This window comes from Schistocerca americana, chromosome 3, assembly GCF_021461395.2.
Source record: "Schistocerca americana isolate TAMUIC-IGC-003095 chromosome 3, iqSchAmer2.1, whole genome shotgun sequence".
NCBI classification, from domain to species: Eukaryota; Metazoa; Arthropoda; class Insecta; order Orthoptera; family Acrididae; genus Schistocerca; species Schistocerca americana.
Genome location: NC_060121.1, coordinates 528,429,213 through 528,573,391, shown reverse-complemented (window position 1 = coordinate 528,573,391; position 144,179 = coordinate 528,429,213). Strand labels below are relative to the sequence as shown.

The window sequence follows — 144,179 nt, the reverse complement described above, 5'->3', positions numbered from 1 at the left end:
AAATTTTGAACAATGGATCCCAGTAAACTCCACTTTCATGTCACATTTCATTAATCTGCAGAGAGTTCTGGTATTGACATGTACAAAACGTTTCCACTGCACCAAAAACTAAAGGAAGGAGTCTGTCTTGCTGTGTAGTTGCACTCTCTGGACAATGATTACCCATAATGCTATTATAACTAATTCAGTAGTACCTGTCAGTTAACTGCTGCACTAATGGTATACATCAGTTGGAAAACAGCGACAGAATCAGCAGTTGTTAACATCTCCATGTTAACATGTTTACATGGCTCCTCACATAGACTCTGCTCTCCCTACAGATCGTGCTGGTCCTGGCCGCAGCTGCCTGCTGTGTGAGCGCCGCCCCCAAAGCCGGCCTCGCCCCCCTGGCCTACTCCGCCCCCCTGGTGGCCGCCGCCCCCGTGGCCTACGCCGCCCCCGCGCCGGCCGTCGTGACGGCGCACAGCTCGCAGTACATCGCGCAGAACTTCAACGGACTCGCCGTGGCCGCCGCCGCCCCCGTCGTCGCCGCCGCCTACCACGCAGCCCCCTTCGCTGCTGCCTACCACGCTGCTCCGGCGATACTCGGCTGATAATGTACAGCCAATTCACTGTGTGAAAATGTAAATAATAAAAAATAAATCACTTCACTTTAAAGGTATCTGTTTCTAAGTTTAAAAAAATAATACTTTTTTTTCTTTCCTGTTCATCACTTTTCAGAATGAACCTAAGAACACATTTCGATAAGATGCTGTTATGCCCACAAGCGATCACGAAATGAGGAATGTACAATACTAGAAAAATTCTCTTTCTGCAGCTTCCTTAAAACAACGGGGCTCAAACAAATTTTCTACAGAAAAATCCACGGAACAACATGCTACATATAAATTGACTTAAGTGATTATGTTGACATCGATGGACAAATTAAGAGTGCAAGCGTTTCCTTCTCGGTATGCAAAGTGGTACCAATCCTTTAAAGCCGAAAGTGTATGATTACTAATGATACCAGAATTGCAAGATGTGTTGATAAATGGCCTTATCAAAGATACAAAACTAAAAAAAAAGTATAAGTGTGCAATGTCATGGAATGTCAGTATGTACTGTGGAACACATTTTTCTGCACTAATAGGGTAAGATGCATGTTTGGTACGGCTGCATAAGAGTGGAAGACCAATAACGAAGTGTTCATATTAAAAAGGGTGCAAGACAGGGATGTGGTCTTACTCTCCTACTGTTCAGTCTGCACATCAAAGAAGCAATGATGGAAATAAAAGAAAGGTTCGGCAGTGGAATTAAAATTCAAGGTGAAAGTATATCAATGATATGATTCGCTGATGACATTGCTATCATCAGTGAAAGCAAAGAAGAATTACACTATTCACTGATGCAATGAACAGCCTAAAGAGTACAGGATATGGACGAAGGCAATGAGAAGAGGCAGAAATAAGAACAGGGAGAAATTTAACATCAGGACTGATGGTCACAAAGTAGATGAATGTAAGCAATTCTGCTACCTAGGCAGCAAACATAAACCCATGACGGACGGAGCACGGATGACATAAAAAGCGGGTTAGCACTTGCGGAAAGGGCATTCCCGGTCAAGACAAGTCTACTAGTGTGAAACACAGGCCTTAATTTAAGGAATCAATTTCTGACAATGTGTGTTTAGAGCATAGAATTATATGGCAGTGAAGCATGGATGTGTGAAAACAGAAACAGAAGAGAATCGAAGCATTTGAGATGTGGTGCTACAGACGAATATCGAAAATTAGGTGGACTGATAAGGTAACAAATGAGGAGGTTCTGCGGAGAATCGGAGAGGAAAGGACTATGTGGGAAACATCGATAATGTGAAGGGACATTAAAGATCGGATATCTGTTAATACACATCAAGGAATGACTTCTATGGTGCTGGAGGGAGCTGTGGAGTGTAAAAAGTGTATAGAAAGACAGACTGTAATACATGTAGCAAGTAAGTGAGGACATAAGTTGCTAGTGCTACTCTGATATGAAGAGACTGGTACAGGAGAGGAATTCGTGGCGGTCCGCATCAACCCATTCGGAAGGCTGATGACTCAAAAAAAAAATCATTGATATAATGGTAAATGCTGGTATATACAAACTCCCTCGCCCTCCCGAGAGGCTCATCACTTATAAGCCGTTAATTAACGCACAGAGTTCGCTAAAGGTGCCTGCCTGCGGATGTCCATATGTTAGCTTGGCAGCTTATTGTTTTACAGGTAACACATTTTTTATTTCATTAAGTAATGGTTTTAACAGTGTTTTTGACATATTAGCAATAATTAGCCACTGTTTGCTTTCTAATTTAAGGGAAATTATTCAGATGTCTTGTTTAAAGCAACCACAGGAATTTCTTCAAAAGAGGCCCTGCGTTAGTGAGATTCATGGTGAAAATTACGTTGTGACCCTTTTGTGAGGAAGACAGTCAGTTGTCCTCCTTTCTGTCGCAAAAGTTGGTTCTAGACTAGGACGTGAGTTTCATAGTCCTATATTCATATTTCTAAAGGTCATCCTCTGAGAAGTACTTGATACCTGACATGTATACTCCTAGACCTATGTGGCTGCAGTATTTCTCATATAAAGAGAGCCTACAACGATCACTGAACACATCCACTGAAAACCTGGCAGAGAAATATCCCACTCCAGCGAGAACTACATGTATGAATCCTCTTAGTGAGAAGGGTTATCACTTATGAGAAGGAAATACCTTTGTCTCATTTATCTAATTACCCTCCACAATTTATATTACCCATCACAAGAGCTTCCTTGGATTTTATTTTCAGTGTCGGCTCTTCCATATCCGTTTCATTCAGAAACTCTTTATTCGATTACTGAAAATCTGTTTCATCAGCTACTAACAGGAACTTCATTAACATCACGACCGGTTTCCGCATTCAGTTAGGTCATTTCCAGATCCACTGCAGACAATTAGGCCATTTTCAGATCCACTGCAGACCTCTGCAGTGTCGAGGCGACGCTATAGGAGATATCGAGCACTCTTCCTTGTTCACAGGAGTCTGATAGCATTTGCAACAGATGTAGCTGGTTCTACCAATAAAAAACATATTATGCGAGGACATAATGTATTTAAGAGGATGTCAACTTGAGTTTTCTGTTCTTGTAAGTTTTGTTTTTGGAGGTAGTAACTGGATGACTGCAGCTACAGTTACAGGTAGTCATGCATATTTTGGTGGCTTTCAAGGAGTTGCAAACAGAGATATTACTTCATGGAAGACCTTTGAGGTACCAGCCACAAACGGGATATTGCAGAAGAATCGATATGGAACAGTCGAAGGACACAAGCCACTAACCATTTATACGAGAAGAAAGGTGAAGATAAATGGTGATGAGTATACTGTGTTTTTATTCAGTGTAAAGTTGGTTATGATAAACGTAAAGTTAAATAAGTCTACGACCGGTTTCGGCCTTTAATTATGCCCTTTTCAGAAACAATTATAACGGTCTGTATATGGGCATGGAAATAATAAAAGTCTTTTTAGCATCTGGAGAAACTATTTTTGAATTTATTTTTAGTTTTCAGTGAGTGTAATCGGAAAATTAACATAGTGAAATGCTTTATGGAAAAAACTGTGTGTTAGTAATAAGCAGGGCCGAGCATGGCGTGCCGACTCCACCCGTGCTGCGAGTGTGAATCAAGACCCGGCCTGTCATTCGGTTTTTTCGGTCCTTCTCGGAAGGACATTCATTTAGTACTACGGTGCTGCATTTTGCGGTCGACACAACTCTCTTGAGTTCGGCAGAATCGTGGTGTCAGCGTTCTTTGCTCGTGATACGAAGGACGTTGACAGGTCCAGTGGCTGTTTGCACAAAAAGAGGCAGTCTAGCGATCATCGTCACAATCCTTTAAAATGAATGGGATTGTCAGAAGAGATGGATGAGAATTTTCACTTCGCATAAGCGATGGGTACTGCTTATTTGCTACGAAACGACATTATAGAGTCATGCTAAATGAATCTAAACTTTTAGATGACAATAAAAGAGCAAAAAATTACAACGACCGACAGATGGGATTCATTGCGCTGTACATCAAGAAGCACTTTATGCTAAAGTTGCAGATGTGGAGCACTTGAAGAAATTGTTGGTTCAAATAGTAAATTTTCTGAAGTCGCACCCATTATTCAATTTTCAGTTGCAACAGTTTTCAATGAAAATGAATGAAGAGTATGGTGAGTTCATTTCCGGGCGGGAAGGCGTGCCGGTCCCGGGCAAGAAGCCGCTCGGCAGATTAGTGTCCGGTTTGTCGGCCAGCCTGTGGATGGTTTTCAAGGCGGTTTTCCATCTGCCTCGGCGAAGGCGGGCTGGTTCCCCCTCAGTTACACCATGTCGGCGATTGCTGCGCAAACACTTTCTCCACGTACACCGTAATTACTCTACCACGCAAACATTGGATTTACACTCGTCTGGTGTGAGACGTCCCCGGGGGGTCCACTGGGGGCCGAACCGCACAATAACCCTGGGTTCGGTGTGGGGCGGCGGTCGGTGAGTGGACAGAATGGATTGCAGACTTCGCATTTTGAGTGGACTGCCCACACCACACACTGCCCACAGTAAGACATTCCAAGGTAACTTCCTTCGGATTTGATGGACATGCAATTAATAAGAAAACATGACAGACACAATCCAGTTCCCTAAGCTCACTAGCGTTAGGGAAAGGGCGAGGTTTGAAACATTCATTGTGGTCTAACGAGAAGTGCAACGACACTGTCATCTGACATCTCTTTTCGAGCCGTTTTTGAGACCATTTCAGGTTTCAGTTGAAACAGTTCCTGTGCAACTTTTAAATACAAATCATTTTAGCCGGCCGCGGTGGTCTCGCGGTTCTAGGCGCGCAGTCCGGAACCGCGCGACTGCTACGGTCGCAGGTTCGAATCCTGCCTCGGGCATGGATGTGTGTGATGTCCTTAGGTTAGTTAGGTTTAAGTAGTTCTAAGCTCTAGGGGACTGATGACCACAGCTGTTAAGTCCCATAGTGCTCAGAGCCATTTGAACCAAATCATGTTACACTGAAACCGTCCAGCCGTCTTTATTGCTTTTCTCGTGTATATTTTCCAAGTCCCCATAATGATGTTGCAAAAGTGCTATAATGTTTTGATAGATGTATTTTGTGAAAGAACTTCTTTCCAATTATAAAATTAAATAAGTCACAATTACACGGAAATTGAGTTCGAAACTCTGAAATTGCGTCTGTCCATATACCGACAATTTGTAAAAGATGAAGATTATATTGTGTCTTCAGTGCGCCAAAAATAATTAATTACTACGAGAAACTTGTTTTGTTCGTGATCTCTGTTGTTGACAAATGTGAAATGTAAAACCAAGTTGTATGCAATACTTTTGTACTACCATTTAAATGCGGTGCGTTCGTTGTTTTCCCCTCTTCCCCCTCCTCTCGCACAGACAGCCCCGTGTGGTTGGCGGGAAATGTGAAGCGAGGCTGAGAGCTTTGACATTTGGGCCTGGGCATGGCCTGCGAGTTGAAATCTTGGTGAGCCCTGGTAATACATGTTAAACTACTGAGATAGAGAAGGTGTTAAAAATACGAACTGGTCAGTCTCTTTTGTGACATCTGAAGGGATGATAGCGACAGAACATTTTTTACTGTTCATAATGCAAATATCTTGAAAAGTAAATGAATTGTAGGAAACATTGAAGTAAACTGTTAAATCTGCTGACTAATTTGTTGCATTTTAATTTACTAACAGTGTTCGAAAAACATTTTTACGCTGAAAAACGACATCAACTCTTATTATCCGTAAAAGTTTGTTTTACTGACCACCATAGCGACACGCTTCAATTACCTAAAATATAAAAGATTAATATTTGGTAAGTAATAAAGAAACTTTTGCTCAGATGCACCCGTGCTAAACTGATAAATTTTCCGTGCAATTACGAATGTGAGAATTCTAATAAAGACACAGAGCTCAATTGTTGAACAGTGCAACACATAGTCTGGTGAACTTTGCGGCGCAAGCTGTGGTTTATATCACGGGCGTGCGCATCCGGTTTCGATAGGAGACTTGTGGTGGGAGATCTATTCGAAGGTCACTAACTCTATACCTCATTCTACACCACAACTGTCTTCTATTTTCTGGAAGTCTCTTTGTATGTGAGAGAAATGTCTGACAGATCAGATTATTCATAGCATAGGACAAGTGTGCGTTTGCAAATAAATTCATTCTTCGACAGAAATTTTACGATATTTTGCACTTTCTTTCGTGTGATGGCCCTGCGTGACAGGTTCACAATACAAGGATTGAAACGTTGCTCCGAGATCCCACCAAACTGAAAGCGAACTATTTATGTCTAATGACGTGGGTAATACGTTGACCAGAATAGACACTATGTATGCCGTGCAGACGCAACAGCTGGAGTCTGCAAAAACATGTGAAGTTGGGATTTGCTAACTCAGGGGCGGCCTTTGTCATTTGCCCTGCCCGTATTGCATGTGAGAACAGGTGTTCAAATGGTTCAAATGGCTCTGAGCACTATGGGACTTGACATGTGAGGTCATCCATTCCCTAGAACTTAGAACTACTTAAACCTAACTAACCTAAGGACGTCACATACATCCATGCCCGATGCGATTCGAACCTGCAACCATAGCGGTCGCGCGGTTCCAGACTGTAGCGCCTAGAACCGCTGGGTCACACCGTCCGGTGAGAACAGGTGTCACACTGCTCTTGAGCCCAAGCACATACCATCACACAGGAACGAAAACATCCGTTAGCAGATGTAAAGGGCTTTTCAAGGCAGATATGACCAGTGGATATGTGCACAGGGCACGGAACGTCAACAGTTAATGAAAGACATTAAACTTGCGAAAGCAGAGAATACCTTCTAGGAACAGATTCTTGGCAGCTGTGTGTATGTTTCTTTCTGTCGTGATAATTTTGGGTGATACGCAACAGTTAAGGAAGAGCTTGCGAAATAATTTAAACATGATCCGAACAATATCTTAGGGACAGATCTCTGCAAAACGCCAGTAGAGAGGTGGTCCTAGTGCAGTGACTTCACTTAGCGACTGCAAAGTAGACATTTCCTGGTGAGACTCCGTACCAGAGACATCAATAAACTCTGCACCCACCTTGTTCGAGGAGAGAAGGCTACTTCTGTCTCTGTCTATTAGATGCTCTGTGATTTTTATTTCAATAGACTTCTCAGTGATGCTGTCCCAGAAACTTGACGTTTGCTGCACGATACTAAAGTCATCGTATTTCATTTCATGATTATATACGGGACAGTGTTCGGCGATAGGTGATGCGCTTCGTTGTTTTAGTCGTGGGTGTCGCTGATGTTCCTTGCTTCTTTCCTCGACTGTCCCGACAGTCTGTCCCACGTAAGACATGCCACATTGGCAAGGAATCAGACGTTGACCGGGATTTCAGAGCCTTAAATCATCTTTCACATTATAAGTGCAACAGGTCTACTAAAGAGACTGCTTTCACTACGCTCGTCCGCCCATTTCTGGAGTATTACTCTGCAGTGTGGGATCTGCATCAGATAATATTGACGGAGGACCAAAAACCATATGTTCATATTATTTGTCAACCTAGAAAATTTTCTTAAATATTTATTCAATTATTAAACATAACACCATAAATGCGTTTCTACTGCGTTCACCTTTCCCAGAGCTGAACTGATCGTCTTCTAATACATCCTCAGTTTTCTTTTCCATTCTTCCGTATACTATTCTTGTCAGTAGTTTGGATGCATGAGCTGTTAAGCTGACTGTGCGATAGTTCTAGCAGTTATCTGTCCTTTCTGTCTTCATGATTTTATGTATAATGTTTTCCTGAAAGTCTGGTGATATATCTCCAATCCATTACACACCAAGTAGTCATCTGGTTGCTAGTTACCCCAATGATTTTAGAAATTCTCAAGGAATGTTATCTCTCATTTCTGCCTTATTTGATCGCTAGTCTTCCAAAGCTCTGTAGCGCATAGAACCGCTCGGCTACTCCGGCCGGCTGAGATGACGGGGTTGGCGCCAGGGCGTAATGCTTGGTGAGATGTATCACACTAGGCAGAACACTGACCTCTTGGAAAAATAATGCATCTACACCTGTGGTACCTCATCACCGCGCAAAAACCTTTTTTTATCAGCAGCTTTATTACATACTAAGATAGGCTGAAATCTGAGTTGACCAAATCTACACATTGGGTGGGTTCTCCAACAAATGGTATTTCTACGAGTGCTATGTCAGTTTTCACATTCTGAAACTCCTTCGTAAGTAGATGCATTGGTGTGGTGAAAGATTATTTATTTATTTTGCAAGTTAGTCCAGTTTTCATACTGGTTTTCATTCATTGTTTAAGGAACGTGGAAAACTATTCTCCAGTCACAGCTTTTATTTAATATGACATAGAAACTTCTTTTGCATCCGAGACTACATGTGCCACAGACTTTCCTGCAGATATTCCGGACTTCATATTCTTCGCATTAATTACTGCTATGACTACTGTTTCGTATCGTAAGTTGATGGCCTCAAGTATCGTTCTGAGTTCAAAAGAAGTACATGAAATAAATTTTAAACCGGTTGTTTTCGTACTTGTGTTTCGTCAGTATGCAAAAACTGTGGAGTTATTTTGTTGAAAATAGTCAGCTAGTTAATTATTAATCTTACATCCTAACTATTTTGAATGTAGTAACTGATCTCTATTATTAATTCAGTCCAAAGCAGAAAAATCTTCCTTAAAGATGATTGACTCCATGCTTGATACATAAACACTTGTTTGACAGGGCGTCCCTATAACAGAAATTTAGTAACTCGACAAGAAATAACAAATAATATTTGTTATCACTGCGTTGCAAAATTATACTTAACTGTAATACTGTTTGATGAGTGGACTTGATGTCCTAAATTTAGTTAACTTTGCTGCCTCTTAAAATTTTATGCTATTGTCGAATAACTAACAGTAATTAAGCACACATTCTATTACTGGTCCTGGTTCTCGGCAACTAGCGACTGCTAAATCGGGAAGTAGTCTTCGAAAAAATATACTGAGCGGGCTGCAGTCACTGATCTGAGCAGCCTACAGTAACAGCTGCTCCGTAACTGCCTGGGCATCTGCACCACATCATGTTTGGTGCCTGAAGAATTTTTGTGACCGCCTGCGCGCTGTCGTCCATAAGTAACAACAATCCATACAGCGGCTGCCAACGCCCTCGGTTGGCGTACGATGCAATGAAGGAAGTGGTAGGGAAGTAAGGAAGAGGTCCAAGTTTATGAGCACCATCTGGAGGCTGCTGCAAGGGCGTGAGAGGCACCTGGCGACTGGCTCAGCGTATTTGATGGCGGCCTCTCGTCGTATTTATTGTATACCTCTCGTCCTGTGCTACTTTGTGCACTTTTATCGATTTTCTAATCAGCTTCAGATGTCCTTCACGCAGAAGACCTTCAAGAGAAATAGAGTTACGTTTGAATCAAGAGGATCACTAACTCCTACTGTCGAAAATACAAACTTGTTAAACGTTGACTGAATATTGCCAGATACTTGATGGAACATAGTAAAAATATTAAAAATGAAACACGTACAGATATCCTATCTCCTCTCTACTTTCCAATCCTTAAATGCTGAAACATCTTTACCAACAAATCCCACCAATCGTACACCTACACCTATACACGCTACACATACCCTCCCAAAGAATCTCCAACTATCTCCCCCTCCCAGATCATGAACCCTGCCCTGCCATTCAGCCATCCTACCAACTCTAATTCACCCATGTTGCATCATCAGGTCTTCCTCTCCTTCTCCTCCCCACTTACCCTTACTCCCACTTTTTCCCCAGCTGTCTTTCTATCACCACCCCCTTTCCTCACCTACTATCACCAGTTGCCCCCTTCTACTCCATATCCTCTTCTGTCCCAACAGTGGCTCCTGCCCCAACACTGCTATGCATCAGTCTTCCATCCTTATACCACCACGTTCTTATCTTCCTCACCAGCCAACCTTTTGCCCTTCAACAACAGACTGCCTATGTGAGGGCAGGTCCATGTGGTTATCAGTGACAGAAAAGAGCTTCTTATAACTATCAGCGTATCAGCAAGATGCTTTAAACGTTTTTAACTGTGTGCTTTCTGTATTTAATTTTAACTTGTAGTATTATTGTTTTTCGCTACCAGACTAAGAAGTCAAATCTCTCATAAATGTAAAAGCTTCTATTTTATTTTTCACCTCTAAAAGGTTTTCAATTCAAGATAAAGAACTTCCCTACTTGTCTCTTGTTTGTTTTTTGTTTTCTTGTTTCATCTTATTTATTTTTTGTTTTCAGGAAGCTGAAGAGCGGATTGCCTGTACCACTGACAGCGTCCCCAGCACACCCCCAGCAGAGGGATGAAGTAACAATAAATAAAATAAATACCACACCCGAGCAAATGTACTTTGTGGATAATAGCGTATACGCCTTCATATACATTCCATTCAGAACGAGCTCAAATCGATGTGTGACAGTCATAACAATCACATTAGCCACCTTATTGTTAAATGTAAAGATTTTTGTGTGAGACGAAACAACTTTGTAAACACTTTGTATCTTATGCATCTTCAGTATCTCTGTCACTGCACCTATGGCTGGTACAATCACTAGCTGATGGCTGCGTGACAATCGAAGAACCAGCTGAGGATCAAATTAACAACGTTAAGCAGAACATTTAATTACCACATTTTTTTTTTCAAATTGTGTATCAATTCCTGCTGCCCACTGAATCCAGTGCAAGGAAACGCACACGATTCGGCTACGTTAAAAAACCATGCAACGAAAACTATTCGCCTTATCAAACTGCCATTTGATAAACATGTACGGGTGAATATACGATATTGCAGTGACTATGTTGTTAAGAAGAACGATGCCATTTTCCTTCGAACATGTGTGCATCTCCACAGAAACACAGCATCGTTGTTTTTAATAACACAGGAACTGCAATACCGTATTTATCCCCCGAAACCAGGCAGCGACTTTGTATTAAATTTCTGCCCCTGTACGGGAATCACATGTGGTTTATACGAGTACAGGTTGTGATCCAGAAACGACGAAATATGTCAGTTTACATCGGCCCTTGAGTCGCGCACGGATAACCAAACCGTTTAAAGCGACTACTCGCGAAAAGCGGCAAATCCGGGTTCGTCTCTCAGTGTAGCACAAATTTTCATTGTCATCACTCTCTTGTACAGCTTATGGTTGCATTCGCAACTGCGAATACATTTCATGGATGGATTTTGTTCACCAACACCTCACTCCGGTACATTGGTTCCCAGCCTGGAGTAATTGCTCTTTAAGGGGTTAAATGAAATTCTCTTGGGGGTGTAGAAACTGTATGGGTTCGATTACAGTTCAATCATGAAGCTAAACAGTTTTAAAAATCATTATTTCTACCTTTTTAGACTCATAAATTTAGATACTCAACTAATTCCAAAATTTTCAAATATGTTCACTAACGCATGACAGATGCGGCGAAGGTTACAGCGAATGTATTATGCCATTATTTGAAATTTATACGCTCTAAGCGATGATAACTAGCCGCAGCCACCCTTTTGCGTTGTTCGGCTAATTAATTATTTGATCCACCGAGTTACGGTCTCGCACATTGTTCTCCTTTCTTTAGTCAGTCATTCACTCTCATCCAACTCGATGGACACGTGAAATGAATGTGATTTTGTTGCCTTCGATTTTACGTATTTCGGATTATTAGACGAGAAACAGAAGAAGGTGAGAGAAAATGAAACTGTTCTATTGACACCCAATGAGTAAGAAATTTCTAATTTCAGCAGTGTCTTCCGTTTTGTATTGGGCAGAAACACTAGATCTGATAAAATTTAATTAGGTGTGTCAGTTTCTTCCTTGTTTGCAGTTGAGGAACCACTGAGCAATGATTGAGCCACGTTCATGGGCTACACAGTTACAGTCCAAAACTTACTGCGCAGTAAGGATAGAACTGAATTCCTCATGTGCTTGAAGCAGGGGTTTTCACTGCAGAATAAAAGTTACCCATACATTTCAAACTTGATCGTTTGTCACTGAGTCACTTCCGCGCTAGCAACGTTACAGGATGTTGTGTCTGATTCTGAGAAACACATTTCCAGTAGGATCCATAATGTCTTCGAAATACTGTCCCGGAAACACAGTATTCAACATGCAATATCACAAACTCAAGTCACAGTGTGGAGGACTAACCTGAGCTGCTGTTCGCACGCAGCTCCGCAACAGTACGCCGCAACTTTGCATGCCAGGGTATCCCACCCTACGGCTCGTAGCGTCAGCTTTTATTATCTCCGTCTCTCTCTTTCTCGGACGTAAACTCATTTCTGTTACCCTGACAGGGTCTACCTTCTTCTTCGCCACGTAATACATAGCACAAAGTTGACATCCGTGTTAATGGTTCAAATGGCTCTGAGCACTATGGAACTTAACTTCTCAGGTCATGTCCCCTAGAACTTAGAGCTACTTAAACCTAACTAACCTAAGGACATCACATACATCCATGCCAGAGGCAGGATTCGAACCTGCGACCGCAGCGGTCGGGTGGTTCCAGACTGTAGCGCCTAGAACCGCTTGGCCACTCCGGCCGGCTCCGTGTTAATCTTAGGATGATCGAAGTATAGCAATAATATACTGAGAATTTCGACATGTAGTTCATGTACATATAAATGGCATGAGAAGCACATAAATATGCTTCCACTTTACGCTACTGAAAATGCTTCACAACGAATTGAGGCGAAACGTGTGTGCCAAGATGTAATTTGCATTAATTCAGTTGCAAATAGACGCAACTCCAAACTCGTTAATATAGTAACATCAGTTGCGTTATACTTCTTACTAATAATGTTACATTTTAGCGACACTTCCTTTTCAAAAATGCATTATGGTTTGCGTCTTGCTCTTAAATACGTGTAATTTAGACAATTTTTATTTTCTTTCAGGAGCCACTATGCGTCAGGGAAGGAAAAAAAACGAAGAAGCTTTTTTGCAATGGAGTTTTGCCATGATATTTGATAAAGCTAATGAAAAGCCTCCAGGTGTTCTGTGCATTAACAACAGAGAATATGAAACTTAGCAAATTAAAAAACCAGTTTGAAAGAAATCGTGCGGAGTTCACTGGAAAATACGTTAATTTCTTCTGATAGGAAGAAACTACACTGGAAAGATCAGTTATGGATTTATCACAATACTCGCTCTTCGAATACCTGAAGCCTAGAAGCTTCATACAATAGAAGAGCCGTGTCTCACCTTGCTTACGAGATACGGCAAAGCTGGTTTCACATGAACAACGTGTGGGAAATATGAACAAGATATTTCTAACAATAAAATCAGGAGTTTTATCGAGGACCAGAGTTTGGATGCTTTGGGCACGGTACTCAACGAAATGAGTTCACGTCATTCCTTTCCACTCCATTTAGATGTATCGGCCGAAGTATCACGTTCCTAGCTACTTATCTGTGTGAGATAGATAATAAATGACTTTCTGAAAGAAGAAGTTCTCGGCATTACTAGATACTACTAGACAGGGCAAAAATGTTTGTTGACCAGTGGACACTTCTGCTGAGGAAAATGAAATGCAGTGATGTACGTTGGTGTTTTTATTGACGCACCGTCTTCTGCGTTGCATGTATGCTCTGGAATCCACACAAAGGCCAAACAAATTTTTACTGCATCATATGCCGTTATGCATTTGCAGTGAAACTACTTTCACCTACTTTGTTGAATTTACTCACTCAGATAGAGAAGATAGTAACAAACACAAGAATTCTCAAAAAGTTGTGCAAAGAGACTGGAGCAAGTTCATAGTTCTCTTGTTCCGCACACGAATACGGCGGGTCTCGCCTGAATGGTTCAAATTGTTCAAATGGCTGTAAGCACTATGAGACTTAACATCGGAGGTCATCAGTCCCCTATACTTAGAGCTACTCAAACCTTACCAACCTAAGAACATCACACACATCCATGCCCGCAGCACATCCATGCAGCAGCAGCAGCCCGGTTCCGGACTGAAGCGCCTAGAACCACTCGGCCACAGAGGCCGGCTCTCGCCTGAAGGTTTTGCATAGGACTATCGAGCTTTGACAAAAAAACTGCTATGTTTCTGGAAAGGGCGTGGATCGAAAAGAAGAAAGACGTAATATGCCCAAAAAATAGCTAACATATTTATTTCCAAAGTAGCATATCTTGGAGGTTTCCTTTATATAAATAAATACGCTTAACCTCGGTTTGTCAGGATGTATGATGAATATTTTGACAGTCCGCAGCTCGTGGTCGTGCGGTAGCGTTCTCGCTTCCCGCGCCCGGGTTCCCGGGATCGATTCCCGGCGGGGTCAGGGATTTTCTCTGCCTCGTGATGACTGGGTGTTGTGTGATGTCCTTAGGTTAGTTAGGTTTAAGTAGTTCTAAGTTCTAGGGGACTGATGACCATAGATGTTAAGTCCCATAGTGCTCAGAGCCATTTGAACCATTTTTTTTTTTTAATATTTTGACAGCACGAGATAAAGTTGTCAGTGTTCCTCGCAGGTTGGAACTCTACCAACCTAAGGCTCAAGTTCAATGCATTTTGGTATTCCCAGAACTGACAGCTATGCTGCACGCCAGCAGTGAAAAATGCTCGTTCACACATATAATCAGGAATGAATTTCGCCTGTATTTTCTTGAACTGGAGAATCGACAGGCAAATGCTTATTTTTCAAGACCTTTTCTTTGAGTGGGAGAAGCAGAAATGTTTTCAGAGTTCTTAAACTACACACTGAACATAGATTCCTCTAAAACAAAACCAGCGACACTATGGAGAAAGAATTGTGACGAGTATAGATTATTATCAGAGGAAAGGCTTAGTATCTTGATTCCGTTCCTCACAACGTATAGGTGTGAAAGCAGATTTAGGACTATGGTGGCAATGAAAACAATCGACTGAACTTGGGACAAGATTTATGATGTCCATTGGCCACGGTCAAACCGAATATAAGAAATATTGCTAGAAATAAGCAGTACCAATCAACTTCATGCCATTCATTGTTTCTTGGTTTAATGTAACACCCACAAAACATATAAATTTCATTTGTTGATCTTTAGATGATATTTTCTATTTTACTGTAGTTTCAAAATTGGGAATGTCCAGACAAGTTTTTTTCCAAGCTAAACCTGAAGTAGACGCTAAGCTCTATTGGGGATATTAGACTATGTATGATCTCACTCAGAGGCAATGCTATCTGAAAAGTTGGGAAGCACTGCCCTACAAAGAGAAGCTTGAACTGGCATATTCTTCACGATAGAGAGTATGTTTATTGTAATATGGATCAAACTTTTGACGTTCCGCATCTGGACAGGGGACAGACACCCTAGTCCACAAGCTCCTGGCTCGATGGTTACGTATTGCAGCGCTCCACGTGTTGCGTGGCCATCGTCTGTCGCAAGGCCGCGTGGCTGGCCGCCTCCCAGCGCATATATAAACGGCGGCTCGGCGCAGGAGCTGGTGTGTCTCCGTACAGTTCATCCAACAACATGATCAAGGTGAGAGCCGTCGTAGAGTTAGCCGATATGCGGCCGCTGTATGGCGATTTTCAAATGTATCGGATATCGGATTTACCTTCTAGCAAAGCTTCCACAATTCTGAGGTCGGTGTAGTAGCACTACAAACCGTAATAGCACCAGAAGTGAAATGAGGCACATTTAATCATTTGCCGCAAAGGATATTTGGATGTCCACAGTTAATCTTTATTTGTTTTGACTTTGGCACGTTATAGGGAAATTCGCAAACTAAGGGGGCTTCCGAGGACATATACAGTGAAATGTCTGCTAGTGACGGAACCAGACTAGAGGCTATTGTACGCCAACAGTAGTTACCAACTTACTCAGCACCGCTAGGAATAAGTGATAATGAGTAACTCTCGGGGTAGTTACGCTTGTTGCTAACGCGATGGTTCCGAGCTCCGCTGTGAAGATTGTTTCAAATTGTTTTCGGAAGGAGATGTCTCAAACGGGGTTGGACTCAGTCTTGTGCATCATATAGAAATTAGACTGAGTTCTTAAATAGAAAGAGTAACACTCAAGCCACCATAGTGGCGTCAAATCGAAAGGTTTCACCATGCTGAGAAATGGCTTGGCTGCAAGGCAAGTGATTAGTGTTTACGAAGATAATGTGCAGTTCCAGATAAAACAGGAGACCAAATGAAGGAAGGGAACTTTGATTTCCAGGACTGGATGTGAAAGAGCTGTCACAATACCGTAGTGAATCGTTTCTGTAAAATAACTATTTTCTCAATGTTCATAAGACTGTGTTTTGATTTTCGGTAAAGACATACACAGACTTTAGTTCAAATCGCTCTGAGCACTACGGGACTTAACTTCTGGGGTTACCAGTCCCCTAGAACTTAGAACTACTTAAACCTAACTAAACTAAGGACGTCACACACATCCATGCCCGAGGCAGGATTCGAACCTGCGACCGTAGCGGTCGCGCGGTTCCAGACTGAAGCGCCTAGAACCGCTCGGCCATCCCGGCTGGCCAGACTTTAGTCCAGTTTCCGCCCGAATAGGCATCGGAAGGTCCAACGGCACCGAGCGACTGTCTTTGTGATCCTCAGCTCATTGGCGTCATTAGAAGCGGATGTGGAGGATCATGCTGTCAGCACGCTGCTCTCCCGGCCGTTGTCAGTTTTCGTAACCGAGCCGCTACTACTCAACCAAGTAGCTCCTCAATTGGCCTCACAATAGCTGAGTGCTTACCACTTGCCAAGATCACTCGATAGCCACGAATGGTTATCCATACAAGACATTACCAAGCCCGAAAGCGCTTAACTTCCGTGATCTGACGGGAAGACTGACAAATACGTAAAACTAATATGATGCTTGAATATATTTCAATACATACAGTTACATTATTACACTTAATCTCATCAGAGAGCAGCAAAACTGTTATTTTTAGATTGTGGTTACTTTACTTTCCAATCCGTAACCACGTTGGGCCCAGCAGTGAAGCGGTAAAAGGCGCGCCTGGAATCGAAAGGTCGCAGCATCATATTCCGATTGGACCACAGGTTTTTTAGTTTGGCTTTTACACTAGCATACATCTCTCAATCATGTGGAGATTTGTTAGAAATGAGACGCGGTTTGGATTCTACACTAAACCGTAAGTCCCCTTTCCCTGGTTGCTTGTATGGGTAGATTAGGAACACGCTGGTTACCGAAGTGGCGTCCAAGTAAAAGACTTTCACCAGGCCATCAAGAAATTACTGTTATTATCCAAATCACATCTATCAGGTAAAAGGAAGCCAGTTAAAAGTGCAAAGTATTAAGTAATAGGTTATCACTAATTTCACATATCTTGCATATACAAGTTTAACAGAGACTTATGCAAACTCACCAAAATAGGAATCTATCAGGCAGAGTAAATCAGCGGTCATAGGAGCTGATCTGTCAGCAATTGATTGGCTAATTGTATTGAAATTTCAAGCCCTCTATGCTGAGACGAATTTCTTCATGATACTTTGTTCTTTTATTGTAGAAACTCCCACAATGACTTATTCTTAATTATGTCTTTTCCTAGAGTGTCCATATTTAAATCCAGAGGAACAACGTTCACTGTTAACTCTTGATGACGTGCACCAGGTTCTTTTGTTTCTGTTGTCAGTGTGCACGATACATTGGCGACTTTTGCTGTTTGGACCATATCACTCCTGCCTACAAACAATTAGTTACCTGCCAATAAGGGTAGAGACTATCATACCCTAAGCTTGCTCCATTGTCTTCTTAGTCACTGCATCCGTCTCATTTATCGTCAAATTTTACATTACTATCCGAACAGCATAGCAGAAACACCCGCTCTTAACACAGAAAAATCCCCTCTGTACCAGCACGTAACACTGCCGTATTCTCCAAATCATTCTCCGTGTCAGGAACGTGACTCTGGAACCATCTTCTGCAAAATATCAGAGATACCAAATCCTTTCGAAGCTTCAAAAGACAGCTAATGGCCCACCTTCTATCACAATAGCCATCTACCCCATACTCAGATACGCAGCTTAGTCTCGCAGATTCCCTCTACCCCGTAACTCCTCCCCCCACCCCACCCCCCCCCCCCCCTCGTCAAGGTCCTCCGCACTGCTCCCGCTGTCGGAGGTCGGAGGTTCGATTCCACCCTCGGGCATGGGTGTGTGTGTCTTTCTTAGTGTAAGTTTATGTTACATTAAGTAGTGTGTAAGCTTAGGGACCGAGGACCTCAGCAGTTTGGTCCCTTAAGACCTTACCACAAATTTCCAAATTTCTTACAACTCCCCCTGGCCCACTTGTCAACAGAGTTATATATTTGTATTTTATTGTTTCCTGTCTTCTAATGTCACTGTAGTTTCAATCTTCTCCTACATCTATACTCCTTTGACTCCTGATAACACTAATCTCTGACTCAAATGTACTAAAATAAATCATATAATTCCTTATACTATTCACCACTATTATTAATATTATTAGTGTCAACGATTACTATTATTACCTTCATCCCTGCTAATGTTATTATGCTTATTATTACTGTGAAGTTCTATGTGAAATCTTTGTTTTTTGTTCTTTCTGGTCAGATGTAAAAGAGGGCCTTAAGGGCCTAATCTGATCAAGCTAAATGAGCAATAAATAAATAAAAGACTGTTCTATGTTCTACATATTTTGAACACTAGATTTCATTGTACTTCACCGTCATTACGTCACATTTCATTAGTCAGGAGAGAGTTTTCGTACTAACATGCACAAAAGGTTTACACCACATGAACAATAAATGGAGGAATCTGTCTTTAAATGTAATTGGACCCTCTGGACACTGTTCAGTCGTACTTGTCAGTTAATTAGCACAGAGAAGGTATATTTCAATTACAGCACTGCAACAGAATCATGTTATCATGTATACATGGCTCCTCACACAGACTGTGTGCTCTCCCGACAGCTCGTACTGGTCCTGGCCGCCGCCGCCTGCTGCGTGAGCGCCGCCCCCAAGGCTGGCCTCGCCCCCCTGGCCTACTCCGCCCCCCTGGTGGCCGCCGCCCCCGCGGCCTACGCCGCCCCCGCGCCGGCCGTCGTGACGGCGCACAGCTCGCAGTACATCGCGCAGAACTTCAACGGACTCGCCGTGGCCGCCGCCGCCCCCGTCGTCGCCGCCGCCTACCACGCAGCCCCCGTCGTTGCTGCTGCATACCACGCTGCTCCGGCCATACTCGGTTGATAGATTACAGCCAACTAACTGTGTGAAAATGTAAATAATAAAAAAATAAATAACTGCATCTTAATTTTATCTGTTCCTAAATTTAAAGATCACATTTTTTTCCTTTCTTGATCATCGCATATCGGAATGAATCCAAGACCACGTAAGATAAGATGCCGTTGTGGGCACAGATGATCACCAACTGAGATGTGTGTGACACGAAAAAATTTCTTTCTGAAATGAAACTTCCTGGCAGGTAAATACTGTGTGCCGGACCGAGACTCGAACTCGGGACCTTTGCCTTTCGCGGGGAAAGATGTGAATACGGGCCTTGAATCGTACTTGGGTAGCTCAGATAGTAGAGTACTTGCCTGCGAAAGGCAAAGGTCCCGCGTGTGGGTCTCGGTCCGGCCCACAGTTTTAATCTGCCAGGAAGTTTCATACCAGCGCACACTCCGCTGCAGAGTGTAAATCTGATTCTTTCTTTCTGAAGATGATCCAAGATATATGGGCTCAAACAACTTTTCTATAGAAAAATCCGACAACATACTAGAGGCAAAATTACCTACAGTGATTTGTTGAGGTAGATGGTTAAAATAACAGTGCAAGCGTTTCATTTTTATAACATTCAGTGGTATCAATATTTTACAGTCGAAAGTGTATGGATACTAATGACAAAAGAAATGCTATATTTGTTGTTAAATGGCTTTTTTTTAAATTTAAGTGTGAAAATAAATTTTTATGAGCTTACAATGTCCTCAAAGACCAGGCTGTATTGTGGAACAAATTTTTCTGTAACGACACGAAAATATTTATGTTCAGTAGTACACCTTCTTCAATAAGATGGGAAATGGCAGTATGTACAAACGCTTCCCACTAACCGAGAATACAACCAGTTGTCAGCCGACTATGAACTCACAGTTGTTCTTCAGCCTTTTCTGTACGCGCCTGCCTGCGGAAGTCAATAATACTTGCTCAGCTATTAATTGTTTTATAGGGAACAAAATTACGCAGTGGTCTTACATAGTGTCCTTCACTTTTTCTGGTAGCAATCAGCCACTGTTTGCTGTTGGCAGAAATTATCGAGATGTGTGGTATGAAGCAACGACAGGGATTGCGTCAGAAGAGCTTCTGCATAAGTGAGACAAAGTGGGTACGTTTATGTGGAAAACAGTTTTTTGTCCTCCAATCTGCGGCAGCGAAGTCTGGTTCAATACTTAAAAGTCACACGTGTGAACTTCACAGTCCTATATTCTGATTTCTAAACGTCGTTCTCCGCATGATACCTCACTTGTGCGCCCCTAGACCTATAAACGGCTACAGCATTTTTCATATCAAGAAAGCTCACCACAAACACTGAACATGTCGACTGACAACCCACCAAACAACGTCTGTACTTCTCATCTCAGTGTCGAAAAGAATACTGCTATCAAACAGTATATGCCACTGCAGTGATAACGATGTACTGTATTAGTGAAGCTGTAGTGCTAGTACACTTCACAAACATTATCCATATTCAGACGATATTAGAAGGCAAATAATGTGACCTCTACGATAATGTATGACATGAAAACATTTTTTTTTCCTCTGGTTATCTCAAATCTCGGCCAATGGACATGTAAATGTGCACCACTATGTGTTAATTCGTTAAGTACTCCTGTGTCACACATTCTCGTCCTATCTACATTTCTACTCTCGTGCATGAGGGTACGATATGAAATTATAAAGGGATGTAGGTAGGTGAAGGACTAACCCAAATATAGAAAGCAGTAGGCTTACAAAAGCACAGCATGAGAAGGATAAGCACAGAATTTGTCTCGAGGCGAACAGGAAAGGGAGGTAATGACAGTGGCACGTAAAGTGCCCTCCGCCACACACCGTTGGGTGGCTTGCGGAGTATCAATGTAGATGTAGATGTAGATGTAGAGTAGAGTAGAGCTCGCAGACTGGCCTTCAACCAAAGAGAGACCAGCGGTATGAATGAGAGGTCGTTGTCTCCGGAAAGCAGCCGCGTTCCGGCACTTCCAGGAGCAGGGTCGAGTTGAAGAGATGTGCTGTAACTGGGCTTCGGTTGGTATGTGATAAGAAGTTGAAAAATGAGTTGCATCATTGTGGATAGGACTCTTGATGTGTTATTTAGGGTTGATTTGCTGAGTGACGTGTCAAGTTTCGAGGTAATTAGTTTAATTTTGCCGGAATAAGAAGATGAGAGAGCAGTAGTTGCAAACCGCCTTTGTTCTAGTGCTGACCATAAGTCTTGCACCTTACAGGACGAGCATAAGTGTTAATTGGTGGTATTTGCGAAAGTGTGTATATGTATTTCTTTGCAAACATAATTTTATGCTATGGAGGTAAAATTTGCAGTAGTTTTCTTGGTGATGGGATCTTGGCCCCTGGTTCACGCCATTCCTGCGGTGGCACAGTAACTGCGGAAAACACGTAGATTTGAAATCGGTAAATGGTAGCGAACAATCAGGAAGGATAACAGAAAGCGGACTAGAGGGCTTTTAGTTAATTTTTGGACGATTTTGTAGCGCTTTCTTTGTGGCTAGTCGTGGGTACGACTTCCGAAAGAAAGGAGAATACCACGATTGGTGAGTGTTTAATGGTGATCAGGGATTATCAGAGGTAGCATGATTTGCGAGGTAGATATTTTACTCAGTTACTTTGAGTGTTGGGTTGTCTCTATTTGTGGTTCTTGGTAGATGCGTTGTGCTGACCAAGTGAAAGCATGTGGTAGGCAGTGCCTTGAACAAGGGAGCCAGCTGATAAGACTATCCTAACGTGTTTTCAAAGTAATTTGCAACATTGTGATGTTGGTTTTCTGTCGATTTGTTGATTTTTTTTTTTTGAATTTGTTTCTTTGTGAGGGAGAGATAGCCACTTTCTTAGCAAATATTTACGTTGTGGCAGTGCCCAAATTTTTTTATTTACTGCCGTCCCCGCCCCCTCTTTTTTCGACGTCAGTATCAGAATCATAACGCGGTCAGCCAAGTCCGGCTTTTGAGTGACTGATACCATTTCTGAGTATTCCCGCCAAAAGCGCATAATGCCGCCCCCTCCCTTCCTGTTCACGTAATTAGGTCAAGTGATAAAACATTTTCTATATTATTAATCGTGATCAAAGCCTTCTCTTTGAGCATATGTTTGCTCATTAATTCAACCTTTCCCAATTGCTCCACGAGCTTACGTAAATAATGCAGCCTGAGGCATCTATCACGCAGAGCTTTAGCATGAAGCACGCTAACACAATTAGATTTATCAATAGCACACGGCTGCTTTCGATGTGCGTACCTGTGACTGTAATTACGTGAAAACGTTGTTCAGAGATCGATTTCCGCTCTTGCCATCCCGATAGTATGATCGTGGGGTAGTTTATGGGTAAGAGACACATTAAAAGCAGTTCATTTATTGGTAATTCCATATAACTAAAGATAAGATGTTGCAATTCAGAAATAATATTGGTTAAAGGCCATGTGGTTTAAATTCAGAGAGGATGTTGTTTGATACAATAAAAATTCATTAATGCTAAATTACATGTTGCTCATGACAATTCCTAACTCCCTCTTTATTAGCTGGATGATGCAAATCAAATACTACGCAACCTCTATAAACGAAAAGAATATGAACAAATTTAAATGAAATGGAATCATATACTTAATCAAATTCCGATAGTTCAATTAACCGTCAGTTTTGCAAGGGACATTTTTAAGGCAAGCGGTTACCTACATCTATGCTAGATACGTTACCTGAAGGTGCGACTAGCATTTCTCATTAATTACAGAAATCATGAAAAGTAATTTAAAGTCAGGCCACTGAGAGTAATTATAGTCTTAACACCGCAAGTCCCATAAAACGATACAGGTATATTACTGACGGTACAAACGCAGTGCTGCTTGTACCTATAGCCAAACCGAAAGGAAAAGATAACACTTCATAATACCGAGTGTAACCGTGCATTATGAGTCTCCTTATTGAGAAATTTTATAACTTATTATGAGTCTGTGTACCTCACTTACATACGTAACCACCGCAATCTACAAAAGCAAGTGCTTTCTTGGGCTTTATTAGTATTATCAGTCCTCCTTAACCGGAGAGCACTGATTCCACAACTCAACGTTCGATTAATTAAAAACCGCTCCAGTTACTAACAAGAGCTTAAGTCCACGACTGGTTTCTGTCACTAATTAGGCCATTTTCAGATCCACTGCAGACCTCTGCAGCGCCGAGGAGACGCTACAGAAGAAGCCGAGCATTATTTTCTGTATGCAGTAGCTTGAAGGTACTTACGATTGATGTAGCAGGTTCTCCAAATAAATGAAAGTATAAAGGAGGTTCTAATGTATTTATATGATGCCAACTCGATTTTTCTATTCTTGTAAGTTCTGTAATTGTAGGTAGTACTTGGATGACTGCAACTACAGTTGCAGATAGACATGAAGATTTTGCTGGCCTTGAAGCATTAGCAAAGAGAGACCTTACTGTACGGAAGATTTCTGCGACATCAGGCACAAAGCGTTTATTTCAGAAGAATCTTTATAGAACAGTTGTAGCAGAAAAACCACTAACTATTCATGCGAGGAGGAAGATGAATGGTGAGGAGTATATTTTTTTGGTGTAAAGCTGTTAATAACAATTTTAAAACGTATACGTCTACTACCGGTTTCGGCCTTTAATTAGACCATTTTCATTCCTACTGAAAACAGGCTAATGTAAAGGTGTAAAGCGGTCGAGGACTTAATAAGTTATTTTCAGTAATTGTAGCGACTGTTCATGAATTCATTTTTGTTTCAGTGGGTGAAATTTGATCACTGATATACGGAAAATTCCTAAGGAAGAAATTGTGTGATAGTAATATGTGTTTATCTCCTGAGATATTGAAGTTATTGTACTTGAAAAACATGAACAGTTTTTTTCTTTCACGACACGTAAAGGAACGGTAGGATGGAGGTGAGAGAACATTTGTTACGATTTATAAAAGAAATCTTTTAAGAAATGAATGAAATATAATAAATAATGAAGCAAATTATTGAATCAGGTGAATACCTTTCTGCATTTTAGTTTACTAAAAAGGTCAGGAACATATTTTTATGATTTAAAAACGATAGAAATTTTTTATTACCCATAAAAGCTTATTTTACTGGCCACCAAACTTACACGCTTCAGTAAATTGAAATGTAAAAGATTAATAATAAAGCAAATAGTAAAGAAACTTGTTATCAGACTCAGCTGTGGTAAACTGATACAGTCTCAGTGCAGTTACGAATGTGGAGAGTGTAACAGTGATACAGAGGTCAATTACTGCAGGGTGAGATTTACAGTTCATTACACTAGTTAGCCTGGCTGAACTTTTCGGTGCAAATTGTGGTCTACATATTAGGTTTGCACAGACAGTGTTGGTCAGGTGACATAGGACGAGACATCTCTTCGAAGATCAACAGCTCGATACATCATTCCCGCCCCGATTGTCTCCGTTTCTCTGAACCGTTGTTTCCATGTGTCAGAAATGTCTCATCGTTCAAATTCTTGAAAAAATGGGATGAGTAACCGTATACGCTTCAAAATAAGTTCATTCTTCGTGTAATGGCATTTTCCAGTTATTACTGTGCTTGGTGAGATCAGGCTCACAAAGCACGCATTGAAAGGTTGCTCCAAGATGTTCACTAAACTGAGAGACAACTATTTGCGTCTATTATGTGTGTAAGACATCTACCAGAAGAGACGCTCAGCCGGCCATCCAGAAACAGCAGCAGCCTGACACCGGGACCGACAAACACGTGTGAAGTCGAGGAATCACTGGCTGAGAAACGGTCTTTGTCATTCCGCCAATGTAACATATTTTATTTGAGCTATTATTACTCGTTATCCATATCTATTACTGTCGGTTGAGTTAGATTCCAGAGAGCTTGCGTGCGTAATTCAAACATCGCAGTAGTCATTTTAGTTCTATTCCGGACTCTTAGCAAATACAGTAGGCATATTCGCGGTTTTACGAATCCCAATTCTGCGACAGATTTTTTCCAGACATATTTTAGCATTAGAGTTTACTGAATCGATCATGTAATATATATATCTTGAAAATTATTTCATGTAAAAAAAAATAATTTCTCTTTGCGATGTAGTTACGTGGAATGTGTTGTAAGATGAAAAATGGTTCAAATGGATCTGAGCACTATGGGACTTAACATCTTAGGTCATCAGTCCCCTAGAACTCAGAACTACTTAAATCTAACTAACCTAAGGACATCACACAACACCCAGCCATCACGAGGCATGTAAGATGAAATATGATTACTATAAATAAAGTCATAGATAATTGCTATTAACTATGCGTGTGAATTACTTACTTACCCTCACCACTGAATTATTAAAGAGACGAAAAGGATTAAAATCTTAAAAGCGTATCTTAATTAAATCTCAATTTCTTGATTTTATCTGAAAGGATAGCACTATTCACTATTCAGACTAATTTTTATTTTACTGATATATGAACCTGCTATACATGTCAAATACAATTTTTCGGATAATTCAATGTCAGTGGCCGCCAGATAAGTGCAATTGTTGTCCTGAATACTAGCACTCGGAAACAAAGCACGGCTTTCGCTACTGTCGTGGCAGTCAAAATTTTGTAATAGTGCCTAGCAAGGGCTATTATATCAGTCTGCGTTGTCAGAACATGTGTCGCACCGGTAGTGGACCGAAGTCCGAATTTTCAATCCGGAAAAGCAATCGTTTCTAAATGTAAAGTGTATTTTCAAGGCAGAGATGAGAAATGGACATAGCCACTGGGCACCGGACTTTATCAATTAGCAGATAGAAGGAATGCCTTCTAGGAATAACTTCCTTGGCAGCTGTGATGATGATGTTTGGTTTGTCGGGCGCTCAACTGCGTGGTTATCAGCGCCCATACAATTATCCAATCTTTGCTCAGTCCAATTTCGCCACTGTCCTGGGTGATGATGAAATGATGAGGACAACACAAACACCCAGTCATCTCGAGGCAGGTGAAAATCCCTGACCCCGCCGGGAATCGAACCCGGAACCCCGTGCTCGGGAAGCGAGAACGCTACCGCGAGACCACGAGCGGCGGACTCCTTGGCAGCTGTGAGAACCGTGAGCGGTACACTAGCATTTATGAAGAGGCTGCAAAGTTATTTGATTCGCCAGAAGAACAACGCTACTAGAGAGGTGGTTGAAATAAAGGAACTTTACTTAGAGACTGCAGAAGACACTCTTCCTCAAACTTCCTGGCAGATTAAAACTGTGCGCCGGACCAAGATTCGAACTCGGGACCTTTGCCTTTCGCGGGAAAGTGCTCTACTGGCAGAAGTAAAGCTGTGAAGACGGGGCGTGAGTCGTGCTAGGGTAGCTCAGGTGATAGAGCACTTGCCCGTGAAAGGCAAAGGTCCCGAGTTCGAGCCTCGGTCCGGCACACAGTTTTAATCTGCCAGGAAGTTTCACATCAGCGCACACTCTGCTGAAAAGTGAAAATCTCATTGTGGAGACATTCTTCCTGAAGAGACTCCATATATGAGTCTTCGAGAACTGTTGGTGGTAAGCAACCCGCGTTGTTCGAGGGGAGAAGGATACTTACCCCTCATTATGTCAGATTTTCCGATATCTTTACTTGAATACACTTCTTAATACGGCTGTTCCAGAAACTTGGAATTTGCACAAATATGTCGGTATCATCGTGCTTCATTTCATGATTGTATTTGTAGCAGTGTTCGATGATAGTTGATTTGCTTTGCTGTTCTAGTCGTGCGTGCCTCTGGCGTTTCTTGGGTCTTTTTCTCGACCTAATAGTCTGCACCACGTAAGACAAGCCACATTCGCATGACATGCGACGTACAGCCGGATTCAAGAAACGTAAGTCGGCTTTAAGATTGGGAAGAAGACATTTTAGCTTAGGTGAAGGGAGCGAAATACAATAGATGCCATGTTTCCTTAGACAGTATTAAGTAGATAAGCGAATTTTAGGTTTTCTTCCTCGGTCTCAGCCTCAACCCATATCTCAGGCGTTCTTGATTTTGACTTCAGCGTACTTTTCATTTGACTATCTGGGTCCCCATGCTTCCGGAAAATTGTTCGTAGGCTTTTTTTTATTTCTTCGTTTTCTGGACGTTTCCGATCTCTATGGACCAGGATCTTTAGCATCGGATATCTTTATGACGGATGGTGATGGCTCGGGGCATGGATATGGGGTCGCTTGTCGAAATATTGTTCACAAAATGAAAAAATAACTCACAAAAAGACCTAGACTTCCTCCATTAATATACGATATTACATGACCACTTAGCTATGAAAAGAATTTGTTTCCAGTAGATTTTGCGTAACGTGACCGAAAATTGAAAAGAGTTTCGTGTGAATCGGAGAAAGAATATGCTTACAAAAAATCGAATGAGGAAACGTAAAATTTGTTTCCAGTATCGTAACAGGAGAAGAAAGAATTATTCCTGTCTGCTGGAATCGAAGCAGCAATCAACTGTTTTGAAGTTTCCAAGACAATCGTAACAGAACAAAGTGCGTCGTTGGCGAAGCACTCCCAGAAAAATGGTCGTTCATTTCTCTGGATACACTGGACGTGCGATGAATATTGCTTTAGGGGATCGAAGAAAAGCTAATGCCCAATGTTAAGCAAGAATTTGTTTGCGTAAATCGTGGATGTAATCATGGAAAACATCTGGAAATGTCGGCTTCTTCTTCATCACGAAAATGCCAGCTCACACACTACATATGAGGCAATTGACTGTATTTTAAATTAATATCTCGTTGTCAGTATTCGCCTGATTTATTGACAAATATTTCTCTTATTTTTTAATGCAATGCTTTTCATAATATGAAAAAAAATCTGTTGGATTCTTGAGAACTTTCGTTTTTGAGCCGGCCGCGGTGGTCTAGCGGTTCTGGCGCTGCAGTCCGGAACCGCGGGACTGCTACGGTCGCAGGTTCGAATCCTGTCTCGGGCATGGGTGTGTGTGATGTCCTTAGGTTAGTTAGGTTTAAGTAGTTCTACGTTCTAGGGGACTTATGACCTAAGATGCTGAGTCCCATAGTGCTCAGAGCCATGAACCATTTCGTTTTTGAGACGTCAACATGCGGCTGGAAAAAAAAAAGAAATACAGAATTTATCAGATGTGTGTAAATTTTAAAGACGATTTTTTAGGATGTTAAAAAGAATTATTCGCACCAAAAACTGTTCTTCCTTTATTGTTTTGTAAACGCTTAAACGGAGGCATCTATAGAAGCGAAATCCATTAAAAGCCCACCCTACTCCTACAATACAGGCACAGCACAGAAGTTCTCTAGAATAGTTCCCTCTATTGAAATGAGTTCCTCAGAATCACTGTTCGAAAATTAGTGCCCTCTACCGGAATGACTTCCTTAGAATCTTCGCTCTTGGAACTCATTTTACGACGTACGTGCTATCGACTAGAATGGTATGCTTAACTGAGACCGTTGCGACTACTACTGCAAACGTAAGTAGCTGCAGAAGAGAAACAGTAATCTCATTACCTCTTTGTAAGCGACTGGAACACTTAAATGCCATTCCAAAGTAAATGCGTTTTTCCGATGCGAGAAACAGATTTGTTGCATATGCTGTGCATCTAGTAGCTGCGTTCATTTCTGCGACTATTCAGAGAAAAGAGGATATGGACACAAAATGGGTTTGCGCACTTTCGAAAGTAATTTCTACTGGCAACATTTTTCCTTTTAGTCATGTCTACGAGGGATGATCATAAGTTTTAATTACACTGGTGGGCATATCTTACTAGCGAAAGTTATTTTCGCATGATGTGCCACTGCAAAGCAACGTAGCTCGATGGAATTGGCACCATATATTTAGAACAAAATGCTACAGTATAGTACAGAAGGTAACGAAGAAATACCCAATCAGACGAACAAAGCTGAAATTTTCATTCAAAGACAATAATTAACTGAACTCAACGCGCTTCGTGATGGTGCGGTCTCACAATAATGTTGACCGGTCAGTGTACCTTTTTCAAAGATTTGGAGGTCAGTGCGTATATGCAACTTTGTGCCTCACCACATCATAAAAGATGGGCCACCAAAACGATTATGTTCCACAATATTTCTGTAGGCATTGCGTGTACCCATCTCCCGCCAAACGAAGGCACCTCCACACTGTCGAATATGGTCGTTTTGGTGGCCCAGATGGTAATGTGTGCGGTTACATAATGTTGCATAGACCTCCAAATCATTGGACACGGTACACTAATCGATTAACGTTATTGCGGCCCAGTACACCTTCCCCATGCGCATCTTTTCGGAGTGCATTCGACCCTGACTTCATTTTTAAGGTTCCATACTCAATGGGTAGAAACTGAACCCTCATAGGATCACTTTGTTGTCGTTCCATTCGTCTCTCTCTCTCTCTCTCTCTCTCTCTCTCTCTCTCTCTCTCTCTCTCTCTCTCTGCCTGTCTGTCTATTAAAAACAGTTTTTCTCAGGAACAGGATGATAAAAACAAGTTCAAATGTGTGGGAATTCCTATGGGATCAAACTTCTGAGGTCACTGGTCCCTAGACTTACACATTACTTAAAATAAGTTATGCTAAGAACAACACACACACACACACACACCCATGTCCGAGGGAAGACTCGAACCTGCAGCGCCTCTAACCGCACGGCCCCTCCGCGCTGCGATGATATATCTAATTGACATTTTTATCACATACAAAGGTCTACGGTCTCTTGGCGGTGTAAGACATTAAAGCTTCCACGTCAATGTAATCAACAGATACGGCAGATTAAGTTACATATTTTAAAATTCGCAAGCTCACTCATCAAAACCTACAGGCTGCTTCCCGTTGACCTAGAATCATGAAACTTGACAAGAAGAAAGGTTTCGCACTGCAACTAAAGAAAGAAGTCCGAAAATTGTTAATTTGATGTAATGTCACACAAAAAAAATTTCGTTGTTGTCATTTATTGTCCAGCTGTCTGTCTGTTCGTCCGTTAAAACTCCTTTTTGCCAGGGACAGATGGACGTATCAAGTTGAAATTTATGGCACAAATTAAAGTCTATGGTCCCTTGATGTTGTTGGAAAGTTAAGCTTCTATCTCAGTGTAGTATGTTACATATTTTGAGTTCGCAAGCTAGCTCATTAAAACGTATGGGATACTTCCCGTAGACCTAGATTGACAAAACTTGGCAAAAAGCAAGGTTTTACAGCAGAAGTAAAGAAAAAAAAACAACTGGCCAGGTGCAGGTAGGACCCTCGTCTCTGAGCGTTCTGTCCAAACTTATTTATGGATACGGACACCTCATCCATCCCGGAAAATTGAGAATCCCGACGATTTTTGCCTGTTATCTACTCTGATAGTGACAAGATATGAATCTCAGGAATTCCAAGACTTCGAGAACGTTTTAATTTAAATTTTGAAGTCGTAAAACAAATTACAAATGAATTTTTTCTTGTGTTATAATTACAGAATCACAGTTTCATTCCCTTACTTGTGCTGTTAAACCATACTTCTTGTCAAGTTTTATGATTCTAGATCAGTGGGAAGAATCCTATAAGTTTTGAAGAGTGAGTTTACTAGTATGAAAATATGTGAGTTTTGATTGCACTGACTTAGAAGCTTGGATTCATTACACCGCAGAGGAACCGTAGACCTTACTATGCAAAATTTCAACTTTATAGTGTGACACCTCCACCCAGTGTCTCATTCACAGACTCACACCACCAGCGGCCCAGGAGAAAACCAACCAAGCCCCATGCGCCGAGGATACAGGCAGTGGAGCCATTCTGAAATCACAAACGGGGTAACCACGTGGACACTCTTGCCTCTTAAGAATTGACACGTTGCGGAGAGCCCGGCGGACAATGAAGAACGTGCGTAAAACTTATGGACGCCGTCAACCATTAGGACGGAACGTGAAGAAAGTATGTTCGAAAGCATTTGAGTTGCTCTGGTCAGGCAGCAGTCATTTGACCTGCCGGAGAAAGCAGTAATGTGCCTTAAATTCCGGCACCAAACAAGGACTGGGAAGAGCTTACACAAAGCGCTAGGAATTCGCACTGGGAGGCGTGTGAAAGAAGTCGGGCTTCTTAAAAAGATGTATTCTGGACAGTAAGGACGTTCCTTATAAATTACGGACGTTAGCAGAGCCGGACACGAAGCCAAAACATGAGTTTGTCCAGGTCTCACGCAGTAATAGCGGTTATAAAGAAATGTTGTGTGGCTGCTGTTATAACAACATCGTAATGCAGAAAACATCGGAAAAATGTGAAATCGTGAGAAAGACGCCAATTTCCGAGTCATACACCAACCCACTGGTAATTTTCATATTATATGATGTCAGAAATGATTTCTCCAGTTCACTGCAACACGTCTGCCTATTTGTGACAGAAAGAGTTTTTAACAGTTGTACAGACAGGCAGGCAATGAAGTGATCTTATAAGGGTTCAGTTTCTATCGACTGCGGTACGGACACCAAAAAACCAGTATTGTTAATATGTAATGATATCAACCGAAAAAATATTTCTTTAGTCATTTTTTATCCGTCTTCAGACTGAAAAATTAAAAGATTCTGGAAGTCTTAAAATTTCCGGGACCCCATATGTTGCCAGAATCAATGTCGATAACAGCCAAAGATCGTCAAGATTCTGGATGCCCAGGATAAACTGTCTGTATAAACGTTTGTAATTAATTTTGAATGAAACTGTTAGGCCCCCAGGGGGCTCACCATTATTTTGTGAGTATGTGCTCGGCTACCATGGGGCCGCTGCCTTTGCAGCATTACTTCGTCTTTCTGTGCTGCAAAGCTAGACTTAGACGCTCTCTTACCTCTTCTAGCTTTCCGTGAGGTGGTCCTTTTGGTGGAGACCCTGCTAGGGCTTGGTTCACGAATTTGATCTTGATTCCTAGTTTCGGTTCCAGCGTTATCTTCACCTTCCATTAACGATTATATGGTCCACATTATTGGGTTTGACCTGCCATCTTTCCCAAATTTTATAGAAGTGCGTGCTGTGGAGGGAAGGTCACTATGGTGTATGCTCAGCCTCTGTGCCCTTCCTCTCTGGCACCCTTTCTTCTTGTTATCGCACCGAAAACACACCAGGGTTGCCATCCCGTTGCGGGGGGTCATGGGCACAGGGGAGGGGGAGGGGAGGGGGGCGGTCATAATAGGGGTTGCACTGTTTGTGCCTGTTCTGCACACTTCCCATGTGTGTCATGGAGTATGTGCCTGTCATGACTGGGCCACAGGGACTCCAGGCAATGACTTGCTGGCCAGGTAGTCATTTCTGTGGCTGGGTGGCGCTAATCAGGAGAGGCTCCATTCAGAGCGGATGGCATCGTGGTAGATAGTTCGTAGATGAAGCGACTTAAACTATCTCCTGCTGATGTTCACAGGGCCCCAGCAGTCTCTAGAGATGGAGATGCCTTGGTACGATGGAACAAAGTACGATCCTGATGGATTACGTTCCCATCTCATGCTGTACGAGGAACACAGGACTAGATGACAAAGCGCAAAAATCCTTCCTCCAATACCTGGTCTGTACCAGGACCGATGGGACAACTTTTTGGGTTCAAAATCATTATTTTTTGTGGAAAACATTGAAGATAAATACAGGGAAGTTGCAGCCATGAAGAGAGGTTTCCTCCTCATTAAAATGTGATCTCTTGCCCAGTCACAGGCGCTGTTCTCTTGTGAAAAGTTGGGTGTCATACCCGTGACTGTCACTTCACACAACAGTGGCAATATGGTCCAGGGGGTCATCTTTCACCTTGATCTTCTTCTGCAATCTGATGATGAGCTCTGGGCCAACTTAAAGCAACGGGATGTGCACCTCATCTGTCGTGTCCATAGGGGACCAAGGGAAAACAGATTTGCTACCGTGGCCTTTATCTTGGGTTTCGAGGGTGATACTTTGCTTGAGGAGATCAAGTGACAGTCTATCAGTGTGACGTGAAACTCAATGTTCCTCCTCTTACGAGATACTTCTCGTGTTTGGACATATGTCTTCCCCTTGCACCGCTACTGCTGTCTGCAGGAATTGTTGAGGTCTACTACATGCAAACGTTCCTCGCTCCCTTGCCCCCCCCTCTCCACATCTATGTAAACTGCAGTGAGCTCCAGTCTCTTGCTCCGTTTCTAAGTGCTAGAAGAAAATCCATGAGTATAAGACCATAGACAAGCTCCCATACCAAGAGGCCAGAAAAAAGTATCAGCGTCTTTATCAGAGACAAATGACACACTCTTACACTACAGCTGCAAGATGATCGTCTTCTCTGTTGCGCCTCTTACCATGAGCCGCGGATACCTGCTCCCAATACACTTGGGGTCCCTTCTGGAGCTTCAACTCCACCCACATGGTTTCCAGCAACTCAGATTCCTCCCCTTCATGGCTACTGAAGTTATTTCAAGAATCGTACTGACAATGAGTGGGTACATATGTGCTACACTCTATATACATATACACTGACCTTGTGCCTCTCGATACACTATAGGAGGCTGTGACTGTTTGGGTGTGGGCACATCAGGCTCTTATCATTTGTAATGTTTGTCTCCCCCCCAACAATGGTCACCGACGATGGTAAAGACATCGAAACTGTACTGGCACAGCTCGATCTTTGTCTTTTGATGTCTGGTGCCCTCACACACTTCATTGTGGCACATTGATCTCCCCTTCTGAAGTTCTGGTCTTCTACCATCTATACACTGAATGGCTCTTGATGACCTACGTGATAGTGACCGCTTCCTGGTCTTCCTGTCCCTCCCTGAGTGTTGCTACCCTGGGCGCCCTCTAACTGGGATGGGTTCACCTCTTCTCCTTAGCTTCCCAACGCAAGACAGTATCGATGCAGCTGTTCAGCATATAATGGCAGCCATTCATTTGGCAACCAATCAACCCATCCCTCTTCCTCAGGTTCCCATAGTCACAAGATGGTACCCTGGTGGACCCCAGTGATCGTTGCAGTCATTAGTCTTTGTATTCGACCTCTCCAAAATCATAAGCAACGCCCTTCACTGCAGCACCTCATTGCCTTTAGACGGCTCTGTGCCTGCGTCCGCTACCTCATAAAACGACAAGAACAAGAATCCAGAGAATGGTATTTCCACCATTGGAGCACATACCTATTCATAACAGGTATGGGCCGAGATCTGATGGCTCTACAGCTTCCACACCCTTGCAGCTGTACCAAGTATTTCCTGCGATGGTGCCATTTATACTGGTCCAGAAGCTGGCGCCCAACATTTTGCTGAGCGTTACGCTCAAGCATCTGCAACTAATAACTACCATCCCTCCTTTCCGCTCATAAAACAGCACATGAAGCAAATATACTTATCTTTTATTACCTGCCACCTGGAGCCATATAATTCTCCATCAGTGAGAACTCACCAATACCGTAGCCGATTTACCTGATGTGGCTCCAGGGTCTGACTACATCAACAACCAAACGCTGAAAACCTTTCAGTGGACTGTCAGCATCATATCCTTGACCTCTTTACAAGGATCTGGGACTTCTCTCAGGGGCCGGCCTGTGTGGCCGAGCGGTTCTAGGCGCTACAGTCTGCGCTACGGTCGCAGGTTCGAATCCTGCCTCGGGCATGGATTTGTGTGATGTCCTTAGTTTAGTTAGGTTTAAGTATTTCTAAGTTCTAGGGGACTGATGACCTCAGAAATTGAGTCCCATAGTGCTCAGAGCCAGCCACTTCTCTCAGGGGATTGTCAGCATCATAGCCTTGCCCTCTTTACACAGGTCTGAAGTGAGGGCGTGCCCCATCTCAGTGGTGAAAAGCACCGTAGTTCTGGTACTGAAACCGTGTAATAACCCTCTTGAGATGGACAGTTAAGCCCAATTAGTCTTACCGACATTGTCTGTAAGTTACTCGAGGATCTGGCGAGCAAACTGCTTTGTTGGCTCCATGAGACTCAGGGCCTATTGGCTGCAGAGCGGTTTTCGCAAAGGCTGATCCACTGCTGATAATTCGGTTCACCTGGAGTCCACCACCTGGATGGCCTTCGCACCTCATCTTTATCTTTTTCGACCTACAGAAAGCTTAGCACATGATGTGGAGTCACTACATCCTTTCTTCATTACAAGAGTGGGGTTTCTGGCGTCCACTCCCGATTTTTGTCAAGAACTTCTGTTGCACCATACATTCCAAGTTCCAGTGATTGCTTCTGTCAGTACCCCACATATCCAAGAGAACGGGCTCCCTCAGCGCTCTGTGCTGAGTGTCACCCCTTTCTGGTGACCATCAATGGTCTAGTGGCAGCCATAGTGTCTTCGGTGTCACCCTCCTTATATGTCGACGATTTTTACTTTTATTTTTGCTCCTCTAGTACAGTGTTGCTGGGCGTTGCCTAAAGGATGCCTTACAAAAGGTGCAGTCTTCGGCACTCACCCACGGGTTTCGGTTTTCAGCCTCCAAGACCCATGTCATGCACTTCTGTCATCATCGTACTGCCCACCCACACCCAGAGCTTTACCTCGATGATCAATAACTTCTGGTAGTTGAGAAGCACCGCTTTCTGGGACTAGTCTTCGATTCGCAGCTGAAGTGGGTTCCCCACCTTCGCCAACTTAAGCGAAAGTGCTGGCGACACCACAGTGCACTTCGCTGCCTCTGTAACACGAGTTGGGTTGGTGGTCGTTCTACCCTTTTGCGCCTCTATAAAGGCCTGTTTCAGTCCTGTCTTCATTATGGGACTCTTGCATATGGAACGACATCATCTTCAGCATTGCAGATACTGGACCATTCATCATTGTGAAGTCCGACTTGTGACAGGCGCCTTCTGAACTAGCCCAATGAATAGGCTACTAGTCGGTGCTTGAGTCCCTCCATTACCTATCAGGCGCCAACAACAACTGCAGAATTATGCTATAGATGTTTGTAACTTCCATGAACATCCAAACTACCGTGTCCTTTTCCCTGGAAGGGAGCTCAGCCTCCCACAGCAGCGACTCATCAGTGGCTTTACGATTGTTACACGCCTCCAATGTATCTTTTCGGAACTGCAACTTCCTCCACTGCCACCTCTGGTGCCTCGACCTCGGATTTGCCTCAAAATCTCCTTCAGTCCAATATATTCCGCTGAATCCACAATTTTTGGCCGCCTGTTGTTGGCTGCCCTGGAGAAGTATCCAGAATCAGAAGTGTTCACCAATGACTCAGTAGTCGACAGACGAACAGGCTTTACATACACAAATGCATGGTTCAGTGACCTCCACTCCCTGCCAGATGGCTGTAGTGTCTTCACTTCTGAATTGATGAGAATTAAATTAGCTATTAGCCATGTTCCTTTTTTAACTAACAAGTGTATCCTAATCTGTTATAACTCTCTTAGCAGCATTTAGGCTGTAGACCAGGGCTACTGGTTACAGCTAGCCAGGATCTTGTCTGTGACCTCCATCAAGCTGGCAGCCAGTCGTTTTCGTCTGGCCACCATGTCATGTTGGGATTTCGAGGAATGAACGAGCTGACTGGTTGGCCAAGATGGCCACCAAAATGCCGAATCTGAAAATGGGGGTTCCAGACCTGGACTTTCAGTCATATATATGCCATTGATTGCTGGGAGTCTGGAACTCAGATTGGTCTGCCCTGATCTCCTCAACGAAATGAGAACAACTGAGGAGACCACGACATGTGGCAATGTTCCACGGATGCTTATCACAGGGAATCCACTCTGTAGGCTCTGCATTGGCCATGCTTGGCTGACTCTTGGCCACATCTCTGATGTGAGGAACCTCCCATACTGCCAGTGCAGATCCCTCCTAATGGTAGCCCTAATGTGGCTACTGTGAGGCCGCATCTTAATCTTCCTGACATGCTACCTCTTGTCCTAGCATACGACGCCAACTTGACTGACCTGTAATTACGTCTTGCCTGCAAAGGTGGTTGCTGTTCATTCTTGTAAGCTAGCCCTTTTTGGCCTCATAGATCTTAGACCCATTGAGCGGTTAGTGGGGCACCCATTGAGCGGTTAGTGGGGCACCCCCCCCCCTTCCCCCCCCCCCCCCCTTTACAGGGATCCCTTGGTGGCCCAGCTTGGCTTTATCATTTCCATCTTCTTATTGTCTTTATTATTTTTCATTTCTTGCTCTTAACGCCTTGCCTTGAATGATCTTTTAACAACTTGTCAGTGCTGTCTTATTTTTGAGCTGTCTGTTATTGTGCTAGTTACATTTAGGCTGTGATTGTCTTTCGCCTCTTTCCTTTGACAACTACTCCTGGTTTGCCACTTAGAGGGTGAAGGGATTGATGACCTTACACTTTAGTCCCTTTCACTCCAAACTCAATACCCAACTGGAAACGTCAGAGCACGAGTACAACTGGCGGCTGGTCAATTTTTATACATGACAATGCGCGTCCGCACTGAACGGCGCCCGTGGAGGAATTGGTGGAATGGGACGTATTTGGCGAATGGACTGGCCCGCCTGTTCCACCGCCTTCAATCCCATCGAGTGCTTGTGGGATGAACTGGGGAGACTTATTGCAGCACGTCTATTCGTACCAACGACCATCCAGCATTATACTCAAAAGTCATATCTGGTGATTAGGCGGCTAAAGACGTCATCAGGAGAGGCCAAAAGAACAGTAATATTTCTGCTGCCTCAGAGGGCTTTTTGAACGGCTATGAGCAGTCTCGCAACCCTGGGGCGACGACTTTTTTTAAGTTCAAAATATTGTGCTAGATGTAGAAATTTTATCAATGACTGATTTTTACTATTTCCACTACCGATTCCACTGTGATACTTTGGTCTGCGATCACTAGGGTCCTCACTTTTACGATTACAGTACTTCACAGAGAGGTGGTCTGCCACTAGTGATGCATATCATCTCCATTTTAATATTTTGGTTTCTCTAGCAGAGAGATATGGCACTGTTTCTGGAACTACAATGCATATGAGGACTGAACACATGTATCATGTAAACAAAAACAGCTAATATTTAAGTGTATTTTTTATCGGTGATAATTAAAGTTATTGGCTATCCCTCGTAAAATAAGAGTAGCAGCAGTAGTCATAATCTTTGGAAAATCTACATCTGTACTCCAAAAGCCGATTGTGTTGTGTTGTGGAGGGTATTACTGTCACTTCCCCTCTTATCTTTCTACACGAGAATAACTAAAGCCCCAGAAACCTCCATGTTATCTTAAATCTCTCCCTTTTTAACTTCATGGTCTCCTAGGAAGGCATAAGTAAGAGTAAACAATAAACTGAGGGAATCTTCTAGGAACATACCCTCTACAAATTTTAACAATAAACCACACCGCGACCCACAACCGCAACCAACACTGGAGTTGGTTAAGCATCTTAGGGCTTAGGAAACGCGTCTGTGACGAAATGCGTTATTCTTGTCGAAACTAGTCAGTTTCCTTCGGAAAACTATCTGGTATCACTGACTGACGTATAATACTCAAATATCGCTTGGAAGAGAGTTTTGTGATTTTGTTGCTTGATGGATGATCTTATGTTGCTGAACAATCTTTCAATGAATCTGAGTCTGTCGTCCGCCTTTCATATGGTTCATTTTCTGGTCGTTCAATTTCATATCACTGTTTACACATACGCCCAGGTAATTAATGGATGCGACTGCTTCCAGTGACTATTCAACAGCAATCGATGTGTCTATATACAGGGAGTATCTTAAATGAATGTAGAAAATTACAAGGCTGGCAGAGTGGGCCATAACAAGCAAATTTCACAAAGCAACCCACGTCCACATACGTTAGCGTACGGCGCTAGGCGTCGTTGAAAAGCGTCACACACCGCCAAGAATGCAGTCACATAACATGCCATACGAGCCGTAATGGTAGCAGGTATGCAGGGCAGCGTTTTCGATGTATTCGTCGCATCAAGATAAATGAGAAGTCGGGGTGAAGGTTTGTAAGCTTTATTTCAAAACAGTTACAAAGGTGCTCGAAATTACGCCCTCCTGCTTGACTGCAAGTCGTGCAACGACGATGGAGTGACTGTCGCACTCTTTCAAACACTCCTAGCAAAGTGGAAACTGCGTCGGAGGATACCACAATGCTCGCTACCGGCTCCTTATCAGTCACAATGAGTGTTTCGTAGACAACAGATTTCAGGTAGCCCAGAAGAAAAAATCGAAGATCAATGGGCGTCAAGTCGGGGGAACGTGCCACCAGCCCACCGCGCCTTATCCAGTTCTCAACAAAGGGTTCATCCAAATGCATGTGCACTGCATGTGCAAAATGCGCAGGTGCACCATCGTGTTTGTACCACATTCGCTGTCTCACGTTGTGCAGAATATGTTGCAACAACTCTGGCAGAGTTTCTCGTAAAAAACTAAGTATCTGTTTGCGTTCAGTCGGAGGGGCAACATGTATGGACCGACCAGATTATCGCCCTCTAAGCCAGTGCAAATGTTGACCGGGAAGCGATCTTGATGACAACGAACAAAGGCAGTGTGTGTATTTTCCCGTGACCACACGTGTTGATTGGAGCTGTTGAACGTACCTCCTCGTGTAAAGGATGCCCCGTCCACAAAAAGTGCATGGTTCGGAAAGTCCAGTTGAATGGCACACCGTTGCAAAACCCACTGACTGGATTTAGTTCGACCTGAAAAATCGTCTGGGTCAAGGACGTGAATTTTCTGATGGCGGTAGGGGTGCAAATCATCTTCACTCCACACACGCCAAATTGTGGAATGGCTTACACCCGTTTCACATGTAACACGCTGCTAGTTTGTTGAGGGTGTGTTTTCCAGCGGAGCTAACGTCTCCTATTCAAGCTCTGGTATAAGCCATGTGGGTTGACGACCGCCTCCGTCTGGCGGTCGCACCTGTAACAAAATGAATAACGGGTTTCAAAGTAGGCCATAAATGCACATGTGCCATTTCGAGAACTTATCTCAAGTGAATCTGTCTCTGCTACGTACCTGTGGATGGCAGTAAATGTGCATGGATCTGGCACTGGACGATTTGGAAACCGCCGTTGGACAGCGTGAGCATGCTACCGTGGCGGCTCGAACGTCATGTTGTGTGCCTACCCTCCTGGCGGCGCGCGACACTGTTCAACGAAGCTAGCGCCGTACACTGACAGAGGACGACATGGATTGCTGTGTGAAATATGATTTTTATGACCTACTTTACCAGCCCACTAATTTTCTACATTCATTTCAGATACACCCTGTATATTAAGAAAAGTGTCCGTTTGTTCGTTTGTAATTCACACAAATCTATAATTTTATTACGATCTCAATGAACTTTTGGACACTGTATCATAAAAACAGGAGAGAGATCTCTGTCTGTATAAAATTCCGTAATCTGAAATAAAACATAATTGCATTAATGTATAAAGGGAAAGGCTGTTACCAAATGTCTTTAAAAGTTCTTGGCTGATTTATTTCAAATATATAAAGGAGAAAAGTCGCTATCAAACATTTCTAATCACTTGGTCCATTTACTTTAATGAATTTCTACATTCAGATGGAACAATGAAGAGAACTAATGAAAAATTAATTGCCAAACAAACGAAATATGTCGTGGTAAATGACTGCGATCCTCATCGAGAGTATAAATTAGAGCGGCAATATCTGTCTTGCACATAATACCGTCAGACATCATTAAACCGGGGAACAAGCGAAAGCTGTAAAATTTGACAGGAACATGATCACACTCTTATTTATTGACTACTTGGCTTTAGTACATATGCAACAACAAGGCTGGCCGTGAAGAACCTATGGCCGAACTCAGCAGAGGCCACCACCATCATGGGGTATGCAGCAGGCGAAGAGGTATTGATTCCTTGCATTCTGTTGACATCCAGTGATTTCAAAACGCCCTTCGATTTAAAGCGATTGCAGTTTCCCACGCGGCTTGCGTTCGCTATATCTATCAACAACCCAGAGGGCCAATCACTTTGTGTTGCAGATATTAAACATCCCTGGCAAGGCAGGGGCACTGCAGCTAGTGCTATTATACGAATGAGAGTTTTTCAACTTATTTAGCACAACACGCCTCAGTTGTTTATTTTGATGGTCAACTGCACCTAGCGTCGGTCCTCTGCGGGTTGAAAATGGCTCTGAGCACTACGGGACTTAACATCAGAGGTCATCAGTCCCCTAGAACTTAGAACTACTTAAACCTAACTAATCTAAGGACATCACACACATCCGTGCCCGAGGCAGGATTCGAACCTGCGACCGTAGCAGTCGCGCGGTTCCAGACTGAAGCGCCTAGAACCGCTCGTCCACACCGGCCGGCGGTCCTCTGCAGGTCTTTCTGCATTTGCCTACAGTTTTCTAGCTTTGCGACTTCTCTGTACGCAATAACATCACTCGCGAAAAGCGTCAAGGGGCTTCCGTTGTTATCAACGTTATCTGACCTCGTGTCACATTCCACGTGATAAGCAACTGTGCAGGATGTGACCGCTGCTCGACGTAACTTTTTCGGCACTCCACCTGTGCTGTTGCGTGGCCATTGTCTGTCGCAAGGCTCACGGCTGGCTGCCTCCCAGCCGCCTATATATACGGCGGCCAGGCACTCGAGCCGGTGTGTGTGTCTGCAGCTCATCCAACAACATGATCAAGGTAAGACTGTGTGTAATCTATAGCTGCAGGTACGAGGCAAGGTGGACATCTCTGGGCATGGCCGTAAGCACTATCTTATAAGCACAAATTGACATATATTCAACCAAGTCTTCTATTAAACCAACCTTCTTTGTTCACTTTTTTCCTGTAAATGCAGTACATCAACGTCACGTTCAATCTGTTTATTAGGCAAAGTCTCTTCGGACATAGATATTATAATACGTTTGATGTAGTCCAAGGGTGCCAAAGGTAGTGAATACAGGTGATGTTCCAACTATATAAACATCAAATCTCTAAGTTATCCTTCAACCACATGCATTCTCCAGATGCTTTTTTTTCACACATTACGTCTAAAATTTTGCCCCCGTTCTTTGCAATAGACGGCAATAGCGGCATGTGGTGGTGCAGGTCATAGGTCGTAAGTGTCATACAATGATCCTAGGCGTTTGCAAACTCAACGCCATCGAAATATTTGTCGATTCGCCAATGCGTCATAATGTTACTCTTGACTGAACGTGTCAATTTACGAGCCCAATTCTCACCATGTGGGAAGTTTTAATTTTCTGCTTTAATATTAAGAAATCTGTAGCAGAGATTCATAAAACGCTAGGTAAGACCTATACTGAGGCAGCGATTAGTGAATGAACGTGCAGAGAATGGTTCAAATGTTTCAAAAACTGTGATATTGACGTCGAAGACCGGCATGGTGGTGGAAGAGAGGAGGTTTCATAAGTTACTGAAACCGACGGAAATAATCACAGAGATCGTTATAGAAAGCAACTGGTGCATTTCAGCACTCTATGGAAAATCTCGTCAAAAATACTTGGAAAGGTTGAAATGCGAAGTCCTACATCACCCGCCGTATTCTATAGACATTTCTCCCTTTGACTACCACCTTTTTCGATAAATGGTACACAGCGTGACTGACCAGCACTTCCAGTCATATGTACACGTGCAAAATTGGGACGATTGCTCCGCAGGATTCGTATGCTGTCAAAGAAGGGAGGAAGCGGTGGCCAATTACTTTGAATCGTAAATTTTTGTAAGTTCTTCACAATAAAGCCTCGAATTTCGAGGATAAACGTTGGAAGCAAAGTTGTAGACCTAATATTATTTTCTTTCATTTCGTACACATGGCTTGTATAAAATTCGCCATTTGTTTGTTTTCTCATTCTCTGACAATAACTAAGAAGAATGCCTTTTCCCTTCCCAGAAAGCACTTAACATAGCCCTTCAGACAGATAATATCAATTTCACTTGTCCTAGAGTTACGCCAACAAAGTTCCACACACTATTTTCATTGCTGTTGCGTTTTGGGTGTGTAGTAGGAAGCATACTTGATTGAATTTTCAGGTATTTGGGGAGGGGGGGGAGGGAGAATAAGTAGGAAGCGAAATTTAGTACTCAGACGTGTCACCTAGTCGCTTATCTGGCGAGCATTCCTTGCTTGGCATATGTGCAGGTTAAACTTCAAATTGTTATTCCTGCTGAACCTGACTTACTGAATTGATCTCAGTTGGTGTTGAAAGGCGTTTGTCCTCAAGCTACTGCGGAGAAAATTCTCACACCAGGATTGACATCTGGTGATGTAATACTGAATTGTCCTGAGGCTGCTTCCAAGAAAATTAATCTTGCAGCAGATCCGGCCGTTGTGTTGTCGGCCTGCGGTGCAGTTGGTGGCCCAGTTCCAGGATATGCCGATAGCGGGATTGACCCGCCTTATCGTAGAAATCACGAGCAGTCTGCTGACATCTGCCCCGCAACAGCGGGATGCCTGTCTCTTGGTGCAGCTGATGACTTTGAATATAGACTGGGGAGGCGCAAGGGAGCTTAAGAGTCCGTTCTGCAACTTCTGCAGCGCTATGATGCAAGTGTCAGCGGCTCTTCTCCGCACAACGACCGCTTATTCTGACCCACTGCCTTTCATCTGACACCACTTATATGCGGCTTCCGTGTGAGCCTCTCATAGGTTGTCACCTATGGCGGCAATAATGCCTTTAAGGCAATGGGGTATCGAGTGGAACTGAGCTTGGACAACAGACTCTGGTACGTTATTCCATGCTGCTTCAAATCTGTACCAGATTTCATTAATCGCTGCAGCTGGCGATTGTTGGAGTGCTATTGTATCGCAACCAGTTACTACATGTAATGAGTACATGAAGATGACGTTCTATTTAGCCCAACAGTCGGCACATTCTGTATCAAGGAATGTCTTGTATTACCTTGTTGAAAGATAACGTCACAGATGCCTTAACGCATCAGAAATCTAACGTCTGCTGACCAGATTCTCTGGCTTGCTAAGCAGAGGTGACCGTTCTGGGCCTGTTGACGACTGATGACAGTCGTCAACATACCCAGAAGGTTAGCAGACTTGTCCAAAAGAACAGACACCATGCATTCAGATAACTGATTCGCCTGGATGGGCAATGGACCCACCTCCTCAGTGCGGATACATAAGTACGTCCGACCTCCTGCGGGAATCTCAAGAGTAGCGAGAATGGACGTGAACATCTGCAGATAGGTGACGCTCGGTGGGAATGTGGATCGGCCGTCGGGGGAGCCGAGACAGTCCGCACAGTTGCGATAACACTGTGTTCCGGATGAAGCATGGTTAACGCACATGCCTACTAAGCAAGAGATCCCAGGTTCAAAGCGCAGTGTGGTATAAATTTTCACTCGTCGCCGTTGATTCCGCTTAATGTCCCGAGGCAGCTGACTTCAGTAATCCCTTCTCTTTCCTTTCCTTTCTCGCCACCACCACCTTCGGACATATCCGGAAGAACAGTCGTACAACTTTCCGTGATTTTCCATTGGCGATAAATCGTTCTGAGTAAAGAATTTAATGACTGCGTGGTATCTACAGAAAGATCAATCCAGACGCCTGTTTTAAAATCCGTGTAAATAATACTATTCCTTTATTTGCTTTGCAGCTTCTGCAGTATCACCGTTTGTAGACGTATTATTCCGGAGCTCAAGTGGAAGCTAGACATAAGTTTTTGCACAATACTTACATACCTGAAAGGAAAAGAACTTACTTCACATTAGTTCTACATGTCATTAGGGTGAGAAATTCTATCCATACACTCGTGCTTTGGTTATGAAATGGATCAGTTTTCATGTTCACCATCTATTGATCCATCCACACAATTAAGGTCACAGCAGTAGCGTTACAGCTGGTAATGGCAGCACAAGTAAAATCTTATGATGCCCATCAACGTCATTTCGTTTTCCTGTCTTCTACTTTGGCAAGATATTGTGCACGAAGTGTTAATGGGTCATCGGTCAATCTCAGATTGGATTCAGATTTGCTACAGATGCATCTGTCAACCTACACGTCGCAACTAAATATGACTCAACAGTTTTTGAGTTATAAATGTGCCGTTCGATATTGTGAAGAATTAGAAGCAAATGCAAATGGAACATTATTTCTTTTACCCCGGTTACTAATGTAATTGTTTTCAAGTTATCACAAAGAATGTTTTATGTTCAGTTTTATTAGATAGGCTGATAACTGTGTATTTCAAGTAGTTTGTGCAAAAGAAGGCGATTTCAATTGCAAGAAAGTGAACACGTTTTCGAAGTGCAGCTACTAATACTTACTGGGATGTCAGGAGAAGCAGTCTCGTGGAGAACTCGATTCAGACAATGCAACGCCAGCGACACAGGCAGTGCAGTCCAGTGAGAGGCTACCTAATATATCGACAGACAGAGAAAGCGTCAGGCATATATATGCACAGTAAGCCTACGTGGAGGACATGAGGAATGAAATATTTGTGCAAGACTAGACAAATTTCTATTATGATGCGTAATAATTATGCACCATATCAAAAGACAATTAAAAATAGTAATGCTTACATTCTGGATACTCTACCAGCAAATATCTGGGACCAACGATTCGGGTAATCTACATTCATTAACCTATAGCGCCAAGTTGATGGTATTAAACAGTATCAAATGAATAGTTAGTTTACGTATGATGGAAGCACAGAAAATATATGTAATAAAGCAAAATTGATTTAGAAGCGATTACTACTAGTGATCAACATAAACAACGACGTTATTTCGAGCCCATTTGTACGAAACTAATTCGCTAGTTGGACTGAATATTTGGCAGATATTATGTAATATATTGGAAAGTACTTTTCTGCGTGGTGTTGGAATGTTGTGTTCTAGAAACCATAATACATCAACGTCTTTTTTAGAAGTATAAGTTGTTCAATAAATAAATTTGGATATGCATGATTAACAGATGGATCCTGAGAACACACTTTCATTGCACCTTTTTCTAAATGCATGTGAATACGTAATACACATCTACATCTCTATATACATGATTTGCAATTCACAATTAGGCCTAAGTGCCTCGCAGAGAACCCAGAGAACTACCTTCAAGCAGTTTTCTACTGTTCCAGTCTCAAACAGGGCGTAGGAGTTCTGATTTCTCTAATTTTATTATTACCATCATTTGGCCCTACGTAGGTGACCGCCAACAAAATATTTTCGCGCTCGAAGGAGAAAGCTGGTGATTGGAATTTAGTAAGAAGATCTTGCCGCAACTAAAATCGCCTTTGTTTTTTACTGATTCCCACCCACCTCTAATTCGCGTATCATATCCATGGCACTCTCTCCCCTGTTTCGCGATAGTACAAAACGTGCTACCCTTCTTTGAACTTTTGCGATGTCCTCTGGTGCAGATCTCATACCGGGCAGCAGTACTCCAGAAGATTACGGACAAACGTAGTATTGGCAGCCTCTTAAGTAGACCTCTTTCGCAGACGCTGATCGGTAGGTCAATATCGTAACTGTGAATTTCAACGACTGTGATTAAATTTGGTCCACTTAGTTGAAACTCTGATTTCGACCTGACGTGTACTTCAATCGTTGGGTCTTTGATTGACAACACCTGTATTACAGATGTCATGCAATCCACATTTACCCACAACGATGAGATGATGTCGTTGTGTGGTGTGAGTATGTTGTGACTAAGTTCTTCTACACACATTTTATCTACTTTTGTAATGCAGGATGTTGTATTTGGGAGAGGTCGCAAAGTATAGTGAACAGTTCGGGCAAAAGTCAAAATCAACAGGAAAGAATTGCCTGTGGGTGCGTTACATCACACGCGATATTAAACGTGAACGCTTTTTCTCGTAAGACAAGAAATTATGCCGATTCCAGCGTTACAGAAAACATCAGCCTACATCTGTAGTGTACTGTAGGCGTGTTTCGTGGTAGGGTCGATGAGAACAACTTATTACTCCAAACATACTGTCTGCCGTTGCTTTATGGAGTGTGCGTTACAGAAAACATCAGCCTACATCTGTAGTGTACTGTAGGCGTGTTTCGTGGTAGGGTCGATGACGAACAACTTATTACTTCAAACATACTGTCTGCCGTTGCTTTATGGAGTGTGTGTAGCAAAAAATACGACCAAAGAACAATCGTTGTACAATACTGCATGCTCCCTGGCGTTCTCTCGCGGCCACCAACCGAGAAAGTACGACACACGTATTAACAATGCCAACATTGTGCTGTCAAACGCCTAGCTAGTTACGCCACTGAGCATGAGTGCGGTGCAAGGACGTAAACACAAATTTACATTCATTTCGTTTCGGTAACTCCGTGCTCGTGCGGAATATGCACTTCCATTCCAGAACCAATTTTAGTTTGCCCTAGAGAGAGATAAAGTGTAATTTGAAAGTGTAAACACATTCACTGAAAACATAGCAACTAGTGCAGGCTACCTAATATATCGACAGACATAAAATTAGGAAGGACAGCGAAGAGCGAAGGTTCACTATTGTTCATATACTGTACATTAAGAAGAATGGGTACTGAAATTTTATGCTATTTGTGAGTATAGATGGTTCAAAAAATACACAAAGCCGTCACCTCTACCTGCAACAAGGGCTCGCATCCGTCTGAGCTGTACTTCGATAACGGATGCACGTACGTCATTCCATGCTGCTTCAACTCTACGCCATCACACCGCGTCACAGAGGTCCTGTGTGGGCTGCAATTACCGTGCGCCAATGTAACCTTGCAGATACTCTAATGCGTTTGTGTAGAGCTTATTTACGCCTCTGCACCACAGATGGAATAGTATTTGCAGAGGACGTGTATTTCTATAAAGGACGCTTCTCTGGCGGCCACCAATGGGCATGCGTTTCCAAGCCAATTTTCGCTCCAAGCCGGCACCGTGAACTAGAAATCTCCACTGGCGGACACTCATCTGAAATGGCTGGACAGTTGTCAGACGAAATATTGTGGCAAGAAGTCAACATGACCCGTCTGCAATACCAAAACCTCATAAAATATTCAGTACGGAGGGAAAACTTCAAGAAGCACAAGGCACGATGTCAGGAATGTAGCAACCGCAGTACAGACGGCATGCAAAGCGAACAGAAGATGATATGCCATTACATCAGATACTGGGCTTGTACCAATCTGGTAGAGTTCATTCTTCACACATGGATACGTCCATGACGTTGCTATACACAGAACCGGGACTGGCCTAGAAATATAACGTCGTGCAACTCTTGTGTCCACCTTTGTCGATGGTTGCACCATCTCTCTGCAGAGGCGTCATGGTGCTGACAGTCTGTGGTGCTCCACCCTTCGTCGCACTGTTTGCAGGACTCGTTTCCGCCAGCAAACAGGCCCATTGTCAGACTCAAGGCACGTGACTTGGCATCACTAAGCGGCACGTCCAAGGGAATAATACGGCTGTCCTCTCAGGCGCAGCGCTACAGTTATTCTACGTGGCTTTACGTATGGTATCCTGACCCCACTGATTCGTTTCTTTCATGACAGCCGGGGGATCCCAGCTACGTGGGCAGCAGCACCACACAACGATAAACCTCCGTCTCGAGGTACCACGATCCTGCAGTTGTTAGTTTCCAGTACCTGCTGATACACATACGTTCTGATACACGCTTCTCCTGCTAACATGAGGCGTAACACCATCTTTTAACAAGCAACCAAATTTCAAATACGATTTCTGAAGGATGCTTTCACGGCGGAGTCTTTCCTCACATACAAAATTTAGATTACGTTGCTCTTACCCATTGTGTATGATTGCACTGAAATGCCAATTGTTTACATGCCCAAGCATGTGGTACATTTCATGGCATTACTTCTGTATCAGGAACGCTATCCAGATTGGCGACAGATATAAGTTCCCTCTCAAAGCTTTGGACGGCCTTTAGCAAACGGAATCAAACTGTAGAAAACACAAGTGAGGCTTGGCCACGAGCTGCACTGTATTTTTAGAGCAAAGTGTACTGATCGAATTGTCTCCAGTCTCTCTTTGTGTAACAAGCAGCGTAGTCATACAGGTTCTGGATGTCTCTGCAAGTTCATTCAGATTATGACACATAATCATTCATAAATGATTCAGGGGTCATATACCAAGAAGTTGTTACGTCCATACTTCCAATGTTATCTCCTGTTAATCGGTGTTTCCAATTAAATGCTACAAACGAAGTAAACTTACAGAGGAATCCAAATCCTATATACACTACTGGCATGATGATGGTCGTATCCGTGTTTGGCGACATCGCGGTGAACGCACATTGGAAGCGTGCACTCGTTATCGCCATACTGGCGTATCACCCGGTGTGATGGTATGGTGTGCCGTTGGTTACAGGTCTCGGTCACGTCTTGTTCGCATTGACGGCACTTTGAACAGTGGACGTTACATTTCAGATGTGTTACGACCCATGGCTCTACCCTTCATCCGATCCCTGCGAAACTCTACGTTTCAGTTGGATAATGCACGGACCGCATGTTGCAGATCCTGTACGGGCCTTTCTGGATACAGAAAACGCTCGACTGCTGCCCTGGCCAGCACATTCTCCAGATCTCTCACCAACTGAAAACGTCTGGTCAATGGTGGCCGAGCAACTGTCTCGTCACAATACGCCAGTCACTACTCTTGATGAACTGTGGTATCGTGTTGAAGCTGCATGGGCAGCTGTACCTTTACACGCCATCCAAGCCCTGTTTGACTCAATGCCCAGGAGTATCAAGGCCGTTATTACGGCCAGAGGTGGTTGTTCTGGATACTGATTTCTCGGGATCTATCCACCCAAATTACGTGAAAATGTAATGACATGTCAGTTCTAGTATAATATATTTGTCCAATGAATACCCATTTATCATTTGAACTACTTCTTGGTGTAGCAATTTTAATGGCCAGTAGTGTAACTACACTGGTGATAACAGGAAGGAAGGTTGGAAACAGTTAGGTACGTATGGCAGAAGTCAGGTATGTGTTGCTCCAAAAATACAGCGTAATTCATGGCCAATCCTCACTTCCGATTTTTTGAGTATGATCTCGTTTTCGTCACCCAAAGTTCCGAGAGGAAACTTATATGGATTACACGGCTGTTCCCCGTCCGGATACTGTTACTGATAGAAACATAGTGCAAATTGCATAAAACGAATCGGTAGGGACATCTGAACCACCCTGTATGGCGACACTAGTCTTTAGAACATTTTATAGAACACACTTATTTAGAGCATGTTAACTAGCAGTACCAGTCTTGCACTACAACGTATGACATGGCTCCAGACGCCAAGAGCTTGTGTCAGCCAAGAACTTCATTCTATGGACGTTAGTTGTTACAAAGTGAGAGGTCACTGCTTCACTAGCTCTTGCAAGTTAACTGTCTGTTACCTGTTCTATAGATGGTTTACTTCAGTATGTAATGAGATTCAGAAGACAGTGGTAGCTCAACACTTTTCCTGTCCTACAGATTGCCCTGGTGCTGGCCTTGGCCGCCTGCTGCGTGAGCGCCGCCCCCAAGGCCGGCCTCGCCCCCCTGGCCTACTCCGCCCCCGTGGCCTACGCCGCCCCCGCGCCAGCCGTCGTGACGGCGCACAGCTCGCAGTACATCGCGCAGAACTTCAACGGACTCGCCGTGGCCGCCGCCGCCCCCGTCGTCGCCGCCGCCCCTGCCGTCGCTGCAGCGTACCACGCCGCCCCTGCTGTTTTCGTCTAGTGATGGCTGTCTTCCTGCTACTCTGACAATGCAAATAAAACAATTTCTGATGAGAGTACTTGAATATTTTTATTTTTCTATCGTCCCAATTCCCCTAGACAATGAAAGGTTACCGTGGTGTCTCACACTAAATATTGGCAGGTATTGCCAGATGAAAGCTTAATCTTACTCGTCTCTCAGTTTCCTTGCTACCACCACCGCTGAAGTGACAATGTATATGTGCTACATGTCATGGTATTAAAAAACCAATAATTTTATGTGAATTCTTTTAATTACAGTAAGCACAGAGTCATGATCAAGCTTGAGGCCAATGCTAACTTCAACTAAATCAAAAATACACAACTTATAAAAAAACAAAGTGCAAGGTTGTTAGTTTAGACCCAAAAGTTGCCCAACGGGTTCATCTGGACTCCTCTGCGTCTCAGGTTTGCAACGACTGCTTTTTCGTGCTCTAATATACCCACTTGATGGCTGAAATACATGGTGATTATATTTTAAGTTAAACTTTAAAACCGCTGTAGAAATGACACCACTGGTCAGAATTACGTCAAATTGCAACGGAATATTATCGGAGAAGGGGAAAATCGTATGGCAGAAGAAAAGTAAATAGTTATAAAATGTAGCAATAGATGGCGCTCGCTGTAGCAATAGATGACGGCAAGGTCATATCACATCGGATGGGGAAATCGGTTTTTAATTGTCCTGAGGCAAAAAACCGCATGAAAAGCATCAACAAAAATCAAATCGAATTATTAATTTCCATGTTCAGTATGCTGTCCACCGTTTTCTATAACAAGTTGAAATCGAGAAACAGCATGTTCCACAAATGATCGAAGTGTTTCCGGGGTCACGTTCAGAGCGTCTTGCACAATGCGTGTCTTCAATGTAGCTAAGTCTGCAATCGGAACAGTGAACACAACATCTTTTAGATAACCCCACAGCCAAAAGTCACACGGATTAAGATCAGGTAGTCGGGACTGCCAGGCTGTTAGGAAGTGGCGGCTGATAATTCTAGTATTTCCTAAATGGCGCTTCAGCAGCTGCTTAACTGCCCAATCTGCGGAGGTGCGCCATCTTGCATAAAAATTATCCCATCCACGCATCCAGGCTGTTGGAGAGCTGGAATGACGTGGTTCTGCAAAAGACACTCAGCGCATACCAGCGACGGTGAAGGTAACAGGGCCGCAAGCACCTGTCTCTTCGAAAAAAAATATGGCCCTATGATAAATGATTCCTTAAATACGCACCGCACTGTGACCTTTTCAGGATGAAGAGGTACTGGTTCATATGTGTGAATTTTTCGTTGCTCATATTCGACAATTCCGTGTATTGACATATGCTGTCAGATGGAAGTTGGCTTCGTCTCTCCACAAAATCTTCCACGGCCAGTCCACTTTCACGCGAGCAAGAAATTCTAAAGCAAGGGTCTCTCTGGCTGGCAGGTCAACAGGAAGCAACTCGCGCACAAGCGTAACTTTTAATGGATAGCAAAGAAGGATGTTTCGTAGGATTTTGCGCACCGTGATCACTGGTTTTTCCAATGTTCGGGCAAAGCTTCGTGCACTACACGTTTGCACACCATCACTCGTCTCCTCCTGCATTGCTGTGGCCGCTGCTTCCACTGACGCCGAATCAATTCGTTTTCTCCCTCGACCAGGTTGCACACCAAAATAACCCGTATTTTCGAATTTCCGAATCATTTTCTCCAGACCCACGGCAGTCATCGGACCAACGTCTGTTTTAGAACCCTTCAGTGTGCGGAAGTTCGGCAGAGCGACGTATGTACAGTCATTCTTCTTGTAGTACAGCTTTACAAGCAGAGCGCAATCCTGCATTGAGACAGTCATGGCGAACGTCGCAGACGCGAAAGGAGGAAAAGCCGTGTACTCAGCGTGTTTATACCAACTTCAGTGGGTCATGCGCAAGACAGGTGTTTTCATTTACGTATTCTGGCACATACAGCGCCATCTGTTGATCAATTTTCACATTTTTTTTTCTTCTGCCATACTTTTTCTCCCTTCTCCGATAATGTTCCGATGCAAATTGACGTTATTCTGACCATAGGTGTTATTTATGCAGCGTTTTGAAAGTCTAACTTTAATTATAATCACCCTGTATATGCACAAAAGTGTTACGAATATAGTATGAGGTGTGTTTTTTAAGTAAGTACCGTTTTGAAATAAAACTAAGACAAGTGTTTGAGTTTGCTTCTGAGTATTTGTAATCTCACCGACTGTGAAACATGCGCTGTGATTCGGTGTATTTTTTATTAATTTTTTTATGGTGAAGGCGTGAAAGCGGCAGAAATTCATCGTCATGTCAGTGAAGTGTACGGAAAAACATTATGAACAATGGAATGGTACGAACATCGGCGAGATCTTTTAGAGAATGGCATACGAACGTCGATGAACGTGGTTGAAGTGGTTGACCCTCAGTCATTACTGACTATTTGGTGCAGAAAGTTGATGAATAAGTGAGAGAGAACAGACGCTTTACGATTTCGAAACTGTGTGATGAGTTTCCTCAAGTATCAAGAAGTGAGCTTTATGAAATAGTTGCCTAATCAGGCGGCATATACGAGAATGGTATTCAAATGCCTTAATATTTCTGGGAATTATGTAGGATAGAATCTTAAAGCATAGGCTTTCACGTAAATATAAAATTGCTAAAAAAATGAACTTGTTTTATTTTTATTTCAAAACGATACTTAATTAAAAACACGCTTCGTATTAAAGAAAAAGATTATATGATGAAACGTACCTCCGTTGTTAGCTGGTTTATACTGGTGCACATTGCCAATTTGTAAATTAATTCCTGCCACTCGATCTAGTAATTGAGCTGGGCTTGTGGTAGGCACAGTATGGGTTGAATAAAATAATAATTTTAAATGGTAATGCTCTGGTAGTATGCAATATATGATTATAGTCTTAGAGAGTGTAGGTCATTCCTTGTAGGGACCAAACATGGAAACCACAAGCTTTTGCTACCTTTATCAGGTCAAAATGGTCACAATTACATACATGAGCAACTGAGAAAATATACTCACATTTGACTACGATAATACGTCCCCACTGATTTATCTACAAACACTGCCTTGAAAAGTTGATGTATTTCGGCATCCTCCAATCCTGGCTTACAGTTATAAAGTTTTGTCTGCGGTCTGTCACAACTCACTGACCCTATCTTTGTGAAACTGAAAATTACAAAAAGCAATAAATATTGCTTTGCTGCCGAGGGAGGCTGCAGAAGAGAGTGTAATGTGCGTGCAGTTGCAATTATCAAAATCCTGTTATTAGAATCCCCAGGGCACGGCATGAGCTTACTACGGTCGCTGATATTGGAGACTGAGATGACGGTGTTGTGTACTCCTTCATACACAGTGGTAAGGAGACACGCGCTACAGTGTGGTGTAGCAGTTGTCGCTGTAGGGAAGCTGGACAGGAGCAGAAATGATTATTGAACACGTAAATACAGTAAACAGAAGTTCTACTTAACTTATAGCTTCTAACAAGCGTTGTGAATAAACTTTACAAAATAAGAAAGAGCAATAAAGTCCAGCTGTTGCAACAAGCAAACTATAGTGTGTCATACAGTGTGAAGCTCCCGGTACTTACGCACGAGGAAACTCAAAGGCTGGCTAAAGCCTAGCTTACACGACGACACTATGTTGCAGGCAACTGCGCAACTGGCCACTGCGCATGCGCTCCGGCGCTTGCGCAACTCGTTGGTGAAACTAAACACCTTCGGCGTGTTCCAACTTTGGCGACACTAGTTGCATTAGTTTTGAGGTTATATGTCTTCGTAGAGCGTAGACAAACTTAAATATGAAATGGGGAACTGAGAATAATGTTCGCTTTTTGGATATCTATGTTTTGCATAGATGTTTGTGGGACTTCAGTGATGCTGATTACAAAAATAAGCAACATATTGCTGCCGCTGAGACCGTCATGGTTTGACAATATTTGAGCCACAGGGCAAAATTTATTTAGTTAGGAGCACATATACAACTGAATTAAGAAAAATACAAGCAAGTGTAATTCTAGCTATGGCAATGCTCTCTTTCAAAAATGGTTCAATTGGCTCTGAGCACTATGGGACTTAACTTCTGAGGTAATCAGTCCCCTAGAACTTAGAATTACGTAAACCTAACTTACCATAAGGACATCACACACATCCATGCCCAAGGCAGGATTCAAACCAGCGACCGTAGCCGTCACGCAACCTTGTGATGTTTACTTTTACAGGAAAGTTAAAAATTTCATAAAGCGCTTGCAAAATTGCAGCGCATTGTTACAGGAGAATCGTGAAATTAATTCCCGGGAAGATTCTATAAGAATTCATTCTATGATTCACCATCAATTATCGTCACCAATGTTACGAGACATATGCCTGGTTTGCCTCAAAATTATCAGAAACTCGAAACATTTTCGTAAATGTTAATGGGGCATGTTTGTCACAGATTTATTGCAAACGCCCTGTTATTGTACAATATCCGCTTTTATATGTTGCGTAAGATGTCGCAAAAATTATTGCTTTGTTTGTTTTTACGATAATTACCGCTGCCGTTCTTCTTTATAATTATTATATGTATAAAAACTGTTTCCCAATGGACTTTGTTATTCTGATTAAAAACCCAATGTTTCTCCTCATATACTTTGCAATGAAAAATGGAAAACCCACCGCCATGAATTGTGTTATTGGACAAAAAGAAAATAATTTTTATTCAATAATGTAGCTAATTTGTTAGAGATAATGTAGGTTTGGCAAACTTTCTGAATAATTGGTGGAATAACAAAAGAAAATGGAGCAGAAGAAAAAAAATGAAGTGCTGGAGGAGAAATCGAACCCGAGACCTCTGGCTTAAGTGTCCGAGCCCTAACCACCTTTTTTTTCTCCTTTAATAAAACATCCATATATGTACATAAGCACAAAAAACAAAATAATGAAGTGCTGGAACTGTTTCAACACGAATTGTATCCTACAATAGACTGAAGAACACATTTCAATATAGTGCCATTTGTAAGCTTACAAAATAGAACAAAAAGTAGTAAACTGACAATAGCCTCTTCAGTCCAGACAGAGACATAGAACCAAAACGCAAACACATATATAATTGACTGTCTTAACTAGAATGGCAGTTCTGTCATTTTATTCATAACCGTCCAAACTCAAAGTCAGTTGGAGCATACAAACGGATAACAAGAGATGCACAGGAAACATAAATTAATGAAAACGTCATAACGAAGTAAATAACACCATTGAGAAGTCGGGAGCAGTCCTAGGAACAGGTGTAACCCCTTATTCGTTGCATATTTTGTTCGCTACATAGTCTTGCATGTGATTCGTGTTCTTACCGGCATCGAGAATTACCCTACGTCTTGTTTTTCAAAAATTATGTCTAACATGTTAGCAAACATCTTCCTGATATTTGGGTAACGTTTCATCTTCCAACGTGCCGTTCTCATGTAAGCCTCGAAGCTAATGAGATTATCTTCACTATTGTGGATGATGATATATGTCACAAACTGTCCTAACATCCACATCACGGTGTTGTTCTTGGTAGCGGGAAAATGTTCCGTGTCCGGCCAGAGCAGAGTGTCGGTGCAGTGGCTGGCTGGGCTGCTGCGGGTAATCAGGCCCAGCCTCTGCTGCACCCATTCCCAATTAATGAGATGACCGCCACAAGTGAAGCGATGGCGTAAGGTGTCGACCAGACCACAGCGGACGCATTTATCACTGTCACTTAAACCGATTCTATGCAACCTTTCGTTAGTGGGTATAGCATCGTTTACCACTTTATACCATGTGGACGCCACTTCAGCAGTGTGGACGGTTAAACTTATGTTGTCCCAAACTGCCTTCCAACGAACCCTCGGGTATTTAAGTTCAATGGGATTCCGGACTATTGGAGATGTCTATCTTTTTAATAACAGGTGCGTCGCCAGTAAATACTGCGTGAAATAATGTCCATCAATATAGCTTACTTCAAGAAAAAACTGCTTGACATGTAGTTTGTAATGTATTTTACCTACATCAATGGGTGGGTGCATATCGGTGGGATGTAAGGTTCGGAAGAGCCAGCTGGCTACGCTGAGAGGTTCCTTGTCCAACAAATGAGTGATTCGTTTAATATATAACGCAGTACACTTTCGGTTAATGTCATGCTTGTTGAGTCCGCCGGCCTGTCTGGAAGACGTCAGCGTGGTGTATTTCACTTTGAACAGATGCCCTTGCCAGATAAATCTATTAGAGAGTTTCATCACATGTTTGGCCTGCATCTTGGGGACTGGAAATAGTTGGGTCATATAGTACGCTTTACTGCATATATAACTGCTGAGGAGTCGTATGCGTTGGAGAATGTTAACGGACCGCCAATTGTTTTCATAGATGGCACCTTGCATTCTATTGATGACCTGCTTCCAATTTTTTTGCATTCATTTTTAGCGGGCATTTGTCGATAATCATCCCAAGAGTGGTGTGGGCTTCGACACGCTTCGCCCAAGGTATAATAACTGCGTCGAATCCTCTAATGTTGACAAAGGTGCATTTACCGGCGTTGATTTTAGCACCGGAAGCACGACAGTACTCGTCTACCGCGGTCTTGACGGTTGATACGTCTCCGTCGTTGCGCAATAACACTCCGACGTCGTCGGCGTAAGCACGAACCACGAAGGACGTCCCGGCGATCGAAAGGCCTGCAAGTTTGTCATGAATAGAGCGTAAGAGCGGCTCGAGCGATAAAACAAATAACATCCCCTGCGGCACTCCTCTTTGGACCTCGATCAAAAGCCTTGCAAAAGTCGATAAACAGCAATGCGAGATTCACGTTAGTGACTGACGCTATGGCTATTACATCTCTATATTCCGAAAGGGGCGTCATAATAGTGCGACCAGGGAAGCATGATTGATGGTTGTGAATTACTTGCTTCATTAACGGAGACAATCTGCTGTTGAGTGCTCTGGCAAAGGTTTTGTAATCAAAATTGAGTAAAGTAAAAGGTCAGAAGTTATCTAAGGTTTTTCGGTGTTTGCTTTTTGGTAGCAATACAATTCGGCCTTCCTTCATTGCGGCCGGCACGTCACTCCCTCGCATCACTTCATGCGTGTCCGATTATGGGCCAGAAACGCACATAAAATTCCCGTGGCAAACCATCAGGGCCAGGGGATTTATTCGATGGCGAGCCAGAAATCAGTTCAAGGACTTCGTCTGGAGAAAAATGGTGTACGACCACCGAGTTGTCCGCAGTCGTGACTACGGTGGGCAGAGCACGCACGATATCGCCGCCGTCATCACCATATGTATCGCATTGTGAGTACAGATCCGTGACGTACCGGTAAACTGCAGTAAGAATATCACTCTGTCGGGTCAAACAGAGTCCATCATCTGTGTCCAGCTCCCCGATAAAAGCTCGTTTGCGATGGGCACGATGTTTTATGAGGTGATACAGCGATGCAAGTTCGTCCTCTTGAAGCGATTTTGCTTTAGATCTGATCTTCAGTCCTTCAAGTTGCGTTCGCTTTATGTCTATAAGCTTCGCCTTTATTTGTTTGATGGTCGTCAGCTGTGTGTTGGTTGGTGTCGTAGTCGCATACAACTCTCGCAGAACTGTGTGGTAAAAATCAATCGTGCGTTTGACATCTTGCGCCCGTTGCCAACTGTAGTTTCTTCAGGATAATCGCATTTTCCGTTTGACCACAGCATTCCACCAGGCTATCTTGCTCGGATATCTGCAGCATTGTTTGAGACAATCCGCCCATGTCGTGGAGATGACATCTTGTAGCGCGGCATCGGCGAGAATAAAAACATTTAGGCTCCACGGAATGCTATGCCATTTAATGTGCTGTTTGGCCAGATTTATCGTGACACAGAGGGCGCAGTGGTCGGATAAACTAGCCGGAATGACATTGGCGTCCAGAATATGTTGGCAAATGCTCTCATAGATGTACAAACGGTCTAGACGGCTACATGCGGTGGTGGTCAGGTACGTGTACTTTAGCAGGGTGGGAAATTTTAGTTCCCACGCATCCTTCAGCTGCAGGTGACGCACCAGATCATGTAGTTCCCTACAGTAATTAAAGTTTGGCGATTGGTCTTTCCTGTGGATCACACAGTTGAAATCACCACTAATTATCAACTGGGTTGGGTTGCGGCGTAGCAAGTATATGATGTCTTGTTGAAAGAAGTTTGCTCTTTCTGATTTTAAGGTCGTTCCAGATGGAGCATAGATATTGACGAGGGTGACGTCAAAAATTTGGCAAGCTATGCCTCTACCGGAATCCAACATTTCGATATTGCTCACTCGGATTTTGTCTCGTGATAGAATGGCCGTACCTGTACCCCCGTCCGCCACGGTGTTTACGATTGTTGCAAATCCTGATACATGAAAACTTCCTGTAACAGAACTATATCAGCTTCGGACTCAAAGATAAACTGCCGTAGCATTGCTAATTTTAAATCTGTTCTAACTCTGTTAATGTTCAGGGACGAAAACTTATAAGCTTGACTCATGATCGCCCGAGACTTGTGGGTGATGGGAAGCGTAGGAAGCCCAATCCATCTCACCGTCGGACTTCAAACCTACATCCGCAGGTTTTGTACCGGTTTTTGCGCTGACTTTATTTTTTGAGTTACTTCCAGCCACGGAGCCCTTTGGTTTAACTTTATTTTGCCGTCTCACAGTCGTCCGAAGTGTCATAGAAGACGGCGGAGTCGGCGAGTCATGGCTATAAGCAGTATGTGAAAGTCCTTGCTTCGGAACGGGTGACGGCAAGTCCGAAGACGGGGCTTCAGTAGGTTCACTGTGTTTGTTTGGAGCCGCACTGGCTGACTGTATACAGCTGTCCGGGTCCTCGTGTTGTATGGAAGCAGTTTCGAGGTGGCGGCTGTTTATGTTATGCTCTACCCCGCGTGCTTCATCCTCTGTGTTTACGAGTTGCAATTGACTGACTGCCGCCTCTTGTGTGTTGGCCACCTGTGGCGAGTCGACAAGCGGCATCGGAACGGATTGCTGTAAACACTCGACTGTCCTCGTACTGTCAGTTTCTGCGTCGTGCGGTTGAATGGGAATTTGGCGGGTCGTAACTGAGCCATCCGACACATGCGTGTCCTGTGTGGAGGCCCGTGGCTCCGCGTCATCGGTTTGATTTTTTACTACCTGGTCGCCGGAACCACTAACGTCACTAGTACGTCGTCGTTTGTTACCGACAGATAATGCAACACCGGTGGCTAAGGGGTGACTGGCCACGGGTTTTTGAGGCAAGGGTGAAGGGTGGGAAGGTGCCGTTACCGAGATCGTTGTCCTCTGACACAAATGCACTCGGTTAGGAGTCAGTCACAGAAGGCGTCTGATTTTGAGTTAGGACGTCAGCCAATTTTAATCTCTGTCGTTGTTGCAGATTGTTTCGAAGTACGACAACACGCCGTGGGCAATCGTCTCGTAAATGACCACTCGTGTTACAGATAAAACAAGTGCCTACTTGTCCCTCGTAAATGACATGAGCCTTATAACCACAAACCATTATAGCTCTGAGTACTATGGGACTTAACATCTATGGTCATCAGTCCCTAGAACTTAGAACTACTTAAACCTAACTAACCTAAGGACATCACACAACACCCAGTCATTACGAGGCAGAGAAAATCCCTGACCCCGCCGGGAATCGAACCCGGGTACCCGGGCGCGGGAATCGAGAACGCTACCGCGCGACCACGAGCTGCGGACACACAAACCATTATATAGGATGGGATATTGACTTTAACGGCCATGTCAACTGAGCGAACCCCACTATAACATTGGAGTTTGTGACGGCTAGACCATTTTTCGTTTCTAATCTGTCGGATGTCACCGTATTTGGCGAGGACATCTCTAAGAAAACAATTCTCAACCTCATGTGGCAAATTGAACACTCGCACTTGTTTATAGTCAATGTCAGCGTTAGTTATTGAAACTGTACTCACCAACTGATCACGATGTCGGAACTCTGCTTTCCCACCAGTATTCACCAAAATTTTCTCCAGTTCTATCTGGTCTAAAAACTCCACAAAGAAACAGTATTCCGCCATGTCATAATATGCTGTGTGGAACTGATCGGATGTGATGCCAATAATATCTACTATCCAGTCATGGATTTCTAGAGAACTCGGTTGCATTCTCAAATGCAAAACACAGAGTATTCTTACGGGGTACACTGGGAGTCATAACTGCACTATATGAGCAGTCAAGACCGGAGTGAATTAAGAAGCTTGCGTACGACGGTAGTGAAGAAGCACTGAAAATCTCACAGGTCACATTCCAAGAATTTCTCTAAACTCTGCTTGCGGCGCTACGACTACGCGGAAGTACCGACACGTCTGATCGCTGTCGCGTCCCAAGCGGAACTTCGAGGCCACACGGCGGCTCGGTGCTGAGCTAATATTTATACTCGTAAGGCACCTAAGAAACTTTGGATCGATTTTTCCCGGGATTTTCCGAGTAGTGCGTCCTAATATTTTAACCACGTGAGGTGTTAGGGGTCCACACAAAATTTCGGACAAATCCCCGACCCAACGGCCGTGCGGTCTTCATGTGAGAGTGGGCCGCGGAGCTGCCACCGGCCATCCTGTATCGCGGCGGCAGAGGGCGCTCTTAGCCGGAGCCGCTGAAGGCGTGACCCACGGGGCGCACAATCGTCTGATCCGGCAGGTCCCCGCGCGACGGCTGTCGACGTCTGTCGAAAACATGCGTTTCCGTTGACATCAAGTCCATTTTTGTTCGTTGTGAGATACAGAGACCTATAGTTAAATGAGCGCTGAAAAATCTGCAGTTGAGATACCAGAAATATTCAAGCATATGGCTTCTTGCTAGAGATGAACCTTTCTTTCAGTTTGTTTGGATCATTAATTGCAGAAGCATTATAGGCAGGAAAGTGGAGGTGATGGACTTGTATCACTATTGAAATAAGCCCTTCAACTGAGACGCCGGTGGGGTGGTATCGATCTGTAACACCACAGGTCCTACTGCATTTCTGAAAAAATCCGTCATTAGGCAGAAATTAATTACCAGACATCAATATATTTACAAGAGAAATTATATGTGCGGGCAATGATAGTGCTGTAGTACTGTAGCTAAACAACAGCGGAAATAGCATGTACTGTCTACGAGTCCGCTGGCCAGAATTCAATACACGATACCACATTTCAGACTGACAGAGAAATAACGATAGAAACACTAAGAAAGTTATATCAGCAATAATTTTCCAACTATGCAAACAAACTAAACGAGATGGTGGTTCACAAAGGAATAAGTTAAAAAAGTACATTCCAGACAAAAGTGAGTTTAATATATGAATGTGTATTATCTTACTGAAAACAAATAATGGTTCCTCAACTTATTATGATGAATTAGGAAACATTTTTAATAAGACAAATCAGTGCTTGCACATAATGATAATAACTATATTTGTGATACATGTGCCAAAATACGGTGAATGGTTTACACACTTTTTACATCAACCCAAGAAAGTCTTAACAAGTAATGTAATGTTAGTTGTAATGTTGCTTTTCTTTGTTGCTAAATTATCGTGTGAACTAGGAATTACTTAAAAATTATATAACACATGACAATTCACACTGCAAGTACGCTGTACAGGTTTATTCCACATCATATCAGTTAACTCCTCTTTTTTTATTATCCTCACTCGGGCATGGGTCAGTGTGTGCTGTTCTTACCATAAGTTAGGTTAAACAGTCTGTAAGCCTAGGGACCGATGACTTCAACAATTTGGTCTCTTAGGAATTCATACACATTTGAACATTTTTATTTTCAGTCGAGGTCTTGTACCTTGCAGTTCTCAGAATCAGCAGCTTCGTTAGTGTTGACAATCTCCAAAATTTCTTCATACCAAGCTTTGACTATATTAGGAAGAAAACACAACAGTTCCTGAATATCTTGCAACTTTGCTGCTCCTGTTGCTAGTTTCTTGATTGGTCCAAAGAAAGACATGTCTTTAGGCTGAATGGTTCTTTATGGATAAAAAAGACATGATAACATTGAATTATATTTTTATGCTCTGGTTGTACCATCTCTAATAAGTTGTTTTCTCGCATAAGACTGGAGTTCAAAAGGATATTTACCCTTTGGCTTTAGCGAGAATAACTAAATTAATTAATCTTCCAGCTTGTAATAACCTCACTTTCATCACAGACTTGGAATGTTTGAGACTTCTCCCTGTACTGCTGTAGAAGTGGCACGTACTATTCTTTTGAATAACATTTCCTACCTTCTTTAAATTCTTTACATAAATAGCGAAGTTTTTCGTACTGATTATAAAAGAGGCCATGCACTGGAAGAATGTTTTTTGTTGTAATGGTTCAAATGGCTCTGAGCACTATCGGACTTAACATCTATGGTCATCAGTCCCCTAGAACTTAGAACTACTTAAACCTAACTAACCTAAGGACATCACACACATCCATGCCCGAGGCAGGATTCGAACCTGCGACCGTAGCAGTCGCGCGGCTCCGGACTGAGCGCCTAGAACCGCTAGACCACCGCGGCCGGCCTTTTGTTGTAATGGCTGTTGATATACTTTACGGGATGTGAGGTCGTGGTCCAAGAACTTTTCTGCTCCTTACGACTGAGTCGGCAAGACTCAGCGGAGCAGCGCCTCTGAGGAAGTCCAGCACAGTTCTGGACGAAACGTAAGGAGCAGAAAAGTTCTTGGACCACGACCTCACATCCCGGAAAGTATATCAACAGCCATGTCACCCGGTCGTGAAAGCCTTCATTCTTTTGTTGTAATACCTTTATCTTTTCCAGCTATGTGTAGGAAGCAGTCATAACAAAATTTTTGTTTTGGCCTCTTGCTACATCAGGAAAAATAATTATTTACTTAAAATTTGATGATTTTTGAAGCTTCTTGAATATAAAGTTATGGAAAATCCCAGTAAATAGTACAAAGCACCGGCACTATGGAAATGTATATAGAAAATGTACACCCAAAGAAGACTTTTGAACTATTCGTTAATCACTAGTTTTCGCAATAGCAGGTTTTCGGCATAGTAAGTAAGATTCCAAACATAGAAAAGTACCACCTGTCTTACACTGTGCAATAGCATCCTTTTCTTTCTTTGTAATAAACCTTCATGGGTGTTTTGTAAAACTGTTGCTTACATTCAAGCTCATTTTCTTCCATTTTAAATCTTGTAATAATTTCACATCCAAAGTCACAAACGTCAGATTCTGGTCACCTGTAAAAAGCCTTAATGCTGCATGACATTTCATATTGACCTTTCGACGATACATTAACTGGTAGAACTCTTAAAAGAGAGTAAACAATATATTGACATTCAAATTCAGATTATCAAAGAACAACTTGCTTGTTTCAGACGCAGAGTAACGTGAACTTGAGTGAGGAATGATCAATAAATGCTCATTTACACGCATTCAAACATCATCTTTTATTTTATGGGTCCTATTTGCGTGCTTACCTCTTCTTTCCTCGAAGCAGTCTTCTGGAATAGCTTTCTTCTGGACAGTTCTCAAACGACTTTGTAATACCATGAACACTTTAAAAGAAAGTATCTTCAGACAGCCAATTTACAAACCTGGCCTAGCAATGAATAAACCCCACACCTTTTTTCTGTGGCTACGTTTGGGTGCCTTGGTTATCTCTTTAATCTGCTTACTCTGACATCATCCTGATATAAACGCATCATATTGGGCTTTATCACTGGAACTGTAAAATAGCCGAAACAGTTTCCTGCGTATTAGAAGTCACTGCTGCATCACATTCCTTTCGAATAACAGGCTGAAAATTACTTTCTTCGGTAATAATCGCTTTCTTATTTTTATAAATGCTACCAGCATTTATTCTCTTCTTACTCTCTTTGAAATGATTCTCTGTCTCTGGTTCATTTATTTTACTAATTTTTTAATATCAATTGTAGAAATATTTTCACTGTAATTACGCCACAGCAATAGGTAAAAAATTGGCGACAAAGAAGTTGAAAGTTAACTGCCACGAACCGCCTTTTGAAAGCAATTTCTCGGACTTCATGTAAGATATAGAGCGGAAACTGTCAAGAACGATAATTTAGATAAGGAGGAATCGAATCAGCACTCGGGTGGAAAGAGGGCATAACGGCATTTATGCCCTTTAGTCCATCAAACTCCTCAGTTGACATGGTCACAGACCACAAAAAACAAAAGAATATCTCAAAACATCTGTATGTAAAATCGACAAGCTGTCTTCAACAAATATCGTCTGAAAACGCGAGTTTATTCTCATTTATGCTTGGAAGGGGCTAATCGTTCATATTTCTACTCATCGACTAAGTTCCTTAACGTGACCCACCTTTCAAAGCCTTAGAGCCCCATCATTCAGCATGTGATTTGCCAGCTTTTTTTCCTAGGAAGAACGCTGCGTTAGTCGATTTCCACAAGCAAGAGTGACAAAGATTTGTCTATATGTGTAATAGGCCAGTAGATAACCGCCTCCTGCACAGCAGACGTTTACATTTCGTGTCGAAAAATGGGGAATATACAGTAATCTTTCGACATATCTCACGTTTTCTATATTACTTCCTACCAAATGTATGCAGTTTAAGGAGCTTGTATTGTTTGTTAGCCATAATGCTAATCATAAGCATCAGATTTAGTTCGAGAATCACCATATGAGGATATGGTCAGTTGTAGGTTGCAAACCGAAAAGTTCTCAGTTGCAGTTCAACGAAACAGTCGTTCACAAAAATTGGAAGACCAATACAAAAGTCTCTGACCATTACATATACAGGACTGAAGTTCGGGGGGGGGGGGGGGGGGGAGGGGGTAGACCTGAAGGGTTGGTGCGCCAGCATCTCATAATCAAGTTACGAATGTACTGCATTGTTGTGCCAGCTACATGACAGCGGGCACTATCCTGAAGAAAAATGACAACGTTTATTAGCTTCTGTCTCTTCTTAGGTTGGATTTTATGCCTCGTACCTCGCAGTAGTCCACAGTAGTGTCCCAAACCACTGTCATCAGCAGCTTTTTGCTGTAGGCGACAATATATGCTTCGACACCTTAGTCTGCCGTTTACCATAGTGATGCCTGCATGTCTCATCAGCGATTTCTGTGCGTCTGTGAAAATCTTCCCCTTCCACATCATAACGCCGTAAATTTGATGACGAGAGTCCCCAACGCGTCTGTTCGTGTTTTTTTGTATTGGTTCTATAATACCCAATGAGTACAAACTCTGCGGTAATTTAGAGAAAAACGGACTTTGTAAATGCTGAACCGTAGCTAGTGTTCATTTCACGCCCCACATCATTAATTCTAGCACGCCGATTATCACCAACCATTCTCTCACCTCTCTCAGTGCTCTATTTCGTAGTGGATGACCTACTCACTCCTCATCGCTGAGAGACACAGGTCAACTTTTAAATCGATTTATCTACCGGTAAATTTTTCACATGCTATGACAGCTGTCATCATATTGCAGCTGCATTCTGCGAATAATCTCTGCAGCTTTAGTTCATCCAGAGCGCAGAAAACTAATCACTCCTTTCATTTCTTACAGCAACAAGACAGTCAAAATCGCTACAAACGTACTTTTTCCCTCAACGTACACAGTTACAAGAAAAAGAACAACAGTGAAGTTAAGGCATATCACGATTCAGTCATTGCTGTCAACTAATAGATTGAAAAAACAATTTCCTTTACTTTTTCTCTTGTCCTCCTAAGTTCGAACTAGATTTTAACGTAGATGAGCTCCAACAAATTTAAACCAAGAGTTAAATAGCTCGTTTGAGACGTTCACAGTGACGACAATCTCCTTCTGTCAAACGTGACAGAATTATTTTACACGTCATGAAATGCATAACTGATTCTGTGTAATCAGCTCGAATCTTAATACCAATTTAAGTAATACTATCGACCGGCCGCGGGTTCGCACGGGTAAGGCGAAGTGTGTACTGCCTCACGACCTGTTTGGCGGTGCGGTAATGAATAATTATGTATACAAATCTTTCCTGTGAATCATTGTCTACATTATTGAAAACTGTATAAAATCCCTACATTAGTTATACAGATTAGCCTTCACATATAAACAGAAAAAACGCGGTGGGGGACTTTAATTTATAATATGTATAGATATAGATTCACAACATTCCCGCATAACTACTAACATAAAGGGAGAGCGTGAAGAGCCCCAAAATCAGACGAACACGCTAGCAACACAACAGACACCACTCAACCTATTAAATGTTTAACAATGTCGGCAGTTACTTTTTTCGTACCTCAGTAATGAAATGTGCAGCGGCTTCGTCACCCTTAATAGAGAGGTTTTAGCATCCAGTAGGCCTATGAAAGTGCAATGAAGAAAGTTTATTATTCACGAAAGATCTTTCATCTGAGCCGGCACGAGGTGTCTCCTAAATATTGTTAGGCTGCCCCATGTACGCTTGTTGGCAGAAGAAGAGGTCCTCGAAGACGATTATCAGCCAGCTCGACCCCAAATCAACCAAAACCATGGCTTGCGATGTGCAATAATAATCGTTTGAGGGTTCTGACAGTCCCAGCAGGGCTAATGTAGGTCTCCTCAGGGAACAACAATTATGTGTCGCCAGTTCTACCATTATCTTTTTGAAAACCAAAATGTCGCTTACATTGCATGTGGCGTCGTCCTACTGTCTCCACTTCCTGAAGCTGTCTTAGCAAATGAAAAATTTACCGATACATACATCGATTTAAAAGTGGACGTGTATTTCTCACCGAAGAAGAGTGTTTGTGTATGTCATCCACTTTGATCTGTTGTAGATATTTCTGTAAATACCCCTTAGTTACGTGACTTAAGCCTATCGCACATGCCGAATAATGCGTACCTGTAAATGACAAAACCAAATTTCTCAGTCAAGGCACCTTCATACCCCGTATTCTCACATCGCACCTTCCACTGCAGACTCTAAGAAACGAGAGCCGCTTTTTCTCCATGACGTCTAAACCAATACAACAGAGCACTATACTGTGGATTTTTCCTGTTAAGGGAAGTTTGTAAGAGCGGCGAGAGTATCTTTCATACATCATGCTTTGAAGTAACACATGATCATGTTAAAGAGTTCAAACAAATTCTATCTTATGATTAATCCATAACTTCACAAGCAACAATGACAACCAGTACTGCTACTACTACTACTAAAATGTACTGAAGCCTCACAAGTAGATTGACTAATGCAATGTGAATTGTGTGCTGTGGATCGCCAAACCACTGTGCATAACTCATAAGCTCAGCAAGCAATATACCCGACCCCCAGTATGAAGATTGCTTTGCAGCGCGGTAGATGCTGTAGTGCGATTAAAAAGTGTGTAAGAGAGGGATGCAGCTTTTCAGCCCTGTACATCGAAGAAGCAATGACGGAAATATAAGAAGGGCTCAAGAGTGGGATTAAAATTCAGGGTGAAAGAATATCAGTGGTAAGATTAGCTGATGACATTGCTAAGCTCAGCTAAAATGAAGAAAAACTACCGAAGCAGTTGAATGAACGGACAGTCCGGTGAGTTCAGAATATCGATTAAGAGAAAACTGGAAAAAGGCAAAGGTAATGAGATGTATCACAAATGAAAACAGCGAAAAAATTAACGTCAAAATATGGGTGATCACGAAGTAGACGAAGTTAAGGAATTCTGGTGCATCGGAAGCAAAACTATTCATGACGGAAGAAGCAAACAAGTTATGAAGCACGATTAAAGAGAGCATTCCTGACCAAGAAAAGTCAACTGTTATGAAATATAAATCTCAATTTGAGGAAGAAATTTCTGAGAATTTACGTTTCGAGCACAGTATTGCATGGTAGTGATACATGGACTACAAGAAAGCTGGAACAGCAGAGAATCGAAGACTTTGAGATGCAGAGCTGCAGAAGAATGTTGAAAGTAAGGTGGACTGCTGAGTTAAGGATTGAGGAGGTTCTCCGCAGAGCCATGAAAAGAACACGTGGGAAACACTGACAAGAGGAAGAGATAGGATAATGGGGCATGCGTAACAAAAATGGTTCAAATGGCTCTGAGCACTATGGGACGCAACATCTGAGGTCATCAGTCCCCTAGAACTTAGAACTTCTTAAACCTAACCAACCTAAGGACGACACACACATCCACGCCCGAGGCAGGATTCGAACCTGCGAACGTAGCGGTCGCGCGGTTCCAGACTGAAGCGCCTAGAACCGCTCAGCCACTCTGGCCGGCTCATGCGTAACAACAACAGGGAATAGCCTCCACGGTACTAGAACGAGTTGCAGAGGCTAAAAACTGAAGGGGAAGTCGGAGACTGGGATACATCTAACAAGTAATTCAGGACGTAACATGTAAGTGCTACTCTGAGATGAACAGGTTAGTGCAAGATAGGAATTCATGAAGAGCCGCATCCAGCTCGTGAGGAGGCCGGTGGTTTAAAAAAATAAAATGCCCTTCATCTGGCGTTGGGGCTTCTTGTGTGCCACCACCAATCACGTAGCTCATGGCAGGAATTGGAGTGTGTGTGCCAGGCGGTTGACTGGTATCGGCGCAGTCGAGCTGGAAATGTGACGGATTGACAGAAACAAGTTCTCGTGATTGGACGTGCGCATGACCACACCTTCTATCAATGGATGCAGGTTCTGAGAAAGCACAGCGACAGTAACTTCATGCAGTGGACATTAGGAGTCGGATATCTCCCTAGAGGCCATTGTTCGAGCGGTATTCAAAGCTGCACGTCTTCAATGTGTGATGCTTCATGGACATGCCATGCCATTAATATAATCTCAGCCCTTGTGTGCAACACACACACTTATTGATATCAAAAGCAGACAACACCGGAGATGAGGTATTATTTTATAATTACTATTTTCTCTGCTCTGCTTCTCAAAAAAATGTTCAAATGCGTTTGACTTCCTAAGGGACCAAACTGCTGAGGTCATCGGTCCCTAGACTTTCACACTACTTACACTAACTTAACGCTAAGGAGAACACTCACACCCATGCCCGAGGGAGGACTCGAACCTCCGGCGGGAGCGGCCGCACGATTAGTGACATCTCGCCTCTAACTGCGCGACGAACCGCGCGCCTCTGCTTCTCATACAAAGAAAATCTGTGAGTGACCATAGTAAGTTGTAAACCTCACATTGATTTACACAGATATTGCGAGCATTGTTACCTTAATATGTATCCATTGCAGTGTGTTAATTATTTTTTCTCTGCGACAAACAGTCTTCCCGCAGTCACGTCACATAATTTACACACTTTGACACCTGCCCTGCTGTCACGTGTACTTTGAGGTACTAAGCAACCTAAAAACATACTGCTACTAGCAGCTATATTATTAGTCTGCAAATGAAGTAATTACGGAGGTAATTTTGTTCACTACACTATCCACAGTCTCCAATAAAAGTATTTATACTTATAGCCCTAACACTCTGTGCATATAGATATATTGGGGTTATTACACTAAGAATACTGAAACTTGTAACCAGAAAAAGAAACATTATTACTCCTTCTCAATAGCTCATAAGCTCAAGCTCTGCAGAGATACTGCGGTTTTACATATCTGAAATTATCATACTGGTTTACTATTATATTCAGTATTTATCCCGATAATATGGAACATCGAATCTTTTCTACTTCACCCAATCATACGTTCTGCCTCTGAGAACGGTTTCCGTTTGCTACTTTAAAATTAATGAATGAACTAAGTAATTAACGTTATTCCGTAAGTAGCGAAGACGGTTCCATTTCCTGCTTCTCATTCCTTCTGAACATATAACACTAAACAGGGGTGAAGGGGGGGAGGGGGGGGGGGAATTACATAGTCACTAAATCATCGCAAATTTTATTACTCCATATTTTATTTCAAAGTAAGCCATAATTTGTAGTTTATGCACTAGTTAATTATAATTACAGGGTCTCCAACGCTATGCCACATACAAAATAAGTACAACATGTCCTGTTGTACTCTCTATTCTAACAGCACCAACCTGTCGGGAACCGCAAATTGGTACAATAGCAACTGTAAATTTGGTGAGTGTTTACTAACCTAGCATTAAATAAATACTGTGGTTTCTTTCAGTAATTTAAACAGGAAAGAGTGTACATTTTGCTATCTTTTTCATTTCTTTTCTTACAGTAATCTCTTATCAAACCAACTTTTGAGGTGAACAGCAAATTTTTTAAATTATTCTTTTATGCTGTAATGCAGTATTCCCTTTCTGTTTCTTTTGGTACAACATAAGCTAGTTTTCTTCGGATATCACGTTGTTTCCCACAGGAAAGTTTTGTTGATATTTCCAGAAAAGTAAAAATAAAAAAAATTAATAAAAGCTAGTTAAGACAGCCCTTTACGCTGTTTTTTAAACACTGAATCAAAAAAGTAGTCCACTTGAGGTGTTCGCGTTTCACTAGTCGTAAATATCTGAAATAACTGCTTACAAAAATGGTGGATACTCGGAGCAGCATAGTCTTTAAATAGTAAACAACGCCGTTCCTTGCTTTCTATAGTTTTAAAATATCTACTTACTAACTGCGTATCAATAAGCGAACGTTTCTAGCAAGAGGATACGCTCTATTTATTCTGAAGATAATTACTTCCTTGTTACCAGTTAAACTATCATACGCTGCCGACCAGTACACGCAGTCGACTCCAAACTCAAAACAATATCACATTAATTCGTAATTAAGGTCTACGAGCCCCGCTACTGCTTGAGCCCATTTCATCAGGTGCAGCCAGCCAGGACACTTCGTTCCAGCATCGCACCTACGTACGAAGTTATGTAATCGTTTATCACCTTATTTTTGCACCAGTAAACCATTTTCTTGCAGAACCAACATGTATTACCTTCTCCCGTTCCTACCCACGCGCCGCCTCCCAGGCAGGATACAAAAGTTGTCATAGTGTAGATGATAGTGCACGAAACTGCTCAGGTTTTGGCTCTGATCTGATATTTACTACCGTCCCATGTCCCATTTTTATATCACTCTCTTGCTCGGTTTTAGAAAACCGAAGGAAGACTGCGTTTGGCGACAACGCCTTTGACAGGACACTTGAATTTGTGGGTGTGGCAGCCTGATTGGCTGACTTCATTGCCAATTGATTCGGAAACGTCGCAACGTATTGAAGTTTTTTCGTAATAATTATTCTCAGCACAACCTACCCTGCCACACGCTTACAAGCTTTTCAGGCTCTCACAATACTGTACAAAAAACGCAATTTACAGCAATTAGAAAATAGAAATTTTATTCTTGTTCAGTCTAACGTTCACCTCTACATAAGGTTATGCGACACCTTACTTACGTGACACATTGCACTAGACTTGTTGATCCCACCATTCCTGGTACATACGGATGCCAGATCAGCAAAAATACAGGATTATTGAGTGCGTCTGAAATTTTGGGTGATTATTCGTCTTTAAATGCAATGATAGACTCATTTTCATTAAACACTTAGTCCTTAGTGTGTAAATGTACAGTAGTACCAGTCACTATGAAACACGTGCCAAATGTTATGTTGTCGCAGTGATGATACACGACGGCAGTAAGCCTCATCACACAGATGCTCTAAAAGCATTAGATTGGTACTACTTGTTCCTGATTATTGCATAATGTTCTGCAGGAAGATGTCTGCAGCTTCAGTAGCAGCAGTGTGAGACGTAGCCATATTTTTCCTCCTATGTCCTCTTCCTCCTCACTTTGAAACACGTATGTATTCAGTAGCAGCGATGGCGAGGCATGACAGAATCTCTGACCAGAGAGTTATTTATCGTTGCTAGTCTGCGCTTGACCGCGCGTGAGTGCGGTAGTTGTACGTAGCGAGTCGCGAGAGCATGTAGTTCAATCAGTGCTAGTAGCGCGCGCGAGATAGTTGGAGTTGTGTGTGAGGAGTCGGCGGGCGTCGACATGGGTCTCTGGTCAAGGTTCGGGACGAGGTATATTTTAAATAAGGTAATGAATCAGCATTGCGCACATCTGATAATGTAATGTATGTTAACTGTAATTAATTTGTTCAAGAATTGCCCCAATAATAATTTTGTTCTCAAACCAATCGTTTTAAGAAAATAATCATTACAATTGAAACAATATTTCCTTTCCTTTTCCTCCCAGAATCAATTTATCAGATTAATTATTGCACAGGGCCTAAGGTCAGCATAGTTGGCCTTATAAAATTTATCAGGTTGATCATAACGTTAATTTTGTGGGGACTTAATATTTTTGCACATTGTTATTATCATTGCGTTTTATTACTGTGGGAAGCTAACATTTGGCACAGTTTGCAATTCTTATTCAATTGTTTTCATTTTCATATTTTTGTGGTAAGGTTACACTTAGCACGATGACCATTCTCATTTAAATATTTTCTTTCATTTTTGTGGGGAGGTTACACTTGGCGACATCCGGTCCAGGATCGTATTTCTTTGAGAATCTTCTGAAAAGTAGTCAGATATTTGCTCTTATTTGCTAAATATAATTAGCATTTGGGGCAACGCTTTTACTAATTTTATGACTTTCTTTCCTCAGACCATCGGCAATTCGTTGCTCTGTTGTATTTGTGTTTGTTGCTTTTTGCATGGTGCTTATTTCATTTGTGAATAATTGTGACTATTGTAAAAATGCCGCGAAAGACTGTGAATAGTGTATCGCGAGGTATTATGAATGAAATTACAGACTTAAACAACTTCACCGATAGTACTTGTGACACGCAGTGTAATGATGACAATCCTGCGTTCACTGACAATCAGTGCGTTCCAACCACTAATGATGATTTTTATCTTATTGATGAACAAACGAACTCAATTGTCTCCTCTGTTAATTTGATGACAACTGATGACGCGGGGCGCTCTATTGTAATGAGCGATGCCTAGCTTAACACACCCGGTTTGGAAAATTCACGTAACGGACAGACGAATTTTTCTAATGAAAATGAACAGGATACTCAAAGTAGGAGAGATTTATTTAATTCCGAAATAGTGACTGACAGTGTACATTTGACTGGCAAACCTTTTTGTAAATCTCAGAATAACCAAATGGTTACAGAAAGCGTGACAACTGCAGGTACACCACTAAACAGCACAGAGAATAGAAATGCTAATTCTGACTTGGAACAAATTATGGCAAGATTGCTACAACAACAATTTAGTGAAAATAACAAACAATTTAAAGAAAATTTCAAATAACTTAGTGAACAGGTCAGACAACAGAGTGAAGATAACAAACAATTTAAAGAAAATATCAAACAATTTAGTGAACAGGTCAGACAACAGAATGAAAAACAAGACAGTCTTAAAGAAGATCTCAAACAACAACTTAGTGAACAGAACGAACAGTTAAATGAAAAATTAGACAACAATTCCTGACAGCTTAGTGAACAAATTAGAGACGTTGCTGCACAGTGTCATGATACTAAGGAACAGTTACGCTTTGAAATTGAGGCTTGTTGAAAGAAAAGTAGCGAAGCAATTAGATCTGTTGCTCAGGAATTAAGGGATATGCAAACAGCCACAACAAAAACACTTAGAGACGAAGTAAGTGCAGTCGGTAAACAATGCTCTGAATAGGCTACACAATTACTCGACGAGTTTAAATTAATGACAGCAGGACTTTCGCGTACAATGGATGCAAAGATAGACGCGAAATTCGACCAACAGGACACTCAGATTGACGAACGTTTTAATCACCACATACAAAACAGTGATACGCGTTTCCGCAAATTTATACAGGATCGAAATAAAGTAAAACGACAAGTAATGGAAACAATCACAGCACAGAGACAAGAAGACAAACGTAAATTGTTCGCGAAGGCAAAAACATACGTAGACAACAATGTTGCTACTGTATCGGACAAAATTAATACCATCGAACAGTTGAATGCCGAATTACGTTATTCACGAAAATGTTATTACTTTTGACGACATACGAGACACTCTTTTACAGGAAAGACCTGTTGTTCAGAAAACTATTTCACATCCTGTCATCGAAATTAAAATTGGTTCATCGAAATTTTCAGCAGTAATCGATTCAGGATCACCTATGTCAGTTATAAATGAGGAGACTTTCAACGAGTGTAACAAAGCGAATACCTATCCTACATTACCATTAGGCAAAACGAAAGTAAAACGAGCAGTATCGAGTAAAGGTGTAGACGTTAAATTACAGACGCATTTATCATTTTGTATTGCAGGTCACACATTTCACTCAAATTTTTGGATTGTTCCTTTCTTGACAACAGACGTTATTTTAGGTAATAATTTTCTGGTACAACACGACGCAGTTATTGATTTTCAAAATTCCTATTTAATGTTGAAGGATGAAAATGTGCAATTTGCTTTAGAATTTCAGCATTCTTTATCTGCAGAAGAACAAACAATTAATCGTACAGAGGTCATTTCCGCAACACGTAACATAGACTGTAATTCCACATTGTTCACTGATACGTACGTACATAACTATAATACTCCAAACGAAGCTGACTACGACGAAATGCAAATGATTTCTGATAAAGTTAAACAAAGCAGTGCAAATACAGACGACGAACGCACGCAACTACACAATATTCTTTTACAGCAAGCTCCAGTTTTCGACAACATTCCTGGTACTATGTCCGGTTTTATGCATGAATTTCAAGTGAAACAGCACGATACATTTAAAGCTAAACATTATCCAATTCCATATATCCACCGAGAACAAGTTAGAAAAGAATTACAAGATATGCTCGACCAAGGAATTATTGAACCGGCAGTTAGTCCGTACATAAACCCGCTACATATTGTTAAGAAAAAAGATGGCTCACTTCGCCTCGTGCTTGATTCACGTCACATCAATGTCATAATTATTAATGAAACAGATCGACCACAGACACTAGAGGAACTTCTACAGAAATTTCATGGTACGGCTATTTATTCTACATTAGATCTGAAATCGGGATTTTGGCAAATTCAACTTCATCCGAATTGCAGAAAGTATACAGCTTTTCTCTGTTTTGGCGACTGTTATGAATTTTGCAAACTACCATTCGGTTTAACTATTTCTTCTGCAGCCTTTATTCGCGGTTTGAACACAATACTTCCGACAGAACTGAAAGACAGAATCACGACGTACGTAGACGACATTCTTATTGCAGAAGCTAACTGGTCTGAACACAATATGATTCTTGAACGACTGTTACAAACTTTTCGTGCACAAGGACTCACAGTTAATCTCAGTAAATCGCATTTTGGTAAAACTTCTATAAAATTTCTTGGACACGTAATTTCAGCAGAAGGCATTGCGCCTGATCCGGAAAAACTTCAAGCTCTACGTGATATTACTGTTCCTACAACGAAGAAGCAATTACGCAGCGTTTTGGGCTTAATTAACTTTTTTCGTAAATTTATTCATCACTCTGTTTTAGACACACCTAGGTTATGTCAATTGACAGGTAAAAATACTATTTGGTCCTGGGATAAGCAAGCACATTCTGAATTTATGAACCTGAAAGAAGCGTTGTTGAATGCACCGCTTTTATCACACCCAGATCTAACCAGTTCTAACACCGCTTTAGGCGTACACATTTTTCAGTAAATTGAAGAAGATGGCTCAACTGTAATTAAAACCATCGCATTTGCAAGCCGCATTCTGTCACCTGCAGAACGAAATTATTCCGTTACGGAATTGGAAACATTATGTGTTGTATGGGCTTTTACGAGATTTAGGCACTTTCTTTATGGCAGACATACCACCGTTTACACAGATCACAGAGCGATACAATTCTTACTTTCGGCTAAATTCACACACGACAGATTAAGCAGATGGAAGCTTTATTTACAGGAATTTAATTTCACAATTGTTCACATTCCCGGCACACAAAATGTTATAGCAGACGCACTATCTCGTTCTCTCAGCAACAATCAGCAAGACATCGCAACCAACTTCTGCAAAGCAAATTTGAGCGTCATGTACATTCAACAAGTTTCATTTGAAAATTTTATTTCGTCGTCATTACAGGACATAGCAAAAGAGCAAAGTAAAGACAACGTGTGGAAAGAAATTAAACACCTTTGGCAAGATAGGAATAATGTTACCATTAGAAACCATTACACTGTACACAATGACATTCTGTTTCGCCGCTCTCATCCTGACAGCAACAACTGGTTATTATGCATTCCTGATGAACTGGTTAACAAATTAATCTGGTATACTCATTTAAGTTACGCACATTACGGAGCTATAAAATGTTTTCTTATGCTGAGGCAGAACTGTTATTTTACCAACATGGAAAAACGTATACGACGAGTTTTAGCGTCATGTAAAATCTGCCAGAAAGCTAAGTCAGACACAACTTCACATATTCCTCCATTATATCCCATTGTACCTGTTAAATTATGACATATGGCCGCTGTAGACATTTTTGGGTCCGATTCCCAGAACTAATAGAGGTTTTTGCTACATCATTGTCGCTGTTGAACTCACTTCAAAATTTGTTACCTTCACTCCGTTACGCAAAGCTACTGCTAAAACCGTTTCGAAAGCATTTGTAACGCATTTTTTATTTCATGTAGGGCATGTGTTGAAAGTAATTTCCGATAATGGATCACAATTTCGTTCTGCTATATGGACACGCATGTTACGAGCTAGAAACATTTCTCCGATCTATATATCCAAGTACCATGCTTCTTCGAACCCCTGTGAACGATTAATGAAAGAAATTGGCAAACTGTGTAGAATATACTACCACAAAAGACATTTTGATTGGGACACACATATATTCTCATTCCAAGATATAATTAATTCCATTCAAAATGAATCCACTATGCTATCTCCGTCTGTTATACTGAAAAACGTTGAACCACCGAACAAAATTACAGAATTAGTAAATTTTCCTACATCTCGTCGATTACGACACCACGAAATAATTAACATTGCGCTGAACAATATCAAACGTGCCGCAGAGCGCCGGAGAAGACAGCAAAAACAGGTTTGTACACGCCGAGACTTTCACATTGGACAGAAGATATTAGTAAGTACACACTATTTATCCAACAAAATAAAAGGTAAGTGCAGTAAATTTGAACTTCTATACGCAGGTCCATATCGGATTCGCAGCATTCCTCACCCCAATGTAGTACACGTCGAAACTCTAAGAACCAGAAAAAGTAAAGGCAATCACCACGTATCTAACATTAAACCCTTTATTGAATAAACATACTTTATGATTTATCACACTGCAATGCCATTTACTAATTTTCATGATCACTTATGCAATATATTCACATGAACAATTACTGATGATTATCGTATTTTTTCTTGGCAAGTGCCCGGCAAGGTAAGGTTAGCAGGTCGCTCTTCTTGTCGTTACACATCAGATCGTGCATATTTTTCCAGATGAACTTACACATTTTATGACCACTTATGCAATTATATTTATGTGACTACTTATTGATGACTATCGTATTTTTCTTGGCAAGTACCCAGCAAAGTAAGGTTAGCATGTCGCTTTTCTTGTCGTTACACATCAGACCATGCACATTTTCTATTTTTTTTATGTATGTACGATTGTTTTCATGTTCTGTTCGTATGCACTAGAAAATGGTTAAGATATAGCAAACACCGGTTGATTTTGACATTTTTTGCCCTATAATATCTCAACATCGTGACTGTTTTACATTTTTTTTTTTTTTTTTTTTTTTTGCTGCTGCATTGTGATATTCTGTGTACATTTTTGCATCTGAACACTGTCAATGTCTTTGACATATTACGTTTTCTGTCATGTTATGCTGTATGCTTAATTATGATACCATAAACCAGTCATTATTTAGTGAGTAATGACGTAAATGCATGACAATCTTTGTTCATCATTTTCAGAAAGAAATAACGTGTAAAGGAAATAAATTAAACAGAAATGGGAATTTCACCTACGGAATAAACGAAAGAAGATGCAAAAACCTTATAAGGAAGAGTAAATGGATCAGAGTTAACAAGCATTAACAAGAATATACTATACACATCGTAGAATAGCAGTCTTATCTAATTTTTTCTTTCAGAATACGAAGCGATTGATGCAGGCTGTCAGACAGAACTACACATCTTAGTTTTAGTGATGAAATATGCTAGAGATAAGGAATAGTTATGTAATGAATAATGAAGTGATTTTTTGCAGATGATAATGAATGCTGATGAATAATGATGAAGAATATGCTACTATGGATAATGAAGTTTTTCTTTACAGGTGATGATAATAATGGAGTTATGATAATATAAGTAATGAAGTGATGGATAATGAAGTTTTTTCTTTACAGATGAGGATATTGTTGAAGTTATGTATTTATGCTATATAGTTATTTAAGTATTTGTTGCAGTTCGTTTTGACAGCAGGTGTTATATTGCATAGTATAATGACGGAAGGTTTTGGAAAGGACAGCTATGGAAAACATTTTTATATACATTTCATTACCTGTTAATTCGAAGTTCACTACTTTTCAGCATAAAATGCGCTTCTTCTTCCAGCTTAATAATGCATTTTTTATATATTTTTGCAGGAGAAATTATTTATGAAATTAATGTGCTATAAGCCGTTGTTCATTAAATCTATGTCATCTATGAATGTGATTACATATACTTTACTTGTTTCATAACCTTGCCACAGTTGACTTATGACGAATGACGTTACATTTTTTCATTTACACCAACAACCCAGAAGCACGTTTTTCTCTCTTGCTTTCCCCTATAATTACCCAACGCAATGCATTGCTAACAAAAAAAATGTATTACCAGTCCCAAATAATGATACCAGCTTAAGAGAGTTCTACGTAATGCTGATCAGCTATGAATAATATGTCACTTGAAAAATGAATAATACTAATTACTGCATAGAGATGACCAGTGCTATGTAACTAGGAAAAGAACGCTACTAATTATGTTTTGTAACTAGAAAATGAATGCTATTCATTATGCTTTGTAACTGGGAAAAGAATGCGATTATTTAATAATGCTTTGTAAATAGGAAATGAATGCTACTAATTATGCTTTGTAACTAGAAAATGAATGCTATTCATTATGCTTTGTAATTGGGAAAAGAATGCGATTATTTAATAATGCTTTGTAACTAGGAAAAGAAGGCTACTGATTATTACTATATTGAAATGACAAATGATTAATTAATAATGTTTTGTAACTGGAAAATGAATGCTACTAATTAATAATGCTTTGTAACTGAGAAATGATGACAGTATTGGGATGACCAATGATTATCAACATTATTATTGACTACCTCCTGTTTTAAGTAATGACTTCTGATGATTTGTAATTAGAGAATAGGTGCAAATATTCTATATAAAACAATTAATGAACATTTTTCTGTAATACTACATACATGGTACAGAAATGTTCAGTAACGGGGCTATGAATGCCGTAAACTACTAATGTAATTCCTAATGATAACTAGTGTGTGACTTAATGTCCTTCACCTTCTGACCTCACTACCCTGAATTACTGCAATATCCATTTGTCCTGTACATCCTCCTGATCATGGAGCACTAAATTTGGTTTTTGCACTAATTCTACGTTGGTGTGCCTTGTAAGACCGTGGTGTTGACATGACATGCTGTCCACCACCGTGAGCGATGGAGACGTTATTATGGTCCCACTGTTTGGTGTACCTAATGTACTGCCAAAATGAAAACATGGAATATTACTACGACATTTCAGTGTCTTGGCTACGCTGATAAATACTTCTGGGAAAAGAACTTCAAATTGTCTCACTTGGTGTTGTACTTCTGTGGAAAGATATGGACTTTCAGTGCAGCTGCGTGCAACCTAAAGTGCTACAACCATGATGCAATCCTTCCCTTTCCTATCCTAATTCTTGTAACATAGTGAAAATCATTTTTTTGCTAACATCATTTATATTCACGGCCTATACATTTTTTTCGATTTGCTGAACCGTAGTACATGTGTACTTATGTCACTTATCAACATGATTTTTTGCCATTATGTTTATTTGTTGTGAAAATGCTAAAGAATTTTTCAGTGCGTGTGCACTTATGTCATTTGTTTTGTACTCACATTTTGTCATTGTCTAATATGTTTTGTATTTGATGCATGTGCACCATATTTCCTTCATGTTCTATATCTGTATATATGCTGTAATTGTAAAGTTAATTAGTTAAGAAAAAATTTGTTGCTCATGGCAAGTCCAAATGACTCACCATCGCTGCCAAATTTTTGACCCCCCCCCCCCCCCCCCCCCAGTGGAGGGTTATGAAACACGTATGTATTCAATAGCAGCGATGGCGAGGCATGACAGAATCTCTGACCAGAGAGTTATTTATCGTTTCTAGTCTGCGCTTGACCGCGCGTGAGTGCAGTTGTTGTACGTAGCGAGTCGCGAGAGCATGTAGTAGCAGTTCCGAGTTGGACACTGTTGCGTGTTGGACTCAGTTACGAGTCGGAGTTGTGTGTGAGGAGTCGGCGGGCGTCGACATGGGTCTCTGGTCAAGGTTCGGGACGAGGTATATTGTTAAATAAGGTAATCAAGCAGCATTGCGCACATCTGATAATGTAATGTATGTTAATTGTAATTAATTTGTTCAAGAAATGCCCCAATAATATTTTTGTTTTCAAAGCAATCGTTTTTAAGAAAAGAATCATTCCAACTGAAACAATATTTCCTATGCTTTTCCTCCCAGAATCAATTTATCAGATTAATTATTGCACAGGGCCTAAGGTCAGCGAAGCTGCCCTTCAATTTATCAGATTAATTATTGCACAGGGCCTAAGGTCAGCGATGCTGCCCTTCAATTTATCAGATTAATTATTGCACAGGGCCTAAGGTCAGCGATGCTGCCCTATTATTGTGGGTTTAATGATTAAATTTCATTCCTCAATTTTTGTGTCGAGTTTACATTGGGCGATAATTTTTCAATATTTTTGTAGCGAAGTTACAGTCACTTTTATTTCAATTTAACGATGTTTTGTGGGAGCTCAACAACATTTGGATCATTATTATTCAGTAATCTTGTGGGGAACTAACCAACAGGTTACGAAGAGTATAATTAAAATTGTAGAAGCATTAACCACTAATTCAAAATTAGTTTCCTGAATAATTATTGTGTTCAACCATAAAATTTGGTTCACCCCGTTATTTATACTTAATCATTCACCTATATAGGGTACTTTCCTGGTGTTTGATTATTCCGAGTAAATCTGTTTTAAAAAGATTTGAATTGCTTTATTCAGTATCTAAAAGCGCTAATTTTCATCTTTGAATAAACGCCTGAATATAATTGTTGTGAACTAATTTTTTTAAATGAAAGTGAGTGAATAAGTTTTGAGTAAAGCATATATAAAATTTTTTCAGTAATAAATGAAATTCAGCAATGTAGCTTGGTAATACTGAAGTATGGTTGCACATAAACGACCAAGTACAAAGAGTGATGAACAGAAACTTGCTTATGCTTTTAGAACATTTAAGTATTTAATTTGTTGGCTATACAGAATGCAAACATAGAAACCTCCCAGCTCAAATTTTTCCCACACGTAGTAATGATAAAAAATTCGTGGTGTTTGTACATCAGAGCTATATGGGTGTAGCAGCTAAAACATACCTGTGTCTATCTCAGGATCATATCCTCAGAGTTATATTTATTTGTGAAGTTCTGTTAGGGAACAGCAGGAAAGTAGGCCAGATTTACTTCTTCTGCTTTCCTGAATTTTAACCACTTCTTTGCGTATACAGGCTGCTGACCGTAAACCCATTACACAATCCATTTAGTGAACTTGGTAAAGAAAGGTCCTAGATTCAGTATTATTCCATTTTAATGTGTTTCTTTATAGCAACTAGAAACCTCTAAGGAAAAGGAACTAATAGTATGATTTCCATATGCATTAGTCATACTTCACGGTAAAATACCGTTAAGATTGGTAACATAATACCATATACACAATTCCGCGTATAACAGTGTTAACGTGGCTTTTCCATTAGAAGGACTATTTGTTCTACTGAAGTATAGTGTTGTACGTGGCTCCACATGACAGAACATTCACTAGTTTATTACACAGTACAAATCGTTTAACAGGTGTAACAATATCGGAACAATACTAACATAACAGCAGCCAGCAGTGTTATACGATGAGCTTGGTGATGCAGCTGGAAGAGGAAGGTGTCCTACCCCGACTTAAGTTATTGATGGAGTTGCTGTTACTGTAACTGACCACGCAGCACGTGGCCTGGCTGTTGCTAATAATCGTGCAGCGTCACGAGAATTGTCCATCCCGCTGTCAACAGTAAGGAAATATTTGCGGTATATATTTCACTGCTACCTGTACAAGCTCCAGACAGTGCAGCAACTGAAACCTCATTATTCATATCACCGTTCTTCTGAATTTACCCTTCGGTTTCTGGCACGGTCCATAGACTGACGAGGCACATTTTACACTACAGGGCACAATATATTCACAGAACTGACGAATCTGGGCCACTGTTAAACCGCTTATTGTGGACGAAAAGCCTTGCATTTGCGTATGTGCCTGTGTGGTGTGGATTTAGAAGCACCTAAATTCTCAGTCCATTCTTCTTTGAAGAGAGTACACCTAGAGGAACTGTCAGGTGTACGGTGACGACTACCCGTTACCGTGATCTTCTCGTAGAATATGTGATTTCTGCTTTGGAATAGTGCAGCTGTGTGGGAATCACAGTTTACATATAAGATGGGGAAACACCTCGTGTCACAAGTTAAAGATCTGCCTAATGCAACGTATGACGAATGTGTTACCTCCAGACATTTTCCAGGTGCGTGGCGTGAAAAATCATCTCATGTGAATCCTTGTGATTTTGCGATCTGGTGATATCTAAAAGAACGTCTTTACCAGGTATACGTTCGGTCACTACCTGACCTCTACAGGAGCACATATGTCAGATCCAACCAGAACTGCTGCGAGCAATCTTTGATCACGTTGTATCATCTAGTCGATGTCTGGTGCTCATACTGAACAAACTGTATAAGTGGTGTTTAATAATAAAATTAATATTACGAGTTCCTCACTTGTTTGACTTTTTCTACCCATGTCCCGTTCCTAGTTCATTACGTTTCTACACGTCTTTCTTGCAATCACAGCATAAGATTTGCACTTGATGGCCAAAATTAGAACTAATGTTTGTCCAGTTAAATCGCTTCCACATTAACGCACTGGAATATCTATCAAGTTTCGCTGCCATACGATAATGACAGCGCACATTGGACCTCTGTTAGTAGCTGCACTTTCATTACAATCACCTGGTATAAAAGAAAAGAGGAAACAAGAGTATCATTTCAACGTTGCGCTCGAGCTTGCCAATTTGCAGTTCCACGCGTTTATTTATTTTTTTTTTCTCTGTCTTAACGACAACGGTAGTACCAGGATACGTCTTTTCTCCCCACAGACATTCACAGAGCAAATAAGCTGCGTGACAATGTGGAGGAACAATAGTAACATAAGGTCTGCGTAAATAGAAAGCGACGTTACGGTACGTCAACAAACATAGTCTCGCTTTTCGTTCACCTACTCTAAACAAATATGAACAAATTATTTTTTCGGAATATTATCGCCCCCGTTCAAGCGAAGAACTCATTTACGGATAAATACACACTGTCACGTATAAACATGTAATAGAGAAAAATAAACAAAACCATTGGCTATTGTGATTCTTTGTTACGATCTTCTATACCTTGAACTGAAGACGAGAAACCGGCATAACAATACAAGCTGTAATGACAATGTCAAAGGGCTCTGTTTGTTCTGTTAGGACAGTAAACACTGAAAGACACGAAAGGCACTCGTAAATGTTATACTCGTGAAGCTGTTTAATGTTTCACAGAATGTGCAATATTGTATTTGGCTATGGTAAACATACTATGAAACGTCTCCTTAGAAAAATTATAAATGACTGTACTGGAAAACCCCTTACGTTATTTGATTTTCAAACAGCTGAGCAGAAGTGAACGTACTCAGACATTTCGCTCTTTACCTATTCTAATCAACACTAAACTGACAGCCAATATTTTTAGCGCAACGCAATCTGACTTTCGATAATCCCTACAAAAGAATGGCCCTGACTAACATTAACCTACACGTTTCACAAACCACTTGCCTCACAAAAATCTTCGTTACTCGAACTACTGCAATACAGCGAGCGCCACTACTGTCAGCTAAATAAAAGACTCAAACTACTGAAGGCACTGACTACTGATAGGCATAGTTAGCAAATGAAAGATTTTGATAGAGAACAAGCAATGTATTTACCTTAATAGTGTTCGAAAGACATAAAATATATATATCAGTCCATGATATCCAATATTACAAATTTACTCGTTCTGATGGACACACGTCCAGATCGTCCGCTCTCAAAATTCCACCATCTCTCTCCCCACATCCACCACTGCTGGCGGCTCACCTCCAACTGCGCAACGCTACGCAGTGTTAACAGCCAGCTGCCCAACACTACAATAGCAAATTCCAACAATGCCAACCAGCCACAGACTGTACACAGCACAGTCAGTGATTTTCGTACAGACCGCTACGTGGCATTACCAATATAAAAACCTAAACACCCTACTTACAATACAAACGTTATTGTACCATAAGGATATTTCTTTCTTGCACATATTCGTTAAACAAATAAAGGCTAAATTTAATGAATGTATCAATAACACGACAGGTGTTTGACATAAAAAGTAATAAAATTTAAAATAAAAATACATGAAATACCAAGATAGATACAGAAATGGGCAACTGATATTTCCTGGCATCCTCAAGGAAAAATACAAAAACGAAATATATTTTTAAGACTTAAGAAAATGCAGCAGCGTCCAGCCATTGGCTGCTACGTCGCTGTTTTACACGAATTTCTCGTTATGTGACGCTACGACACGGATCTGGGGAATGGATATGAAACTGAACGTGAGAGGCAGACGATACAACGTACAGACGTCGGGTTAGATGGCTGGAAGTCTGAGAACGACAGAAACAAAGTCACATTTTTTTTCAGCTGAAATCCGTTCTGACATATTTCCAAATTTATTGGCGATGTTATTCAAACTTAGACGCCTTGATTACGTTTTTTTTAAAAAAAAGAAAAAACGATACGAGTTAACAAGTCGTTACATTACATAATTTTCCGGTATTTGTAGATGGGACAGCAATATAAGCTTTATAAAAGATATCGACAAATTAACATCTATGTCTTCGAGTCAAAAATATAGACACCATTATATCCTACACTAGTATCCACAATTAAAGCAACAAACTTATTTCGCCGTGTCTAATTCACGATATTATCATACAAAGTGTCAACAGATGGTCGTATGATCGTGCTCTGCACGGAAGATAGCATTTCGATCAACGGAAACCACGCCAACGATGATGTCAGGGCATTTGTCAAACGGAATAGCGTTTGCCGTGTAGTCCCATATCCACAATTTCTGTGTACACGTACCAGACTTCCTACGGTGGAGCACTTTAGGAGGAATGGAAGCAGGGCAGTCGCAAACTCATGTGGTCCGATGGCTTAACGTGAATCGTTCTGTTGTTTCGCGGATGTTGCGACAGTTTGTAGGGACCGAAACGGTACCATGAGGACCAGGGCAGGGCCAACCACTTGTGACATCAGAAGGAGAGGATCATTATTTGGTTGTAAAAGCACGACGGTAGCGCCTTTGTGTGCGCAGCAACTGGCATCTGTCCTCACAGCATCCACTGGACGAGGTGTATCGAGGCAAATGGTGTAGAGACCTGCTGTATGTGTGCCTCTGCAGCGCCTTTACAGAAGGGAACGCCTAGAGTGGAGTCGTCAACGTGCCACCTGGACAGTCGAAAAGTGGCCCAATGTTCTTTTCACAGATGGGTTCCGATTTGGTCTGGAGAGTGGTTCTCGGCACATTCGCTTTTGAACGGAGTGTGGGACGCAATTTAGAGATATCGATATATCGATAAGGATCGCTAATGGAGTGGGCAGGGATTACGTTGATCACTCGAAAATCTCTTCATCAAATTGTACGGGTGAATCGGAGAGGTTTAACTGCTGTCAGGTATTGTGACACGTTCTTGGGACCTCATGTACGTTTATTACGAGGTGCTTTGCGTCCAGACTTCGTACTGACGGACGATAACGCTCACCCTCATAGATCACGTGTTGTTGATGTTTTCTTGGAAACGGAAGATACCGCATCCTGGCGTGGCATGCTCGCTCTGGCGGTTTGAATCCCATAGAGCATGCCTGGGATGCACAAAGGAGACGGGTTGCATCACGTCAGCATCCACCAACCACTCTCTAAGACTTGCGAGCAGCTCCGCTGGAAGAATGGACGTTATTGCCTCAACATCACATTGATGACTTTATTCACAGTATGCCCTGTCGTTGTCAGGCTTATATTGCTGCCAGAGGTGGTCACACCCCATAATGAGCAGAGCACATTAACCAGTTGTCGAAAAGTGTGTGCAAACCTCGTAAGTTGCTAAAAAAGGAAGAACATTTTCTTCTATTGTTCTGCATGTTGAAGTTGTTTACATTCTTCTAATTTCTATCACCTGTTTATACTGTTTTGTGGCAAAATAAACGCAAAATTGCAAAATTTTCGTTTGTCGCTTTCATTTTGGACACCAGTGTACTTCAGTTACACATCTTTCTCTAAGTAAAGATTAGAATGAGTTCTCTGCTTTTTGATTTACTACAGAAATAAAAACAGCTGAACGTGCGACATCCTCCTTAATACAACTGTCGCAAATTACAATAAACACTTGAAAATTAGGCATACTTACTTATTTCTGTGTGTATTTCTCCTGGCAAGGTCAATTTCCTGAGGCAAACTTACTTCTAACATACCATGTTAAAATTTGAATGCTCTTAGTCCATGATTTACGAACAATAATAATATTTGTGACCTTCTATTCTTGTGCCATTGTCTCGCATCGTTGTAGGGTCGGCATGGTTAGTAATGGATTTGACGTGGGTAAGTTAAGAAATGGATCCATTCCTGGGGTTGGAATGTGTGTACCCCAACTGTCTGCGTGTATGTGAAACCAATCAAAAGTTTTGTAAATGTTTGCAAGTAGTGTAATGTGGCGGTACGTTGTTACCACTCCGGTATTCACCTAGTGGGTTGTGGAAAAGTGCCTAAAAACCATATCGAGGCTGGATGCCACACCGAATTTTGCCATTAACCCGCTGGTCGGATTCAGTGTGGGCGCTAAGACACGCGCGGCTATCCGAGATGGCAATACTAGTACTTGCGATGATAATAATAATACTTAAATAATGAGGTCTAGTTTTACAACAACGTCAATTCAATGAACAATGTTAAGCAATGTTCGTTACATAACATTCCTGTTAATGAGAATAATGACATGCTAACTGAAGGGCATAGCTACAGTTCCGAAAGAACGAAATCCGGGGAAGATGAGGAAACAGAGATGTAAATATGTGTTAGAACATTGAGAATTTGTCAGTGATACTTGTTTTGGATTGGACACGTAGAATGTAGTTAGGATTTCCCGATAGGGAAATAACTGCGAAGATAACAGGGAAAGCTTCAATCCTCTTTTGAATGCTGTGTCGTTTTAGATTACGTTATGGTTGTTTGATAGTTCGTTCCGCAAAGTTATCGCTGAAGTAGAGAAGGAAATGAAGAAATATTCAGAATTACCCGTAATCAAGATACACCCTAACAATGGAATGATTACAGGTATTTGAAGACGACGACAGGTACTGAAGACTACAGATGAACAAGTCATAATCTTAAGCCCACCCCAATTTAGCACAATAAGACGAGATAACTGAATGTTAGACAGGCAGTTTTCACAAATATTCATAGCTAGCTCGAGTCATGGAGAGATTTCCTTTCTTATGCTGCGTTGGGGTACACCACAGTTGTTAAGATTGAGCTGATGACGACAGATATCTAAATTAGTAACTTGCGAAAATCTCCGACCCAGCCGGGAATCGAACCCGGATTCTTGGGATTGACAGTCCGTCGCGTTGACCACTCAGCTACCGGGGGCGGGCAGGTGTGTAATAAAAGTGATATATCATTGAAATAAAAGAGGAAATCAACTGACCAAGGGCTGATTCTGCCTCATGCGTAGAAGCACACTTTTCCGATCAGCATGCAACTTGTTGAAACCTGTTTCTCAGATACGTATCCAAGCATATGAGTGAATAGTCTGATAAATTCAATTGTTTCAATAGCAAAATTGAGATATCATCAAACGCCTTGATGCAATCAATCACTGTTAAAGTTTTTGCCTCAAGTTTGCTAAATCATTGCTTGTAATCGTCAGGTACAATGATTAATGCATTTACCATGTTGCGGCGACACTTTAGTAGATCAAAATCACAAAAACTGATTCCCACTGTCATCGTAGATGATTTTAGAGGCAGTGTGTCATATTCTGCTCAGAACAGGCTGCGTAAGTGGGACGGGAAAGCATTGTAGCAAACATACACCTTCCCCTGGATTTCTTCCCGACGCCGACATTTCCTTCAGTGCCTGTGCGTCTCAGATTAGATTTGCGGCTGTGAAGGGTAAATGAAGAACTTTCTGAAACTCAGATTTACTCTTGAGAATTATGAAAACCTTATCAGAGAGTTATGCTGTCAATGGCTACAATGCTTTCAGTTATTTCTACATGTCTTATCTGAACAATAGTGATTGAAAACCTTCCGGGTTGCCCCCTCCGATCCTCGTGTTTTCCATTTGGAAACTGGAAACCGTCCTGGTTTAGCAAAGTCTCATAGCTCACCAGTCAGTACATGGGAAATACTGGCAAAGCAATTGATGATGCCGTGCTTTGACCAGCCAAAATATGTTTCCTCTGTACTTTTCACACACTTACACGCTTCACAACAAAATTACACCGTCTCTCACCCCACTCCTCCCAACCACCCCATCTCCAGCCCCACCCTTCACTTCTCACCCTGAAATAATAAGTAAAAATCTGTGGCATTCAGGCACAGTTGTAGGAAGCAAAGAAAGAACAGCTAAAGATTACAGTAGTGGAAATCAATGTAGGGGCATAGGTATTTGCTGGAAAATTGAAATTGTCAGTCGGAACACTTGTGCAAGCGTATATGCAATAGTATGAGATCCAGTGTGCCAAATAATCAAGTCCACTTGAGTCGCATGTGATGTCAATAGTACAGTAAGTAACAATACAATAGCGATTCAGGTGGTAGAATGTGGAACTCGGTACAAAGTCAGTCGGCTGTGTGCGGTGTTCGTGTATGAATAGGTGCCGTTACTGCAGATAGGAAACATGCACCGTTAGTGACAGTGCGTGCTGCATACGACTGTGACAATGTCACACGGGAAACAGTGGTCATGTGATGAAAAAGCAAAAATCGATGCGCACAACGAAATGGAACACTGTAATCGTAAAACGGCCGGGAAGATGAACCATTCAAGTCCAGTGATCAATAATTTCGTTACATTGTGCTCACAGAGTGGACAGAACGGAATATATGGGCAAAGCAGAAAATTATCTGGTGCATGGGAACTGTTATTTTTGGGCAAAGCAAGGCCACAAACCTTTGTTCTTCTCAACGTGTTGCTGATTTACAGTTTCCAGCAACTGCTAGACATGTACGACAAATGTTGTCATATGACAAATATCTAACATTCAAGAAACGACTGCAAAAACGTGCTCTAACACCTAAACATAAACAGGCTAAAGTGAGGTTTGCTGAAAAATGTATGTCATGGACTTCAGAATGGGATAAAGTAATCTTCAGTGATGAAAAGAAGTTTAATTTAAATTGATTGGATGGATTTCAATATTACTGACATGATGTGAGAACAGAGCAGCAAGTATTAATGAGAAGAAATTTTGCTGGTGGAAGACTTATGATTTTGGCAACCTCCTGCGCTAAAGGTAAATCACGCAATGTTTGGCTGAACACAAGAATCAGCTGTAACACATAGAGTAAGTTGCTTGAGACAGAACTGGTTAGAATGTATGACAACCCAGGGGACGAAAGCCTGATGTTTCAACAAGATAATGCATCTGTGCACATTACTGCTACAACCAAAAAGTGTTTTGACGATACAAATATCGATGTATTGTTATGGTCTGCACGTAGCCCGGCTTTGAACCCCATGGAAAACCTTTGGGGAATACCTCCAAGGCATGTTTCTTACAATGGAAGGCTATTTGAGGCTGCACGTCAGCTGAAAATAGCGATACGAGAAGACTGGGAGACATTTTTCTGCAATAACTATAAACCATAATTAGGAAAATCTATTAATCATGGTGACTGAAATTCGGTTTTAGGAAAAGGAGTAGTAGAAAGCGTTACGAGAGAATATGGGCTTGGTTGTAGGAATGAGAGAGGAGAAAGATTAATTGTGTTTTCCAATAAATTTCTGCTAGTAACAGCGAATACTCTGTTCAAGACACGATACATGTTGCTTCAGAAATTGCAGATTTAAGTGCTAACAATACAATAATACAACAGGACCGTCAGTGCCTTTATACTAATTTCTAACCAGGAAATGCGAACGGTTGCTTTTATTATTCGTGTTATGAAAGAAACTTCGTAATTCTGTCATGATTTTTTTTTGTCTTATATCTATCTATTACTTCATATAATAAATTCGATACATGTTGCTTCAGACTTTGCAAATTACTGTCGTTTGAATCCTCCCTTTATACCGATTTCCGCTACCGAAGGGAAGACAGGCGATGGAGGTTGGTTGTGGACAGACAGGTGACACAGAGAAGGGGGAGAAAGACAGGATCTGAGACTTTAGTTGGGGACACAAAAAACATATTTCAGCAGCTGCCAGAGTTGAGCGAAGAGGTTCCTCAGTCTGAAGTGTTGCACGAAATGCAACAGATTCAGGCAGCGAACATGAATTCAGAAATACTTTATGTTTCGATTCTCTTCTTTTCCTGTTTTGCCACTGTCCATCTTTCACAATCACATAATTCTGTGCTCCACATGTACACACTCAGAAATTTCTTCGTCAGACTGAGGCCTATGTTTGATACTTGGAGACATCTATTGGTCAGGAATGCCGTTTTTGCCAGTGCTAATCTGCTTTTTATGTCTTCTTTGGTCCGTCAGCCGTTATTTCGCTGCCTAGATAGCAGAGTTCAATAACTTCATCTACTTCGTGATCCCCAATTCTTGTGCTATTTTTCTGGCTGTTGTCTTTTCTGATACTTCTCACTACTTTCGTCTTTCTTCGATTTACTCTCAGTCTATAATTCGTACTGATTAAACCATTCCATTAAATCGATGAAAGAGTTACAACTCTTCTTCACTTTCACTGAGGATAGAACTGCCCCTCTGGTGCCTTTACCTTCCCTAAAGCCAAACTGACCGTAACCTAACAGATTTTCAATTTTTTTCCATTCTTCTGTACATTATTCTTCTCAGCAACTTGGATGCATTAGCTGTTAAGCAGATTGTGTGATAACTGTCGTACTTGTCGGCGATTGCCATATTCGGAATTGCGTGGATGATGCTTTTCCTAAAGACTGATGGCATATAGACAGTCTCATAAATTCTACACACCAACGTGAATAGTCGTTTTGTTGCCACTTTTCCAACTATTTTAGAAATTCCGATGAAATATTATCTATCCTTTCTGCCTTATTCTATCTAAGTCTTCTAAAGGTCTTTTAGAATCTGATTCTAATACTGGATCCCCTGTCTCTTCCCTTTCGACATCTGTTTTTTCTTCTATCTCGTCATCGGCCAATTCTCCACCATAACGGCCTTCAATGTACTCTTTCCACCTAACCGCGCTCTCCTCTGCATTCCCATTGTACTTTTAATGTTACTACCTTTGTTTTTAATTTGTTTCTACTTGTCTGTATGCTGAGCCAGTCCGTTTGGAAATCAATTCTTTGTGGTTTTCTTCACATTTTTCATGCAGCTTCCGTGCATTTCCTATTTATTTCATTCCTAAGGGACTTGTTCGTTGTGTTCCTGAATTTCCCTGAACATTTTTGTACGTCCTCATTTCGTCGATCAGCTGAAGTATTTCTCTTGCTACCCACGGTTTGTTCGCAGTTATCTTCATTGTACCTATGTTTTCCTTCCCAACTTCTGTGATGGCCCTTTTTAGAGATGTCTTCAACTGAACTACCAACTGAGCCATTTGTTATCGCAGTATCTATAGCTTCGGAGAACTTCCTCGTGTTTCTTCGTTCCTTAAAATTTCCGTATCCCATTTCTTTGCGCATTGATTCTTTCTGACTAGTCTCTTAAACTTCAACCTCCTCTTCATCGCTACTAAATTGTGATCTCTGTGTATATCTGCTCCTGCGTACGCCTTACAATCCAGTATCTAATTTCGGAATCTCTGCCTGACCATGATGTAATCTAACTGAAATCTTTCCGTATCTACCGGCCTTTTCCAAGTACGCCTCGTCCTCCTGTCATTCTTGAAGAGAGTATTCGCTGTTAGTAGCAGAAATTTATTGCAAAACTGAATTAGTCTTTCTCCTCTCTCATTCCTGCTACCAAGCCCATATTCTCCCGTAACGCTTCCGACTATTCCTTTCCCTGCAACCCCATTTCACATTCCCATAATTATTAGATATTCATCTCCCTTTACGCATTGGATTACCCGTTCAATATCCTCGAATACTTGCTCTATCTCTTCATATTCGGCTTGCTAATTCGGCATGTATACCTGAATTATCGATGCCGGTGAATACTAAGGCTGATAAATGTTGAGATGGAAGTACTACTTCTAGGAACTAGCCATGAGCGAGGAGTAGGTGTTCAGTAACAGGAAGTACGAGGGTTAGACTACCAGGCCACTGACAGTTTTAAACAGTGCAGGACTGAGTCAAATGATGCAAGACTTACGGTTTTTATGAGACAATTTCACATGGGAGGGTAGGTTAATTGTGGTGTCACCGCCAGACCCACACTTGCTAGGTGGTAGCCTTTAAATCGGCCGCGGTCCGTTAGTATACGTCGGACCCGCGTGTCGCCACTGTCAGTGATTGCAGACCGAGCGCCGCCACACGGCAGGTCTAGAGAGACTTCCTAGCACTCACCCCAGTTGTACAGCCGACTTTGCTAGCGATGGTTTACTGACAAATTACGCTCTCATTTGCCGAGACGATAGTTAGCATAGCCTTCAGCTACATCATTTGCTACGACCTAGCAAGGCGCCATTATCATTTGCTATTTATGTTGTGATGCATGTACCATCAGACAGATGTTCACCAATTATGGATTAAAGTTAAGTATTCCAGAAGCTACATACTATTTTTGCTACTATAAAGACCTTGTCCTGTTCCAGACCTCACGCCATCCTGCGTGAGCTTAAACGCGTGCCCTTCGGCCTCCCGACCACTAGTGGATTGGCTGTCTTGCCAGTCCACAAAATTAGTGATAGTGGGTGTGGCAGGAAACTGTTCATATAGGGGCTAGGCAAGTTAGGATGCAGACCTTAAAATCGATTATACACGGTCCACTCACATTAATGTGACCAGCTGCCAAAATCCTAAATAATCACCTTTTGCAAGGCGAACGAACACAAAGAAGAGTCAGTGAGGTTCAGGAAGGTACCGACATGGATGTGGAGCTATGACGACTCCAGTGCCGTGGCCAGGTGCGCCAGGTTTCTCAGTTGAGGACCTATGTCTCAAACAGCCAAATCGAGGTTGTTCCACGCATTCTCGGTAGGGTGAGAACCCTTCCGAGGATGGCTGCAGGGCCTTACGCGCCAACGTCCATGTGTCCGAAGGAGAATAAAAAGTGGTTCATCTGAGGAGACCTGTCCAGTTGCGGTACTGGCGTGCAAATTCCAGCTTTAGTCACTGAACAAGAGCAACCAGCATGCGTGCTTGATCCAGGTGCCGGCCGGAGGCCCATATTCAGCAACGCTCGGTGAACTGTCGTTGACGAGACACTGCTGGTAGCCCCTTGGTTCGTCTGGACCTTCGGTTGTGCATCAGTTGCACGTCTCTTCGCCGGTACACATCTCCGCAGGCGTCTTTCACCCCTGTTGGTTGGTTGGTTGGTTGGTTGGTTGGTTGGTTTGGGGAAGGAGACCAGACAGCGAGGTCATCGGTCTCATCGGATTAGGGAAGGACGGGGAAGGAAGTCGGCCGTGCCCTTTGAAAGGAACCATCCCGGCATTTGCCTGGAGCTATTTAGGGAAATCACGGAAAACCTAAATCAGGATGGCCGGACGCGGGATTCACCCCTGTAATCTGTGGCCTATGGCGCACTACAATCACCGTTATGTCATGCATGGTGTACTTTACCTACGGCGGCACGCGAATGCTTTACGAGCTTAGCAGCTTCGGAAACGCTTTCCACTTGGCATGAAAGCCAACGACCATAACTTTTTGCACGTGACACACACTGCTGGCCATTAAAATTGCTGCAACACGAGAATGACGTGCTACAGACGCGAAATTTAACCGACAGGAAGAAGATGCTGTGATATGCGAATGATTAGCTTTTCAGAGCATTCGCACAATGTTGGCGCCGGTGGCGACATCTACAACGTGCTGACATGAGTAAAGTTTCCAACCGAATTCTCATTCACAAGCAGCAGTTGACCAGCGTTGCCTGGTGAAACGTCGTTGTGATGCCTCGTGTAAGGAGGAGAAATGCGTACCATCACGTTTCCGCCTTTGATAGAGGTCGGATTGTAGCCTATCGCGATTGCGGTTTATCGTATCGCGGCATTGCAGCTCGCGTTGGTCGAGATCCAATGACTGTTAGCAGAATATGGAATCGGAGGGTTCAGGAGGGTAATAAGGAACGCCGTGCTGGATCCCAACGTATCATTAGCAGTCGAGATGACAGGCATCTTATCCGCATGGCTGTAACGGATCATGCAGCCACGTCTCGATCCCTGAGTCGACAGATCGGGACGTTTGCGAGACAACAACCATCTGCACGAACAGTTCGACGACTTTTTCAGCAGCATGGACTATCAGCTCGGAGAGCATGGCTGCGGTTAACCTTGACGCTGTATCACAGACAGGAGCGCCTGCGATGGTGTACTCAACGATGAACCTGGGTAAACGAATGGCAAAACGTCATTTTTTCGGACGAATCCAGGGTTTTTTCTTTACTGCATCATGATGGTCGCATCCGTCTTTGGCGACATCACGGTGAACTCACATTGAAAGCGTGTATTCGTCATCGCCATACTGGCGTATCACCCGGCGTGATGGTATGGGGTGCAATTGGTTACACGTCTCCATCACCTCTTGTTCGCATTGACGGCACTTTAAACAGTGGACGCTACATTTCAGATGTGTTACGACCCGTGGCTCTACCCTTCATTCGATCCCTGCGAAACCCTATATTTCAGCACGATAATGCACGACCGTATGTTGCAGGTCCTGTACGGGCTTTTCTGGACACAGAAAATGTTCTTGTGCTGCCCTGGTCAGCACGTTCTCCAGATCTCTCACCAACTGAAAACGTCTGGTCAATGGTGGCCAAGCAACTGGCCGTCATAACACGCCAGTCACTATTGTTGATGAACTGTGGTATCGCATTGAAGCTGCATGGGCAGCTGTACCTGTACACGCCATCCAAGCTCGGTTTGACTCAATGCCAAGGCGTATCAAGGCCGTTATTACGGCCAGAGGTGGTTGTTCTGGGTACTGATTTCTCAGGATCTATGCACCCAAATTGCGTGAAAATGTAATCACATGTCAGTTCTAGTATAGTATATTTGTCCAATGAATACCCGTTTATCATCTGCGTTTCTTCTTGGTGTAGCAATTTTAATGGCCAGTAGTGTAAATCGCACCGTTTCCGCATTATGACAATGACTGCTCTGTTTTCCGCATCTCCCCTAAACTAAATACCCTCTACTGCTAGTGCTGCCCCCTGCCGTCTGTCAGTGGTTACTGCACTTTGATGTCTAACATAGGTGGTGCTCACATTAAAACGACTGGGCCGCTTAAGAAGGCTACAGTAATATACAACGAACACATCTAAGAGGAAATAGTACAAATTAGCAATAAAGTCATAGAACAACCGATGAGATTTTGTATTGAGAGCTATTGGGAACGTCGACAGGGTGGACCATAAATAAAATAAAATAGAAAAAGTACCTGGAATTCGTTTGGTAAAATCACAATGTTTTCAAATCCTATATTCAGATGTGACTGAAAATGGTAATTTACAATCATGCATATTATTAGTATAAACTTGTGGCAGTTTTGTAATACTAAACCCATTCAAAACCTGATAATTTCTCACCTAACAGTGGAGAGACGCATGGTGGAAACTACACAAATGAATCTGGACGACTTCTGTTACATAGATTTTCTTACTTCCAGTTAATAACATGAACAAAACTTTCCGTCGAATATTTTAACAAAAATTGCTTGTTACTCCTTGGCGTTGCAACTTTTAAGTGCCATGAGCTCCCAAAACTGTATGTACATGTCCTATACTTGATTTCTTTGCTATGTGGCAACATTATTTTACACCTTGAAATACATCAAGAGCAACTAATCTTACATGGTTAGAGATGACGACAGAATATTTAAAACAGAATACGAATATATAGTCTCGGTGATATTAGACACTCATCACACAATACTGAATAGTTTCATTGCAATAATATTATTACAGTAATATCATTGTAGTACGCATGGACATGCGAACTGAAAATCCGAACAAATTATTCGACATTTGACCATTTTAATAAAACTGATATTGATATAAGGGCTTTAAACTAAGTATACTTTTAGTTTTGATCTCAATGAATATTTATTAAAATACACAAGAAGGACAAATTTAAAACGTTTTTATTACTTCACTACGTAATCTATTTATAACACAAAGCAATCGGCCTAATGGTGTATTTATGTTGTAGTATAAATGTTTGGACACCAGACGTTTCTGTACTGTTTTACAGTTTGCTTCCAAATTATTATACAATACAGAAAGAAAACTGCCGTGATATTTTCTCTCGCCATGTATCGAAGTAACTAAAGATGTTAGTAAAATGATTTCAATTAAATTGGACTCCTTTGACACCCTTGTCGTCAAATTTCCAATTATGTCAAAGTTAACTCGTTAATGCGAAGACAGATGCTGATTGCATGTGGCAAGTGAAAAGTGTGTAGAGATTCAGGATGCTACTACGCGCAGAGGAGCACTAGTCACTCTATACAACCACAATTTTCCTTCCAGATTACGGCAATGCAATGATATAAGATTATAAATGCCAAGAGAAAGCATAGGTGGGGTGTCGCTGAGAATGATTTTCTCACTCTGTATGTCGTATATGCTCCTTTGATTACATGCCGGTCCAGTATGTGTTGATAACTTACCACATACAACCAGCGCAGGGCGTATTTTGCATGACGTAAGAGAATTCAGTCACACCCTTGATGCCGCCTAGGCTTAATAACTGATAATGCCTAACGATTTAATTTTAGGTTCGGTGGATTATCTTTGTTCACTGCTAGCAGACAAGTAATAAACGTTATATAATATATTTACTACAAATATATTTAACATTCCTACAAATATTGCAAATGTGTCAATGGCGAAGGAGATTTGTTGAGTAAATGAGGGACGTACGACCAATCGCACCTACAGAGCAGCCCTGTCAGCGTTACGTCTAAGAAGCGTTGGTGGCATCAGTTTAAGCCAGTTGATTCCCGAGTTGCCGTTGTTGTGTTATTTGTTGTGATTTGAGGAAACGTTTTTGAATTGTGAGGTGTTTCATTGCCTGTAGCGTTTGGTGTTATTCAAAATGTCTTACACGTGTTCAGTGCCTAACTACAGAGGAAAATACACAAATAGCCCACAGGTCAATGTGTTTTCCTTTCAGAAGCCAAAACGGAAAAGCAACAGTAAGTTCGTGCAATATGTAGATATGGTTTTCCTCCAACGACTAATTCCAGGACAAGTAATATAAATGTTTTTAAATACATTACATTATCAACAGTTCTTTAGTGGGATTTTAATAATGTGTACTTGTAAAAGAGATTGAGAAAAAAATGTTCTGGCACTGTTTTCTTTCAGGTCTGTGAACTGCATTTTCAGGAGCAAGATGTGAAACAAGAAACCACTACGCATGATAGCAAAATGGGAACGCTGTTTACAGCACCTCTGCCGAAGCCTAGATTGAGTGAAGGTAAGTCATTTTGATATTTCTATGCACTCCAATCTAAAAGCCTAGACTATGTAAAGATACGTCAGTCTGATAATTTGTAAGCATTCCAATAGAAAATAATTAAACAATCTATAGATTCTAACGAGATTATTAGGGTAGGTCCGCTTTGTCTGAGCACACTGTTTACAACTATTCCAATAGAAATGGTTATTAATTTTGAGAGAGGGGCCAAGAAATAGAGTAACAAGGAAAGAAATTGAACAGCTAGCTTCTGCGCTTTAAGAAGGTGAGGAATCATTGTCTGAAGCTCGCAGGTAAGATACCATTACAGATACTGTGAAGCACGTATCTGGCAAGTAGTTACTGGATCATTGTGCTGCTGCAGTGGAAAAAGTAATAATTCTGGAGAATGATTTCCTAAAAGACGTAACAAACAGTTTTAGCAGTCAAGGTAGGTATGACATGCTGTTTCTGGGAGACTACGGGTTTTTTCGCTTTTTGATTATGTTCTCTTTCAGCACATGCATTCGAATTTATCACGAGGTCTCATTCTACCCTCACAAGGCACACTGACGTCAGTGTGCTCTACATTACCCACAGATCTTCAAAGAGAGTAGCACGAAAATTTTGTACACTATATAAAGAGAACATTTCCATTTCTGGCTCCGGGAGACAAACTGGTCTTGTTATTAATGGCTACAGAATATGGATGGATTACAAATGGGGCACTGATTTGGGTCATGCTGTAGACGAAAGTTAGCTTGCAAAATAAGCTTTTACACCTACGACGGCAAGCTTGCTGTCTTCATTAAAACATGTTATCTATGCATTACCAGCAGCAAATTCTGGTACCGGTCATCTGTGCTCTATGATAAACAACACAGTTATTGGACTGGAAGACGCAGGATTCACAGTCATTTCTGCTGTGGATGATAACACTGCTGTAAATGGAAGGGCCATTTCGCATATATGTGATCCAACAGAACTAATGACCCAGTACGCGCACCCAAAATACCAAGCAAAAAATTATTTTTTGTTGTTTATACCGTCTACAAACCATATTTTAAAGTGTGTGAGGATATCATGACTGAATATTTCCGATTGGAAAATATTATTCCCTGAATGCAAACGCATCACCACAGCAGTAGCTGCCTTTGGTCCATTAAAACGCTTACATTCAATTGAGAAAAACCAACTTGTAAAATATGGGCTTTCAATTTCCCTGAAAGCACTGTATGCATCACATTTACAACGAGAAAACGTTTCTCTAGCGATAAGAAGGTGTCATGATGCATTCCAGTTGCACTAATTAAAGCTATGGCACTAACACAGTCTCAATCATTGTTACAGCACTGCTTCATCATAGAGGTAACGTGTAAGTGGTGCAGGGTGATAAAAGTTAAAACATTATGGAAAAGAAAGAGGTTGGGAAACCCATTAAATAGCCAATCACAAAAAACCTTCTCATTTACTATTTCTTCAGTAATTTGTCCACTGGCTGAAGAAGTGGAAGAAACTAAATGCTGACAACAAAGTGACAAAAGCGACACTTGTTTCTATGTGCCAGTCAACTGAGACTGTCATATAGTTGTCCAAGTATTACCCCTTAGTGATTGTAGGCACAGTTTCTTCCTATCAGCGAAAGAAATAGTTTGTTTTGCGCAGTATCGACATCTGACTGGAGCAAATAATAATTTTTCACTTCGCGTGAGTCTTGATGTGGAATATAAATCAAGATTTCGTGGCCTGATGAACATAGGTGACCCTGTTACTTTTCTCTACCTGTGAAGATTATGCTGTGACAGATGTCTGGGAATTCAATTCCTGTGTAGTAGATAGATGTAGGACAAAATCAGATCTCTGATTTAGTACTTAGCAGAACAGTGTTCCTGCGCGTGTAAAAATGGCTAACGTGTAGTTGTTGTACAGAATGTCTGATTGCACAGATGATGCAACAGGTAATACCTCAAGCTATAGTTCATTACTGCAGCAGATGCAGGCGGTTTACGTCACCCAAAAGACGACATGATGCTTTTTGCATATTCTGTATATACTGTAATATACTCGTACGCGTTACTCATCGAGTTCAGATTGCAGTTTCTGCAAACAAGGGATCAGCGCAGTGTCATAAAAATTCTGGTAATAAGGTGATTGCGTAGCATTTTATTGGGACACCTTGTCCTGTTCATTGAGCACATTGGAAGTAATACTGTACTAAAATATTTCCTTAAAAGCCAAATTGATCGTATCAGGTCACAAGCCATACCTGCAACTAAAAGAAAGGGGTAGCAAAATGTTGAGAAAAAGGAGAAATAAAGTTCACATTTCACAGAGGGAATATTTATTAAAGAAAAAATGTTGAAAAAAGAAAATGCTTTGTGTAAAAGTGGTACATATTAGGCAAAAAGTCTTACAAGAATATTTTTAACTAATATTTTTCTGTCTAAGATGTTGTCTAGATACACACGGTTTACGTATTTTGTTCACGAATGGACTGTGCAGCAAGTGAACCGTTCCAGTGCATCTCTAAGGCTATTTTTGCATCAGTCATTTCTTACTGATATTTTTCTCGAAGCAAAAGTGTATTATCTGTAACAAGACAAGAATTAAATAATTAATTTCTGTTTTAAAACTTTATTATCTTTGTTAAAAGAGATTCTGCAGTTTTTCGTAAAAATTATACATCGGAAGGCTGCGATGATTTGAGACTCACTATAGCGAGAATTCTAAACCTATGAAAGATACTCGAGATGTTATTCAACGCCCCGTTCTTCATATTACTGCATAATAACTTTTCATATGCTGTCTAGTTCCATTTCACAGAAACTTCATCTCTATGAAAGCAATGATGGCTGCAAACTGATGTTCTCATCGAAGATAGATTGAAACAGAGATAACTAGTAATTCAGTTAATTGGAGCAAGCGGTTGTAACTCGTTTTCAGGCTACGCGAAATCACAAAAGCACATCCACGTGTCTCTCGCTATTGTGAGGTGGGTGACTGCACTACACCACTTAATTTGAATCCGTAATATATCAGTGAAATCGTTATTTCATCAATGTCGCCACTGCCCCTTTGACCTTCAGCACAAGATTAAACAGTAACGATGCTCATAATATTGACCACTATCCTGAAACAGTCCGACTGCATTCAGTGAAATTCCAAGAACTGGATTTCGGACTAGAACATACGGCACCAATAGTTTCCATATAACGTTCAAATGGCTCCCTTAAACGTCGGCGCCATTATTACCAAATAAAAGTCTTTCTGAATGAACGTTCAAAGATATAAGGTGAGAAAACTGATGCCAAAATTGAACAGTTGAATTTGAGCGGAAACGATACACTTTATTCTCACTTTAACAGTTGTCCATTTCTTCAATTTCTAGATAATCCTCTGCTCCCTGATCTAATTGAATTATAAATAACAACTTGAGTTAAATCAGTAAACACTTAACTCCGAAAGTCGCAAGTGTCAGTTAACTATTATCAAGACAAGGCTACTGCAATAAAATCACGCACACCAATGATAAATGACAATACTGGACTCTGCCGATAACACTTGCAACGTTACAACACAGTTATTACTTAAGAATCGTTTGTTTTTACTTTTTTATGTGCTGTTGTGACGTATATGTAAGTAACAGACATTCGTAATTCGATTATTATGTGAAATGTGAGAATAATATTTTGTGAAAGTATGTCAGCAGGTGCGCTGGTGAGTGACATAGTATAATTAAATTGTCTGGACGACAGATCAAAGCAGAGTCTCTGACGCTGTAATGAAAGTCTGAGGAGAAGTGGAATAATGTTGAAATACGGATGAGAGAGGAGCAAAAGGAGGAAAGCAGACGGAAAGCGGAACAAGTAGCGCTAGTGATTGCGAGCAGCACTGCAAGGAAAATGGCGGAAGAGTGCTATCGAGTAGTAGCAGTCTCTCCGTCAAAGCAAGAACCAGAAATAGCTGTCACATTCTCCCATACTACTGGTTCACGCTCGCAGTGAAATAGCTACAGACCGTAAGGGAACAGTAACCTTACCTGTTTGAAAGAAATATCTCCTTTCTTCTTGTTCAAACTAAACTGTTCGACGTCGGGAAAAGCTCTCTTGTTATTTGTACCTCTTTGAGCATTTTCCAGAGAGCGTGCCAGAAAATTAAAGTGCTCTATAAAGCAAAATCGTAAGTCGCTACGATATCCCACAGCGATAGATTTAGAGATTATTTTGTATTTGTCCACATTCTCTTCAATGACAAAAACATGGTCTCGAAGCTTTTAATTAGAGGAAAGAACCTGATTCTTCATTAGCACAATTACAATGTTTGGCTTGCTTTAAACTTTAATCTCCTCGGTCAGTGATTTCCAATGGTTTTTTATGTCCCTGTAAAGCCACAATTGCTGATATCTCTTCCTAAACTATACTTTAAGTCCATAGTTAGTGCTTATTCCGACCAGTTCTTCTCGCAATATGATATTGGTTTCCTAAGTATGGCTTGATAATCCGCTGAAGTATTTCGGTAGTCAAAACACCCTCAAACCTAGTTTCAGAGTCTGTGTGAAGGACTTTTAAATGAGGAGCGAAGGGCGAAAAATCACAATCCTGGCAGTCTGTCTGTGACAAATTGGGAAACTAGGAAAATCCGCAACGTCCAGTATTTTGTTTCATTTGTGCAATTCTCGCAAAAATGGCTCAAATGATAGAATTCCTGTTTTCCAAATTTAGACTGACACACTGTAATTTCAAGATAACTTCATTAAGTAAATAAATCTGTTAAATAAGCAATGTCAGGTTCCCACAAGACATTTTTTTAAAGGATGGAACCGGTAACGTGTAAGATAATTATGTACACTGAGTTTAGGAATACCAATTTCGTCTTCAAGCTGTCGTGTACCCACCTGTGGATTCATAGCAAACGGAAGCGAGAACAGTAACTTCGGCAGCTTCGTCTGTGTGAGAGCTACGATGATTGCGTTGTTGTGGTTTGAAACTTCCCGTTTCTTGAAGCGTCGCAACAACACGAGATAACATCCGTCGGGAAGGTAGGTCCTTGTCAGGATATCGCTCTGTGTTCATTTCCGCTGCCTGCGTAGCATTTCGCCTACCTTCAGCAACAACAATAAAAGAAACGTTATGTCGATTAAGTTTGTAGGAAGGACAGCCTTTGCTGTATGCCTTCTCTACACAACAGAATTGAAGAGGACTAAACTACTGTACTGAATATACCCGTACAAAAGAAAACAGTATTGCAATTACGGTTCTGCTAACTTACATTACCCACAGATGACTAGCGTTTCTAACTTCTCTAGGTTGGTGTACATTATACTCACACAACTCTTCAACTTACGATGGTTGACGGAATGATGGGTGTGCTTGCTACTTATGTTTACATATGTCCTCTGTCATCGTCAGCACATGGATGTGTTCCATTATCCCGAATACCTGGACTAAACGCTGGGAGCGTCAACGTCAGTGTTGTGTTATGTAATTAATAACGTTGTATTTCGATGCCATTTAAAAAATCATACCGCTGTTTATATCTTTGTAAAAAACAAAGTTATAACGAAGGCAATCATGCTGATTGATGTCCTCCTGACGGCTAAAGAACAATTGCTTGAACCTTTTTGTAATTTGCATCTGGACAAACAGTTATTTAGGGTGGTCCAGATAAATGGGAGACTTTGTATACTCCTTCCACCTTTCTTCCTTCACTTCTTTGCTTGGGGCTCGTTTTCTATCTGAGCTCTTGATATTTATACAGGTGGTTTTCTTTTCTCCAAAGGTCTCTAAGTTTCCTGTAGGCTGTACCTATCGTACCCCTAGTGACACATGCTTCTACTTCCGTACATTCGTCCTCTAGCCATTCCTGCTTAGCCACTTTGCACTTTCAGTTGATCTCATTTCTTAGACGTTTGTACTCCCTTTCGCCTGCTTCATTTATTTCATTTTTATATTTTCTCCTTCGATAGTTTAAACTCAATAATTCTAGTGTTAGTCGCGCGGAGTGGCCACTCGTTTTGAGGAGTCATCTCACGGATTGCGCGGCCCCTCCCGCCGTAGGTTCGAGTACTCCCTCGGACATGGGTGTGTGTGTTGTTCTTAGCAGAAGTTACTTTAAGTTAGTGTAAGTAGTGTGTAAGTCTAGGGACCGATGACCTCAGCGTTTGGTACATTAGGAATTCTCTCATGTCTCCAGTGTTACCCAAGGATTTCTACTAGCCCTCGTCTTTTTACCTACTTTACCCTCTGCTGCCTTCAGTATTTCGTCTCTCAAAGCTACCGATTCTTCTTCTACTGTGTTTCTTTCCCCTGTTCTTGTCGATCGTTCTTAAACGCTTTCTCTGAAACGCTCTCCAACCTCTGGTTCTTTCAATCTATCCAGGTTCCATCTCTTTGATTTCCTACCTTTTCGCAGTTTCTTCAGTTTTAAACTACAGTTCATAAGCAATAAATTGTGGTCAGAGTCCACATCTACCCCTGTAAATGCCTTAGAATTTAAAACCTGATTCCTACATCTATGTCTTACCATTATATAATCTTCTGATATCTTCTAGTATCTCCAGGACTCTTCCACGTAGACAGCCTTCTTTCATGTTTGTTACACCAAGTTTTAGCTATGATTAAGTTCCGCTCTGTCCAAAATTCTACCAGGCTGCTTCCTCTTTCATTCCTTACCTTCAGTCCAAATCCCCTACTACTTTTCCTTCTCTTCCTTTTCCTACTATCGAATTACAGTCCCCCAGGACTATTAAATTTTCCTCTTCCCTGACTATCTGAGTAATTTCTTTTATGGTATCATACATTTCTTCAATCTCTTCATCATTTGCGGGGCTAGTTGGCATATAATCTTGTACTACTGTGATAGGAGTGGGCTTCGTGTCTATCTTGGCTACAATAATACGTTTACTATGCTGTTCTGAGTAGTTTATCTGCGTTCCTACTTTTTTTTATTCATTATTAAATCTACTCCTGCATTACCCATAAATGATTTTGTATTTATAACCCTATATTCACCAGACCAGAAATCTTGTTCTTCCTGCCATCGAACTTCACTAATTCTCACCATATCTAACTTTAAAAATCCATTTTCACTTTCAAATTTTCTGATCTGCCTGCCTGATTAAGGGATCTGAAATTCCACACTGCTATCCGTATACACCAGTTTTGTTTCTCCTTTTAACGACGTCCTCCTGAGTAGTCCCTGCCCGGAGATCCAAGTGGGGGACTATTTTACTTCCGGAATATTTTACCCAAGAGGACGCCATCATCATTTAACCATACAGGAAATCTGTATGCCCTTGCGAAAAATTACGGCTGTAGTTTCGCCTTGCTTTCAGCTGTTCACAGTTACCAGCACAGCTACGCCGTTTTGGTTGATGTTACACGGCCATATCAGTTAATGTTCTAGACTAATGCCCCTGCAATTTCTGAAACCATACCAATTTCAGGAACCATCCGTTTGTCTCCCCTCTCAACAGAGACCCCCTCCATTGTGGCTGCACCTACCGTACGGCTATCTGTATCGTTGAGGGACGCAAACCTCCCCACCAACGGTAAGATACTTGGTTCAAAAGGGGGGGGGGGGAGTAGTACTATTTGTACTATCCATAGCAAAATAGCTGTGCGTCATGACTAACCATTGGTACGAAGTAAAAATAATATTTCCTTTGTAACGATGGAAATAAAAGATAGAAAAGGAAACGTGCGAAGGTAGTGCTGGATGACCACATAATACAAGAACCTATGTTCTCGTACATGTATGAGTATGCATGGTAATTTAAGACTAACTTCAAAATAATTTTCACGTTCATGTCAGTAGATATTCATGGACTTAAATATAGTAATATTAAAACTGTATGGGCTTCAACAGTCTACTGTGGTGCTGACACTAGTTCTCGGCTAGGAAAATTTCATTTCTGTCATCTTGAGCTTCCGATTGGTTCTTCTTGTCATTTTAGTTGCAGTCTTCTTTAAATATTCTGACGTAGATATGGAACATGCAGAGATGTGTATCTCTGAAAATAAACTACTATGGCCCACACTTTCAATAAGTATAATACGTTTGTGACGGCGCATGTCCGTACAGTCCAGGCCAAAATGTCACATTCTTATAAATGTGTATGATCATTATGGACTAAAATTCTTGTTTCCGATGAAATCTGTAAATATGTGGTTATTTTTGGTTGTACTCTGTATTTCAGTAAATACATGATGATAGGGAACAATATTTAGAATGTCTGTTCATATAAAATGGAAATGTAAGACTGTGATTCTACGAACTTTATGTAGAAGTGCTTGTGCTAAACTTTGCAAAGTAAACCGTTAAAGACGCTCCTCAGAGTGATGCCAGCAAGGGTTCATATAGACAACAAGTCTAGTTCATGAATGAATAAATTGTGATATTGTGTTCTCATCGGGGACATCGGCTACAGACGAATTAAATGAACTATTATGTAATCGTATTGTAAGTGCCCACAAGGCTACAGGTTAAGTTAACAGCCACTAAGCCCTCGCTCCCTCTAACCGACAATACTGTCCGCGCTTTGTGGGACTCTTGAGGTGGATTGTATGTAACCATTACTGACAAACTGTGCAGTGCCAGTTTTTAAACTTAGCCCTTCATTCAAAGACACCCATTCAGTTCATGTAGTGAACATTGACATTTATAACACTTCTCTGTCAAATATTCTACAGGTCATGAACAATAGACAATAAATAAATCAATATGCGAAATATACAGGTCAAAGTACAGGGTACATTCCTGTAACTCAAAGAAAAGAGAAACGGGTCGCCAATAAAATAATAGATCTACTGAAATAATGGAAGATCTGAAGATGAATCATAACGATTCGAAACCGGTAATGGTACCCTTTGAATAAAGGAACTGAAAGTAAATTTGTGGCTGGTTGCTGTCCCTACACCATCAACATTTGTCTTCAAATAACAGCCACGGCCTACAACTATGTCATCATATGGCAAAATCGCAGATTTTTTTATGTTCTTACATATATTTTATGGATGTGTTAATAATAAATAGTTTTATTTCCGAACAATCTAACGTAGGTCATATGTGGTACTAATACAAATATACAACTGCTTCATGTTGTCCATATCTGATGAGCTGTGTTGTCTCCTTGAAATTAAAACAACATATCCTGCAGATTATAACCGCCTACCACATTATCGACCTAGAAATCCAGATCCCTACCCCTCTATAATGCTTCCTGCTGTCCAAGACCGATGCTTCCTTCCTGTCTGGGTCCAGTTCATCTTACTCCAACATGGAAGACCACATGTCAACAGTTACGATTGAAAAGGTCAAAACGAATTTTCTTACATACATGCTAACATGCGATTCTTTTCTCATACGCTAGCAAAACTGTGTGGTTTTGTAAAGAGTATTAAGATCTAGCGAACTCCACCGAATTTAGTTATTCGTTCCACCAAGCGCATCGTGTTGAACACAACTGTATGTTAACTGTTCATGAACAAAATTTAAATTTCTGTAAATACTGTGTAAGCCAGAAGATCTGTACATTTACTAATCCTGTTTGAAGCACATGAGCTTTCTCTAAACGCCATACACTTACACTGGTTTCTAAAAACTTCGAATCCCTTGTGTATTATGTAAATTACATACTTTTTGTGGCATACATGCTGTGATTTATACTGACTGTAATTATGGAGGATGTTAAAAGTCTGAAAGCTGTGTTCCAGTCTTGAGCTTAGGTTCTCCGTAGACTTCGCCTGATATGGGGGGCAAACAAGTTAAATATGATCTTGAGCATCGATAAACTAATCCAGACTTTAACCATATGCTGTGACCTCTAATTACCTAGTCTTAATTTGATCAGATTTCTAACTGATTTAAAATGTTATTACCATGGCAGAGACAGACTACCAGAATTGTTCAGTCGAATAATTCTATTACCACGAACATTATGTAATCAGTTACTATAGGCAAGGAACTGATATGTACTGTGTCTTTCCAAAACATTTCGTAACAGTTGAAATGAATCACTTAGAGTTGGATGCTTTAAGCCAAATTACATTAATGAACACTTTCTTTATCATTCGAGGATGCTCTGTAATGCATCTTTAACTGAAACCAAGAAGATGGACCCTTGCGCCTGGTGAAGGTGTTTGTGGAATTACGGCAGTTACATGAATCCAACAGTAAAAAACTGTGCTTATAAAAAAGGCAAATACTTTTAGAAATGTCATTTCTGTAAACTCCTGCTATTCTATTAACCTTTGTTGTATGAGCGTTAGATCACGCTACGTACTCGTATGTAAAAAGCGATGTAAGCAATGTAGTAGACTGAGTCAGTTTTGGAAAACGTATGCAATTCGAAATGATTCGTTACCTAGGATACGGTGTGGGTTACTACGTGATGGGCTTCGTTATATGCCAGATGTAAGAGTAGTGAGGAAGTGAATGTCAAATACTCTTTCTTGTATCTTATCAAGGACAGTAAATACATTTTCTTTTGTTATTATTCTGTCTTCTATCAGCTGTGTTTGTCTCTTTTCTTGGTACCTATTCTGAAGGTCAGTCTTTATTTGCAGTCCCTTATAGCTTGATAATCGATGTTATGTCCCCCCTACAAGCATTTTTGTTTTCTTACTCGACATTCTCTAGGTGCTACCGGAGCTACCAGGCTAACTTAGTTGAAGATAAAGCTTTAGAGCTCTGAAATCGACCGCAAATAACCAATATATCAAAAAATGGTTCAAATGGCTCTGAGCACTTTGCGACTTAACTTCTGAGGTCATCAGTCGCCTAGAACTTAGAACTACTTAAACCTAACTAACCTAAGGACATCACACACATCCATGCCCGAGGCAGAATTCGAACCTGCGACCGTAGCGGTCGCTCGGCTCCAGACTAAAGCGCCTAGAACCGCACGGCCACTCCGGCCGGCCCAAAATATCATAAATGCGGATAACTGAAAAGAAATTAATAAGAAAGTAAATAGAGTTTTATTTTACATTGTAAGATATTTAGCAGCAAATGTCACAAATTCTTCCTACACTATCGAAGCAGTAAAATAATGTAACAATGAGTGGAGTGGCGGGTAATAATCAAACGGTTGTTACTTCGTTACGTCGTTATGAAAAGACTTAAATTTTCTGTGCGTGCTTTCCAGCCATGTTCGTCATCTATAAGAGCCGGAAACTATTTTTGCGCTCTACCAGAAAGCGATGGAGAACATACTGACCAAAATTTTCAGTCTACAAGTTCATGTTACTCTTTGTGCTCATTGAAAGAAAATGTTCCTCCTTGCCATTTACTCAGCGGGTTCAGGAACTATGACTATAAAGAAAAAGTTTGGAGTTTTAACTAATTGATATATTCTATAAACGTTCACACACACAAAATAAGGTATAAGTCTTGGTATTGTGCCAGCCTTGGTGGCCGAGCGGTTCTAGGCGCTACAGTCTGGAACCGCGCGACCGCTACGGTCGCAGGTTCGAATCCTGCCTCGGGCATGGATGTGTGTGATGTCCTTAGGTTAGTTAGGTTTAAGTATTTCTAAGTTCTAGGGGACTGATGACCTCAGCATTTAAGTCCCATAGTGCTGAGAGCCCTTTCAACCATTTTCTTAGTATTGTAACTAATATCCCTATCGGAAGTAGCACTATGAACAGTTCAGAGGCGATTTCTATGGGAAGTTCCAAGTAAAACGGTCTATTTGTTCTGACTTCTAAGCATCAAAGGTTAATTGCTCGCCTTTAAAGTGGAAAACTATCTCGCCTCTCGAAACGCGGTCTATTAAATTTAATTTTTTTAGTTTTCAGCATTGCGGGCGGCACACAAACAGTTACTTTCGGGAACTCTAAGCTATACCTGACGGTGTACCGTCCTATCGTTTTCACTTGCTACTTTTACCGAAAGCGCTTTCATGTCTTCCCAGCTCTGACGTCATCCGAGGCACAATGCAGGCGGGCGTTTGACGCGGACAGTCTGATATGTCGGTGTGAAGTGTCCCCCCCCCCCCCCCCCCCCCTACTGTCTCTCTGGCTGTATTCACACAGAGGCGGTCCGGACCACCAAATGATGCAACATCTGCTGCCAACCGCCCTAGGCCCATGTGGCAGTATCTAAATGACCTCTTCACAGATACGTATTAATTAATAGCTCCGTCGTTTAACAATTTCCAATCTTCTTAATTTTTATACAAACAGAGTCAAGTTTGCTTTAGTTACTGAAAAAGTTTTAGTTCAACTGCATTTAAACTTATCTGGCCAGAATTCTTGGAATGGAACAGACAGTAGAACATGTCCTCTGAACTGTCTCTTTAAGATTCCTTGCAGCCACTGTTATTTGCAATAGGCTTGGAACTTTGTACAGCTGTGTTATTTCACAAATGTAATCGAGTGCTGTAATTAGAATTTTTATGCCAAATGCAAATGATACTTAGTCTACCGTCGAAAATGATGATTTTGTTCCAAATTTGGATTTGATGTTAGTTGAGAACTAACAGAGGTAGCTTATTGGTGTCACACAGTTAATGTTCTTACATCAAACTTCAACCTTCAACAAATGGTCTAAAAATCGTGAACTTCGACCCCTCATCGATACATCAGTCGTAATGATATCTCTCGATAGGCGGAGACGGAATGCTGGAGAAGAGCAAAAACCAGAATGTCTCTTTCTCAAAGCTCCTTGTCATATGGAGAATGTGAGTTTTACCTCCTATCTAAACTAGCGTAATACTGGGCATTAAAATTGTAACGAACGTCAAATTGTCCTGAGTTGTAGTACAGGCTGGAATATGCATATGATTAACATTTCATTGCAACTGTACGAAGTAAGTAGGAGCCTCACCATCTGAATTCTACATATGAAGAGAATTACGGTGTCTTCTCTCATTCAGAAATCGCTTTTGCATTTTGGTTGGTGTTTCTGAAAAGGTCGTGTTATGCCTTTTGAAAGAAGGAGAAGCATTTACAAGGATGTTTTGGAGTTCGACACCAGCAGGACCGTGGAATGATGAGATTCCGGTTTAAAGTTCACGATGTTCCTGCTAGTTTCGTCGAGAACATTGACTGACGTGATTATGGAATCGGTGGGTTCAGGAAACAAACTTAATGCAGAATCTGAACGACTTCACGCGACTAGCAGGCATATTGTTCATTCGGCAGTGCAGGATCATACAGCTATGTTACGTATCTTGACTCAGAAAATGATATTGTTTGCAGCAAGACAATTATCCATTCAGCCTGTGTGATTGCGTCTGGAGCTATAGCATTCATACAAACATTAAAATAATTTAGGGTATTTAGGCCACTTTCTCGCACAGCAAGGTATGGTTTACTGTATAGCGTGTCAGACAATGTTTGGAGTTGGAGAAGACCTCGGAAAGCTGGTGGTGCCTAGTAGACCAGTGGATCCAACCACTGCCTAACAAGTGGCCCACATTTATGCTACCCTATAACTGAGAAAATTGTAGACATTGAAACGGCGTAGCCTAATTTGTGGTGTACCATTTACTGAGAATAGATATGTGGGGAGCTAGTCTGGGCTCCACGCCTTACCATGAGCATCTATGGTAGAAGACCAATTACGACGAGACTCTGCTGATGAAATGTGAACGTCCATAGTTTATCCAAGAATATGGACGTAGCATATTTTTTTGTTCAATAAAGCAGTATAGCTGACAGCTGCTTGGAAACTCATATCCATACATTAATTTATGTTAGATACTCATATCCATGGGTTAATTTATGTTAGATATCCAAGAAATCCCCCCTCCCTCCCCCCCATGAACCATGGACCTTGCCGTTGGTGGGGAAGCTTGCGTGCCTCAACGATACAGATAGCCGTACCGTAGGTGCAACCAAACGGAGGGGTATCTGTTGAGAGGCCAGACAAACGTGTGGTTCGTGAAGAGTGGCAGCAGCCTTTTCAGTAGTTGCAGGAGCAACAGCCTGGATGATTGACTGATCTGGCCCTGTAACACTAACCAAAACGGCCTTGCTGTTGTGGTACTGCGAACGGCTGAAAGCAAGGGGAAACTACAGCCGTAATTTTTCCCGACGACATGCCGCTTTACTGTATGATTCAATGATGATGGCGTCCTGTTGGGTAAAATATTCCGGAGGTAAAATAGTCCCCCATTCGGATCTCCGGGCGGGACTGCTCAAGAGGACATCGTTATCAGGAGAAAGAAAACTGTCATTCTACGAATCGGAGTGTGGAATGTCAGATCTCTTAATCGGACGAGTAGGTTAGAAAATTTAAAAAAGGAAGTGGATAGGTTAAAGTTAGATATAGTGGGAATTTGTAATGTTCGGTGGCAGGAGGGACAAGACTTTTGGTCAGGTGAATACAGGGTTATAAATAAAAAATCAAATAGGGGTAATGCAGGAGTAGGTTTAATAATGAATAAAAAAATTGGAGTGCTGGTAAGATACTACAAACAGCATAGTAAACGCATTATTGTGGCCAAGATAGACACGAAGCCCACGCCTACTACAGTAGTACAAGTTTATATGCCAACTAGCTCTGCACGTGATTGATGAAATGTATGATGAGATAAAAGAAATTATTCATGTAGTGAAGGGAGACGAAAATTTAATAGTCATGGGTGACTGGAATTCGACAGTAGGAAAAGGAAGAGAAGGGAATGTAATAGGTGAATATGGATTGGGGCTAAGAAATGAAAGAGAAGCCGCCTGGTAGAATTTTGCACAGAACATTACATAATCATAGCTAACACTTGGTTCAAGAATAATGAAAGAAGGTTGTATACAGGGACGAACCCTGGAGTTACTAGAAGGTTTCAGATAGATTATATTATGGTAAGACAGAGATTTAGGAACCAGGGTTTAAATTGTAAGACATTTCCAGGGGCAGATGTGGACTCTGACCACAATCTATTGGTTATGAACTGTAGATTAAAACTGAAGAAACTGCAAAAAGGTGGGAATTTAAGGATATGAGACGTGGATAAACTGAAAGAACCAGAGGTTGTACAGAGTTTCAGGGAGAGCATAAGGGAACAATTGACAGGATTGGGGGAAAGAAATACAGTAGACGAAGAACGGCTAGCTTTTAGGAATGAAATAGTGAAGACAGCAAAGTAGGTAAACAGACGAAGGCTAGTAGAAATCCTTGCATAACAGAAGAGATACTGAATTTAATTGATCAATGGAGAAAATACAAAAATGCAGTAGTGAAGCAGGCAAAAAGGAAAACAAACGTCTCAAAAATGAGATCGACAGGAAGTGCAAATTGGCTAAACGGGGATGGCTAGAGGACAAATTTAAGGATGTAGAGGCTTAACTCACGAGGGGTAAGATAGATACTCCTTACAGGAAAATTAAAGAGACCTTTGGAGAAAAAAGAACCACTTGCATGGAAATCAAGAGCTCAGATGCAAACCTAGTTCCAAGCAAAGAAGGGAAAGTAGAAAGGTGGAGGGAGTATACAGAGGGTCTATACAGGGGCGATGTTCTTGAGGACAACATTATGGAAATGGAGGAGGAGGTGGATGAAGATGAAATGGGAGATATGATCCTGCGTGAAGAGTTTGACAGAGCACTGAAATACCTAAGTCGAAACAAGGCCCCGGGAGTAGACAACATTCCATTAGAACTACTGACAGCCTTGGGAGAGCCAGTCCTGACGAAACTCTACCATCTGGTGAGCAAGATGTATGAGACAGGTGAAATTCCCTCAGACTTCAAGAAGAATATAGTAATTCCAATCCAAAAGAAAGCAGGTGTTTACAGATGTGAAAATTACCGAACTATCAGTTTAATAAGTCACAGCTGCAAAATACTAACGCGAATTCTTTACAGATGAATGGAAAAGCTGGTAGAAGCCGACCTCGGGGAAGATCAGTTTGGATTCCGTAGAAGTGTTGGGATACGTGAGGCAATACTGACCCTACGACTTATCAGAAGAAAGATTAAGGAAAGGCAAACCTACGTTTCTAGCATTTTTAGACTTAGAGAAAGCTTTTGACAATGTTGACTGGAATACTCTCTTTCAAATTCTGAAGGTGGCAGGGGTAAAATACAGGGAGCGAAAGGATATTTACAATTTGTACAGAAAGCAGATAGATGGCAGTTAGAAGAGTCGAGGGACATGAAAGGGAAGCAGTGGTTGGGAAGGGAGTGAGACAGGGTTGTAGCCTCTGTCCGATGCTATTCAATCAGTATATTGGGCAACCAGTAAAGGAAACGAAAGAAAAGTTCGGAGTAGGTATTAAAATCCATGGAGAAGAAATAAAAATTTTGAGGTTCGCCGATGACATTGAAATTCTGTCAGACACAGCAAAGGACTTGGAAGAGCAGTTGAGCGGAATGGACAGTGTCTTGAAAGGAGGATATAAGATGAACATCAACAAAAGCAAAACGAGGATAATGGAATGTAGTCGAATTAAGTCTGGTGATGCTGAAGGAATTAGATTAGGAAATGAGACACTTAAAGTAGTAAAGGAGTTTTGCTATTTGGGGAGCAAAATAACTGATGATGGTCGAAGTAGAGAGGATATAAAATGTCGACTGGCAATGGCAAGGAAAGCGATTCTGAAGAAGAGAAATTTGTTAACATCGAGTATAGATTTAAGTGTCAGGAAGTCGTTTCTGAAAGTATTTGTATGGAGTTTAGCCATGTATGGAAGTGAAACATGGACGATAAATAGTTTAGACAAAAAGAGAAAAGAAGCTTTCGAAATGTGGTGCTACAGAAGAATGCTGAAGATTAGATGGGTAGATCACATAAGTAATGAGGAGGTATTGAATAGAATTGGGGAGAAGAGGAGTTTGTGGCACAACTTGACTAGAAGAAGGGATCGGTTGGTAGTACATGTTCTGTGAGGCATCAAGGGATCACCAATCTGGCACTGGAGGGCAGCGTGGAGGGTAAAAATCGTAGAGGGAGACCAAGAGAAGAATACACTAAGCAGATTCAGAAGGATGTAGGCTGCAGTAGGTATTGGGAGATGAAGAAGCTTGCACAGGATAGAATATCATGGAGAGCTGCATCAAACCAGCCTCAGGACTGAAGACAACATCAAAAACAACAATTTGAGTGTATTATATTATGTGGGTTTCGTTATTTTGATATTTTAATTTTTTTGTACGGTGTCTTTTGATATTTCAGGTGTCGCATTTCAGTGAATATTAAGTGTATTATATTCACATATAAGTTACGTACATAAAACAATGCCACGTATTCGCGGACGAGAAGGAAATATTGGTCGACGGACTCGGAATTCACAATTATTCCAGAACCGTCGGTTAAATAGATCGGCAGAGGATCAACTGACGTTCAATGAAAATTTAAGAAATCAGGCTGCAATCAGACGTGCTATTGAAAGTCAAAAGCAACGCAACGAACGCTTTCGAGTTAATGCATTGAGATAAGGACTGGCCCGTCAACGAGTCACCGACACATGCAGAATACGTGAAGAACAGCGTTTGCAAGTGTATCGTGCATTGACACGTGCATCAATTCTTCGTCTTGCGTTTGAATATGAGTCGGACATCGCCTATTAGTCACATTCACAAATTGTAATCGGTGCTATAAACAAACAATGCCAACACTGTCAAGCACTCAAATACAAAGGTGAATCTGCCGGTTTCTGCTGCGCGTCTGGAAAACTTGTATTGCCACCATTGAATTCGCCGCCAGAACCATGGAAAACACTATTGGTTGGAGCTACATCTCAATCTACATTGTTTTTGCGTAAAATTCGCAAATTCAAATCGTGCTTCCAAATTACATCATTTGCACCAACAAAAATCGTTCAGAATGAGGATGGTCGCAATTTTCAATCAGCGTTTAAGTTCAGGGGCAAGTGTATCATCAAATTGGTTCTTTAATGTCGATGCCTGATACCGATTCAAAATTTCTGCAAACGACAACTATATCAAGCAGATGGAGGAGCGAGAAATTATGAGTATTTTGGAAAAGTAATGAATCACGCTATACCCTGTATGAACCCGAAGGAAAAGTCTGGGTTTGGCGAATTTGTGGAGAACGTTTCCTCCCGTCATGCGGAGTGCCAACAGTCAAGATGCAGGAGGCGGTAATTCGGTTTGGGGTGTTTCTCATGGTTAGAGTGTGAGCCCCTTACTGCGCTTAAGAAAAAACTAAACGCGTAACGACATGAATACGTTTTACAGCACTGTTTACTGTGTACAGTAGAGAAAAAGTTCGGAGACGACGATTGTGGCAGCGCGACACTGCATCCTGTGACAAAGCAGCATCTGGACTGTACTGCCCAGAGTCACGACGTGACTCCAGTGGAACGCCACTGAGTTAGAAAGTCGACATCGCTCCAGACACGCGGCGCCCAACATCACCAAGTTTTCTGGTTTCGGTTCTTGGGGAAGAATTTATTGCTATTCCGCCACAGACGTTCAGACAGCTCATTGAAAAACTCTCCTGAAGAGTTAAAGCCATCATGAAGGCAAATTGTGGGGACGCCCCATATAAATATCCACTAATATGTGTTCGGGTACTTTTGATCAGATAACGTATGCCAGAGCCAGCCACGGTGTGCCAAACTTCACGTGTGCAGTTTTCTATCCCGCCTGGTAGGGGACACGTGGGTCTGCTCCTGTAAACTGAAGGTTAGGCCGGATGTAGGAAGTGAATAGGAGCAGGAAAAGGAGAAGTACTGCGGTACTGCATATAAGTGAAAACTCTTACCTTTTTTTTTCCTTCATTCACATTTCCATTCCCGATCAGGGGCGGGCTGGCTGCAGCATAAGGGCTGCTCTTCAGCCAAGAGACATAAATAGACAGGAAGACATTAAAAAACAATATAAAGGAGATATGGCGGAATATTGAAACAAAAACGGTGGAACAGGAGCAAATGAGACATACAAATTGGTGACTGTAAATCTAAAAAAGTGTGTTACACACAAAAACACACACTACATTGAAAGGCACCAGGCAAAGTACTGCCGGAGCATAAAAATCCGTAGAACGAGTAAAACAGCCACATGACGGGCGGCGTAGCAAGGAACTATCATGGACAATAAACAGGTCGAGCACACAATTAAAACCCACATCACTGGATGACACTGTAGAACGGCACTAAAACACAACACTGATGGAGCACACTGATACCGAAAAAAAGCCTGGGAGGATCTGCATGGGAGGGGGGGACAAGGGAAATGGGAAGAAGGGGAAGGAGACGAGGAGGAGGGGAAAGAGAGGGGGATGAGATGGGGGAGCGCCGAAGAAGGGCCGGGAAGGGAAGGGACGGGAGAGGTGAACAGCTGAGGAGGGGGTGCAGGGATTCAGGGAAGGAAGGATGAAAATCCGCTCTGGGAGAGGGAGGAGTGAGGAAAAAGGGGACCCTGGAGAGTCGGGTAGGGGGGGGGGGGGGGGGGGGAACAAGGCCAGGTTATAGTCGAAAGGAAGGGTGTATGTCACGGTGAAGTTCATCATCTGAGAAGGGGAGGCGCTGGAAATTGCCCTGATGAAGAAGATGGAGGGAGTGGTGGTGGAGAGAGGGATGGATACAGTGATAGAGGCGCGGAAACGGGCAGGGGGTGGAGAGGATCTCTTTTACTGGTGTATGAACATGTACAAATAATATTACTTAACTTTGGCTGAGATGAGCACGTAGGTGCGAAGCTGCACAGGCATCAACACTAACGGCTACTAGTAGTTGGACAAACTATCAGTGAAGTAATTGAAGTAGCAAAGGCTGTAATGCCTAGCCCGCTATGAAGTAGAAACGAAGTTGCTTGGTCGTCGGCTCGGAATCAAATGGGCTGAATCTGGAGCAGCGTTTGTAGAGCTGCACAGCGCCAGCTAGAGGGTGCTGTTGTCTGTGTCGGTGTCGTAGTGCCAACCTAAGAACTTGCACCTACGCCGTGGCATCGTAGCTATCGATACCACATGCAGTGTATACACGTCAAGACCCAGCATGCCACTCGGCTTTGCTCGGTCCTTTTCTGAAGGCTCCGGAACATGGCGATATTTCATTTAGCACTGTGGTGCGGCATTTGTCGGATGGCACAACTCTCTGAGATCGGCAGTATCGTGCTTTCAGCGCTGTTCACCCTCCATACCACGAACAAATAGAGCGCTGATCATCCTCCATTCGTGGTATGGAGTACGCTCACAGGTCAAGTGGGTGTTTGCCCAAAAGAGGCGGTCTAGCGATCTATCGTCACAGTCGTTTAAAAAGAATGAGTATGACACAACAGATGGCTGAGAGTTCTCAGGTCACATAAGCGATGCGTACTGCATATGTGCTATGATACGACTTTACACTACCAAGCAGAAAAAATTTCAAGATTTAGTTGAAAATGGAACAGCAAAACATAACAACGATCGACGGACGGGATTCATTGTTCTCTGCGTCAAGAAACAGTTTTTGCTAAATTCTCAGCCATATACCACGTGAACACTGATGTTACGAACAGCTAAATTTCTGAAGTCGTACCCATTACTTCATTGGCAGTTGCAACTTTTCAATGGAACTGAACTAAGAGTATGGGGATTTCGTATATTACTGCAAATTACGTTGGTTAAGTCAGGGAGATTGTGTGGTACAATTTTTCGATTTAAAACTCGCTATTGTTGAATTTATGAAGGAAAAAGGAGTGCGTGAACGAAAATTACAACATCCGAAATGGATTGCAGACTTCGCATTTCAATTTGACTTCACTGCACACTGCCCACAGTAGGACACTGCAAGGAACTTTCTCGTTTTATGGGGATGCATTCAAAAAGAAATTCTGAAAAATGCAGTCCAGTTCCCTAACCTCACTGGCGTTAAAGAAAACTCGAGGTTTGAAGAATTCATTGTGAAACTGAAACAGCTACAAGGATGGTTTTATAATGGTATAGAGGACACTGTCACTCTTACATCTGTTTTAGAGCTATTTTGGAGACCATTTCCAATTTCAGGTGAAAACGCCCCTGTGCATGAGCAGATGTAACTAATTCACCTGCAAAGTAATTTCAGTTTTAATGACAAATCGTTTTACGTTAAAACTGTCTAAGTCGTCTACATTACTATCCTCGGGTAGAGTTGTAAAAGTGCTACAATTTTGATATCGACATATTTGTGTAAAAGACCTTATTTCAATTGTGAAACTAATGAAGTTACGATTACGTGGCGCCTTGAGTGCAAAACTCTGTGAAATTATCGATGTCCGTTCGTATGCCAGCAGTTTATCGCAAAAATAATTAAATTGGAAAATTTGTTTCGTCTGTGAACATGTTGTTGATATATTTGAAATATAAAGCCAAATCATATGCTTAGCTACTGTACTGCCTTTTAAATGAGGCGCGTTAGTAGTTTTTCGCTCTTCCCCGTCCTCTAACTCAGAGAGAATGCTCTAGCAGTGGAGGAAATGTGCAGTGGTGCCTGTTCCCTTTGAAACTCGTGCCCGGAAACAGTTCGCGACCCGAAATCTTGGCCACCCCTAATGTACGTGCTGCTAAGAGCAATGGCTTAGTGCGAGATAACCGATCCCAAACGTTTATTGTATGCAGTTCCCTCCGCAGTTTTTTAACTGAAACTGGTTGAGATGGACGGACATTCACTGACAGCGCCATTACCTAACGGTTGTCAATGACAATGTGTGACTCTCGTCTTCTTCAGGTTCTGCCATTTAGCACCTTTTTACAATCACTGTTGAAGCACCGTGTTAAAAGGCTGTGAGTTGTACACCTTCTCTCGCAGAAACGTTGGGCAGTCTACGCTGTTACACCAAGTAATCAGGCAGTTTCCGTTACAATGAGTCAACGACTGACACAATAACATCAGCAGCGGAGGACTAAATAACCCACTGTTAGCCGTCGGACATTGTATACAATGATCCAAGGTGATATCTTGTAAGGGGCGACTAATGTTTTGTCTGGTGAACTTACGTCTTTATTCGACATACTTACTGTATGTTTGACAGAATCTGTGATAAAATGGTGGCTGAGTTATGCCAATGTAAGGCAGGCAGGAAAGAGAACATCGCCTGGAACGTCAATTCAAATCTGTCTGGTGTATATTAATTCCCGCCCACGTAGAGCTGTTATGTTGGGCGAGAAACCGCAACATGAGTGTGTGAAATGCACAGAGTAATCAGAAGCAGTCTGAAAAGCTCGAAAGGGTGTTGCAGGCGATGCTGTGCTGAGAAATAACTGTTAACAAAAAAATTCGATACGGTGCGCCAATCAGGTCGTCGTACGCGGTAATTCAATCAGCCTACCAGAGGCGCTGTTACCAGACATATTCTTCGTTTATTTCCTCAAAGAGACAAGGGAACAATACAAAAATTAAACAATAGACAGCAACAGGGATCGAACTCTAGCCAATAGCTCAGGAGCCTTGTGCGCCACCACTTGTACTGTGAGAAAAACTGGCTTTACTGGTATCAGCTTGTGTAGTGGACTTCTATCTGGTAGTCACTCGATCACCTTACAAAATCGTATTGACTCAATCGGTCCTTGTCGGAAGTATTCGTTTAGCTGCGAATGTACGCGGAACGAGGTGTGCTGGTACAAGGGCGGAGATAGGCGTTGCACGCTTCCACAGCAGTAAACGTAGTGGTACCATGGCTAGTCATCGGTATTCCTTCGGCAAATATGCCGATATGCATTTACCACACGGCACTGCGGGCCAGATTCATTGGTGACACGCACAATTTACAACGCAAGATTTCCGAACCGCGTTATTTCATGTGTGAATTCGTTTGTATCGGGAGTAAGTAATGTTAATCCGATGTTCTTAAATTACGCCTCACTCTAAACATGTTAAAATGTGTCAGTCTGTTCGTCGCTACAGGTTGCACACACTTACGTGCTGGACTTCCTACACGACAAAAATCTATTTCCGCGTCATCTACAGAAAGCGTAAGATTTGGTGGAAGAGGACTGTCATTATCGAAATCAATATTCCACGTGGTACTTACATCAGTACATCGAAATTCCACATTTAGAGAGGAGAGTGTTGCAAAGAGATTGGGCAAGTCCCTATCAGAGAGGGGCCACTCAAGTCTAGAAACAGCCACCGGAACGACGAAAATACGCGTTTCACGTTTGTGAACTCATATCGGAACAAGTGTGGCCCAGATGTGCAGGTATTTGAGGCCAGTCCTACTTCCTCCCAGTTTAAACGGATGGAGGTATTTAGCGTTCCGTGTAAACGTACTTCCGTTGTAATATGCTTAAGACGTTTCTCTGGCGGTCGGTCAGGTAATACGGTACCAACAGGGCGGCTCGCCGCCGCACTTCGCTGTTGCAGTACGGAGCATTTAGATGTGTTGCATCCGTAGAGGTGGATTGGCCAAAGTGTTCCAATTCTCTGGCCAGCTCGTTCGCTGGATGTTACACCTTTAGATTCCCGTCTGTGAAGAAAATTGTCTACGTGCCTCCAATAGACACCTTCGAAGAGCTTCTTGCGCGGGTAATGTTAGCCTTTGATGCAATCAGGCAAACCACTGATTTCAAGTAACTGGCAGACCCCATGACGCAGCGTTGCAATGCGTGCATTCATGTTGGAGGAGGACACTTCGGGCAGCTGTTCCGAATAATTATTGTTTCTTTTCGCTCATGATTCTTTTTTTTTGTGTGTTACACGAACTACTTGAGAAAAATCATTTATTGCTGCATCGTTCTCATTCTGGCTGTTGAGAGGTCTGCTTGCATGGTATGCTTGTTTTGAAACCATGGAATTTAACGTGACACGCTAGTGCCTCAAACACAGCAGTAGTGCATAGAGTAGTTGTAAAGGGGTAGTGTTAACGTGCAGGATGCTGTGAGTTCGGATCTCCTTGGAAGATTTGACGTTTTTTATTCTTAAATCGTTATCCAAATTACTTTAATGACCACGTTTATTCAATTACTCGGCTTAAAAGTAATTTTTTAAAGTTTATATTCCTCTTCCACGTCATTGTTATCATCATACGAACTTTCTCATTAGCTGAAATTGTTACTTTGAAACGTCTCTGTGGAGTCGTTTCATAAGTCGCTTGTCTCAATGGATTCTCTGCATCGTATTCTGTCCACCGCCTGATTACGGTTTCATTCATTAGTTCTCCCAGAAAGACTGAGCAATCAAACTAAAGCTTATTAAATGATATTATGTTTGATTTCTTTAAGTTCCATAGGAAATCATGACCTGTATTTATTACGTTTTCCCTTCACCCCTCTTTATATGTGCGTGAGTGTGACTGAATGAGAAAAAACATATAACGTGTGGTTTCGGGTTTCTTTTGTTGGGGACGCTGAGTTGGTTGTCGTCTGCTAGGAGCAAGTGATGTTTGCTTCTCGTATGGAGGGTAGCATAGGATGACCAACTTAGGATCCCAGTACCTGGACAGAGAGGTTTACCGCTTTTAGTCTGGCGGTTTGTCAGGTTGGTGGAGGAAGCCTACCCCTCTGGTAGCTTCCGTTGCACCGGTAGTTAGGCGAAGCCCGGTGGAGGAAGGATACTTTGCAGCTAGTGGTTGGTGAGTACAGTTCGTAGCTCGTAGAGGTGGTTTCTGCTGGTATGAAGTAGGTCGAATTAGAACTTCCCTATGTCAAACTCATGGAATATTTAAGTACTTCATCTTAACTGAAGCGTGTGTTATATATTTTCGGTATGTGGCATAATTATTTTGTTAAAAAAATCGGCGAAGATGGTAGCTGAAATTAAGAGTGTGGAAGTTGCTTTGTTCCTTTAGGACATCATGGTGTGGAATTTCTAGCAGTGAATATATTTAGGAAAAGCTAGTCACTATTGCTTCGGGCGAACGTGAGAATAATAGTGTTTTCGTGGGAGTGTGATTCTTATTGTTCTTATTTTCTATGATTTCGTGGAAGATGCTATTGTCTCTGTGTTCGTCTCGTACCTCGTGTTTGGTAACCGATTATCCTTCTGAATAGGTTTTCATATTACCATGCTAATTATTTCGTGTGTTATAATTTCAGTAAAATATGAGTTTTTCATATACATAGAGGAAATGTTTGTAACGGTTTGTTTCTGAACGGACCACGTATAAGTTGAAACGGTAGGGGGAGGGGGGGGGGGGGTTTCTGCCTTGACGAGTTAATTTTATTTTGTGGTGGCAAAATCATTCTGGTATTGCACAATTTAAATTTATTACATTTGCGCTTGGTTTAATGTCTAACTCGTGAACAGTTAACTCGCAATCAAGTTTACCAAGTCCTGAAGTTCGACCGTACGTAAGCGGCAAGGTGTGGTCTCCATGTCGCATATCTACTATACAAACCTTGCGAATCTGATGAACCTCTTTCCAAGCTAGTACATGAGCATAATGGTGATAGGTATCTCTCTGAACTATTTCTATCGTGGGTATGTACATGGAATGATTGAATTACTGTGTTCCACTTCCCTCTTGTGTGTTTTTCTTTTTTCATTGCGCTATCCTTCCATTTTTGCGAATTATTTAGTTAATTCTTTTTATTCGGGCACCAGTCGTGTGTATTCATAGGATGTGCATGAAATTCAATCATGAAATAAATGTTCTACGTAAAAGATAAATTCAGCGTCCTTTATCTTTCTCATTGATGCCAGTTTTCAAATTAATATTCTATTATCTGATCTTTTTTAAAGTTAATCTGCTTGCTTGTAATGAACAAAAATGGGAGGAAAAATCAAAGTGAATGATATACTATCTCAAAATAAAGGAATTATCATTGAATTAAACAAGCTCATTGATGTAAGACATACAATGCTGTTCATTTTGTTAGTTTCTTTAAAAAAAATTGCAATCTTCTAATTAAATTCTTAATTTAATTAAACTGATAATTTCCAGTTCGGTCTTTTCTTAATTGTTAGGATGGGCTTGGGCTGGTGGCGACCCTGTAACTTTTAAATTTATAATTGTCTTTGTGAGGTGGCTTAACCAGAAATTGCGCACAAGGGTTACACCTCCATTATTCTTGGTATGTAACGTATGTCGAGCCTTGGCTAGGATCCGTTTACAGTTCTACATACATACTTTACAACTTCCTATCACTTTCTCTTTCGGATGTGATCTATGTTCACGTGATTTCCATTATTTTTAAGTATTGCTGTCTATTTCACTTTGCCCATTTTAACATCTTGTGCTTTCGTCCATGCTACTGCATTCATTATATCTATTCCTCATTGTGGTTGAATTTCGGTTTTACTTATAATCCCTTCTTTCGTTTACATGTTCCTCTGCGTTATTTCATAGCGCCACAACATACTATTTTTCTTATGTTTGTATGATGATTACCGTCCACAACATCCACATCTTGAAACAAAAAAAATTCAGTTTAAATAGATTATTTCATATTCTGATTTTAAACGATAGATCGTCAATTTCAAGATTTTCGATATTGTGATAGACGAACAAAAATAATCCAAATCACTTGCACAAAGATTACAATAGATAAAAAATGATAGCAAGAAAGAATTAAGACAAATGAGACGTTAGTATAACGATTAACATGACGTTACAGAGAAGTAGAATTAAAAACAGAACACTTAAAGCAATTAATTGCAAGCAAAAATGATAAAGGTCATTTCAGTAACGAATTACAGATAATGATTTCGAATCAACCAATGAGATTCGAACTCCAAACATTCACCACATTACAAATGACGCTGAACCACCATACCACACCACAATTCTCTTCAATATTTTTATTTTCAAGACACTAGTGTATTATACAAAATTCTGATTTTTTTTTCGTCGATTACTCGCAAATAAGGACTCACCAGGCCGAATTACTGTGGGTTCGCTCCTCGCTACCGGTATTTTTCTTTCGGTTTCGGCTAACCAAGCGAAGGAGGACACATTTGGAAACACCATCGACGTGTCGTACTTTTTTTCTTAAGTTATTTCTCAGTACAACCTCCACTGCAACATCCTTAAAAGCTTTTCAGGCTGTTTGTGACGACTCTACATATTATTTCTTATTCTTTCGTCTATTCTCTGTAATCTAACAAATGAAAAATATGGGAAGGCATATCCTAGACAGATATAGTGACATTAATTACTGAAAGAACCAATACACCAAAAGTGAAAATGGTGATTGGAACAACACATCAATTCAAAGATAAGTCCAGTTAATGTGACTTGAGTAATACTTAAAATTTCGCGGTGATTCTATTCAAAACGTACAATCTATGTAGTCGAAGTGGAAAACATAACAGACAGCATATTCACCGCAAATGACTAGTACTATTTACAAACTGGACGACTTACAACTTTCTGAGCTGCACAGACCTAAGGTGACAAAAGTCATGGGAGAGTGATATGCACATGGTGCATACAAAGGGTATAAAAGGATAGTACACTGGTGGAGCTGTTATTGGAGCTCAGGTGATTCAAATGAAAAGATCTGCAACGTTATTATGGCCGTGCGACGCGAGTTAACAGACTTTTAACACGGAATAGTAGTTGAAGACCGGCACATGGGACATTTCATTTCGCAAATTGTTACCAAATTCAGTATTCCGACATCAATAGTGTCAATAGTGTGCCGAGAATACCACATTTCAGACATTACGTCTCACCAAGGACAATGCAGTAGCCGATGGCCTTCACCTAACGGTCGTTTGTGTGGAGGCATACAGGCAACACTGCGTGAACTGAAACTTCCCAGCAGATTAAAACTGTGTGCCGGAACGTGACTCGAACTCGAGACCTTTGCCTTTCGCGGGCAAGTGCTCTCCCAATTGAACTACCCAAGCAAATGTAGAGCACTTGCTCGCGAATGGCAAAGGTCTCGAGTTCGAGTCTCGGCCCGGCACACAGTTTTAATCTGCCTGGAAGTTTCAAACCAGCGCACACACAGCTGCAGAGAGAAAATTTATTTCTGGAAACATTTCCCAGGCTGTGGCTGAGCCATGTCTCCGCAATATCCTTTCCTCCAGGAGGACTAGTTCTGCAAGGTTTGCAGGAGAGCTTCTGTGAATTTTGGAAGGTAGGAGACGAGGTACTGGCAGAGCAGAAGCTGTGAGGACGGGTCGTGAGTTGTACTTGGGATGCTCAGTTGGTAGAGCACTTGCCCGCGAAAAGCAATGGTCCGAAGTTCGATTCTATGTCCGGCACACAGTTTTAATCTGCCAGGAAGTTTCAAATCAGCGCACTCTCCGCTGCAGTGTTAAAATTTCATACTGCTTGAACTAACTGCAGAAATGAAAGCGGAACGTACGATTAACGTATCCGTTAGGAAAGTGAGGCGAAATTTGGCGTTAATGGACTACGGCAGCAGACGACTGACAAGAGTGCCTTTGTTAACGACATGACATCGCCTGCAGCACTTCTTGGGCGCTCTTGACCCTATCTGTTGACCTTAGACGACTGGAAAACCGTAGTTTGGTCACATGAGCCCCGATTTCAGTTGGTATCAGCTGATGGTAGAGGCCACAATGTCATGAATATACATCGTGAAAAAGTCATTTTGCAGGTGGTTGGTGGCTCCATAAAGGTGTGGACTACGTTTACATGGAATAGACTGGGTTATCTTATCCATCTGAACCGATAGTAGATCAAACTTCGTCCTTGCACAGCCTGCACTGTTACCAAATGTATTCATGAAGGCGGATTCGAGATGGCGGCCGTAGAAGTGGCAATGTTGCCCTGATCTCATGGTGGAAAATTCTAATTTTGGTGGGAACACAGGGCAATTGGACTACCTCCACTAACCTATCTCTCCCCTCCCGCCCCCATTCCTATCATGTCATCAACCCCGATCACCAACCCTACTTTCTGCCAACCCCCAACTCTCGTTCCTTTTGCTGACAACAGATTTCATTAAAACGATTTCCATGCTGGGGAATTATGACCGAGTGGTTAGTGTGTGTTCTCGTTAAAACGATTGTTATTTAAGTGATTTACTAGCTATATATGTTTGAATTATTGCTGTGCGTGTGTTCTGATACATAGTTTAAAGCCAGTGTATACTCGTAATACTCAAAGTATCGTTTTCGTAGCTCGTGTTTATCTTCTATTTGTATGCTATTTATCCGCTAGATTTCTTTAAAATGATTTCTGGGTTTTTCATGTTCAGGTTCTTTCTATTATAGTCTATGTGCACAAAATGCAGCGGGATTTGTTACAACACCAGGAGGTTGGAAGATGACCTCTACGTCAGCCCCCTCAGATCGCGGAAAATCCTACAGCTCTTATTACACCAGCAGAGTAAGTATGCAAGTACATGATTTTCAGCGATGGCGCACCATTCTGCCCGTTTATCAACATCGGCAGTCATTAACTTTCAAATTTTAGGGCATGATCTTGGTGTTCCCCAGTACTACACTTGCTATGTGTGCTTAATGACTTTTTCTACATGAGGAAACTGTGGGCAGAATGTTCTACCTATATGTTGTGTAACCTGTAGAGAGCTTATACCCCAGATTGCTGTAGTGGAGGCAGTCAAGATCAAGGAGCAACATGAATTGGGGGCCATAAATGCTGAGTGTTGTGACCTGGCCACGTGAGTGATTCTGGTAAACACTGTTCAGTTGTTGTTACCTGCAGAGGGACTTCTGGCCGAAGCTCTCTCCTCCTTCCAATTGGGGTCAGACAGAAGGGCTCCAGTTCGCAGAACACTTTACCTGGGCCAGGCACCAGTCCATCATGGAAGATGGCCAGATGGCTTAAAGTTAGTGTAGGAAGCCATTTATATGTGACTGCTGTGAACTGAGCTTTTGTAGAAACGGTGAGAAGGTCATGAAACTCCATGCACTTTCATTTTAGAAGCTGGGACGGTATGGACAGAGCAGCTGGTGCTCGTGGCTAGTTCAGGAAGGACTGTAACCCCAGAAGTGGCCAGCTTCTTTCAGGGAGCAACAAAAAAGATATTTCATGGGAATGACTATCTGGGAAGCTTAACAGCTTTCTTTCAGAAGCTGGAAATGGTTCGTCTAAAAATATTAGATCACTCTGTAAATAAGGGGTGTGTTCCATCTAGGTAGACGTTTTTTGCCAAGACATGGCCCTACTTACCGTGAGAACGACGCCTCCCCAGTCTAAAATCTTCCTTTTTCAGACAAGAGAGATTTGGAGTCGTTGATTGACGCCTCTCAGGATATGCAAAACAAAGGCTTGCTCCCCCAGCGTGGGAACCTTGGTGCTGTGTCTGGTTGGCTACCAGGCCAACAGAACAGTCAAGATGTGAGATTAGATGAGTAGAGGATAATTCGACTGGCCTATGGAATGTGGGTGCAGTTTAGTTTTGCTAATTCGCTGCCGTACCAACGCTTGGTGAAAAGTGGTCGTGATTCTTTGGGTTCTTTTTCTCCTCGTCCTACCCTGGTGGAGAACTTCAGGTCTTTCCCTAGTGGGTGAGACCTGTGGTCTGTATCTTTTGGTGTATTAGGAGCCTGTGACAGTTTCCAAGAGCACCGACAGTGGAGCTGCATATTATCCCAGACATATCAGGTGTCACGAGCGTGAACTTATTCGTCCTGCATCAGCCGTCTGAGATCTGACAATACCAGCGTGCATCACAGTGCCTGGGGGTCAAAGTGGTTCGGCCGGACCAGGGAATCAAGCACACCTCACTCTGAAGTCTGCTAGCATGTCAGGGCTCTGGTAGTGAAGTTTCTTGCATTCTGATAATCAGACTGCCAGACCGCGCAGTTCGCATAAATTCGTGGACCTGTCAGAAAGTTACAGCTGCCGCAGCGAACGCTTCTCGTCCACAGCGCGCCGTTTTCTGCTGCCGCCTGAATCAATGTGAAAGGGTAAAATACTGCTGCACTTGTGTAAGGTGGTTAAATGATATTCACAGCTCCTTATTCTTAGGTGAACCATAGTTTGCGGTATAGTTGAATGTAATTTATTCCATACGAAAAAGTTATGGTGTCACAGTGGATTCATGTAAACAATTGCGACGTAAAAGGGATTAAGCAGGGGAGAATATTGTAGCTTCCACCCCAGGGTATGCTCTGCCTATCAAACACCATTCCTTATCTGATATGTGTATCATTTCTGTGTCAGATTTGTCAGATAGTTGTAGTTATTAATGGTTTAATAAAACCTGTCAAACCACGCGGGGTAGCCGCGCGGTCTGGGGCTACTTGTCACGGTCCGCGCGGCTCCCCCCGTTGGAGGTTCGAGTCCTTCCTCGGGCATGTGTGTGTGTGTGTGTGTGTGTGTGTGTGTGTGTGTGTGTGTGTGTGTGTGTGTGTGTGTGTGTGTGTGTGTGTGTGTGTGTGTGTTTTGACCTTAGCGTAAGTTAGTTTAAGTTAGATTAAGTAGTGTGTAGGCTTAGGGACCCATGACCTCAGCAGTTAGGTCCCATAAGATCTTACCAGAAATTTCCAAAATAAAACCTGTCATTTAAACACACCGCTGTTCTCATTCATACTCCCTCTGCTACTCACTGTTTTTATTTTATTGGCGTGGTACGTAAGTAGGTTCACTCTGACATATATTTATGATTGAAGCGAGCGACGACTTGTGATTTGGTATTGAAATTTCGCATTACAGTAAGTTTACAGTTCTTTTTCTTCTTATATTACATGATCTCAGAGAAATAGATAGCCTGGAAGGAAATACTGCAATGAGCTACAATTGTGTAAGTAGACGGAAATCAGGTTCTGTATCGCATATTTAGAAAAAAGTTTCCAGCGCTTATTCTTTATTGTCCATGTTACAGCGTCCGTTGATCAACAGGAGCGACAGCTGCCTGAATTGCAGTCACCCATGCCAGCCTGTGTTGAGGTAATGGTACGTGAACCTGGTTCAACTCTAATGCCTGAGAGGGCAGAGTGATTTTCAGATGAACAATGGACCTGGGACGACATTGTGTCTTGGAAGCGGGTAAATTAGGTAATTATCCATAATTCATTCATTTCATTCATATCATTTTTGCCTTTATGGACAGTGTTTGAACTCAAATATCTCATGATGACACAATTTTCACTTCTTTCCTTTCTTCATTTACTCTTCCCAAAATCTCTTCATCCTTTGACTATGCTCTTGTTTCCTTTGTTCCGTCCATAATGCTCCCGTCTTCCTCTTCTCATTTACCATAAATTTTGCGTTCCAGTTTTGTTCCTGAATTCCTTTCTCTCTTATCATTTGTTTGTTGATCCCAAACTGCCTTATGTCGTCCTCTATTTCATGATACCAATTTGTTTTAAGGCTTGAATGTTTTACTACATCAAAGATTCTCTCTGATGTTGTCCATTCTCAGTATGTGTCCGTAGAAATTTAGTCTGCGTTTACTTATCACGTCTGTGAGTATGTCAGTGTGTTGGTTAACTCATTGGTAGGTCTTTTCATCCATATGCCATCTTTGTGTATTGCTTCGAATAATTTCCTGAAACTTTTGCGTTCCACTTTTTCTGTGTCTATAATGAGTGATGCTCCAATCGTTTCTGACGCATATAGTTCTTCCGGTAATACAACTGTTTTGTAGTGTCTAATTTTGGCCTGTCTTGATATGCTTTTCTTATTATGTGACCATGTGAGTTTGTAAGCTTTCTGGAATCTTTCTGTTCGTTCTATGTTGGGTGCCTTGTTTGAGCCTCATATTTGTATGTATTCCCCTAAATATTTAAATTTTTCTCTCTTTTTTTACGGGTCCATAAATCGTTTGAATGGTGTGTACATTGTTGGTTTGTCGTTCCATGTATTGAGTCTTCTCATACGATATCTGTAGACCTGTTTTGGCAGCTATTTGATGTAGGTGTTCCAGTGCTTCCTTTGCCTCCTGTGTGTCATCTGCAAATTCCAGACATTTTATGATTGTTCTGGTTTCACGTGTTCTTCCGAGCTGTATTCCTTTAACTTGTCCTCCCCATTGTTTGACAATTTTGCCTAAGACTATGTTAAACAGGATTGGTGAAAGCCCATCTTCTCGGACACCAGTGTGTATCTGGAAGGGTTCCGAAATTTCTCCCATGAAGTTAATCTTCGAGATGGTGTCTATGAGCGTTTGTTGTATAATTGCCCTGGTTTTTATGTCGATGCCATATTCTTCCAGTATGTCAAAGAGAGTTTGTCGGTCTATGGAGTCGTATGCTTTTTTAAAGTCAACAAAGGTGACTACAGTATTTCTTGTCTGTCTGACTTTCAAAAGTGTTCTCAAGTTCCAGATCTGTTCTATGACTGATCTCCCTCTTCTGAAGCCCGCCTGGTATTCCCCTACTTGCGGATCTGCTTGTGGTTCTAGTCTATTTAACAACACCTTTGAGAGAATTTTGTATGTGACTGGTTCTAGAGAAATACGAAATACCTCAGTAATTATTTGGATCTGACTTATCACCCTTTTATGTAGGGAATTGATCAACGCACATTTCCATTCCCAAATTTCTGAGATAATCTTACAAATTTGCTTGGTGTTGTTTTCATCTTGGAGCTTCCAGATCTCTGCAATAATATTCACAATTAGTATATACAACTAGTATTCTTTCTTCCTTTACAGCAGCAGGTGATTTAATAATATGTATACTTATGCTCCTTCTCTACGTCTCTTCACTGTCACACCATTACAGCAAGCTTTGGCGCGGGTACGGCAGCAGACGTCGGTAGCTAGCAAACGCGGCCCTAATAGACACGTCCGCCCACGCAGGATGAGCCTCGCAGCAGCACGGGATCCTGCCGCAGCACCCCCAACCGCCCCAGTTGCGCTCGCCGCCCCCGCCACCCCGCTCTGGCGCCCATGGTTGATGCTAACTCTGCCTCCAGCGCAGCAACAGCCATTGGACCGAGCTGTCTCGCCTTAGCCCGGGAGCTCGCGTCGGCCCGATGATCGAGGTAAATTATCAAGCTTGTTCATCTTCTTTACGTTTTTGACCTTCGTTGCAGCAGCAGCGTGCATATTCTTCACGACAAGTGTTCTTAATACTTCTTTCTCTCTCAACAGCTGGAGCAGGTCTGCCGCCACCACAACAGCCGTCAGGGTTTGGGTTAGGAACTGCAGCTAAACGCCAACGGTCTGCATCACCTCAGCCTCAGCCCGGATGTTCGCAATAGCCTGACACGGCTGCGCCCCATTGTGAGCTGTCCCGCAAGGCTGGTGCATCGCGCCGGTTACCTCCTCGCTCCACACCGCAACCACCTTCGTCAGCAGGATGGACATAGTCCGCCGTTGCTAGACATAATGTTTCTATGGTTGAAGGCAGTATTCTCCCCCACCCTAATAGTGATCAGTACCAGATCAGCAACGGCATGCCTTTGTTAAACTACGTAGTGATTGAGAACAATTTCAATGAGCGAATCGCATTTTCACGAATTGTGAACTCAGCAGGTGGATAACAAGATCCCGTAGGGCTTTCAAGAGCGTGCTTTCCTCTGCTGTAGAACAGCTCCCTCTGCTTATCAAGCATCCGTGGTACCTCTCCATAAAATGCAGTGCTGTTCACGCATCTCCGCAAAAAAGAGGAGACCAGCATCGTCTATATTTGGGAGAGAAATTAGGAGGTATCTTGGAGGACCTCAACTGCAACGTGGTTTGAAGATTTCACCCTGGGACCTTGGGTGCCGTAATGTTACGGATTGTATTTAAAAAAACGGTAGTATTGTTATAAAACTTTTTTAATCAGTTCTGCTGATGGAAAATCTCCTGAAATGGTAGAATGGTGCATGATTTCTTTTAATGATAATGAAATTGCCTAAAAATGTCACTCGCACACTCCTCCTATTAATGTGACCTACTAAGGTCAGGAATTCTGCCTGAGCCGGCCGCGGTGACCGAGCGGTTCTAGGCGCTTTACTCCGGAACCGCGCGAATGCTACGGTCGCTGGTTCGAATCCTGCCTCGGGCATGGATGTGTATGATGTCCTTAGGTTATTTAGGTTTAAGTAGTTCAAAGTTCTAGCGGACTGATGACCTCAGGTGTTAAGTCCCATAGTGCTCAGAGCCATTTGAACCATTTGAACCAATTCTGTCTGATTTCAAAACGGCAATAACTATGGGTACATTTCATAGACTCTGCTGCTTAAATACGTAAAACCAACTACAATTTGTAATGATAAGGCACAAGCATTTAATTCTAGCAAGTGAGTAAACCAAATGAAAAATATGTTACTAATTTTTAGTTGTTTGTATTACGTATTGTGTCTGTCATTTAGTGTGGATTAACAGTTTCCTTGAGGTCGTTAAGTTGAACTAGACATCTTATTGGAGGTACTGCTTCTCAAAAATATCTTACAGTTTCACTTTACAAGTATTTAGAACCATAACGAGCCCTCAGCATACGAGTAATGCATCTATGAACTCCAAGACAGCACAACATTATGATGCATATACAGCAAGAGGTCATTGACCAGAGAAAATTTTGAATCGCTTCCAGTCCGCAGTTAAACAATCTGACTGTATCAACATTTTGTTTGCGCATGTTGTATTCACTAGTGAAATGTTCCATTTTTTCGCTTGTTGTTACACTATCTGTTGACGCAAGGTATCAACAAACTAGAAAGCGTGTCCCCAGTTTGCTGTTTTTAATTGACAATCTTTCTTACTGGACTTCACGTCCCACCGAAAACTTTACGAATTTATTTGATTTTCGCTGCTGTGAATATAGTCCCTCACCAACTCACATCCGATCGTAATTATTTTACTCCATTAATTTGAGAATTGCACTAAGGACTTTGCACTAAGCGCTGGTTTCCGACAGCATTCCTATATTGAATTAATAAAGCGATACAGGATTTATTTGCTGCTGTTTATCCAAGGCTCTGTGTGATTACTTTGCGCATTATCATTGGACTGGATCTTTGAAAATTCAGTACATGCAAGTTAGCCAAGTTTCAGCTGTTAAGCGGGGGAAAGAATGGACATTTACGTTTAACGTCCCGTCGGCAGAGAGGTCATCAGAGACGGAGCGTGGGCTCTCACTGAACGCTGTGTTGACCTCATGCCCCTTCACACCGCATGCAGTGACGTCACTGGCAGGGGATGACACGGCGTCGAAACGCGGAGTTTTGCTTTTGACCTTGTTTTGTAATCTCTACCTGGGGAAGGATGGGAAGAAATGCAACCGTGTCTTTATCGAAGGCGCACTCCAGAGTTTAAACTAATCCTTGATCTATTTAGGGGTATGACGGAGAACCTAAATCTCTATTTTAACTCCGTTGCTCCCGAATACGAACCACCATCCTTGCAGGTCTCATGATCACTCCCATTTCTATCCCATCAGGATTGAAATAATTGTTTTTTATTCCTATAAATATTCTTTGCCGAGGCCTGCTTAGGCTTTTCTTTTTCACTTAAATGCTAAAGATTTGCAAGATAACCAGTCCAGTTTCTCTTAGGGAGAAATGTAAATGACAGATGAATGAACAAAAAAAATGCTCTTATGTAATAGTCAAGTCTGTTCCGACTGCTCAGTCCCCGTGATATACTTAGTGAAAATATGAGGACGCAAAATTGGTATGCAGAATAGAAAAATATTTTCTTTCATGAAGAAAGTCAAACTCGTTTATAAACCAGAAGAACAAGCACTCGGAAAGATATTTCCAAACAACGATTAACTAATCCTGTATGGAGATATGGTTAAACAAACGCATGATTAGAGCAACTGCTAGACATTTTAGAATATCTGTAGCTAGATATACGAAGAAATAATCAGGATATGAAGCAAACCAGTGACAACATTCAGTAGCAGAGAAAGGAGACTGAGCAATAAACTGACAATGCAATATTTTTTACTGGACTTCACATTTCACTGAGTACTATATAAATTTATTTGAGTTTGCTGCTGTCAAGATGTACCCTCATTAATTCCCGTCCCATTTATAAGATAATGAAAGACAACAGTGAAGGCACTGTGCATTCCACTGAAGATTTTTGAAAACGTATGAAGGGGGATATCGTCTTAAAGAAAAAATCTGTTGGGATTCTGTAGAAGTGAAATTATATATCGTTAGAGAAATCGATTGCAAGCTTAGCCATGTAACGATATGCAAACAAGTTTCGAAAAACTACATGAAATGGGAAAAATAGAAGCGGCGGTATAATGGAAGCTGTTAATGACAAGTTATATGATTTACAGAAAGACATACATAAAGAGGATTCTGAAGACTGACTTACAGAAGCAATCAGAATACATCGTTAATTACCAGTAAAGGATTACAACCATGACAGATCTGCAGCTATGAGCCAGTGCAGTAGATGAAAATTCTGGCGTAATAGAGCCGTGATTAGATAAGTAGATTACATAGATTTAATCATATTAACGTGGGCGCAAGAGCTGAATGAAGAAATGAAACAGAAATTGCAGATCTGGACTGCTGGAGATGGCTTCTACAACATTTAATATAATATTGTACAATAGTCAGTGATACTTCTTAAAAAGTGAAATAACCATATTTTAGTGAAATGGAATGTAAAAGGGAAAGCACCGTACACCGGATAGATTCTGGAAAGTAAATTAGACGAAAGAAGTCTGCCAGCTGAATATGAAGATCATGTGCATTTCTTTATTTAACACTGTCTCAAAATATTTAGCGTAACATTTGTGCACTCGAGGTATTTGATCTGTAATTTGAACTCGCTGTCTTAAGGTGATGCCTCCTCTACAGCGTACCGACCACGAGTGTGAAGGTGAGTTCACCGTTTTACAATCATCTGAAAAGAAATTAGCACAAGGTGAACCTCGATATCCACAAAACACACCGAGTCTCTTGCTGACACATTGTCTCGTGGCCGGTGGCTCATCTTCGAACCTCTGGCCTCTGGTGAATTGTCCGGTCGACGTTTGACGACGTTACTATCCTGATGAAAAAAATATCAGTGTTTTTCTCGAAGCATGTTACCCAATAGCACCGACTGTTAATAGCAATGTCAGATATGTGACTGTTAGCTGAGTTCCTTTACGTGATTCCTCTTGGGTACTCGATAACTTTAACGCTGTGCAACTGTAAATATCACACGCATGCTGATGACCTTCCGTTATACCTATATGCACTAGCTGTTGACTTGTGGACAGCTATCGGGAATGTCATTATCAACATGAGCGCATTATCAGAATTAACGTAGAATATGCGGTTAAAGCTGCTTGGTACGTCCTAAACTCAGGCGGTCATGTTTGATAATTATAGGCCCATTAGCTCGAATTTTCGGGAATCCCCACCATCTTCAGTCCCCAAAGAAAGCAATATAAACCTTTCCCTCTCAGTAACAATAGATGCAAACCTCACGTGGGTTGAGCACACAACTACAACTTGCAGGAATGTGTCAGCGACACGCATGTCCTGCAAAACTATAAAAATCTCTTTCCTTTTGAACTGAAAAGAGAAACTTATTGTTGATTACATCGATGTTTTCTGCAAGGTCTTTGTCGGGAAAAGTCACGGCGCTTCGAGCTGATGATTAAAACTTGCATACGACACATCTTTAACGTTCGAGTTTTTTATATTAATTCACTATCGCATGCACAGCTATCCTTGCTACGTGCTGACAAGTACAGAGATTTTCATCACTTTGTCACCTCTGCCGCCTCATGAATTCATACAGTCCCTCATATATCCGTGCGATCTCGTCGCTCTTGTCCGACCAACACAGTAGAAACCCTCGTTCCCATCAGAAAAAAATCTCTTCTGTCTCATTCTATTACTCAGCCACATTTCCCAAGTTCTCTTCAGTCGCAGTTAACTTAATCTGGAATGATCTTCCTCGTTGCATTAGGGATCTGATTAAGACATACAAATTTAAAAGATAATGACATTTAAAAGATAATGACATTTCTACTAAAAAACAACAATAATGTCTGCCTTTGTTCTGAATACACCCTTTAACCTCTCGCCGACTATATACTGTATCTCCGAATTAAATATTACTCATTTTCCAAAGCCCATAGATAGTGCAGTCTGTAAAAAATTCATTCTCTCCGAACACCCTACATCACAAAATCTCACTCTTGTACATTGACAAATACATATTTTACCTTTTGCTAGGTGTTGTTATCGTTATGATTAACAGTTGTATCGATAGTATTATTGCTATGAGTTCTTAGACAGTGTTTTGATTGTAAAAATTTTATTTCAGATCCTTTTAATTGTATAACTTTTATTCTGACGTATCACATTAAATTAGTATTGTTCTTTAAGTAATTCTGATCTACGACTACCCTCATCTCGCCAGGATAAATAAAGAGAAATATATACCTAATTTAAAAGCAGAATCTAACGCAGTTTGTGTCTTTCATTCGAAAACTTCAAATTATCCTACCAAGCAGCAATATCTACATCTACATGATTACTCTGCAATTCACATTTAAGTGCTTGGCAGAGGATTCATCGAACCTCAATCATACTATGTCTCTACCATTCCACTCCCGAACAACGCGTGGGAAAAACGAACACCTAAACCTTTCTGTTCGAGCTCTGATTTCTCTTATTTCATTTTGATGATCATTCCTACCTATGGGCTCAACAAAATATTTTCGCATTCAGAAGAGAAAGTTGGTGACTGAAAATTCGTAAATAGATTTCGCCGCGACGAAAAACGTCTTTGCTTTAATGACTTCCATCCCAACTCGCGTATCATATCTGCCACACTCTCTCCCCTATTACGTGATAATACAAAACGAGCTGCCATTTTTTGCACCCTTTCGATGTCCTCCGTTAATCCCACAACACGCAGCAATATTCTAACAGAGGACGAACGAGTGTAGTGTAAGCTGTCTCTTTAGTGGACTTGTTGCATCTTCTAAGTGTCCTGCCAATGAAACGCAACCTTTGGCTCGCCTTCCCCACAATATTATCTATGTGGTCTTTCCAACTGAAGTTGTCCGTAATTTTAACGCCCAGGTACTTAGTTGAAATGACGGCCTTGAGAATTGTACTATTTATCGAGTAATCGAATTCCAACGGATTTCTTTTGGAACTCATGTGGATCACCTCACACTTTTCGTTATTTAGCGTTAACTGCCACCTGCCACACCATACAGCAATCTTTTCTAAATCGCTTTGCAGCTGATACTGCTCTTCGGATGACCTTACTAGACGGTAAATTACAGCATCATCTGCGAACAGCCTAAGACAACTGCTCAGATTGTCACCCAGGTCATTTACATACATCAGAAACAGCAGAGGTCCCAGGATGCTTCCCTGGGGAACACCAGATATCACTTCAGTTTTACTCGATGATTTGCCGTCTATTACTACGAACTGCGACCTTCCTGACAGGAAATCACGAATCCTGTCGCACAACTGAGACGATACCCCGTAGGCCTGCAGCTTGATTAGAAGTCGCTTGTGAGGAACGGTGTCAAAACCTTTCCGGAAATCTAGGAATACGGAATCAAGTTGAAATTCCCTGTCGATAGCGACCATTACTTCGTGCGAATAAAGAGCTAGCTGCGTTGCACAAGAACGATGTTTTCTGCAGCCATGCTGATTACGTATCAACAAATCGTTCCCTTCGAGGTGATTCATAATGTTTGAATACAGTGTATGCTCCAAAACCCTACTGCAAACCGACGTCAATGATATAGGTCTGTAGTTCGATGGATTACTCCTACTACCCTTCTTAAACACTGGTGCGACCTGCGCAATTTTCCAATCTGTAGGTACAGATCTATCGGTGAGCGCGCGGTTGTATATGATTGCTAAGTAGGGAGCTATTGTATCAGCGTAATCTGAAAGGAACCTAATCGGTATACAATCTGGACCTGAAGACTTGCCCGTATCAAGCGATTTGAGATATATCTACTTCTAAGAAGCTCATGCTAGCAGCTGTTAGTGTTTCAAATTCTGGAATATTCCATTCGTCTTACCTGGTGAAGGAATTTCAGAAAACTGCGTTCATTAACTCCGCTTTAGCGGCACAGTCGTCGGTAACAGTACCATCGGCACTGCGGAGCGAAGGTATTGACTGCGTCTTGCCGCTTGTGTACTTTACATACGACGAGAATTTCTTCGGATTTTCTACCAGATTTCGAGACTGTTTCGTTGTGGAACCTATTAAAGGCATCTCGCATTGAAGTCCGTGCCAAATTTCGCGCGTCTGTAAATTTTAGTCAATCTTCGGGATTTCGCGTTCTACTGAACTTCGCATGCATTTTCCGTTACCTCTGCAACAGCGTTCGGACCTGTTTTGTGTACCATGGGGGATCAGTTCCATCTATTGCCAATTTATGAGGTATGAATCTCTCAATTGCTGTTGCTACTATATCTTTGAATTTGAGCCACATCTCGTCTATATTTGCATAGTCAGTTCGGAAGGAATGGAGATTGTCTCTTAGGAAGGCTTCTAGTGACACTTTATCCGCTTTTTTAAATAAAATTATTTTGCGTTTGTTTCTGGTGGATTTGGAAGAAACGGTATTGAGCCTAGCTACAACAACCTTGTGATCACTAATCCCTGTATCAGTCATGATGCTCTCTATTAGCTCTGGATTGTTTGTGGCTAAGAGGTCAAGTGTGTTTTCGCAACTATTTACAATTCGCGTGGGTTCGTGGACTAACTGCTCGAAATAATTTTCAGAGAAAGCATTTAGGACAATCTCGGAAGATGTTTTCTGCCTACCACCGGTTTTGAACAAGTATTTTTGCCAACATATCGAGGGAAGGTTGAAGTCCCCCACCAACTATAACCGTATGAGTGGGGTATTTATTTGTTACGAGACTCAAATTTTCTCTGAACTGTTCAGCAACTATATCATCGGAGTCTGGTGGTCGATAGAAGAAGCCAATTACTAACTTAGCTCGGCTGTTAAGTATAACCTCAAACTAACAGGTCACATTAACACGAGTTAGGTGGCACAGGCAACCACAGTGACGAAGCACTCCATACAAACCCAGCTTAAGCAATTACAGCCGTAAAGCACAAATTTAGCTTGCAAAGTTAAACACTTCGAGCCAATGTCAGTAACGGCTGCAATAACATTCCACCTACGCTCGAAGGGACTTTCTCGGTATCCGATTTATTGCATCAATGAATTGGCGAAGGATACAGCGAATGGCAGTAAGTTGGGGTCGGCGGGGGCGGCTCTGGAAGTCTCGTGCTGCCGCAGCCGGCACCAGGAAGCCGCAAGAATGCGGAACCGCAGGCCCGTCACGTGTCGCACGTGATGGTGGCACGGGTTCTCACGTGACACGACCCTCTCTCGTGACCTGCGGGGGTCTCCGACGGCTGATGCCAGGTGCGAGTCGCAATGCGCTAACTTTCTATTAGAGCCAATTAACTGCCATCTGAAACTCGCACCTCATCGCTTGGCCCTCTGCCCTAGCTTTCCTGCAGGTCGTATCTGGCAATTTACTGTAAAATTTTAAGGCGCAGTACGCTCACGGTTAGGAACGAATGTGACTTCTACTCAACGCTTCAATGGAACAGGTTAAGAAAAATCAGCTAGAGCTGGCGCAATGCCTTTCAAAATTTGGTCTTTACTCTTTCAAGTTTCAGTAGCTCCTCGTTGAAACTATATCCCAAAGGTTACTAAAAGGCGTTCAATCTAAAAAATTTATAATTTCAGCAACACCAGTGGACGGCACTGATGGGAGATTCGACAAGACGCCCTTTATGAACTCTTCTTCTACTCAGTCATACAGAATTTATTTATGAGTTATCCTATCTTTTAAGCAGTCTACAATGTACCGTACAGCACTCTAACAAAAACTCTACCCTGTAGTTAGAGGGGGAAACAGGTCACACCCGTCTATATGAGGAGTAGCAGATGTGATCCACAAATTTACCGTCGAGTATGTTTGCTATTCATTTGTTGAATAATCTTTTAACAAACTATGAGCTCATCATAATGAGGTACCTCGAAAATACTGATCTCATTCATGCCATCAGCATATATTCCGCAACATCGGGAGTGCAGAATCCAAATCGTGCTTTTCTCACAAGACATCGATAGATGAAGGCGGTGAGGCAGATATGGCGCTTCTACACTTCAGAAAGCCTTGACTCAGAACCACATAAACCTTCGTATTAAAGGAAGTAAATTAATGTTGACTGGAAAACGAAATTATATTGAGACTTCCTTGAGAGGGAAGACGCACCATTTTTTCTTGAATACGGAGTTATCAAAAATGTTCAAATGTGTGTGAAATCTTATGGGACTTAACTGCTAAGGTGATCAGTCCCTAAGCTTACACACTACTTAACCTAAATTATCCTAAGGACAAACACACACACCCATGCCCGAGGGTGGACTCGAACCTCCGCCTGGACCAGCCGCACAGTACATGACTGCAGCGCCTAGACCGCTCTGCTAATCCTGCGCGGCACGGAGTTATCGACAGATGTGAAAGTAATTTGAGGCGTACCCTGGGGAATTGTGTTTGGACACTTGCTGTGCATTTTCCATATTAATGATGAAGCAGACAATACTAAGAGTAACCTCAGACGTTTTAAAGATGATACAGCTATCTATATTGCTTTACCACCTGAAAAAGTCTGCACAAACATTCAGTCACAAATACGAAGGATTTGAAACTGAAGCTTGCGGTGGCTACTTCCTTTAAATGGCGAGAAGTGTAAAACTGTGCACTTTTCAGAACCAAAGTACTTAGTTTCCTATAGTCAGAATATCAGTGACTCACATTTGGAATTACTTAATTCATACAAATACCTGCACGTAGCATTCTGTAGGGATCTGAAATGGAACAACCACATAGGTTCCGTCATATGCTGCACCGCAAACAAATTACTTGGCGCGAATGGCTAAAATTAAGACATCTTCCCAGGCAAACACAAGAAGCCAGAGATCATGTCAAGTCAGACGGATGGGCAGAAGTTACGCCAAGGCTACCTGCTGACAGAACGGCCACGGCTGACGAAGCATGAGTGTGGCTACCTCACGTTGTCGCCAAGCGGAGGGCTCAGGCGTATAAATAATACGGACGAAGTAGAAAGGCAAAGACACCACGGTCTGCATGACCCAGTTGCTTCACGCCATAGCCATGGACTTATGGCCTATGTGAAATGCAGTAGCAAAACAAAGATGCACAGAGCCAGTATAAATAAAACTGATTTTTATTCAAAGGGACCGCAGTCTGGTGGCCGCCATCTATGAGGACAGGTCTCCGCCGGTCACAGGCGTGACACGGTTTACAAGCAGCCACCACGAGTCCTGGCTTGCATGAACTGTGAGCCTACTGGTGCCTGGAAGTGCGGTGCAGTGGCCTTAATACCTTCCATTCAGTCGGCCACCTGCGGGCTTACTTCGGGGGCTGCCAGCGTTCTGTACTGGAAGGCAGCTGTACTAGACAATAACAGTGCAGCCGCCCGACTACTTCCACTTGGGTATGTGTGCTGTCGTTCAAATGGTCCAAATGCCTCTGAGCACTATGGGACTTAACATCTGAGGTCATCAGTCCCCTAGATTTGGAACTACTTAAACCTAACTAACCTAAGGACATCACACACATCCATGTCCGAGGCAGGATTTGAACTTGCGACAGTAGCAGCAGCGCGGTCCCTGACTGAAGCGTCTAGAACCGGTCGGCCACAGCGGCGGCTGCTGTCGTTGTACGCGTTTGCCTTCAATGGTGGGTGTTCTGTCACCGTATACAAGGAGGACATTGTATCCTACCCTGAGCTGCAAAGCTGCGTCCAGGCGACACGAGCTCTGCCACCCACGCTGCACATCAGCGTTCCTGCTGAGACGCTGACATCACCGCAGGCCGTAAGCCGCCTGCTACATCAGCACCTTTCCACTCGCTGTCTTTAGCAGATGCCCAGGAGGACGTTGCCACCACAGACCGTCGCTACGAGTGTTGTACTTGGTTCTTCAATAAAATGAGTGACTACCATTGATGTTTCTCTGATGACAACTCACTGTCTCAACTCAGCCCTGCCGCTGCATGGCCGTCTGCAATAGGTAAATTAGGTGGCTGACTTCTATTCATTGTTAGGATACTGGAAGAAAGCATTCATTCTAAAAAGTCGACTTGTAAGAGTGCAGAATAACTTGTGTATGCGGACAATATAACGTCGTATATTGGAAATCATCGTGTACACTGCAGAGAAACGCAGAAAGGAGCGTAAAAATTCCATCGTCTATGCTACGCCTAAAATTCTGCTTTAGCTGAGCATGAAAACAGAGATGGGATTAAATTTTACGACACTCAGACGTGGCTCGCACTAATGGCTTTGGGCCATCGTAACTAAAGAAGCCACTACAATAAAGATTACTGACATCACTCATGTGTCTTCACAGCCTGGAATTCAACCTTTTACACAACGACACAAGCTCAGCACAATAGGCTGTGGGGTGGTAGGATTGGACCGAGTGACAGATCATGCAATCACCATCGACAATTGCACTCAACATTTATTTGGCACATTTAAACAAGAAAATTAACAAATAAAACCATCAACACATTTTTAAAATTACCACACATCTTTAAAATTAGATGAGAGCAAGTTACTTCAAAATTTAAACATTCGTGAGCCATGGCACTTGCCTATTACACATTTAGTGAAATCAGTTACAAATTATTTACGCAAAAACTATGATCAACCAGAAGAACAATTTACAAAATTTAACGAGAAAA

The 144,179-nt window shown here is 41.8% G+C and overlaps 3 protein-coding genes across 3 annotated transcripts in view; all 3 read left to right on the top strand.

Moving 5' to 3' along the window:
* The window catches only part of LOC124607460 (cuticle protein 38-like), a 3,012-nt gene extending 2,360 nt beyond the window's left edge, over positions 1-652 (top strand). The window contains exon 2 of the mRNA XM_047139797.1: positions 321-652. Within this exon, the coding sequence (XP_046995753.1) occupies positions 321-593 (273 nt within the window). The 3' untranslated portion in view covers positions 594-652. The remainder of the gene's footprint in view (positions 1-320) is intronic.
* Positions 653-18,920: 18,268 nt separating this feature from the next.
* Positions 18,921-19,296, top strand: LOC124606195 (cuticle protein 16.5-like). The gene has a single exon (XM_047138163.1). It carries the CDS (start codon positions 18,921-18,923, stop codon positions 19,230-19,232), a length of 312 nt encoding a protein of 103 aa, XP_046994119.1. The 3' UTR covers positions 19,233-19,296.
* A 22,443-nt stretch (positions 19,297-41,739) lies between these two features.
* Positions 41,740-132,454, top strand: LOC124606194. The gene is made up of 5 exons (XM_047138162.1): positions 41,740-41,748; positions 50,508-50,693; positions 98,721-98,832; positions 130,381-130,445; positions 132,224-132,454. Exons 1-5 carry the CDS (start codon positions 41,740-41,742, stop codon positions 132,452-132,454), a joined length of 603 nt encoding a protein of 200 aa, XP_046994118.1.
* The last annotated feature ends 11,725 nt before the right edge of the window (positions 132,455-144,179 follow it).

Coding starts and splice junctions, on each gene's coding strand:
- LOC124606195 (XM_047138163.1), top strand. CDS start 18,921: ATGGCTCCTCACACAGACTGTGTGCTCTCCCGACAGCTCGTACTGGTC.
- LOC124606194 (XM_047138162.1), top strand. Junction 98,833..130,380: donor GAAGCCTAGATTGAGTGAAG/GTAAGTCATTTT, acceptor TCCATGTTACAG/CGTCCGTTGATCAACAGGAG. Junction 130,446..132,223: donor CCATGCCAGCCTGTGTTGAG/GTAATGGTACGT, acceptor ACACCATTACAG/CAAGCTTTGGCGCGGGTACG.